This window comes from Pyrgilauda ruficollis, unplaced genomic scaffold (genome assembly GCF_017590135.1).
Source record: "Pyrgilauda ruficollis isolate IOZ18807 unplaced genomic scaffold, ASM1759013v1 scaffold11, whole genome shotgun sequence".
Lineage (NCBI taxonomy): Eukaryota > Metazoa > Chordata > Aves > Passeriformes > Passeridae > Pyrgilauda > Pyrgilauda ruficollis.
In genome coordinates, this window is record NW_024509210.1 from 4,002,711 (window position 1) to 4,146,889 (window position 144,179).

At 40.8% G+C, this 144,179-nt stretch overlaps 2 protein-coding genes across 3 annotated transcripts; both read right to left on the minus strand.

The window, feature by feature from the left end:
• Positions 1 to 10,334: 10,334 nt before the first annotated feature.
• BICC1 (BicC family RNA binding protein 1) lies at positions 10,335 to 100,379 on the minus strand. 2 transcript variants are annotated; one of them, XM_041475051.1, is made up of 21 exons: positions 100,061 to 100,379; positions 66,438 to 66,484; positions 54,387 to 54,456; positions 32,738 to 32,817; positions 31,395 to 31,553; positions 30,390 to 30,443; positions 29,389 to 29,583; positions 28,218 to 28,469; positions 26,938 to 27,069; positions 25,838 to 26,024; positions 24,284 to 24,442; positions 23,716 to 23,912; positions 23,289 to 23,430; positions 22,093 to 22,249; positions 20,591 to 20,756; positions 19,358 to 19,397; positions 18,534 to 18,688; positions 16,667 to 16,820; positions 14,874 to 15,034; positions 14,336 to 14,435; positions 10,335 to 13,224 (listed from the first exon to the last, which is right to left on the minus strand). In XM_041475051.1, exons 1-21 carry the CDS (start codon positions 100,260 to 100,262, stop codon positions 13,094 to 13,096), a joined length of 2,940 nt encoding a protein of 979 aa, XP_041330985.1. In that variant the 5' UTR covers positions 100,263 to 100,379; the 3' UTR covers positions 10,335 to 13,093. The 2 variants fall into 2 exon arrangements, with proteins under 2 accessions (XP_041330985.1, XP_041330994.1); XM_041475060.1 differs by lacking the exons at positions 54,387 to 54,456; positions 66,438 to 66,484; positions 100,061 to 100,379 and adding exons at positions 38,516 to 38,718; positions 52,202 to 52,239.
• A 22,226-nt stretch (positions 100,380 to 122,605) lies between these two features.
• On the minus strand, positions 122,606 to 126,947 carry LOC121358036 (protein NDNF-like). Its single transcript, XM_041475886.1, has 3 exons — positions 126,760 to 126,947; positions 124,935 to 125,059; positions 122,606 to 123,957 (listed from the first exon to the last, which is right to left on the minus strand). The coding sequence occupies exons 1-3, from the start codon at positions 126,945 to 126,947 to the stop codon at positions 122,606 to 122,608; spliced, it is 1,665 nt and encodes a 554-aa protein (XP_041331820.1).
• Between the last annotated feature and the right edge of the window lie 17,232 nt (positions 126,948 to 144,179).

Here is a 144,179-nt window from a genome sequence, read left to right on the forward strand (position 1 = left end):
ATAGAAAAAAACATTTAGAAAATCAAATGGCAGATCTTTTTTCCGTGTTCTCGACATAACTATCAAAATGAAAGCTGATCCTGTTGTGTGGAAGCCTCTGAGTAATCTGCTGGAGCCAAGAGGAAATCCTAGGGGATATTCGTGGCTCTTGGCAGCACAGTCCTGGACCAGCTGGACCTTGACCTACCCCAGTGCAGCTGTTCCCAGGTATGCCACTGCCTGCTTCCACTGGGCAGGGCTTTACAAAGTTGATTTTTTTTTTTTTTGTATATACAGCTGTATGTACTAAAAATAAAAGTAAAATAGTGCATATTTGTGCAGTACACTGCATTTATAAAAGTTTTATCTCTCCTCTTCGCATTGCTGGGAGCATAAATACATTTCTCATGTATTGTCAGGAAGATCTTCCTCTTTGCAAATTCAGGTCTTCTACAGATGGACGGTGTACTAATATTTTAAATTTAAAACAAATAAAAAAGTATTACATTGTAGAAACCTGCATTTAAATCCCACATTCCCACTTGCATGCAAGCAATACCTTTCAGTGGTTTAAGACAACAAAAACAAAGCCCCCCCCACACTTTCATTAACTCTCTCGCAATCAGCTTTTATCACAACACTTAATCTACCTTAAGCTTTTGTACAAACAACAGGAGATGCACGAAATCTCCCATCTCCAGTACGACATATTCAGTATTCACCACTGAGAAGAGCAGGGATAAATATACCAGAACATCAACAACTCCCTGTGATTTCTCCCTGTGACCAGAGCTAAAGTTATTTAGAACACAACACAACATTCACAGAAATAAAACATTAGTCATTGGCTCCCTAACCTCAAGCCTTTATCAGCCTTCTCAAACTTCCAGAAATCATGTGCTCAAACACAAAAAATGAAGCAGCTGTTACTGAAATTTCACAAGCCATATAAAATGCAGATTTATTCAGTCTAGAAATTTCTAAACTGTGAAAATGTTAATTTCTCTTTGGTTAAAAAGTAAGAGAGAAATACTCAAGAACACTGACCTACTTCAGCTACCTAATTCAGAAGACAAAAGAAGGTTTAATAAGCACTAGATGATTTTCCTCAGTCTTTAATAGTTGTGGAGCCTGTAGGCATGTGATGTTTTTATGTAGTCTTGTAAAAGTACATTTAAAATTCTTCAGTACATGTAGCTATATTGACCTAATGAAGTTTATCATTTCGGCCAAAGGATGTTGTTTGTGAGGCTGTAACCGGCAGGTTTCCAGACTCTCATAAAATACAGCTGCTTCATGACTCCTGATGAGTCCAGACAGTGCCCCTGGCTACCTGAAAGCTCAGTGACAGATTTAAAAATACAATTCACAGGTCACTGTCCTCAGACAAAGCTTCAGCTAGATCTAAGTGTGTTGTACTAACCCACCAAGTGCAATTTTAACATATTGTAGCTTTACATGTAAAGGAAGAAAAAAAATCTTTCACTTTAATGATTAATCAGTAACACTCAGGGAGGTTTATTTTATTGCTTCTGACCTAAATATGAGCTGCAACTCTGCTTGTACTCCTCTTTGACTCCAGGAGCTTTTTAGCCTCCCATAGACCAGTCCAACAGCACAGAGGATGTGCATTTCTCATTGCACCATACCAGAACAAAGGTGAACTCCCTAAATTTTTAGGTCAAATTTTAAAATAAACAACCTCATCAACACAAATCTAAAGAGCAAAGATTTGCACGTGCTAATCTGGCCATTGGAACGCTGATTTCAAGTATCAGTTCTACAGAGATCACTTAAAAAGAGGAGTAAAATCCTATCATTTTGGATGGGTTGAATGAAAATAGGTTCCCAGAAAACACAATGCATGGTGTAAAATAGCAACTAACCTATAAGCTTCCATAAAATTTTCTACCAGCTCTGAAAAATCAAAGCTGTAACAGAAAAAAGTGTGCTCCTTTCCTACCATAATTAGGCATTATTTTAAACACTTGATGGCAAGTTCAGGTGACAGCAGTTAACTGAATGATGAGCTCTCCTATATTTAAGTTCGTTTTGTCTCAGACAACACAAGCTGTGGAGATTCTGAATGCTTCGCAGAGGTTTACAAAACGCAGAAATGCCACCTCTGTGTGTGTGCTTGCACTCAGGCCCGGGCTGGGGGAAAGCCACAATTCCGATCTCTCGCCTTGGAAAAAGCCATAAAAGGTCTAGAGAGAGGAAAACCTCAAAGCATCATTACGCGTTTGGCTTAAGCATTTGCTTCTGGCATCCCCTCCTTTGGCATTTGTCACCTTTCCCTCAGCCCTGGCTCAGCCAGCAGAACAACAGCAGCGTCCTCCCGCCCTGCCAACCCCTCCATGTGCTGCCGCGGCAGGGGAGCTGGGAAGGCTCGGTGTGCATCTCACGCTGCCTGCTGCTGGAAATTTCTGCCATCTGCTATTGCCTTTCCTCCCAGGCCTCACAAAAGTATCGCTGACTAAAAAGAAAGTAATTCCTTTATCAGACGTTTTAAAGTGGTGTCAATTTAAATAACGAACATTTTTATTATTTGTTGTGTTCATGTGAGCATAAATCAGCACAGATTAAGGGATAAAGATGCAAGGTCAGATTTATACAGCTAGCAAATAACTAAATATATTCAACAGCCTATTTCTTACAAAAACTTTTTTTTACACTATGATTTGGATGACTTTTGATCTCTGTGAACAACACACAATTCTCTCCCAAAGCCAAGCCCTAAATTCATCACACAAGTTATTGCACTGGAATGTAACTTCAAACCACAGAATATCCTACACAAACACACCCTGCCTCTGCCCAGACAGCACCCAGAGCTGGAGACTGAGCATGCAGCAGTGCAGGGAACCCTCCTCAGGGTGCTCTTGGGTTTAATGAATTTGCACTCACACTGACAAGCCAAGCCTTGGATGAGGCCAGATTGCAATTCAAAATACACCTGGCTACAAAGAAGCATTTTAAAGCAAGGAAAATCAAATATTTGGTGACTTAAATATCCTCTACAGTCCCTTTGTGGTCACACACTAAAGGCTTTCAGGATGACCCAGCAGAGAGACAACACATTGCTGAGGAACAGCAGACCCAAACCCTGATATGAAACACCTCATCATGGATACAACAGACAGCTCAGAGGGACCATCCTGCCCGAGGTTCATAATCAGCCTGTTTCTTCTACACAATTTCAAGAGAGGACTTACCTTTGTGGGTGTTCTGAGTGCACTGCTCCCGCTCTGCTCACCAGGGCCAACACTCTCCTTTTCCGGGTGACTCAGGCAGCAATTTGTGGCAATGGAGGCAGCTGCTTCGCACACTGTCCACAACCCCAAACCACGGTGCTGAGGAACCCCATCCTGCCCAGGGAAGGAAAGGGGTGGGGGCAACTCATCACCAAAATGATCCCAACCTGGGTAGTTCCCCAGGAGCCCCTCCAGGTGCACCTGGACTCCCAAATGGCAGCCGGGCCAGCCTCACCTGTGTGCGCTCAGCTCCCCGGCCTGAGGCGTGAGGGGAGCGGCAGCCCCAGGTGTTGTCTCCCTGTGCTGAAGGTGGCCCCCTGACCCCTGCAGCGTCCTCTGTGTCTGAGCTGTCCAGGGCCACTTCCAAACACACCTCGGCCAGGCCAAGGTGGGATTTGGGGCAGCAGCAGGTCCCTGGGGCGGCAGAGGGCCGAGGGTCGCTGTGAGGGCAGCGCGGGGCTGCCTCAGGTGGGTCACGGCCGGTTCCGGCCGGTTCCGGCCGCCAGGGCCTGAGGCGGGAAAACGCTGCTGGGCACCAGGAGTGGGGGACGAAGGGAGGCTGAGCGGGAAGAAAGAGGTGGCAACAGGGTTCATTTCCCTTTGTTCCTCACCACCCAAAGGTATTTTAATTGTCAAGAAATGAAGTCAATTTTCCCCAGGTGGAATCCATTCCTCATGTGACGGTACAGAGTGAGGGAGATCCCCATTCTGATCGCCACCCAATGTGGCACGGCCCTGCTGAGGTGGGCACCTGACGTTTGGCCAGAGCTGGCCCACCACAGCTTGGCCACACCGTACCAACCACAGCAATAAACCCTCTGTGAGCAGTGTCCCCTGAGACACCCAAACCCCAGCAATAAACCCTGTAGCCAGCAGTGTCCTGTGGGACACCCAAATCCCAGCAACAAGCCCTGTCCTGTGAGACACCCAACTTAGGGCTGGGACAGCGATGGATTATCTGGGAGACCTGAAAAGGGGGATAGTCAGAGGGAAGGTAAACCAGCCAACCAGACCATGGAAAAGATAGAGAATAGGTTTACAGTGATCCAAAACCCTCCAGGAAGAGGAGCGAAACCCCATCTAGCCAACACACAGGGACAGAAATCAACGCATGACTTTATTGCAACCTAAGTATCTCCTTGGGAAATCCAAGGTATGATGTTATGTAATTTATATGACAAATATTCAGAAGTGGATTGAAACAGATTCTGACTTTATCTGCATTTAAATAAGGTTAGACTTTTTGCCTAGAAGAGAAGCTGTCCATTCCAAACCCCACTGAAAATGGCCTATCAGAAAATGAAAAGTGGAGATTTTTGTTGTCAGCTCTAATTGAAAACTTTCAAACGCTTTCTCAGTAGGTAAATGAACCCACACTTATATAATATGGGCTTAATAGTTAATGAAGAGATACTAAGAACATTAATGAAACATTACCTCCCTCCTCAGAGCAGTGATTTGGTGATGTTTCTTAAAAGGTGCACCACCACACAGCCAGTTTCCTCCCCTAATCATTAAGTATTAAACTCCAACTAATAAGCAATGGCAAAGCAAAGATTTGCAATATTTTCTCTTAAAGACCTGTTGAAGCAACTCTTCCCAAAGTCAAATGGAGACTGTTATCCACAGTTTTTCTAATAGTTGCTCATGGTAACCTTTGACCATCCAGCTCCTCACTTTGTTTATACCACAGCAATATTACGCTTCCAAATAATAAGAAATCATGCTGGCTCAATTCTTCATTAGGATTGTTACATAATGAGAGCTGTAAATGCTGCAAAAGGAAAATAAACCATTAAGAAAGCACATGCCACTATTGGGTTCAGTTATGGGCCCCCATGGAGTAAAACTCAGTTTTATAGAGACTTGAGTAGCTGCCAGGAGATAAACCATAACATTTGTTTTGACAAATTTGGGGCAGGCGTCTTTATTTACCAGGAACTGAAGGGACTCTACTTGCACCAAAGCAGCATAGCAAGAGACCGCTTTTATGGGAAAAGGAAGATGTGAACATTTATACTGTTTTGGTGTGCTGCCCTTCCATGCTTGAGCATGAAACACATGAAATAATTGCTTCCCTTGGGTACACAAATTAAAAGCCATTCTCCATGGGGTGCAAAGCCTCTCATTTCTGAGCAGGTGAACATGTAGCAACTAGACGTTTCATACAGCATACTATCAGGTCTAGAAGCCTGGAGAACTTGTTTTCAAAAAAGGCAGCCAAGGTCACAGCATGCACTGAGGAAGGAAGTATTGTTCTACCATGGATTTCTTTTCTGTGCTTAAACACAGAACAATTTCACCAGATTCAAGCCAAAGGAAAAGTTGACCTGGTGAAGAGTTAAGAGGTCAAGCAAGAAAGCTTTCAACATCTTTTTGATATTTCTGCACACCTCCCACGTTGAATAGCACATGAAGACACACTGGAGTGTTTATCAGAAAGTCATTTGCCTTCAGGAACCATAAAAAACTTGATTTGTTTTCTGCCAAATTTTGTGAGCAAAGCTTTAAAACGAAACATTGACTTATCTGCTTTCAGGAAGGGAGGTGGAAGGAACAGAGTCTGTGATTCTTTGTCATAACAATTTGGGGTTTTATGTATAAACACAAATTCTGAAACGTCTATAAAATTTCACTTAAACCCAAAATAGGCTAAACATACAAAATACAAAATATTCCATTTCTAGTATAGCTTTGAACAGACAATGCATCTTTATGTAGTATTTGATTTAATGCCCATTTTATCACAGATGGTATAATCACAAAAAACGGAACACTTGAAAGGAATTTGACAAACAGAACCAGATGTAAAACATCTTGAAGCTTACAAATTCATCACAAAGATTAAGGAGGACTTGAAAATACAGGGTTTCAAAGCTTCCAGCAGACCAACACATCTGTTCACTCCAGAAATGCTTTCCTACTTCCTGATGTGTTTACACAGTGAGAAGATGCAGTAGGAACTAGATCAGATGCAATTCTGTTAGGGGGGTTCATTACCTCATGTCTGCAGCAGAGCCAGGGCACACAAAAAATGCAGCTGAAGAACACGGATGCATTGGCCTCAGGAGAAATATTACAGGCAGGTGGGAAGCAAGGAAGAAATGTGCTGTTGTATTCCAAAAATTGAAGTTGAAGTGGATGGATCCTTAGGAATCCTTCTGTCTATGAATAACTGTGCTTTTATTACTGGTTAAGGCAAGGGCCCTGTGGAGTCACTTTTGCAAAATCATTTTTAAGCTGCGATGAGAAAATGCAAAAGGATGCTCCTTTCTATGAATTTAAAAAAAAAAAATATCAACCAACCAAACTAACATTTCCTTTACTTAACCTTCACAAACAACTGCCCACAAGAAGAAATTATGCCCTCATCTACTCCAGCCTTGTAACCACAACATACTGTTTATGCTGTGCTTACAAATTTATTTCCTCACACTGGCCAAAGATGACCATTAGCACCTATATCCTCACTGCCACAGTTTTAAAGTCCAACACAAAAAGCAAACACCAGTCTGCCTGAAAAGTTAAAATGCCTCAAACTTCCCAGAAGTACTTGTTTGAAACTTGAGTGCTGATCAGAAGAGAGCAGAAACTTGAGCCAAGCAGGGGAGAGCCAAGATCTAGGAGAGGTGAGCAGACACCACCAGCGGCCAGGAAAGGCAGCAGTGCCAGAAGTGTTATTTCCAGTCTCCACTCATGACTCTTAAATCCCTTAAAAAAAATCTTTCAAAGCTCTCATCCACTCTAGTGGTTCTGGATACTGTCCACACTAATCACTCCTAGGAAAAGAAGAAAACATTATGCTTGTGCAAGCAAAAAGCTCATCAAGCTGCATGTAAAATTTAAAAGTTTGCCCTTTCTAGCATTTGGAGTCCAAAAGTATAATGGGAAGAAAGAAAGAGTCAACAGTGGAGCATCTGCAACTAATTTCAGTGAAGATGGAAGATAACCAGTGCTGGAGGCATGCTCAGGACGAGCCTTCCTACATGACAGATGCCCTCAGCATTCCAGTTTGCTGGCTATTGTCACCATTTGGTTCAAAGAAAAACACTGCTGGCACAAAGCTAGTTTTAATTTAGCCACACCAAAACATCTCTTGCCCCACAGGGATTAGTTGCCTACTTGTTTCCCATCCAGTTTCCAAGCAAGATTCAAATCTTGCACCAATTTAACTTCACCATGTCAGTTTTGTTCATATGATTTCTAGATGCTGAGCTACATAACGAGGAACCAACACATTGTTCAGCTGCATGGTGAAAAAACTCCTGCTAAAGGAAAGGGCTGTGAATATTTTGTTTTATCTGAACTTTGGATCACCTGAAAGCAAAAGGAAATTATCCTTGGGGTCCATTTTGTTTTCCCTTAGTGTATTCATTTGTAACATACAGCAAGCTTTACTGTCTACAGAAGAAATCTTCTACAGAAGATTTCTTATGTTCTCAATCTCAACAATACTCACACCCTCTTCACTTCGGTATTGTATTTACACAGCATGAGATTGCAGCTCCCATGGATGGCTTTAGTTTTGGGACCATAAGTTATTGCCATGTCCATTTCAGGCCTCTTCAACTCTTTGGTCCTTTGTGGGTGACAAACTGTGATTTTTATCACAGCAAAGAAGTGTAGCAACATCCATATCAGTTTATGGTCCTAGGGTTATTAAATTAGTAGCAACACTATTTCTTAAAACATTAATCACCCATTGTTAGAAGTGACAAATTTTTGCTTCATTATATAATTATTTTAGGTGTTTTTGTTTTTCTTTTTTTTTCTCATATTATGTTTTGCTTTTTCCATCTGTTAGTTTCCATGAAGTTACAACACAGTTTTGGCACAAACTGGGGAATTTCCATCACAATGTATTCATCTTTCTTCATATTTTCATCAACATCTGGAATCATTCTGCATTTCTCAGAGAAAATATTCCCCAAATCTTACTCCTTAAGAGAGCAGGGAAATTTGACACTAGATGATGCTTTAATGCAAAAACTTTCTACATTGTTTGAGTCTGTTTCTTTAATGGTACCCTTTATTCAAAGTGAGAGGAAAAATCTTTATTAACCTTTAACTGCTCCTAATAGCTGTGTCAATATTCAAAATTGGCAAGTATCACTGTTCCACTACTTTAATTTTTAAAGTCTGCTTTACTAACTCATGAAAGCATGTAAAATATTAAAATTATAAACACTATAAAAACGTACATCTGCAGCACAGGAAACTAAGATAAAACTCAAATTTTCCTTAATACAAATATATCATCTACTAAAAGCCTTTTGTAATTTCTGGATGCTTGTTACTTCTGCTCCAGATGCTATCTTAACCCAAATAAAAATAAAGGAATTTTATACCAAAGCACAAGTTTATTGTATGCTTTACAGATTACAAGATAGTCCTCACTCACAACTACACCTAATACAAAATAAGAGCTCTTTTATCTTTAACCATGCTAAAATACTCCCTCCACCTGCTTAAACATCCTTACAGCTCACCATTTTCAAAGCAGCTGTCAACATGACACCAACCATGCATATTGCAACTTTTTCTGCAAGCTTCCCAGTTTTTACATCTTCTGACACACTCAAAAATTTTGCAGCAGCTCTAGATAAAACCAAACCTTCCTTCTGCTCAAGTATCTGTGATGGAAAGGAAGCTGGTTCTTCAAGGATAAAATGAAGCTCCAAGTGTCCAGGCTTGCCTGGAATCAAATACTCCTTGGCTTCCTTTCCAGTAGGAGCACAAGCTTCTGAATACCCCTGCCCATCACACCTGTACTGACCAGCTTACAACAGCACTCATAAAACTGGTGTAACGGTGTTTTCTAGGACTTTGGAGAAACAAGATTCCTCCAGCAACTGTTAGATTGGAGTGGGATTCAACAGCAAAGAGAGATGCTTCACTTTTAATCTTTACAGAGCTTGGAGACACCATCTATTTTCTCTTGTGTACTGGCAACATTTCTTAGAATGTAACTTTTTGTTCAGACTGAAAATCACCAGTTTTGTTCCACTGACTGGTAGCAGAGAGAGACAGGCCCAGTTTGTTCAGGGAGCAATCCTGTTGATGCTGTGCCATGCCAGCTGCTGGGAACACTGCTTGTACCATAAGCAGAGCAGCCAACAAGCTCTAATGCTCCATCACTTGCTTCTCTGTCCCACACCAGCTTTACACTCTACTGACTAAAGCTGTTGGAAGCAAATAAATGGTCCACAAAGGAAACTACTTTGCTTCAGACCCTCGTAGCTCGCTATAGGTCAGACATCAGAAACATTGTGCAAATTGCAAGCCCACCAGCCTGTAAATTCCCATGTAATTTATGTCAATGCCTGGTAAATTGGTGCTCAGCACCACACCCTTCAGTTGTGCTCAGCAGATCGGTTTGTTGATCTATTTCCTTTACAGACTTGTTCCCACACCTTCGCTTCTCAGGACGTACTCAGAAAAACAACTCTGAGTTTTGCAAGGTCAGTGAGCCAAGAACAGCCACTGGAGAGCTGTGTCTGTAAAACAGAGACCACATTAGGTGGGGATAACGAGATGCCTGAGAGCACTGAGAGAGGTAGAGCAATTCTAAACATGTACCAGCAGCTGTGGAGCAAACAACAGGACTGACTGTGCCTGTCGTGGGCACGTCACCTCAGTGTGTCAGCTGTGCCTCCAGCCAGGCTCACTGCTCATGTCCCAGCAGCCTGAAGAAAGAACTCCCTTCCCCTTCCCCACCCCTCACTCCTACAGTGGAAGTGACAGTGCAATGACCATCGTGAAAAAACACACAACTCTGCTAAGCTGACCAAAACAGTCATTAAAATGGGAGGACCAAAGGAAGAACAGAATTAATGAGCCAAACCACTAAAATCTGCTAAGAATTGAACCTGTCATAATTTAACTCCTCTTAGATTAAGGACAGGCACTCCAAAAAAGCATTCTCACTTAAAAACAGACAAAGACACTGCATATGATACAAGAACAGTAAAACACATAAAGCATTAACATGTGAAAGAAACATGTTGCCATTATGTCAAATAGTGCTTTTTATATTTTATTAACAAGCAAGCATCCCTGGAACTGGGTCTATATAAAAATACTTCATGAACCAATCAGAATACAAGGGAGTTATATAAATTTATTTTATGCAACACTGATTAGTTTTGAAAATCTCCATTTTTAATGTTTTAATTTCAAATTTCATTTTTTTTTTAAAAATCACTAAAAGGACACAACCCACAAAAATACAATCTGTATCTGCTCTATATTTACAGATAACTGGTCACTGTTAAGGCACAGATTTAAAACTAACATTTTATGTAGCAAGTCAAATATTTGTGCATAATATAACACTAACAACACGATACACTGTACTGTTATATTCCCTTTGTGGAATCAAAGTAAGTGAGAATTTTCTTTACTTCCAGTGTGGTTTTTTTTTAACGTGAAGCCCTACTGAAAAATAATGTTGTTCATGGGAAATTCTTCACTTTGGTGTAGATGAAATAAGCACTGCTCAGCAAAAGACCACATCAACTTAATACTGTAAGAAAATCAGTTTCTGAGTATAGTACCATCTGGATGGATAACACGTACCTACAAAAGACTAAAAATCTGAGTGCAAAACTTTTGGATGCTTTTAAGTTTAGGCAAAATAGGGAAGAAGGGGTTGCAGAAAATTCTGTACAAAGTGTTGCTGAGTATTTAGTTAATTAAAAACATTTCATGAAATAAGGAGTCTGAATACAATTTGATTTGCGAGCACTGGGCTTGCAAATGCAAACATTTAAACACCAGCTTATCTGTAAGCACGTAAATAGTCCGTGTGAATGGAACTATCTGCATGCTTAGAAGTAAGCACAAGTGTAAATAGCTTTAGAATGAGAAGTTGTGGCTCCAAGAGGCTTTCCATGAAGCTGCTCTTGCCTGTGCAATGCATAAACGCACACACATCTCTCCTAGACACGTGGATATTGACTCTTGGCATTGAGCAGAGGAAGTTGCTGTGAACAACGGTGTGAGTATCACATACAGCTTTAGCCAGTCACATCTCCAGTGCCATTTTAAAACCAGACAAAGTTGCTACTTGATCTATGGGGAATTCACCCAGGTATACACCATTAAGTAGATATGGCTGAAATGAGCACTGAGCAGCAATTTTTAGCTAACCACAAGACTTTATATTATTGCTTGATCATCTATGCCCTCAAGTAATAGTCTATTGAAATTCCCTTTGTGTGTGCAATTTTTGCCATACATCATTTTGCATTCTCACCTTAAAAGAAAGAATTACCCATGGAAAGTGTCAAAACTCTCTCACCCATTTTTGCATAAACCCCAACTACTGTAAATGTCATTCTAATGCCTTCTGTTAAGAGCACTTGACAGTGGTTTATGTCCATCTCAAAAGGCTTGTACACTGAACATAAATAATACATTACAGTAGAGGTAAGGTAATTCACAATATTTCTCATGGGAATGCTTTTCAATTAATGCTTAGAAACTACACATAACATTGCATAAAGAGGCACTTATGGATTCCTTCATTACACTGAAACCCTTCATAAACCCATAAACCCATAACACCTGTATAAAGCAAGGAGTAACATTGCCAAATCTTTCGGACTTTCACAGTATAAGAATGCAAAATTAAGCTCTAGCCACTTATAACATGGACTCTTTCTGTTGAACATAACTTGTTTCAGAAATAGTTCATCTCCAGAGTTTCAAATACTTCTGCAGCTGACAATTACAAATCTAGATCGAACAAAACAGATGCTATTACACCTATTTTATGTAGGTCACTTCATTGCTGCATGCATAGTCATGTAAGTAATATGTGTCATTTATTAAATGGCAACAGTGCTGTCTTGTCAAATTAGATTAGTTGTCTGTTTAATCAAACTGACAGCCCAGAGCTCTAGTTTGATGAATGCCTTTTGGTCTCTACCATAAATCTGCAGTAGATCAGTTTAATCTGTTACGTATTGTAGGTGTACAGAATCTAAAAATAAAAGTCTGATATAAATAAGTGTCCTTTAGTGGCAGGGTACTAAAAATAGCCCTTTGCTTTGAGACAACCATTAAAAACAGTTTTAGCATAAAGGCAGCAGTTAAATATGTTGACTGAAATGGGTTAATATTGCAAGGTCCATTTTGGTCTTTCATTGCATTTGTTACAGTGAGTATTATTGCAGGCAGCATTAGACTGCTTTATAAGAGCATAATAGGACTGGTCCTCTACCAAGTGACTTGATTTTGGAACAATCTCTTCAGATAACTACTTGGGAGACAGAGAGAGGAAAAACAAAAATCTGCATAAGAACCAGTTTCTAGTACCATTATAGTGAGATGTGACTTAAGGTAGGAACACCTGAAAAAATTTGATTAGTGCCAATATAAAAATTGATATGGAAATGAAAGAGAAATAAATTTCCACAGGACAAGAAATCAGAACATGTAAAGTGCAGAAAGACCTCAATAATTATTTTAAGCAGTACCAGAAAAATCCATCTTGATAAAGCCAAATCTATGCTCTCTGGCATCCCAGCTCTTCATTCTTCCTTCATTCAACAAAGTACAAAATTCAGTGCATACATTATAGTTATAGGTAATAAAATACTAAACAAAGAACCCTATATTATTATTATTGCAAGTTCTGTCCAATCTACATGAGTAAAACGTAACCCACATTTGGTGTTTCGAAAGACAACTGACAAAACGTGTTCTCTCTGATTTTTTGGCACAGTATTGTGCAGACAAAACGCTTTGGTCCTTGACACCCAAACTCCCAAAGTGCAGAGGGTGGTGTGCAGTGAAGGCTGTCCACAGGATTGCCATGTCCATCTTTCCAGCTGATTTCTGAGCGCAGCCTCCTGCTACCAGCGCCCGCTGACACTGGCAATGTCCGAGTGATACTGGCGCGGCAGTCTCCCACTGGCTCCACCTTCCAGGAACGAGGCACGGATGTTTGATGGGTCAAAGAGCTTTCTTCGGTTTTTGTTCAGTTCTACAGGGGTCAAGCACACCCACAGAAATCTCCCATCAGAAATTCATTTTAATGCTTTGTGTCAACCAAATGCATAACTTCTGTTTAAACCGACAAAGTATTTCAGACAGGGTATGCGCTGAAAATATCTCTGATGTACTCCTTCAATTAACAGTCCAACAGGATAATAAGAGCATCAGGTTAAGACTCGGAGGCTCTACCTGGGACAATTCTTATATGGCACTGATACATATAAAAAATCCATTTTTTGCAACATGGATTTAGATCAAATTGACATAGCTGAAACTTTTAGAAGTTTCTCTTATAATACTCAAAGACTGCAATCTTCCTGGAAGTCCAACCATGCAGTGTAGACTGAGACTGACAGGAAAGCTTGTGACCAACTTGATCACTTCTCAATGCACAATTCTTTATTTTAAACATAAAACTGAACCAGCATTTTACCAAGGACTTTCAGAAAAAAAGCAGATCTTACCTGTCATCTAAACATGAACCCTACTCTTGTATTAGTAATAGCTCATCTAAAATAGTTTCCTTTTCCCCACTTTCTTGTTCTTGTAAACAAACTCTGTGCTAGATACACAGAGCGATTCCATGGATTTTCAAGACTGCTACTGAACTAAGTACATTTGAAAACCAAAAAAACAAAACAAACCACAAAGCCCCCTAAAAGTAGGCACTTTTTCCCAGTAGGATGACTGCTCTGCTAATCAATAAAATGGAGGACAGGGAGCCAAAAGGTTGAAAATGCCAGCTGTGAGTGGTATGTAGTGCTGTTCAGACCCCACAGTGCCTGTAATCCCAGAAATTCCTGGACCCATTGATTGTGGGGCATCAAACTTCATAATGTGAGATGAACTTTTCTACCAAGCTGCAGCTTTACAGGACTATTGCAAGTGAGCTGTTATTAGGTAAGGGGAAAGCTCTCTAAAGTCTGGGTTTAAGCACCTCTGGTGAGGGGCAAGCTAATATTACCTCTGTAGACTCTAGTCTTACTTTTCAGTCTTTCCAAGGTTTTTTTTTTTCCCTTTGTTGCCTATAAACACACAATTTGAGTGAGAAGAATACAAACAATGCTTAAAATCAATAAATGGTATTCTGTGTTTTTCACCTGAGATTGCAAGCAGCATTTTTCTTCTGGCACCAAAAGTGGTAATTCCCAACTCTTTCAAATCTTGATCAGTAAGAGTGAGGAATGTCTGCAGATCAATCTAGAATTAAAAAAAAAATATGAAAAGTATGCAAAACAAGTCTTTCCACAAAAGTATTAAGTGATAAATGTGGTTCAGAATAGCTTCATTTTTTTTTTCCCTGCTCCATTTTCCAGTTACTCATGTAAACAGCAATCATGGCTTTTCAATGGCTGCTTCACACAGTTGCTCAATTTGCTACATTTGTGACAGAAAAGGAGAAATTTAAAAGTAACCAGCTCAGGAAAAGCAGAGAAAATCAGTTAGCCCTATTTATGAGTCTTGAGGTTTTGAGTATTTACCACAATTGTAAGATGTGCGACCCAGCTCTGAAAGAACAGCTCATGAAAATCCTGTCACAAAGTGAGCTCTAAGTGGCTTTTGGTGAAGAGACAGCACAACTAGTGCTTGAAAACATCCTACCAACACAAAAAAGCTGCCTGTCAAAGGAACACCAACCTCTTGCTGCTGGAATATATCTGTGTATTTGCCCAAACCAAGCTTGCTGAAGAGCTCAGGCAGATCAGATCCCTTAAACAAACTGTTGAGGCTACAGCCATTGCTTCCTGTCAGCGAGGAAATGCAGTCCATGTAGTTACTGCTACTGAGATAGTGTTCAGCTGGAAGGGAACAAGTGCACGTTTCAGACACGTCACAGAAGGGAAGGGTTTTCCACCAACACTGTATTCAGTTAGATCATTATAATTACAAAGTATTTACATCTTTATTTTTGAGGAAAAAAAAAATAAAGCCTCCCAGTGGTCCGAGAGAATGAACAATATAAAACAATATTTTTGTTAATTAAGTTCTGGTGTTTCTTTTCTATAGACCTACTTTCATCCATCCAACTCGTCACTGTTTCTTTTATCCTTTATCCACACATTTTATTTTCTGGGAACGCTACACCTGCCATAGAACACTGTCCTTCACTGCCAATGTATTTGTGTTTGTAATTTTCTTCTAACACACATGTAAACACATTTTTAATCCTTAATTATTTTAATTAACCTAGAACTCCCATTTTTGTCCAATTAGTTTGAAAACATCAATAGATTGATTTCAAATAAACTTGTCATCTCTTTAGTTCTTCAAGTATTTAGAATATGATGTGCAGCCGTTCACAGCTCAACTAATGTGCTTTTTAAAACTGTGAATATTTTCTCTAATTTGAGCTATCCTTTCTTACCATGTCCAAATTTTATTATGTGTGTACTTTGAGTTTGGGATTTAGATTTATTCACTTTTAAAAGAAAAAGCAAGAACAAAAAGTATAAACAGCCATGATACTTATTTCCCCATAAAGCGACAGGTGGTATGGACTTAGTATTCTCTACCTCCAGTTTTCACTCTTTCAGAAAGACATCTGTTAACTTATTCAAAAAATAAAATTTCCAAGAGTTCAACTAAAGTAAAATTTCAATTTTTAAACTTCCAACAATTTTTAAAAAGTAATTGCAAAACATACAGCCTGTATCCACAGAAACCAGTACTTAAAATCATGCTAGGCCATGCCAAACACATGGACAAGCTTCTTTTCATAGCATTGTCTGGGTTGGAAGGGACCTGAAAGATCATCTCATTCCAGCCCCTTGCCATGGGCAGGGGTTAGGGTTCCACTATCCCAGGTTGATCCAAGTTGATCCAAGTCCCATTCAGCCTTGGACACTTCCAGGGATGCAGGGGCAGCCACAGCTTCTCTGGGCACCCTGTGCCAGGGCCTGCCCACCCTCACAGGGAAAGTTTTTTCATAATACCTGAACTAAACCTACTCTCTTTGTAGCCACTCCCTCTTGTCCTGTTACTACACGTTCTTGTAACTTTTATCCCCATGAGGAGACTCATGCTTTAAAATCCAGTTTCAGCATGGATTGATTATGACTTCACTAGTCAGCAAACAGCCCAATAAAGCCCTGGCTGTTGCTGCACCAGCAACACAGCAGAATGGAAGTCGTCTAGAAACAAGCCTTTTTACAGGTCTGCTTTCAGTACACCTTCAAAAACCCACTCCATGACAGCAAAGAGTTTTCAGCAAGGATGTCTGGCATTTAACCAATATCCTTAAAAGCTTTCCTTTCGGACAATTATTTGTATTATCATGTTACACAAGCTTACACTTCTCAATTTGTCAAAAAAGTAATTACAGGGTGCCAGTAATTTAAATCCATCATGAAGTCAGGATACATTCATATCAAAACAAATACTGGTATCAAAATTATTATTTTCTTTTAATCAGATAATAAGAGCTTATTAACCTGATTTGTTTTGTTTCCGTTTGGGGCTGCCAATTGAGGAGACAAAATCGTGAGCAGTGGGTCCAAGCCCGTTCCGGTCTCTCCAGTTATCAGATTCACTGCCACTCCCCAGGTGCTCCCGACTGCTGGACCGGGAGAGAGACATGGATGAACCCTGCAAACCACAGAAAGAAAATTTGGGCTGAACACAGAGCTTTCATTGTGACTCAGATGTTTTCTTTGAAGCAGCTTGCTTAAAAAGCAGCTTTTAACGCTCGCAAACATTCTTTTGGCAGTTGATGAATAGGCAAATAATTGCAAACCGGACACGAAAACAGCAGGTGTGCTTAAAACATATGCAGTTTACAGTTTTTAAGCAGAAGTTATTTAAAGACCACGATTCAAAATAAATTGCTCGGTATTTCCAAGTTTGTTTCCAAAACATTCCATGGTATCAAATTCCCACACAAATTCTAGACAAAGCAGTCTATTGACTACATCCCTTCACACAGGGAAGAGAACAAAACAGAACAATTATCTGAAGATAAGTGGATCAAGTACACACTACTTGACAACAGTCTTGCACACTATACTACAATAACAATTCTGCAATACTGTGAGAATTTGTAGTTGTTTTGTCTGGAGTCTTTTTAAATAGATTTTCATATACCTGTGAAATACTTATTATCAAGTCTCATCACTGAGAGTCAGAATGTAGCAAAACAAGGCAGCAGTATTCCACAGGAACATAGCCAAAAGAAATCGACCTTATGACTATCACATACTTACATGAGCTAAAAACTATGGAAATTAACAATTTAATTCTATAAACTTGTATCAAATTGCAGTTGAAAATAGGAAGGAATCTTTTACACTATTTAGTAAAACTGACACCCCTGAAGAAACACTGTTCTTGGTTAGAATCACAGACCTACCTAGAGATTTTAGACATCAAGGCCTGGGGGAAAACCCCACCCCAACTCAACCAAGATAGGAAAGTATGCAAAAGAAAATTGCAGATTTTGGTTGCAGTTTTTTCTTTTCTCTAGTTACTACTGCATTCCATGTAGCCAAGCCTAGTACACGTAGCTGAATGGCTCAGAAAGTTGATATGCCAAGTGGAGAACATCAAGACACATTTTTATTGTGGCTGAATATTTCTTTTGCATTAACAGAAAGGTATATCCTAGAGGACTATGAAGTCCCCTACTTCAAGAAGCATACAGGCAGAAGAGAAAAAGGTGTCTTCATGGAAGCTGGGAAGGATTAGAGCAAGGAAGCACACTAAAAAGCAATTTCAGCACGCCTTTGAGAAGAATGGAACAAACTCCCTGCAAGATTCCCATGTTGGGACTCTGAAGAGAATTCCTGGACTCTGTCTGCCTTCTGCCTGGGAAAATTCTGAGCCCAGTGAATAGTGCAAGTATTAATTACATAAAAATAGAGACAGCTGTTCCAGTTCTGTCCCCAGAAGGAAAGATGAGCTGATTGTTCTGCTGCTCTCCTCCACCATGCAGTGATACACATGATATAGTTTCTCTGTCACATATACTCTGTTCTCATTAGGTTACAAATTCCTTATTGCTGCTTTGCAACTACTGAGATGTTTGGTCCTGTAAGCTGTTCAAAGCTCCTTTAAACAAATACATTTTAAGAAGCAGACGTCTATGCTCTATGACTTATCTGTGAAACAGATGTAACTTTGTGTGTTGGGCTGAATGTATTCCATATGCCTTAATATTTATGTAAGAAATATTTTTCACCATAAAAAAATATTTAGAACAGTTATCTGCAAGGCTTTGTTTTTACAGAAGTTAGACATTTCTCAAGAGAAACAACTGTATCATTCACTAAAAGTAAACTTTCATTACAGTATACTTTTATATACCTCATATGTAGTTGTCATGGAAGGCTTGTATGATACATGATTTGCTCTTCTTAGTTCCTTGATAGTTTCTGCAGGCATTGATTTAGAGAACCCCAAACCACTCCACGTATTTGTTGGAGTTCTCACTTCTGTTACAACTGGCTTCTTTAACATAGCTGAAAATAGAGACAAATCAGTAGATCTCAGCCTTAGTCAATGTACTGAGAACATAATACTGAAGTGATGTTTGCTAACAGCCTGAGCCCAGCAAACAGCAAACCCTAAACATCTCCACTTGCTACACAGCTTGAATCCTACCCTTCCTTAAAGCAATCTACTCTGCCAGAAGATAGTTAAATCCCACAGGGCTGCAAGGAAGCAAAAAAAAAAAAAAATCTGTTTCAAAGAGAGAACCTTCTGTTTTTCTTTTGGTGAACAGGTAATATGGTTTATTTCATACCAGGGTCAAAGATATGGTTAAGTCCCTTACCAATTCTACAACTTAATATATCCCTGAAATAAGAGGCCACTTAGCTGATATGGCAAACACTTTAGAGTTTAATTTGCATCCAAATAAAGCAAAGTGTTAGAGCAATAAGCTCTCTGAAAACCACATTGATTATTTGCACATGGATGTACTTACACATCCCATCTGCAAGCTGCTTATATTGCATTTTATACTAGGTTGGTATTAAGAGGGTTTTTTTGAACATAAAGCTAATATACAAATGCTTCACTACCACTTTCAGATTTTATTAAAAAGCAGATTACAAAACTGAAATTTCAGGAAATCATTTCAGCCACATGCTAATAAACTTTTCAGACATCACTGTTCACCCACATACCTTTGGTTGCTAGTAGTTTCTTCTGTTCATAGTCAAATGCCTAAAAATTAAACACACAGAAGATAATTTAATTGCAATTCTAACTAAATGTCACTCCAGTACTCATTCCTGTGAAAACAAACATTTTCAAAGTGGCCAGGGAATATATCTAGAAGAAACCTGAAATATGGCACAATAATTTCATGGTAGCCCAGTTAGAACCTTAGTTACTTAAAGCATTCACTCAAACATAGATAAAGATTTTTAATAACTATCTGATTTCCATATGAGTCAGGCTGCAGCAGTATTTACAAACTGCTTAGGAAGCATTTTTTCTTCAATTTTTTAAAGTAAGATATCTTTCAAGCATAGTTTCTCTCCCTTAACTATCTGTTCTTAGCATTTAAAACATTCTTTAACAGTACAAAGAAGATAATATATCTTTGCAAATCTAGGCACCACAGTTATTTTCAATAACCTTTCAGGCTTGGTTCTCCTCCATGCACTCATGTTGTGAAAGGAAAAGAGAACATAAGTTTTGAGAGAATTTGAAAAACTTTTGCTTGTATTCTACCTATGTCAAGGGAAGATGTGAAGTTTAAATACCCCTGATTAAACAAGCTACACTTTGCTGAAGTATAAATTAGGAAATCTAAACACAAAATGATGAAAATACTGTATTAGCCTGAAATATTGCATTCTCTACTGAAAGGAACTAGAGGAATAACTGAAGAGAAGGGCTGCAAAACACTAGTCTTCCTCTTGTTCCACTACTCCATACAGTCTGGTTATGCCCACACTTCAACAGATCTAGTCTGAAAATAACCCTGCTACTGCTTCCTGACAAACAGTCAAAGGGGTCTCCTCCCTCTTTGGGGAGATTTGCAGTAACATGGCAATAGTTTATATGTGTAGGCTGTAATTAACCGAGCTGTCACTGCATATGAAAAGTAGTAATATGTATTTTGTAGCTATAATTTTCTCCAAGCGACAATGTAAGATTTCTAACAGGCAAATGATGCTTGTGGAGACAAATACAGCCACACAATTTTCTGTACTTAAATTTTTCTTACTCAACAGAAGCATAAGAGCTTTTCTGTTTTCAAGACTTTTCATTGACAACCCACTCCTCAGTCGAACCAGCTGATGCCTTGCCTGTGAATGCTTTTACTGAACTGGTAAAGACAATTCAGTCTCCAGGGCCAGCCACCTCTGCATTTTAAGGTAACTTCACTCTGCAGTTAGCAAGATTACCTGCATATTTACAAAGGAGGGCTGCGGAGCCAGACGTGCTCTCTCCGAGTTCTGCTGGGCGGCTGCTGCTCGCTCGGCCGCCCGCTCGCTGCCCGGGGCCTTCTTGTCAGCCACGGGGCTCTCCGGGGCGCCCAGCTCGGCCTCTGCCCGCAGCCTGTCCGCCGTGCTGCGGGACAAAGGCGGCGTTAGCTCCGCTCACCTCGGCCTGGGTCACCTCAGTGCAGCCCTGCTAACTGGGCTTTACCCTGAGAAGCCTGGCAGCCAAGTTCGAGACATGTCTGCACAGAAACATCTCAGCGCTTTTAGCAATGTTTCCAAACGTTTCAGCTCTCCTGTGGCTTTTTCTCTCAGTGAAGGAAAACAAGTGCTTCTCCTTCCTGTGTTACCGAATACAAGGTACAGCTTATGGATTCAGTTTTCAGCTGTCTGCTATCTGGAATTATTGCATGCAATCCTACACAGTGTGATTTCCTGTTTAGCCTTGCTCAGGCCAGCAGTTCTAACAGGTTCATTGTTGTAAGATAAAAAGAGATTGCATAATAGGGACTAAGAAAGTTGACATAGGTTCTGCTTGCTTTCACAGCTTCAATAACTGCAGTCCTTCACGCCTACATTACCTCTCGGTGCAATTTTTTTTTCCCCCCTCAACTCGGCCACATTTTGGGCTGCTCTAGAACAGTATAAACTCTTACTGTAAAAAGTGATCATGTTTTAGAAGCTGTAAACTACTATCCCCAAAGAAACTGTGAGCACTATGCCCTCAAAAAAAAGAACAAGACACACAAACAACCAAATTTGGTTAGCAGGATTCCTCAGATTTTTAAACTGTGAAAGCAGAATTAAATACATATCACAGCCTTAATAGTGTAAATAAATGAAGCAAAAGAAAATATGTGTCTCAAAAGAGTGGCGATAAACAGTTCCCAAACAAACAGTGAGAACATGAGTACATCGGACAAAAACACTGCGTTACGAACAAAACTTGTGTTGCCAAAACGTATTATGACTCAAACAAGCCTTTCCCACTGCTGGGTCATTAAAGAGCCAACCCAATCAAAATCATCACTGAGACAAGTGTTTGAGAACATGCTGATATGCCCTGAACACAGCTTTCCTAAGAAGAAAACAGCCTCAGGTATACACAAAAGGAAAAAGCTGTCAGAAATTATTCTCTAAGCAATCAATAAAGAAGCAAAGTGCAAAGTGTATACGTTAGAAACAGGTAATGAAAGTTCCTCTGACAAGGATCTCCATTCTGTTGTGGAAGAGGAAAGACATTTTTAAACCCAAAGCCAAATACGATGAACAAAAAGCATTCAAAGTCTGCAGTTATCAGACAAACAGGGAGCTATATTAATGCCTAATGTGATGGAAAATCAAGGCCAAATAAATCAGTTCTTGGAATATCTTATGACTGAACCACTCCCTCTGTGTACAGAAACGTGTGAAGTAATTTTATGCTGCAGAAGTTCCCCTGATCTGTGTTTATACACCCAGCTTACTGTAAGTGGGAGTTTTTGGTGCCCTGCAGTAATTCCACCGTTTGTCTCTTGGCACAGGCCTGCTTGGAAGAGCTCATCATCTGCTTCAGGTCACTGGTGTTCGCCGAGTGCGACGGACTCCGAGGCATGCCCACTTCCACAAAAGCATCATTGCAACCTACCAGGCCAGGAAAAGAGACTTCAACAACCACCCTGCTGTGTTCCAGGGAGCTCTCTGGGGAAATGATAACTATGGGAGAAAACTTCCTCTTCCTCCTGACTGTATTCAAGGTTAGGCAGTCAAGATGTTCAAGTTCAAATGCACAAAAAAGGTGTCAGTATTCACATATATAGTAGTCACACTAAGTATTTTCTTTCTTAAAATATTTAAGTAATATTAATTAACAACAAATGTGAAGACTGAAAATTCAAAGTGACTAAATATTCTGAAGAAATTTGATTTTATACCCAGTTTTAATAGACTTTGCCAGATGCTTGGTAACTTCTTCTGGAATAAGAGCTCCCCCCACTTTATGTTCAAGTATCTTTAGAACATGTTTTTAGAAATATTTATCACCCTAAATTGGCAATGTACCTTTTATTCAAATCAGCATTTCAAATGACCACAACCCTAAATAAAAGATGATCTCCTTGATCAGTATTTACAAGGGAAATAAGGCCTTTACACATATTTGCTCAAGTTGAAGTGGAGCTGGCTTCCCCCCTCCAAGAATGATGGGACAGTTTAGCTTCTAAAGGGCAGCATAACTGAAATGCTGTTGCAAAACACACAAAATTGTTTCCCAGTGTCATCTAGGTTAGAGCTACACAATTTTCTGCAAAAAACTTTCTCAGTAACATTATTTCCTTTTGTTATAAAGCAAAAAATATAACAACATTTAAACCAGCAGAGTTTAGTTAAGGTGCTGTAAAAAATACTAAAATCCTCATAGGTTATCTCCCTCTGCTCCTAGGGAATAAGTAAAATGTTGCAAGTATATTTATGTTCATTTAAGGTGTTTCTATCAGCAGTAGAGCTCAGTTACTACAGTTCTATTTACTTTCCTTGACAATGAACCTGGCACATCCAGCAATATTTTCCTTAAACATGGTTGCAAAACCAATTCAGAGAGAATATTGTTACATTTTTGTATAATGAAACGTACACAGACTGTAGAAACACTACCAGACAAAGGAATGCAATGTCAAAATCTCACCTTCTTCACTATTTGCCTTGGCAGCCACTTGTTCTGAGGCACCATGAGCACTTGTTTGCCTTACTCCATCGCTGTGGCTTGTGCTCAACACATTTTCTCCCAGCGATGTGGCAGACAGTGCAGCATACTTGATATTTGAGGCCTGAAAAGATTGTCAAAAATCACTGAAGTGATTATTATGCTTAAGGAAATATTAAACAATTTCCCTTTTCTATATGTACAGGAGAATGAGAAATTCATTCCTGGTACACAACAGTATCTTTGAATGTTCTATTTCTCCATCTTTAAGTCGTATTAAAAAACTCGGTTGTCTATTTTTAAACTTAGAAGCTTTAAAAATCTACTAATATAGCTAGTTTCTCTTTCAGCTTTTCTTAGTAGAGGTCTAGTATAAAGAAATCAGATTCTCCAGTGCAGTATCACTTACCTTTACATGACCATTTAAAGAAGGTGAACCTTTTTTACTTTCTGATTGCATGCCATTAACGTGGACTTCAACAGGAGTCAGGCCTGGTGGTGGAGATGGAGTGTTTTGACCATAATTAGGCACTCCAGACAGCAGAATACTAGTTAAAGTTGCTTGGGCAGTAGATGGTATCATTAGGTGTGGAATAGCAGAAAAACCTGCAACAAAATTTGATTATGTTCTGATTAAGTGTCTCATTTAACTTCCTGAGACATTATGCTACTTTATCTAAATCTTTATGTAGCTATGATACTTTACTAAAAAGTTTCCATTACAGTTTCATGCCAAAACCATAATACTTTATCTAGGTAGGTTAACTTTGCTTTCTACATAAAACAGATGAAAACACTGCCTGTGACAGCATGTCATATATTAGGTTATAACCTTAAATTTGCATATTTATTCATCCGTGCTAAGGTAAGTGTAGGAATTAAGGTTCCAAATAATTAATTAATCTTGACTTGTCAACTGCAATTCTAATGACTTGGTGTTGCACAGTTAATTTAATTCACATTAAACTTCCACTGACCTGTGGTGTTTGTGTTAGCGAGAGATGTTGCCCACAGTGTGGGACTGGGCGTGCCTGAACTTGGACTCTGCAGAGGGCTCACAGAGCTATTAAGGGCATTCAACAGAGAGTTTGGAGTAGTTGAGGTGTTGACTGACAGGGCTGTTGGACCTAATAGGCCTGCAAAAAATTATGCAAGATGAATATTTAGTTTCGACTTACAGGAAAACATTTTTCACAAAAGTACCAATTGAAAAGAAACAAACAAACCCCCCGGTAATTTGCACCACCCTGTATTGCACAAACCAATTTGAACACTAAACCTGCTGCTCATTTGGTGCACATTAAGAAGTCTTGTTCTTAAACTGGGAATGATATATCCAAGAAAAATTGGAGCATCTTTTATGTCCTTCTACTGGACCCTAACTCTTGTCATAACAGTCTGCACTGGCTGCTTCTCAGCCCCAGCGTCCCTTTGTATCTCCTCTGTTGCTTCTGATGGTTTGTTTCAAAGCAGCATCACAGAGACAAGAAAGGAACTGTACTGCACCACCTCGCTTTCATTTCACAATATAACCTTTTGCTCAGAAGCTCCTGTGAATCAACCACTACTTGCACACTAATAACTACTCAATTTCTTTTTGCACCTTCAATACAGGCTGAAAATGATCCCCCAAATGCATTATCACTCCCAAAACTTTCCCCCAAACCAGCTCTTCATGTAAAAGCATTCACAAAGCAGTTCAGCACTACACACTGAAAAGGTAAAAACCCCAAACCTGCCAAGTGCAGCATGACAAGACATGCAGTCACAGAAGCAGCATTAAAAATCACAGTCAAATGGCACAAACACTTTCTACTGTGTGACCCGAACAAAGCGTGTGAGATGGAACTACACAGCACTCCTGCATGGCAGGTCACAAGGGACAGTGCTGGTTACATGAGAACTCAGAGTTTCTAGGACCTGTGTCAAGATTTGTCGCTACATTCTTCTGGGACTACTTGGTTTTTCTATCTATACATTTTTGATACAAAGGTATTTGCAGAGCTTGAAAATAAAAAGGTAATTTCAGTCTGGACTACAAACTGCTTCTACAAAATGAAGATAAATAGTTTACTCATTTTTGTCCTGTATTTCCTATTGGTAAGGTCTAAACTAGACCCGTGGATCCCTCAATTACAGTGAGATACTGACCTGAAATGTGGTGTTGGCTATGTTACCTTTCCTGCCAGGCTTAAGCACCTACCCAAATTCTGGACAGCCTGGGACGTTACACAGCCAAAGAAGCTGAAAAAGCCATGCCCCACCTCACCTGTATTTCCCTCCCTTTCAGCTGAGTGGTTTGCACACTTCCAGAGATTTTTCTACAGGGATGAGTCCCACATCTGATTACAAAAGCCTTGGAGAAGTTTTATAACAACAAGCCCTTGAGAGGCCAGAGGCTGTTGTAATTCTCTGACACTTTAACACGATTCCTTATGCAAAACTCACCTCTGGTAATTTTTTCTAGTACAAATTAATTAAGTTTAAAACAAAACTATATTAAAGAAAATATAAATATAATGAATGCATACCAAGCCCAGTGAGTCCTAGTCCTGCTGAGGACAAAATATCCAAACCAGGACAAGACAGACCAACAGGGCATGAGACAGTAGAGGGATTTGATACTACGGTGACTCCGCTACTTTCAAGTCCCAAGAGACATTTCCGTGCCTCGTACATATTTAAGGCATTTCGTTCAACACTTTTTACAATCACAGACTGCAGGGAAAGAAAACAACAACAAAAAAAGGGAAACCAATGAATATCAGTTCCCCATAACACATATCTGCAACACAGATAATTCTTCTTCATACCACTGTATGGCTCCCACAACCACAGCAGTGTGAGACAGCATGAGCTAACATCCATTAGCAACTATTTAAATTCAGGGGGGTGAAGTTCAGGAGAGCAAGACTAGGGATTTCATAAGGATTTGCAATGAGAATGATGGAACACCTCTCCAAAAAATTAATTACTATAATACCTTGGTGCTACTTGGTAGACCAAATGTCAAGCACCTCAAGAGCTAGATAACTGAATCAATAATTAATATCTTATCTTCTCTTGTAGTTGAGCTTTATACCTTGAAGTGGACAAAACCCCAGTTTTTTTGTTCGTTTTAAATTCACCCATTAAATTCATAGCTGTCTGAGAATAAGGTAATAAGGTTCTCGAAAATTAAATTACAAAACCCCATTGCTTCTTTTCTACATCTGCTCATTTTCTACAGGATGTTTCTTTGTATTGATTATATATATCCCTACACAGGGAAGCTCACATACTGACACAATGGAATAATCATTTAAAACTTGAATACTTTTGCCTGCTTTGGCATTTTATACAACAGAGTCCCCTATCCACACTGGCCTCAATATTTTACAATAAACACCTCCTACTTTATCAATACATTCTATACAAAAGCTAATTTCTTTATTATTAAGCATTTAATGAAAGTCAAATCACCCTAAAGTAGAGCTGCTGGGTCATTTAAACTGGTATTTCAAGCATAAAATACATATGGCTTTCACAAGTTTACAACCCATTAAACTGGGGGGGAAGAGCACACATCAACTCACCAACTCTAAAACTTTGTTATGAAAGCCTAAAAGGAAAATATTAGCTTTGCACAAACCTTGCTTGGTTGTTTTGGCTTAGGCTTAATGCTTATGAAGACATCTAACTGCTCCATTAGCTGTGTTATAAACTGTGGTTCTACTTCAATTTCTTCCTTCATATCAAACATGAGCACAAGGGGAAGGCAACCCTGAAAAGAAAGGCACAAAAAATTGCTAGCACTTGTAACTGGCCATTTTCCCATGAAAATGGTAGCAATAAGCTGAACTACAGACATCGATGTAAGGAAACCTCTAATTTCAGAAAAAATAGGAAGGATGACATTTTAGGGAAAGCCATTTCCTTGTATGCAAGAATTCTTCCTGAACAAGGAGTTTGGTAGCACAAGCGGTAAAATTATTTACTGAATATTTGACATCCCAATCAGCACAGTCTTGTCAGGAAATGATGGCAGGACACCCATACTAGAAGTCTCCCATTCAACTATTCGAAATAAGGAAAAACACTTGTAAAAAAATCTAATTAACCATTGCCCAAGTCTTAACTTTTACCTTTCTCTTCCCCATTCTAGACCAGCTATGTAAATATTCTCTAGTGATATGGATAACATCAGTAACACACTTGAAATACTAAAGGTTTAGAGTAAAAACCCCAAAAACTGAATGGTCCAGTCCTCACACATTTTGTCCCTCAGTATTCACATATATGAAAAATGTGTACATGTTAGTACTAAAATAATGGCTAAAGGCTGCTGTGAAGTTTAAAGACCAATATACCAAAAATCTCCACATATAATGATACTCACCACCAGAGCTATGTCTATAAAAGGCCTTAGAGAATTGTAGCTGTGGTACTACAAAGAATGTAAGACATCAAAGTAAGTAATTATTCCCTATGGTTTCCCAATTTCATTGAACACTTGCCTACATGGGAACTAAGGAATTCCTGACATTTTCCCTCAACAGAAACCTATTTACCTGACAAACACAGAAAAGACAGGTTGGCAAAATAAAACACAACCCATCACCCAACACTCACAGAATATTTCAGAAATATGCCTCAGAGGCATATTGTTATTGCAAATTTAAATTACTTATGTTGCATTTATATTAAAAAGGTTATTTTTTGAGTCACGTTACCAGAGATTACAAGTATTTTCAGTAACTACAAACACTGACAAAACCCTGACAAAAATGGAATCAGCTGTTTGCAGTGTGAATAGCAATCCTTCCTCTCTAAGGCTAATTTACATGTGAGCTGTAAATACAGGCAGAGCAAGCATATTTTCCATAATCTGGTGTGCAATTTTTTCACACAAGCTTCACTGAAAGTATTTACCATGAGATATTGCCTGGCAAGACAGACAGACTCAATTGTGCCCTGGAGGTAGACAGTGGATTTCTTCTGTGGGTTACTAGGGTCAGGGAAGTGGATCTGAGCACCAGTCCTCTGCATGATATGTTTGATGTTGCTGCCGTTTCGACCCATCATAAAGAGATGATGCTGTGCTGCGATGTCGAGCTGCGTGCTCACAGGGATTGCAGAGGCCAGGCTCCCAGCCAGGTGTTCCAAGAGCATGGCTGTTCCTTCCTGGGGGGAAATGGGAGAAACCAGTGAAACAGGCCCACAGGCACACAAAAGGAGAACGCAGAGTGCTTTCTTTCTTGTCATGCACTCCACAGGCAAGGTAAGGAAATGCTGTTGGGTTTAAAACCACAGTTGATTTGTTAAAGGCAACAAAACTCTGCCCACTGCTCCCATTTTATGGCCAAATGCAACATTTAATTGCCACTCTGAAACAGGCAGTAAGACAATGCCACATGGATTGGTCCCAACAGACCTTTTGTGGCCACAAAGGCAGTCAGAAAGTCAAAAGAGATTTATCTGGGTAGGTACACTTGCAAAACTTTCCTCTCGGTGTTGGGCTCAGATGCTCTCACTGGCTTGAGATCCACCCATCTGGGACTGTATCAATCTCTCCTACTGCCAGTTCCTAACAAGAACACTTTTTTACTTTATTAAGATGAACAGGCTCCTGGCAGCTCCTTGCCTTGGCTGTCAAACTCACACCAAAGCACTGGATTCAGTTTTATTGACTGATTGGATAACTTTCAAGGTTATATATTTATGTGCATGTTGAGAAAAGCTCAGCATGAACAATTTGAGATGGGAGGTGTATTTTGTGGTTTTTGTTTGCATTGTTTTTGAATTAAAAGATGGGTAAGACCAGCACGTATTCCAGAATTGCCAAAAACCTGAGCAAGTGTGCAGGAGGTGAACACTGGATTAAAACCTTACCACCAACAATGCTAAATCCTAAACTTAAAACTATTTTCTACGCATTTTTACACTTCACCCGTATAAGTTAAATAAAGGAAAAAATTCAAAGCCTCAGGGTTTGCAATTAATTATACAATAACATGTGCTGATGAGGCAAGATATACCATCTTAGACAGATATATATTATAAATATGTGACATTCAGAAAGCTTCTTAAGAGCAGAGATTACCTTCACAGCACTAGTGTTGTTTTGTGACCCTCTGACAATGACTGTAGCACCATACATTCGAGAGCGTTGTTTGAAGGAAACTGAAATGTTGTATGTCTGACACACGTGCTGAATGGTTGGAGAATTAGGATCTGGGATGGGTTGGAGAATTCCAGCAATAGGCAATTCAAACATGAGTACCAATGGAAGCAGCTCCTACAACAATAATGAAGAGGAAATATGGAAAACCAGATCCATAGTCAAACCACAACAATTTTATTCCTCAATCATAATGTACTGGTCAGTGATGATTTAACTGACAAAACACATCCTCAGCCCAGAGTTCCTGGATAAAAATATACTGTCACTTGGAAAAAGGCACCTCTTTTTCCAGGAATACTACAGTGGGCTTTTTTTGCAGAAGCTTTCCTGAGTTTTGTTTGGTTTATTTTTTTCTCCAAAATAACAGCAGCATTTGGAAAAAGGTTGTATGACATGTCTGGCTCAAAAATTGCTGTAAGCTTCTGGTAATTTATTTGATTTTTCATTATCCATGCCAAAATACACACAGGAGTTGAAACTACAAGGAAAAGATAGAAAATAGCTACAAGTGGAGAATGACACTGAATTATTTACACAAATTATACGTGAAAATGGTTAAAATGTGAGAATCAGAAATTGCCTTTCCCAAGTCATAGATTCACACAGGATGCCTGAGCTTCCATAAGCCATCTGTGGTAGGTAAGTTAAGATATAATTTTCTACACAGTATGGAATTAATTTACATTGTGCTTAGAGTGTAGACTTCATGTTCAAGACCCACTTTGGGCCAGTTAAAAATTCAGCCAGAATGTGAATCACTGTTATAACATCCTTAGCATATTTCTCATATGGATACTCACATTTGTTCCTACATTTCTGCTGTCACCAGACAGAGGCAGAAAACCCTGGGGTTCTCAAAATATGCATTTTTCCCCTGACAGGTGTTTTTAGGGGTACACTACACTGAGCTAGAGCATTACCCGAATTCTGACTCTTGCAGACTCCACTCCAGCTGGCTGTCCTGCAATAGACACCTGGAAGAGCAAGAATGTGAACAGCATTGGATCATATTTTCAAGTGAGACATGGAGAAGTTATTCAGATAGCTGTGCTCTCCTTAAAAAAAAAAAAAAACACCAACAAAAAAACCCCAAAAAACCTAAGAAAAAAATTAGCACATCTCACACTTGCTGACATCTTAATTGCTCTCTAAACACTGGCTGAGAAGTATAGCCAATGCTAAAAAAGGTTGCAGCATCTTATTTAAGCAACTAGAAAAAAGTTTACATCAAAAAACCAGTGTTCTACTTAAATAATGGAATTATTATTCCATACATGTGTTCAGTGCTAATATTCAAACAACAGTAGATTTTCTTGAATGTTTTGAAATTACTGCCTTTTGCTCAGCAACCATTAGGATGCACAAGTGGGAATTCTAAGTACAAGGATGAGGGACTTGAAATAAACATTCCACCAATATTAGTGCTAGGAAAGATGAACAATTCAGGCTCAATGATTTATTCTAATGAAGTTGAACTCTTACAATAGGACATTCATTTCTGCTGGCTATTTGCTAAGTTTAGTCTTCAACAAAGTTACACCATAAGCAAAAAGCACCAAAAAAACCAATCAATATGCTGAATAAGTCATTGTGTTGAAGAAGAAAAAAAAATTATAAAAGCAGATTTTTTCATACCACTTCTCTACCATTCACTCTAAGTTGCTGACTTCTGTATGTGCAAAGTAATTTTAGCTTAAAAAAATTAAAATGATTCATGAGCCATCACAAATTGTTTCCATCTGTTTTTAAAGATTTGCTCACTTAGGAAGCCCTGTACTTTCCACACAGTATAAAAACCAAAAATCTATTTCCCTGAACATGAACACACCATCTCCAAAAAACCCATATTGATGAGAGAAGTTTAGAAATGTTTTATACTTTCAGGAATTACAACACAAACGAGCTCAGTATTAAACAACACTTACTTGGTTGCTTTTCTCTGCTTGATTGTTCCTATTTGAGTCTGGAAAATGGATATGGCATCCCGTTTCCTCCATCACTTTTTTAATATTATTGCCACCTTTACCTATCACATGAGAATGTTCTGTATGTGAAACATCCATCTTCAAGGTTACCCGATTGCTCTGGAAATGAAGCAGCCACAGTTTGACTTGGTCACAGCAGAACCTGAGTATTTGAGTTTTTAAGAGTAATGTAACTTCAAGAATGACATCAAAATTGTATTTCTGAAGTATTTTTGCTATTATTTAACTTCTACTCAAGGATGATGTTTTTTATAGAAATCAGTTGGATATTAATTTGGTCTTGTTTTCTTTCCAGTGAGGAAATAAATAGTGGAGATAAATACCCCAAAGATGCATCTTCAAAAACAACTAATACTTTTAAAATACCCTTGAACTTTCTTCAACTGTGACTTAAGTGTCCTTTTGCAATTTATTCTGATTTCTTTTAATTCTGTATTTTTTCAACTGAAGTCACGCACCCTTGTTTGGTCTGAAAGGAATACATTATGAAGATTTTGCAAATCAAAGCCATGGGACCAAGTAACTGTTTTTTCTTCCTTAAACAGTTTTTTTTTTTTTTTCTTTTTTTGGTACATGAATTTTTAATATACACAAACACTGCCTACAGCTATTATTAAAAGCTCTATTGTTAACAGCTCAAAATAATGTTGTTAATAGTTGTTCCAAAAGTGGTGCTTGTCACTTGAGTGTTCCTTTTGGCAATCTGCTCAGAGAACCAGGAAGGTGCCACACAAACACACAGGAGCCATACACACTGCCCCAAAAGAGCTGCTGCTGAATGAAAATAATATCTGATGAAGAGAAGAGACCACTGGCCAAAATCTAGATGTTTTAGAATTCTGGTCCTGATGTTTCAGAGTGTAAGAATAGAGTAACTGTTAAACATAAAACAGCATAAATGCTCCTAAAAATCAAGTTTCAAACAGAAACAAAATTTTAGGTTGTCTGAAGTGGTTACATAACCTATTGCTTGCAGTGAAGCTGTATTTCAGATTTTGAAGTAAAACCCCAATTCAATGAACAAATCACTTATGCTTTTAGCCATATGGCTGGAAATATTATTTCTATATAATTCAGTTCTGGAAAAGTGCTTCAAGCAAGTATTTTTCTCTCAAAATGTTTAAATATGTGGGTATAAACCAATATCAACATCTGCAAGGCATTTATTGGAGACTTTTCTTCATTGCTTGCATAAATACCTTCTCTTGAAACGTGCCTATTAAAGAGATCAATGTCACCACAAAATTAGGGGCTAAGGTGTCATTCTAAGAAAGTTTTCTTACTTTTGTGTCCAAGACAGACATGATTTTCTCTTTTGCTTCTTTAACGTTCTCTTTTTTTCCAGAAACTTTAATATGGGGATCTATAAAAGAAATAAGCTTGTAAGAAAAATACAGTACAATATCTATAAAAAAAAATTCCTCACTGCTCAAATAAATTTGAGCCCATTATTTATAATTCACTGATAAACCATACCACCAGCCTTTGGGATTCAGCTGAAGGCCAAAATGTCTTATTCTATCCCTTCTGCCCCACAATTAGGATTACCAGATGAATTTATTAAACATGAGAACCAACTTAAAATAGAAATCAAATTCCAAATGTATATCACAGTATCATAAACATGGCCTGCAATGCAATTACATAGCTAAGCCACATCTTCTCAAACCAAAAGTAACAACAGAAAACTCAAAGCTTTTTGGCAGCCTACCAAACACAAACCCTCCCTCATGATCACTTTGATACATTTAATTAGTCTTACAAATACTCTTTGCAGTTTTAACCTGGCACTAAAGGTGTCTCCACCTTTTCACCTTTTTTTCTGATTGCACAAAAAAAATGGCATTTAAATGACACTTTATTACAGCAAATGGCTGAAACTCAAGTACATAAATTAGCAGGAACACCTGCTGATGGTGGGTTTTGCCCGGTGAGATCTAAAATACCGATTCTACAGCCCACCTGGTTTACACTGTAATTTTCAGGCCACTGTCCTTAAAGAACACAAGGTATCAGGCTGAGCTAGCAGGTGCAGTTCTGCATCCCATAATACACACCTGGTCAGAGAGCACAGACCTGACTTTGGAACTAAATCAAGGACCAATTACTCCAAGTGTGAAAATTACACATCAGCCAGTTTAGCAGCACCATCTGGTGTCCAGGAGCACAAAGTGCCACAGTGCAAAATTACCATCAGAACATGAAATGTAAGTTCACTTCATTAAATGTAAGTTCAGTTCCAGCAAACCAAGAAATGCCCAACTACCACCCACATTTCTGTGTGTTAGAAACAAGGGTATGATATTGCAGGTGATGCCTCTTTGCCCTGTTCTTGAGTCTTCTTCCCTTCTGCAGTGCCTTTTTCTCCTGTAATACAATGAACTGCTCTTAAAACAAAAATTCTCAACCCTCTTCTGACTCTTGAACGAATGTAATTCATTATGCTAGGCAAATACATACATCTTAGGGAATATAAAAATAAATATATGCTCAATGGCAGGAGAAAGCAGCTGTAAGCACAAGAGGTCTGCCTTTTGCATCATCTGAATGACTGAAATCACTTCCCTGCTAAAGAAATGTGAAATATCACAACTTGAGGTTGTAAACCTGTTCTATTCAATTAAAAACTGAAACTCTAAGTCATGCCTGGATACTCTTTTCATTCCAACAGTAAAAATAAGCCTCTAGTCTTTACCACTGAGAAGTTCTGAGCACATTCAGCTGGGAATACAAAAACACTGAAGGAACACAGGATTCACTGCCAAGTTTCACTAAAGTCAAGAAAAATGCAGCATTTTGAGTTCTGAGAAACTGATATATTTTATTTTTTAAAATGGAAAAACCATAGTCACAAAAACATGGTACACACACAGAACCTAGAGAGGCTTCAAAAATCTGCTGCTTCAGCCTTTCACAATGGAGCAAAGTCAAACAAAAACCCAACAAAACAGTCTTAAGGGGAAATTTTCTTTTCTTTTTAAAGTTGACAGGAAGCCATGTGGTTCTAATGCATTTAAGCTGTGAATCATATTTGAAGTGGATGTTGCAGTCAGAAATTCCCAGAAGCAGATTCTAGCACACTGTGTGTGCTCCAAGTGCTCTTCAGATGCAACCAGGAAAAACACAAGCCCAGACCATCACCACCACTGTGGAGCTGGTTTTCACATATTTGTAAACATTGCAAACATTGTATTTAAATACGCATTTGATTATATGTAGAAAAATGACCTAAAATCAAGCCTGGCATCCTATTAGTACCAAAGGAAATGACTATCATTCCATAATATTATTTGCTTACTCATGAGTGAAAATACAGTTTAGAATACCTATTTTTTCCATTTCTCATCTCAGTTGGACACCTCTTTTCTGTTGATACTGACAGCTTCAGCCAAACATCCTGTATTTCTACACTTGTTTGTTCTTTTAAGATGAAAAAAAGCTCAATTGCTCAGTTAAAAAAAACAAAAAAAAAAACCAAAAAAAAAAACCAAAAAAAAACCAAAAACAAAACAAAGAAGAACCAACAAAGCAAAAAAAGAATCCTCTGATATCAACAACAATTCCAAAATGTGCTACCAAAACTTTCAAAATTGGTCTTAAGTACCCTCTCCTTAATTGACTTCTAAAGGACACAGTGGTTGGAAATGGATAGGAAGCAGGTCAGTTTAAGTCAAAGAAATTCTTTCTTTGAGAGTTGTTCACTCTTTCCTTCGGTGAAACACTATTTAAATACAACATCCTCATGAAATTGTGCCTGAAAAGAGTTACTTGTAACTAAAATACTTTGTAGTGTTTGAATTGGCTTTGCGTGAGTTGAAAGAACCTTGAAACTAGGGATGATCTGCAGGAAAAGGCACAGGTACCCACATAACAATCAACAAACAGATCATTTCAGCAATCAGTTAAGAATTTTAGAGAGACAATTACATCATAATAACCTGATTTTCTGTGTATTACAGAAACAAAATTTCCTAATATAGCTATGGAATCAAATAGCTTGTTTGCTTTGCAGCTGATTCCACGGATTAACAATTACATTTAATTTAGAAAAAAAATCCTACCATGTCTTAGGCACTAAGACAAAAACCTTGATTGGCTAAAGCTCTATATTTAATATTTGAGTTACCTACAGGTGTGATGGCAGCAGTGCACTGTCAAAGCCCCCAAAAATCTCCAAGGCACTCTCCGAAGTGTGGAGAGGATTGTCAGGCACAAACCTGTGCCAAGTGTGATGGTGTCTGGAGCTGACAGTGCAGAAAAGCACAACTCCCCTGGCTGGGGCCACAACCATGAACATCTCTCCAGGTGATGCTAAGTCATCCCTCACCCCTAAGGAACATGGGGTTTGATGCCTGTTTTTACTGAGGAGGAAAAAAAAAATCAGATTGTTCTTTAAGCTCCATTATATAACTGGGAGTATGCTCCATATAAAACTGGAGTGAGCAAAGAGCAGGTGCCTACCATAAATAAAGACATGAGACACTAAAGTCTGCAAGGTATTTGCAAACACAGAACAAAGGCTTCAGAAGAGGTCTGTGTGCTAGAAGCATGTAAGGCTTTAACACATTAAGTGTAGTATCAGACTCTGTTAAAGGTTTTAAATCATAAGAAATAACATGATTAGTGTCTTGCAAACTATTAAAAATGCCATTCTATAGTAATCCGTATTTTCCATCAATTTTCTTTAGGAATGGAAAAGAAAAAATTAATTTTAACAGGCCTCCCCCCCCCCCCCCAAAAAAAAAAAAAAAAAAAAAAGAATGGAGGAATATTTACATAGAATAGAAAGCTGAAGTTACACAACAGACGCTGCTGGAAGTTTTTCTCAACAATCTTCATTTTGCCAGACTCCTGCCTTCAAGTGGTCTTTTATTGCTCCTATCCTCAAATTCCTCACTCCACACTTTGGCAGAGTTTCACCTCCCCAGTCTTTGTCCACAGCTACACCAGCAAGCCTCCAGCTTTATTGCTACTATTGTGTGTAACACTTGAGCAAACAAAACAAAACTCCTCCAAGCAAAAGTGTATTTGTGCCAGTGCAAATGCATCTACACCAACTTCTCCCAGGCACGAAATATTTCTAATAATGAAGCCATTTAACTGTGTAGGCCTCTCCTGAAATTCAAGTGTTTCATTTAATGTCTGGGGCAGCTCTTCAGACTATGCATCCAGCTTGTTTACAGGATGAACAGCCTTAAGTAACACAAATACCGAAATACCACTACTCTAAAAATAGCCAGACAACTGGGCAACACCAGGGCAGATGACAGTCATTCTTAACGAGTGGCTGATTAAGATCTGAATAGCCCAAGAGTATTTGAGCCATTCAAACAAAAAGACAAAAGAGACCCAGCATTTTTAAGGGACAAGTTATGAGAGTGTCTGTCCCAAAAGTACCAACAAAAACACACTAAGCTATGTGAGAAGTTAAAAAGAAAAAAAGCCCAAACAACAAATTAACACATAGAAGTTGGTATGTTCTCATCTGAAAGGGCAAATACACTGATCACCCTACAATAAAATGAAAAAACATAGACCTATAAAACAAGTGAAATAAACAAAAAGGTCAATTAAGGCTTCTTATTAATATGGAACAAAGGATAATTAAATTGAAACAATTTACTTAATGCTCATAAATTAGGAAATACTGTGTATACAGTTTCAGGAGTGGACATACCCTCAACGAAGAAGGTGATTGGCAATAGCCAAGAGAGACTTGAAATAGGCTCAAAACATTGCCATGGAAAAGCAACATTAAGGCTAAAAGCATGGCGCAAATGCTCAGGATTAAGGGCACATGCAAAGGAGCTCGACTGAATAAAAAAGTAAATTCAGCACTTGGGCACGTGGTGCTGTTGGCTTACCAGTTACAAAGAATTCTTATCCTCTTTCCAGTACAACTCAGGGCACTCACTTCTCCTCCCAGTGTCTAAACCACAGAAGGAAAAAGCTACTCGTGTACTAAGGCAGAAAGCAATGAGCCATTTCCTACTGCAGACTCCTGAGTATTCTCAGAGGTATCACTCAAGAACAACATGCAGTTTGTTTTGTTTGGGGCTTGTCTTTTTTCTTGCTTTTTAGCTGAAGTTAGACTGCAGCATCATTTTGTCTGAACGAGATTTCACCCAGCTAACTTGGGCATGATCAAAAGCCTACTCAGAGCATCATAAACCTCAACATGGGCTGCAAGCAATTAATAGTGTCTTCAGAGGAGACATATCCTGAGGCTCTGGGCATTCTGGGAGATCTGTTTTGTTGTGGACAAACAACTGATTATGAAATGTCCCTGGGAGGAACTAGAGCCACTGCCTATATGTGAGCACACATTTGAAAGACTCTTGTCTTCTCAGCATTTTTTCACTCTTAACTTTCCCCATGACTGGCACCTAACTCTGAACCATCTTTAGAAGAATTTCTGTTCAACTCAGGACATGAGAAGGAGGCTGAGAAAAGGCAAACACTTATGGCACTGTTCTGCACGCTGTTCCCTCCAGGGAAGGCAGTTTACATGCGGCCCTTCACTCTTGTCACGGGTTGGTTGCTGCCATGCTGTCACCTGAGGAGCATTAACTACCAGAGCACTGCTTTTCAACCCTGCCCTGTAACAACTTCGTGATGTGCAGCCAGCAATCCCCTCCTCACTTCTCTCCACCATTTATAGTGACACACTTCCATACACACACATACACAGGCAGACATACAGATATTCACAAAGCAGAGACTGAGTAACACACCGACCTGAAGAAATGCAGCACAGCATCTGGTAGAGCAGAGAAAAGAACGTTGTTTCTCAAAGATTTCAGTGTAGCTCAAAAGAAAACATCAATATCTGTAACAGGCTACTTAAAATGGCTCTTAGAATGAAGTATCTGTTTGATGTAAGCCTCACAAATTAAAAGAAATGAGATGCTCTTGTACATGAATCATAGCTGAATCTCACATTTGGATCTCCTAGAAGCTTTGAAATAACCCAGCAGAACACTGAAAAATCATGTTCAGAATGCCCAGAATTAAGTGAAAATTAGCCAGAAACATCAGATAAGCTTTAAAAAATAGATTACCTGTACAACATTACGTTTGGAGAAATAAACTATTGATGACCGGATTTCGGACCACTGACAGAGGAAATGAAGTTGAAAAGACTTCTCTTAAAGGATAAGCAAAGAGGGAAGACAAGGAAGAGGTAACAGATCACATGGCAATTTAAACAGAAAAGTGACCAGATTTCAAGGGAGAAGGGGAAGGCCAAGGTGGAGAAGAAAACCTGAAAAGAAGAAATGAGAATGAATTAATTGTAATCACCAAGACACTACATTTCAGTTACACAACTTCAGTTACCACCACGATCAGCTTCAATCCCTTATTTTACTTCTAAAAAGAGCCTTTAGGGACATTTTGCAAAAACAGACAGCCACAAAAAGGCACATGCCATGCAGCCCTTCTGCTGCCTGTTGGGCAGCTGCTCTCCAGCCTTTAGCTCAAGCAGCCACCCAAAGCAAGGCCATCTCTCAGCAGGACACAAAGCCTGTTACGGCTTTTTTTTTTTTTTTCTCAGCACGGACACAACAAATTCACAGTTCATGACTTAAATGTCTGTTGCCTTTGTATCTCAAAGCACAAACACAGACTCACAATGCCTGGGAAAGAAAATAAGAAATACAGAGAAGAAAAAAAGCTATAGTATTGTCAGATCAGCTTAACAGAGGACCTAGACAGCAGCCACAACATTCCTATCAGAAATAACACCACAGTGTCTTCACTGCACACGGACTCATACTCAGGGTTGCAATTCTGATGCATAAATCATGAGATAATTTTAGTTTCTCACACACACATTCTCAAACTAGTCCTTGTGACTGCGTTTTTCTAAATAAAAAACATCATCTGACTTGTGAGCTGAAGTTCACGCCTGAGGCTCAGCCTTCCTCGCAGCGCTCCCACATCCAATCCCTGGCTGCACCTTTCAGTGTCTGACTGCACCCACTGTGTGAGCTGCTCTGGACACAGCCACTGCAAGGAGGAATTCTGTTGCTGGACCACCAGTGTAACAGGCACTGTGCAGCTGATTTGGGAAGAGAACCTTCATCTCCTAAGTGACTTAAAAACTTCAGCTTTTCTTTTCATGGAGGGGTTCAGAGCAAGCAAACACTGCCCACACTGTTCTTCTGCAAGGGTAATTTCTTTGTGAAAAACTGAGAAATAAAACCACCAAACACCTGAAAGATGCCCAGTGCTGCCTTTCAAATGAAGAAATCATTCCTGAGCTGTTCTCAGATGAATTTTCTCTGCATCACTTCTGTCCATCTGTCTCTCCCAGTATTACATTAATAGCAAAACTCACCTCTGGGAAATTAATCACCATCAGAAATTATTGAGCATCTCCACAATGTGAATTTCAGCAGTCACTCTGATAAATTGCATTTGGTGTCCAAAAAATTGAGTTTAAATAGAAAGATGGGCATCAGAATGGAGCACTCTCAGTTTTCAGTTTACCTGCAAATGCAGTGCAGAGCACATTGCAAGGTATCTGCTTGCTAGAAGCTCCTAAAAACCCAAAACTGATACATCAACTAATTCCAATTTTCACTGAAAGATCGTGACAAATTTTTACTCTCAAGTAATTTAATTACAGCAATAAGTTTATATAACTACATTCCAGGGCTTGAAATTTCAGTTTTACTATACTTACTGCCAAGCACACTCACTGAATGTTAAACCCCTTGATAATTTCCTTCATATTACAACTGTGTTTGTATTCTACCCCTCCCTTGTCTGGCCAAGTGTAAGCAAATCACTGCTCTTCACAGAAAACACAGCAAGCCCTGATCAAAACCAGAAAAGCCCAAAATCTTCCTGTTCCTACAGGAATGACCAAAGTTCAAATCACTCTCTTGTAAGTGCAGTTACAGTACAATGCTCACCTGCTGGCTCCTTTGCTACCTAGTTTCCTTAAAACATTCACCAGTGACCATAAACACATTTCATCTTCCTCTGAGCCAGTACCAACCTGTGAGTTTAGGCTCTGGTGGCTGCAGGCACACACCCCCGAGCACAGAAATGAGATAAAAAGCTCAAGCAAATGTGACTTTTAAAAGCCTCCTTGCCTGTCACCTACCCCGCAGAATTAATGGCTGGGGCTGCTTTCTGAAGTGGCAGCAGTCTGGGATAAGTGACTCCAGCAAATGAGGGATTTGCTGCCAGCTGCTGGCACAAGGGATGCTGTGGGTTTGTGCGTGTCTAACTGCTCGGATCAGAGAGAAGCAACACCAACTCCTGTGGCCGAGTTTCAAATGGCCTGGGATGGTCTTTCTGTCCATTTATTTATTGCAAAACAGGGAGGAGTCATCTGTGCTTGAGTCAGCTGCTCCAGAAACAAAAGAAATAAACTTGTGATCTAAACACAACTGTTCTTTAATTTTTAAAGTACACAGTTGTGGGGTTTGGGGGAATTTTTCTTCAGAATGTAAGAAACTGTATGCACTGACAGTTTCTCATTTACAGAGAAAGTTAATAAAAAGCAGATGTAGGCCATAATACAGTAACTACAATACGTGCTGTAATTAATCTGGCACTCCAAACAATCAACACAATGTCAGCAAGAGACTCACTTTAAATCTCCAAGTCAATTACAGACTGATTAACAGCAAGGCATTACAGAAATTATTGACCATTTACAATGTTGCACTGAGGTAAGAAATCCTTCAGCAGGACAGAGTACTTCAAGTGAATACTTGGGAGAAGTACTTAAACTAAAGACTTTTCCCCTCAAAATATTCACAAGCCAAACATCATAAACACAGGAAACAGTGGAATTTTTCCACCTTCACATCTCATCTTGAGGAGAGCAGCCACTGTCCAAAGAAAAACTGGGTAATTCACGTGCATGCACTCATTTCAAATGGCAAAATACACAAACACTGTCACTCTTGGCAAGCTACTAAAAAAACTAGACTAGAATAAAGTGAGGCATAGGAAGTTTGGGCCTCCAGACAGAGACTATGGCTGCTCAGAAAAATGGTGGCAGTGCTGTTCCATTTGAAATGCTGAGAAAAATCAAAGAAAATCCGACTTGGTTCAAGTTCTACATCCACAGCTGGAAGAAAAAAAAAATTAAAATCCCTATGTTAGTTTTCCAGTAACTGTTTCTCTAAAGAAAAAACATTATTACAGTCCTTTTTCAGCCATCTCCTAGAAATATTTGATGTCCCACCAATTTGCATCAGGAAAATGTAGTGACAGCTGTGGACAAACATAAGTCAGCTGAAAATTGTCCCCCCCACAGTTTAGCTGTCTAAATACTTATGGGAGAATACAAACCTTTCACTAACTGTAGCAAAATCAAATTCTAGCTCACAAGTATAGCAAAAACTCCTGTAAATTGATAATTTCATCAATAATACATTTATGTTATATTCATAAAGTTGCCTGCAGTGTCATTAGGGTGATTAAGGCACTGGCAACTGAAAAAAGTCAGCAAGACAAAAAAATCATATTATTTTCAGGAAGTAGAGAGCACCACCTCTCCCCACAGCTCTTGCTCACATCTTTAGAAATTGCAGTTTAGGCACTCAGGTCTAAGTTAGCAGATGTTTATTTTCAGCAGCTGCTGATGGTGGCAATGAGTGAGGTTACAGTTTTAGTTGTAAAAATAACAGAAGATGGAGTGGAAAATACGCAAAAAATATCTGTGTCTGTTAATGTATACTAGGAAAAGAAGAAAAAAGTTAATGGCCAAGAGTGTCTCACTTCTTGATAATTTCTTCCTTTGGGCTGATATGCTGCTTACACTGCTAAGAAGCAATTTCCAATATAATGAGTCAGCTGATTAAAAGCATAACCCATGTTGTAGTAGCTTTCTTATCTTTTTCTGGCATTCCATCAGTAATTCATGCTATAAATGAACTTCTCTATAGTGGTTTATTTTGGTTAACTTTTTTTTTTCCCAACCCCATCACTCTGGAACCTCCATCTTTACTTGTAGAATCCAAAATCTGCTCCCCTCCTGAATATGCACCTGTGTACACTGTCATGGCATTCCTACAGGCACTCCTTCTTGCAGCATCCCTCAGCAAGCAAATCCACAAGAAGAAAATAAAGAAATTACGCACCCAAATAGCCACTTTCAGTATTCCTTCCCCTCACAGAAAGCGCACGTTCAATCTGACAATTCAGATTTCTTTGAGGTGACCAAATGTGTGTCGATGAGCAAAGTCAATTCCGCTTTGTAAGGCTGCACATGGAGAGGCAGGAGAGCTGAGCATGAGCTTCACTGCCCACTGCACTCAGGGCAGCAGGAACAGCAGAGGGGAACTACACACTGGAATTTGCACACATACAGCTACAAATTCACTGCTGGAAATCTCAGTGGGAGCTGTTTGGCATTCGAGGATTTTAAGCCAATTCCACAAAAAAAGCTTGCACTTTGCTGAAGCCCAGTATTTTCACAGCTTACTTTCTTGGCTACTACTCTCCTCCAGCACTGCAAAACCAAGTTTACATTATTTGACATTGCACTGGACACAAATCCAGTGTGAAAGCTGGATGAAAGCTGCACTCAAAATTAATCCTTTTTATTGCCATCTCGGTTTACTTGCACACATTCTAACTCGCTTGTGATTTTTTTTAGTAGAAATTGCCAGTATCCTCAGCTCTCATGTACTAGAAATTCATATTTGGCGTTCCTGGTATTTTAAGTCATCCATATGTTTGATAGAGGACCAGACATCTGGTAAATGTTTAACAAATTTAGATTGCAGCCATTAAGACTGCAACTTTATGGAAGCTACACAAAGACATCAAATAGGAATACTGACATGTTAGACATTGAATCACTGGTTTAGGACAGTAATTAAAGAACACATCAATACAACAGCATTTAGCAGCTTTTCTGTAGGATATTTGTTAAGTAAGAACCTCAGAATTGTGTCTGATCTAATTTCCAAGACAAGGATATGTATTGGAAATCCATGCCAGACACCTATGAACAGAAGGCTGTAATCCTCCCCTCCACCTTTTGGAATATGCATTCTCATCACCTTTCTCCTTTACACCTCCTGTCTGTTTCCTCATTTACACCACCTTTGGCACTAACTCTTCATCACTCTATTCTTTCAAAATCTTCATTTGTTTAAGACTCCCACTCCAACCTCACATTTCCTGCCATCCCACCTACCTCTTTCCAACTGGCTTCAGTCTCCTCATCAGCCTCTCATTTCCTCTCCGTGTCTCTCTCCATTCCACTTCATTCCCAACTTTGTCCTTTCCCACAGCTTTGTTCCCATTAACAGAGCTTATTTGCCTTTGCCTTTCACAGGAGTTAATACAGGGAGAAGATGTTGCCAACAGCCTCTGAGACTGGCCATGGCTGGCGAGCATTGCCAGATGGTTTTGGTCTCCCCAACTAAACAAACCCAATTCCAAAACCAAAACTACCAGGGTGCTTAACAAGCACTTACCATAAAACCACAATTTTTTTTAAACATTTAAAATCTGGACGAAAAAAATTACCAGAACACTAGCTATGCCTGGGATTTTGTTCTCTTTAGATTTGACTTCCTTTACAGACAAAATAATTTTGCCAAGTAATCATGGAATTAAATGACCAGCACAGTTTTATGCAAGGTTAAGTTTGTACAGATGAAAAGTTAAAAATTCTGAAAACTGTTACAGCTATTTTTCAGATATTCCCCCCTACTGCTACTTCAGAAAAATCATATGATTCAAATTACAGTTTCCAGAGGAAGTCATTAAAGAGAGTAGAATTTCTATCAATGATGGTTTTGTAAGTTTGCACTTTGCCTCTGGCACGGACTTTGTCTATATTTAGAATACACAGTATAAAGAATGCTTGAAATCAAAGCACACAAAAATATCAGAATTTTCCTAGTAATACATCAAATTTGCAGGGAGAGGATGATATTCACGTAGCCTGTAATTTCAGAAGGTTTATAGGACTTGATCAGGGTTGGAGCAGGGAATGCAGCAGCCAGCCCTCCCTGCAAGTGCTGCTGTCCCCAGGAAAGCCTCTTTGGGGAAGTTACAAAAACACTGTATCAAGAAACTGGAAAGACTATAATATTTTTGGTCAGCTACAGAATATCACACATTAGATAAAATTGCTTCAAAGTATAAAAATGTAGTGTTCTCATCAGTAATATTCAAGGGCATATGATCTTTTCCCCTTCAAACTGTTCCAAGACTCTTGAGTACATTTCTGTCATTCATCTTGGTTTCTCTGTTTCAGCTTTTGAGAGCTGGAGGATTCTGGCCTCCTCCACTCAAGCCATTTTTTGTTCCAAATCAAAACAAGAATTCAAATTCTGTTTACTAACCTGACATATCATTGCCACTCACTGAACAATGCTTGATTGTGCTTAATGCATAATTGGTGTGTTGAAATTAGCACCCTCAGTTACTCATATTAGTGTCATATATTTTCATTCAGTAATACACTATTTTGGTAGCAAGAACTTCTCAGCATCCCTTTATGCCTTCTCAACCATTAGGATTGAAACACATGGAAGTAGGAGTATGCCAGACTTTAAAAAAAAAAATGAGACATGACACTTGCCTTTTTTAACACTTCTCCAACCAAACCCAAGAAAAAGTACATGGTGACAAAAGAACAAAAATGTACTATGGACGCTTAACACCAAGAGTTCATCTTCTCTCAGGAAAAGTACTTGAGGATGAATAATCCCTTCTCTAAAGGAAAAAGTACTAGAGCAATACAAATACCATTAGTTTTGCTGCAACAAGGTCAAACAAAACTAAGTTTAATGCCACTCCAAGGAACAGAAAAAGCTTGTAATTTCCCAGACCCTTTACTAGATCTGACTGAAATTTCATTTTATGAAGCAACTGCATAGATAAGAAACCATCTTACTACCCCCTCCCCAAGCACTGCCAGCATTCTCAAGAAACATTGCAGAGCACACTTTATCTCCTGGCATGAGCAACTTTCAATTCCATTGCAGAATCATATGTGCAACTTATCTACTTTGAAGATATGAGCAGATTTTTTTTTTTTAAGAAATCTATTTATATACACAGCCCTTAGCTGGACAATTGCATAACAGGGTGAATTTTTTTTCCTGTTTTCAGTGAGGTCAAATAAGAGCTGCAAAGGAATTTTGCTGCACATAGAGAGAGCTGACACAGAATACCCAAACCAATGGTTCTGTTGTCATGGGCACCAACAAGGAAAAGGCACGTAAATGCCAAGATTTTTGAGAAAACCTTTACTGAACTGGTATAAAGTCAGACCCAAAACTTTACACCTTGGGAACCAAAACTAAGCAGCTTCAGGAAAAATTCCGCTGACAAAAGAGCACTGGCCCCCACAGCCCGGCGGCCCTGCATGCCCCCTGCGTCAGTGGGACTGGCACCAGGCATGCCAGGCTGCAGGGCTGGGCTGCCTAGCAGGGAGCTATGGAGGCAGGAGACAGGCTGGAAGCATGCAGCAAGGCAGGAGAGAGGGAAGACCACAACTGTGCTGTTTGCCAGCTGTGAAAACATCCATGCCTCCCCCAATTTTGTTTCTAGCAGAAGCAGTTACCAGTCTTGCCTTGGCAAACGCTTGGAAAAGGCACAAGTGAGTGCACCTTTATCAGTATTCACAACATGTGGAATAAGGCTGTCCTGGGGTCTGGTGATCAAAACCCATTGTGCCTACTGCTGTTACATGAAGGTGTCTCAAACTGGGGCACTGGGATCCCCTTTCCATTTGCAGCTGGGAAAGACTCATGAAGTGAATTCTAAAGGCCATCCTGCAGCACCTTTCTGTTGCCCGCGGTGTAACCAGGTGAAAAGCTCCTCTCCTGAGGGAACAGGGGCCCTCAGCAGCCATCAAACCACCAACCCCCTCACCTCACTGCATCAGGCAGGGACAGAAAATAGTCAAAGGACTATTTCCTTGCCTTGAAGGGTGGGGATCCACATGAGCAAAGGCAGGCACCAGAGCAGCAGCAGGTTTAAGTGGCTGGCAGAGCTCCAGCTGGGATAAAGTACATTATTTTCTCTGTAAGCTGTAGGATGACTTGGGGCAAGTTGAGCCAACACTTCTATCAATGTGCACACTGAAATCAGTGCTGAGACTAAACAAATTAAACCTTGACAAGAGACCAATACAAAAGTTACCTCTGTTTGCTTAAGCATCCAGGCACTTCAGAGGTTTAGATGCTCTCTTCTCTCCATCACTCTACATCCCTTCATCCCTAGCTAAAGACCAGGAACAGGAAGAGTCATCACTCCATACATGCTTGGCTCCTAGCAAGAGTTAGGGTTACAGCCTTTCAGTTAGCACAGTTTTCAAAAGTTTCTTAGTGGGTGACAAGCTCAAGTTTGTCATAAAAACTACACGTATCAGTGCAGGTCTCCAAAGACCTGATTAATTCCCCTACCCCCTTTTTTTTAATTGGAGCTTAAGGCTCTAAACCAATTAAGTGGCTATTCATAGCACTGAATTTAAGGCAGGAAAATTAGCTGATTATATCTAACATTCACTTGATCAGGTTTGATTTTGGGGTTTTAATGTAACTAGAAACAGCACACAAAGATATGAAAGTAGGTCAAGAGCAGGAGTTGACCCAACTTATGAAAAACCACTATTAGAGTTCTTGGTTCATTAGCAGGTCTGAAGTACTTGGTAGTCCTGGGATGCTTGTGAGACCTTCCCAGGTGGGGCTAATTCAGCATTTAAGACTCAGGTGCAAAGTAAAACTCGGTGCCTTGTTGCATTTACAGAAACACACAACATCAATTTCTACTACAGTAATTTAAAGAGTATTTAAAAAATTAAAATTAAAATATTAAAGTGTTTTCCTTTAAAATTGGTAAGTCAGCAACACAGGTAAGTAGTGGCAGGCACACAGGCAATTCCAGCATATGAAGTTCTGTTTCCTATTATTCACAACACTTTAATACACTTTTAGAGGTTATATATGGCTACAAATGCAAAGATTGCAATTTTAGAAGTGAATGAAATTATAGGAGGACTTTTAATCCTATTAACATGAGTACTTTTACCTCACATTTTACTTGGGCATAGTCTTTAAAAAAGTAGCAGGATTCACTTCTCTACTGAAACAATTAAGAATAAATCAACTATGACTAAGTGGCTTCTGCAAGAAAATGTTTTCATGCAACTTGAACCATCTCTGAAATCCACAATCTTTAATTTCTGTGGTTTTTCCACAATACAGCTAGTTCTAAATCACTTTTTAATAAAATTAAAATCAGGCATAATAAATATACAGTGTGGAAAAGGAAAAAAAATAACTGATGTCTCTTTGGCCCAGAAGAAGGAAGTCATTTAAGGAAACTACTAAAACCCTCTGTTATGGCTGCAACTATATTAAGAAGGAGTAACATGTATGTAAAGCATTAAAGAAAAGGAAAGCACTAAAGACCAAAAAAATAAGGCAATCCTAACAGTGATTATTTTAAATGGAATCACAGGATTTAAGGTTGGAAAAGACCTCCAAGACCATGAAGCCCAACCCTTGACTGAACACCACCTTGTTAATTCAGCCATGGCAGCAAGTGCCGTGACTGCTTGGTGGGGTTTTTTTTGAACACTTCCAAGGATGACAACTCCACCACTTCCCTATTGCAATTCCCCCATTTTTCACCACTCCTTCAGTGAAGATATGCACACAACCACACAGAGCACAACATTATCTGCTTAGGAGTTACATAAGACAAAGAAGCAAATAGCCTAAACTATTAGGCATTTTTCAGTTGTTTTTATGTTTATTTGACTGAACTAGGACTTGGCTAATTTCTTGGGGAAATTTCAGGTTATATAACTGCACTTTGCAGACATGCCAGCATCTGAAGAACACCAAGACACCTGGTATTTAGAAAAAGATTAGGTATGTAATGTAAATCTAGTGGCCTAGACCAAAATCCTTTCAGTGTTTCAGCAATCCCAACAATAACTGAAAGCTAAGAAATCTATTAATTCCACCAAACTTTGCATTTACTACAAAATACCATCAATGCAATGAGAATCTCCTGAAGCAAGGGTCCAAACCCCAATGATACCACACAAGTGCTTTTCCCTCTACCCAAAGTTTCTCAACATCTGCCTCACTGAGCCCTTCACTTTGCTTAGGGATGTTTTGGTTTGGTGGAGGTTTTTGATTGGCTGGGTGTTTCCTGGGAGGAAGGAAACTCTAGAGACTTCCAGACATAGCACAAGAGGTTACAGTGATGTTTAAAGTTCACAAGACTCCTAGACAATGATGCTGTGAAAGGTTACTGACTCTTCCATGATCACTGATATTTAATAATAAAATACTGGGTTTGGACACATGCACTGACAAAGTCCTACTCCCATCCAATTAATCTGAGGTGGGTTTTTTGCACTGTGGAATTTCTGCTCGGCAGTCTCTCCTTTGTACAAATGTGGGATTCAGCTCAGCTGCTGTACAAAGAGAAATATTGCATAACTTATGATGCACTTTTGTTTTAAGCAGTGATGTAATCCTTCCATGGAACACGTGTGTAAATGATGAAGTGCTTGCAATGGGACGCTGAACTGGCAGGCACAACTCTGAACTACTCATAGACTAACCACTCCTGGGATATTTTGCTGCTAGACATTTAGCTTTAAAAGTAGTTCACACTCCTTTCAAAAAAGATTGTATTGACAAATTGAGAAAATTAGGTATTTTTGAATAGAAAAACAAATTATCTAAAAGCCTAAAATCAGATTTATCAGAAAGCCTATGGCAAAAGAAGAAATAACCTGGCATTTTATCTACACACTTTCCTAAGGCTGCACAGCCTGATACCACAGTTCTTTGCTCTCTCCCTCCCCGTTTCATCTGAAAATATAAACTTCAGCTTCTATCACAGTACTGGGAAACAACCGAAAGTTGATTTAAAGGTCTGAAATGACAAACATTTTAGCTTACTCTAGATATCTAAGGCAGTAACTCAAAGTCTGGCCTTGAGTTCACTAAGCAGTGACATTTGTTTTAACGAAAGAGGAGGCTCTACCTTTTATCACAACGCCTCCTGAAACAGGCAGAACGCTTCCCTTGTACCTAAACAACATTCCAATAAACCAGAGTGAGGTTGTACTGATATGGCTGAAGTCCCTCTGGTTGTTTGCCTCAAGGTTGGTACTATGTTATTAACTTCACTGAGCATGTTACCTTCACAGCTCAGGATGCAAAGAGGGAAACAGTTGCACCTGCAAGATAATTTGCAAAAGGCAAAGTTTAATGAAAAATAATGAAAGCAAACTGCCAGGCAATGAATGCCAGCAGGGCTCAATGCCAGGTATTGCTGCCTTCCTTCCAGTGCCTTCAGTACCACTATGTTTTTTGCTATTCTTCTTGGATATGAATTTAACATGATCTGTACTTGTGTTGGAGATATGCTAATGAAAAACAGCATGTAGGAAATGTTTTGATAACAGAGACCAGTTTAAATTTTTAGAAGTTATTAAAAAAGATGAAAAAAAGCAAAAATCCATTTGATTTTACTTTTTACTTGGTAAAAAGTAAAATCAAATGGAAAAAGTACAAATAGAACATGGACTAGATTTTTATTGACCAACTTAAAATGCATTAGTGATAAGACAGGAAAAACAGAAAAAAAGCAAAACAAAAAGTCACAATGCCAGAAACAGCAAATAAGAGAAGAGGTAAAATAAAGTAACAGCACCTCAAAAGAGAAAGAAAATAAATTGGTAATTTCAAGATATGATACAGATAAAAAAGAGCTGATGACTAAAGAAAGTAGAAGAGGAATGAAAATATGGGAGTAAGAGGAAGAAAAAAGAGCAAGAGAAGTCTTTTTTAAAAGTGAATGGTGGAAGAGACCCCAGAGTTCTACCTGCTTTGCATGTTCAATTTATCCTGCATTTCCCCTTACCATCTTTTCAACATCCTAAAATATTCCCTGCTCCAACTCTCTGATCATCTTCCTACTTAGAGCCACTAAGTTTCCAAGAGCTGAAGGGATTCTTATGGTGGCTGTTCCCCAACAGCTATTCCAAGCTGCATTCTGAGGACACACATATCCCACAGCCTCTTTATGGCTGTTGGAATGCAAAGGGACACAGGGGTATGGGGGAGGGAGAATTGAGAAATAAAAAGGAGTAAGGAATATAGGTGAAATCTGAACTGCCATATATCTATTTCCTAAAGAACAGCTTCAATACCCATCCACAGGCACTGCTGCTGGTTAACATGACATTCACCTGCTTCCAAGGCATTAAGCATTCCAGTTCCATACAAACAGATGGGGAAACATATGAGCATGTACAGTTAGGGCTCAGACACCTAGCAAATGAACAAGGACACCCCCTCTCCAAAAGTAAAAATTATCCATGGCTAGAATTTAGGAACAGCCACACTGGTCCCCCACGTGAGCACCAATGACAGCACAGCAGAAAGGGCTCAAAACAAGAACAAGACAGGTCAGCATTTCAGAAAGGGAGAGGGAAAATCCCATTATCTTATGCCTGCTTGGAAAATGTTTGTGGAACTACAGCATCTGACCATTTAGGATTTGGCAACCTACCCACACCATCATACCACTGAATAAATCTTTAAAAGACAATTAACAGCATTCCAAAGGAACAGTAACTACAACAGAGTGAAAAAGCATGTTGAGAGCCAAAGTCACTGTCTCTCAATTTGGTCTTTAATTCACCAGACTAGAGAAGATCCCAGACCTCCAGAACATGAGGTTTTGATACACCTTGAGCTCTACAGCACCAGTGCAAAGCAGAGCAAACTGTGCCAGTGCCAATTCTTTCACTACTAATGGAATCAGTCATGAAGAGCTTTAAACTGTTCACTTCCCCCGCTAAATCCTTAATGTTATGGAATCTCTTTGGCAACCTGAACAAATGGCTTGCTTTAAGATGCTGTGGAAGATTTATATGTTTGTGTGTTTTCTAAACATTTATTCCAAAATACTTTAACCCTCCTCATCACTAGAGCAAGGCTACAGCATCTGGTGTTCATTAAATCCAGGAAATTCCTGTTTTGCCCTTATGAAAATGTTAAGAGTTGATAATAGTTTTTTTCAAATTTAGCTTTGTGATGAGGTGTTTTAGAAAACACATTAAATAATGAATATGAATTAGCAAATTTTTAAAATCTGCTTATGCTCAATTCAGACATTGGTCTTTTGCAATTCAAAAAACCCATCAGAAAATATTTATCAAATGTAAGTTAATGAATTACCTTTATGATACTTAAATATAGAATTTTGGACCCATCAATTTAAAAGTTGTAATCCATATAACAGAAAAGAAATGATACAGAGGTTCACAAGTCATCTACTCTTGGTGCTTCAGCTTCACTACAGCACATTTTTTACTAAAAGATCAAGAAAAGATTCTGGATCTTGTACAGAACTTATTCTTCATATCCTCGCTGAATCCTACTATGCACACCTTGGCTGTAAATTTCAATACCCTTGTGTTTCAATTCAAAACAAAACAAGTCTCTGGTTATTGCTTTAGTATCAATAGTGTCTAATTAAAACTGTCACCAGCAGTGAGAAGAAAAATACCATTGAGCCCTGAGTGCTTCACGACAGACTGACCAATATCACAGAAAGAAAAACAATGTTTTCCTAATAACTGTTTTCCCCCTATATTGGGAGGAAAGCTGTGAATGACTACACACAGGATGTAAAGCTGCTGAAACCACAGGCAGATTATACTGCAAAAAACTATATAAAACTATACAAAAAAAGTATAAAACTATACAAAAAACCTGGGATATCTTGGCGATGACTGGTCCAGTGTAGGGCTGGGGTAAAGCACTGTCCATCCATGGCTGCTGCTCCCTCATGAATGACTCAGGCACTCAGCTCCAGCCAAGGAGGCAGGCACAGATAGCATGTTCTGAGTTCAAGTCCCTGGAGAGCCAGCCAGTTATTTGTTGCAGGCTCTCCTCTCAATCACAAAATGTCATTAAGTGAAGCTAAGTGTATGTTAAACACTTGGGATATTTACCCCTATATAAACAGCTGCTGTAGTTGCAAATGGAATGTTACAGAATTGCAAACAATTGGTATTAAGTGTAAACAGAACATATAAACTACACCTTATTTTACAAGGAATAGGAACCTCAGGGTTAAGAGGTTCTTTGTACACATGCTGTAATTTACTATCTTAGGTGTATATACACACAACCCAGCACACCAGAGCTGGCCAGAGAGTACAAGTCTTAACTCTAGAGCCACCCTGAAATCCACAGGCATTTGAAACACTTTTTTTAATAGTTTAACATGTTGCTAAAATGTCTTGTTTACAGCCCATCACTATCTCACTATCTTAAGTTTCTTTTGGCACAAGGACTTTCCAGGATAATCATTCCCACTGCAGATACACTCAGTATGCCCAGCTGGAATATGTGCTCCCTTTCCTCAATTTTTAGTTTTATCAGCTCATAACTCTTAGTTGTTTTATTTCCTGTGGTACTCAAATTCATTGACAGAGCTTCACCACATTATCTTCTACTTGAGGTCACTAATAAAGAAGTGAAATTAATTTACTTTAAAGCTGCATTTCCAAGTACCAAGGCAGAAACCCAACCAAACACCTTTTACCCCTCTTTTCATGGCCTTTCATTCGCTTTTATTCTTCAGAAATAAGCCCATTTAAACTAGAGGGAAAAAAGTTACAGGCACCACTTTATTTCTTCTTTTCTGTCCTCAGAAGAAAAACAAACTCTTGTGCCTCTTGAGCATTAGGTGTGCATCAATTCATAGCAGCCCAAGGAGAGGGTACAGAGAACTCCCCAGGTTTGCACAGAGACCTTGTCACTCCTGCATTATTGTAAATGTTAGTTCCACATACTAATACCTACATACAGAACACCTGCACTTTTCCCAGTCTTAATTCCTTCCCCCAATCTTTCCCACTTAAGCAAAATTTTTTTTCCATGCAAGTGGGGAAAAGAAAAAATGAAATCAATTTGGACTTTAACACCATGTGGGAAAGTACCTCAGAAACAATCTCACTTCACACCATAAAAATTTTATTAATCCTGAACCTTTCTAAAAAGATCATTTTTCTTCCCAAGAGATCTTATTCATTTACTAAGGTTAGCCCACACCCCCACCTACACGTTCTATATATAACATAGAGAGAAATGATCTGAAGTTCACTTTCTTGGTTTTTAAATATGTATCAGCCTGGACAGAAACACATGCAGTATTCCCAATCTCAATTTTTTATGCAGAAGAGAAATTAAGTGTTGCTTTCAATTAGTCACAGCTATGACTCCTTAAGAACAGAATAAGAAATCTTATTTCAAAGAAAGATGTCCAGACTGTATACTTAGTACTAAGAGGCTGGACTTCCAAAAGCAACATAATTTAAAAGATAATACTGGTCATTCCTAAGAAACAGCTCCACTTAGGTTTCTTAGAGAACCCAAAAAAGCATGCAGGCTGTCCCTGTCAGGGACACAATGAGTATTTACTGTTCTGCTGGGCTTGGCCAACACTCATCTTTGTACTCTACAGAAACAAACACAAAACCCCACAAAACACCCACTCGTCCAAAATGTTACCAGAAACACTGGCTTTGGCTGCTGTAAAATAAAGAACTGTTCTGATTAGATACAGAATTATACAGCAGAAGGCACACATGCTTAATACAGCAGTTATGATTAAATAAATACTCACAGAATTGCAAGCTCCTTAAAATAGGTTGGTGTATCAAATACCTATATAAAGCCAAGATAACTTCAACAAGAAATTTCTTTAAGAAACAGCAGACTGAAATGGAAATACTTCAGGTGACCAGTATTCATGTATGACTCTAAAAATTCTTTGGTTTTACTATGCTAACAACTAATCTCACCCCATAGGACTCTAAAAATTCTTTATTCTTTGGTTTTACTATGCTAACAACTAATCTCACCCCATAATAAGAAAAACATAAAATACCTTTTTTCGATTTTGCTCCGATCTTCAACTTTGATGGCCAAGCAATCTGCGTATTTGTTTCTTCCATAATCTATTAAAAAAGAAAGCATTTTCAAAAATTATTTTTTTTTCTCCTGCAAAAGCATATGTTCATTTTCTGAAAATACGATGCTTAGCGTTTTTAAAACTGTTAAATGTTATTACTTTTAAATAACACAAGCCATTAACTGCTTCTCTGGTTTTCTTGAGAACTTTTATCTGTTAATAAGCATGGCTGAGTTCTGATCATTCAAAAATTCCACAGAGCAAACCCAAAATGCTCAACAGCTTCCATGAAGTTCAAATGACCACTAATAGCTACAACAGACTCCACATCTATCTCTGAGGGAGTTTCAAACCTTTACAATTCAACACAAATATTTCTTCAGTTACCTTCAAATGGTTTTTAAGTAAAGCCTATCAAATTTAAATTGAGTCTTCCTGAGTCTCCATAAGTCAAAATATATTGGTTTGCCTCATCTTTACTCAAAAGCAGCTTTTCATTATAAACTTCTCCAGACTCCAGAATTTTTACTTCTCAGTTTAGCAGGTCAGAGCAGACATTTGACAGCTTTTATTTATTACAATACAGTGTGTAACCTACCTGTACATCTCCAACCAGCCAACAGGGAAAATCTATGCACAGACTCTTACACTGTGAAAACCATGCAGGCATTGAGCTCAGTGTCAGCTCTCATTCTGCTGCTGCCTTTGGCTCAGTGAAAATTCCATCAGCCCTATTACAGGCAGATTATACTGAAATTTCATCCTGGCACAGAGCTACAGAGCTTCACCAACCCATTTAGTTGTAACATAGGAGAAGGAACTGCTTGACACCAAAGACTTCAGACAGATGGATGGAAATCCAGCTCCTAGAAATGCTGGGCATGTCTACTGACACTAAAGGCTTCTCTTTTACACCAAGATCTCACCAACAAGCATGGCTAAGCTCATACCTCTCATCATACTTAAGATAGAATGAAAGCAATTAAAATGCCAAAATAATTAGCAAAGCCACTTCCAAGAAGAAGTGTAATGCATTAAGAAAACAGCCACTATACCAGTAAGTTTTCCATAACAGTATAATTCAGAATTAAGGCAGATTTCTCTAACAGTTCCTAATTCTTATCTTCTACATCCAAATCCCAAGGACACCATAACAACTTCCAGATTAGCATGCCATGTGGAAAAACTGAAAGCGTCAGCCAGACTTCGTTATACTATATTTTTGGTTTCAGCACTATTGGATAATAAGTTACAGCTGAAATAAAACATTTCCAGGAGGGTGAAATTCTACCAGTAACATACATATACTTTTCACCATTTTTCAATCCAGATGTGAAAAAAGCTGTTTCAAAGAATTCACTTGTCTCTGATAAAAGGCTTTGGGCGAGGATTTTTTTTAATTGTGCAACAGGCAGTGAAATACACAGAAAATTGGAAGGCATTAGCTACAAGGAAAAGGGAGATGCTAAAACAAAGAACAGTGCAGGACCGAGTTATAGAAGATCCAACATGAAAGGAACCACAAGAGAGGAGACAGAAGAAGAATGCATATCATTCAGGGCAAGTGTTACATCCCATCAGTCCTTTACCCTCTCAATAAAGGATGGAGACTTCTGTCTTGAAGAAATTATATCCTCCACATTTCTTATGCTAAACTAAAATAAAAGGAAAGCCCACAACTTCACAGCTGCACATTCTGGGGACATATGAGAAAGACACATATAAGATCTTCAAGGGAAAAGCAGTCTGACTGCCAGCCACTGAGATTTGGCCATCTACTATCCTTAAGCTCTTTGTAATGTTCAAAATTGCCACATTAGACCAAAAAAGACAACTCAGTTTGGTCCCTACAAAGGCAAGTTTATCTCCTATCCTAGACAGGCAAAAAAAAAAAGTCAGGACGCATTTAAATGAAGTACATTTACTAAAGTATCAAAATGCTCAGTCTGTGCTGGCTTTCAACTCCGGGCTGTAATGTTACAATAAATCAGGACTTCGCTAAGAACACTTAAAGTTAAACTACACCGCTTTCTTCTTAAACTATCATTGTATTTAAGTTACTACTTATGTATTGTATTTATTATAACAGCAGTGTCCCAAAAGCTCTGGAAAACTTGGAGCTGAGTTTTTATGACAGTAGTTAAACTTGAAAGTAAAGATGATACTGAAGAGTGCATAGATCACTGTTGCATCAACTTTTTGTTTCAGCTTTACCATTCAAACCCAGGGAATTTGAAGTGCCAAGATTTTACCTTTTTTTCCCGAAAAATCTGGAGTAATTCCATGACAACCTCAAGTGCATGTTGCAATGGAACTGCTTCATTAGTGAAAACACTATTATGGCACACACCCTGAGCAGAACAGGGGTTCTGCTCTCACATGAAAAAGAGAACTCACAAGTGCTCCAGCTATAATACATGCATTCCAACTGTATAAATACTTGAGTTACATAACATTTAGAGGAAATTCAGCCTAGGGATGACTCAGAGTTCATGATCTCTGCAGAACAGCACCTCTGCATAGCTTCCCTTATTTCCACACAAAATAAGAGATAGAGTGAGTACTAATCAGTGCTCTCCTCGCCTTGAGGGATCAACTGACCAAAGAGATCAGGCATATCTGTCAGCAAGGTTTAATCCCCAACAAATAATCTTATGCTGCTTCTCAAAATAAAGGAAAAGCTAAGAAATTGTCTTTCTACAACTTTCCTTCCTCCCCTTTCCCAAGTGTAATTGTAGTGTTTACAAGCCAAAATATGTAAGCTATTCTCAGTGGAGAAAAACCAGAAAAGGACAAGACACTGGAAGACACCAACAAAACAAATCAGACTCTACTCTGACCCTGAAAAAATTGGCTTCAATTGCAAATCATTGGGCCTTCAAAAAAAACCAAAAGAAGCCTAACTGTAAGGCAGCTGGAAGACAAGCTTTTGGCTTCCTTGTATTCCAGCTTGAAAAGTTTATAGTTTAAGCACTTTGGGGAGTTTTTACATTAAGACAGTAAGAAATTATTTTTTCTTATGCTGCATGTTTTGCTTAGCTGATTTTGGATGGAAACTGGAATGTCCTGAATGCAACAAAACCAACCAAACAAAACTCCCCCAAAGCCCACAAGTATTTCAGAATTCAAAGGAAGTATTTTACACACAGTAGATGAACAAGAACAACATATATAACAGACCTTTCTTCATTTAAAGCAGGCACATTAAATCAAAGTATTAATCTTTATAGTTAGTGTTGGTAAGATACCTATTTCTGACCTTCCCACCTTTGGGATTTGGGCATCTTGGCCTTTTCTGCCTCAGGTATTAATCACAGTGAAAGGAAAAATGGGTCAGACAGGAACCTGCATCTACTAGTGGGTTTCTCTAGTTTCCCAGTCTGAATTCCTTCCCCACTTAAATGAGATTCTTTTTCCACACAAGTGAGGAAAAGGACAAATTCAAATCAAAGTTTGGACTTCAATACGATGTGGGAAAGTAACTCAGAGACAATCTCACTTTACACCATGAAGATGTTATGCCTAGTCTCAGAATACTTGGTTTCACAGACTTTCAGTGTTCATCTTGCATCTTCAGCTTTCAGGAAAGTTGTCTTAGTCCCCTCAGATTGCATGCATTTACAGCTGTATAAACAAGTTCATTCTTATGGTATACTTGAATCATGGAATATAACTTAGATGAAAATTAAAGGAAAATGTATTTCTGTAGGACAAGACCTGAAGAGTCACAGCAGACGTGAAATTCTGCATGGGGTGATCCTTAGTTCTATCTCTTGCAATGGATAAGAGGTGATGCAGCACAATCTGAGAGGATGACTAATCCCTGAACATGACTTTTGGCAGCAAGGACACAGCAATGGGTGTAGCTGGAACCAGAATTATGATACTTAATGGTTTGTTGTTTTTTTTGGTTTGGGGGAGGAGAAAGATAAGGCAAGAACAAGGATGGGAAGGAAGAAAGAGACTCAGAAGAGGGTTGTGTGAAGTGACCCATTGGGAATTCAAACTCCAAAACTGGTGAGGCCAGAGAAAGAACTTGCATTGCCAGAGCACACCAGCAGGGCAGCATCAAGAACTACTGGTTTGGTGAGGAAATTTGAGGAATATAAGGAGTTAAAGAAGAGATTACAAAACTTTGCCCAAAGCCTGGTGCAAGTACGCAGCTCTTGTGGAAGTCTGGCCAACGCTGTGGGTACAGCCATGGATTCACATCCCAAGCCCTGTTGTGGTTTCTTTCCTCCTGAGGTCATCTACATAAGAAATTCCAATCAAGAATTCACAGTTTGTCACATCTACTACTCAAACTTGGACAGTACAGTCTGACTCCCCCGTGTAAGCACTAATTCTGCAGGTAAGGAGGAGGGGCTGTTCCTGAGAAGCAGCAATTGCCCCAGGCACCCTCACATTCCAGATTACACTGTCCAGAGCTTCCAGTTTATGCTCCTGTGTGGCAAAAACCCCCACCTCCTATGCAGAGAACCAGAATTAAAACCATAAAATACAGAAAATGCTTTAGCAAGTTTGCTCTGACTGCAGTGTGTCAGTACTGACAGCTCACATGGTAAGTGCAATCTGTTTAAAATACACAACCAAAGGATGCTCAGGCAGGACAAGGATCAAGCTCCACTTGTGTGTCTGTAGAGAAAGGAGTAGTGGGACAACAGGGTCTTCCCACACACAAGGACATGAGTGCCTGTGTGTCTTCAAGGGCAGGGCTCCTCATTTTCCCATTTCATAGTCCAACTGTCAGAAACCCAGACACATTTTCAGAAAAGGTGACTGCTTGGCTAGTCCTCCTTCCCTTGTCTTGGAAAAAGGTAATATGCAAATTATTTTAGACATTACTGTCTGGAATAAGCAGCATGAATAAGGATCAATACTCTCATATGTTTTTATTCATGCTTCCACTGCAAGTCATTTGCTTCAATACTGCAGGAAATTTATCTTTACCTACTCACTTGTCCATCTCTTTTAAAGTGATTTTTATTTCAAGTTCTTATTAAATGCCAAAATAACTATCAAAAAACATTGTTGTGCTTCTGATTGACATATAAAAGGGGAACAGAAGGAAAACTTGCCTGCTTCCCACCTGCATACTGCTACACAGTGTCACGTCAAGCTAAGCAGAACACCAACAACACTTACCTACAACTTCTCAGGGCCAATGCTTTTGTGCAGACTTTGAGGCTTCCCCAGAGCAGCACGCAGGCTGTTTGCTGTCAAGGAGTATTCCCAGCCCATACTGACTCTAACAAATTTACCATCTTCACAAAGTATTCACAGCTATCCCTAAAGAACTTACCAAGAATTAAGGCAAGCATGTGCAGGATGAAGAGGTCCTGAAGCTAAAATTAGAGGTCAAGGTCAACATCATGGGCAATGTATTTATTCATAGTTTTGATCAATGTGTATCAAAACTTTTATACTAAATACTAAAACTAATGAACAGATTATGCATAAAAGCAATAAAAGGCAGCAGAGTAAAATACATTGGTTTTAAAAATGAAACTTTCAGACTGTACATAAAAGCTCTAAATCACTAAAGATGAAATTGGGAAAGCTGCCTATATGGATATGGCTTTGGAATTTTTATTGTTTCCATTGCCAGTAAAGGATTTTTAGCCTAGAAAGGATGAGAACAAATGCATGTATGCACATATACACTGCATCTCTATTTTAACCTACAATTCACCTGAAAAGAAATAAGATGATTCTCAAAACAAGGGTTTTGTTTAAGCAAATATTGCAGTATTGTTGATGCATCCAAAAACTACATTAAGTGAACCTTCTGCAACAAAAATGTTTACAGAACTTTGCACTTAATTTACAAATACAGCAAGAACAGTTAAGTGAGAGTAAAAATCAATCAAATGCCCTTACCTATGGAAAAACATTGAAGTCCTTAACTTGATTTAAACATTTATTTTACCCTCAATGGAAATACTAGTCAAGGGTCACAGGTAACACTTTTGTTTTCAATACATGACACAGCATAGTCGAAAACAGGGAATATTTAAGCATGTAAAAAAATTATCTATAGAAGTTTCTGTCTGCATAGCATTAATGAATTACACAAGTAATGTAAAAAAATTCTAAGAAAAGTACCAGTGAAAAATCAAGTCCCACAGAACACTGTTCAAAACACCAATATGGATCCAACTCTCCACTGAAACCAAAATCAGCAATTCTCTTCCTTAGAAGCCAGAAACCCAGTGTATATTCTCGAGTAGTATCATTATCATACTTGTCTCCTTTGTATATGCATTTTTTCCCCCAAGGTAAAAGTACAAACATTTCTGAGAAGGAAATCCCTCCTCTCTTCTGAGGGAGGGTTTAACTCTCAGAATGAAAAGCACTAAGCACCTCAGTTGAGATGGTGGTGACAAACCACTCCTTCTCTACTGCTCTACAATGCAAGAGAGCTTGCACAAAGTGTTAAGAACAGCAACAAAGTGGCATAAAGATGAACTTTATCAACTAAGACTTCATATTACAGACAAAATATCAAGATAGTATCCATTGTTATCAGAAGCAGCACAGGAGAAACTGGAGATGAAATGGAAAAAAAACCAGAAATCCTTGGAATTACTCCATTGCCTTAGAAGAATGGTCACTATACTACAGATGGGATGAGTGCCATTTTCCACAAAATGAAGCCTTCCCACCACTCAGCTCTGCCTGAACTAAGCAAAAAGTTAAGTAAGCATTCTTGATTTACCTTTTTAGAGAAACTGATCCAACCTAAACAGTCTCCTTTCCACTGGGTGGGGTTTTGCCAAAAGGGAGACAAATGTCTCAATCCCAAGATTTCCTGCAAATGTTAACTTGCACTGACATTCTTTCAGCTCTCTAATCCACACTGCCCTCTCCAAGCAGTCACTTCCTCTTCCCAGGAAGCTAAATGAGAGGAAGCTCAGTGTAAATTGGATGCCAGCAGTCCCATCCCAGCCAGGCACTTGAAGCCAGCTCTGGAAACGTATGGCCTTAATATATCCTTGTCACATGTTATGAGCCAAACTCTACATCAAGAGGTTATTTTAATGCTAGTGCAGATCCTGATTTCTACCCAGAAAAAGTGGAATGTGTGGAACCAGTTCCTGCAGCTCCAAGCTGCTGCTGTGGTTGAAACAGAGACAAGACTCATGATAATATCTGATCACCACCAGCTCATGAGGTCTCACCACCAGATAAATAACAGTGCAAGAAACAGAGAGCTGAGTGGCTGCCACCAGAAATGGAAACACAGCCCTGGGGGAACTACAGTTATAAATAGGCAGCTCGGGAGTAGTCATGGCTGAAGACACATGAAAAGCCCTTCAGAAGTTGGTCCTGAACATGGATAATAATTAGCTTGAGACATCTTAGTCTCAGGTCAATGATTAGTATTTTTAATGCCTGAAAATGCCCTAAGCCACTTGCATTTGAAGCTCTAGATATGCTTCACGTTCAGAGATTAAAAAGTGAGACTGATTCACTTCCAGCCTGACCTACTGCAAACAGAAAATTAAATTTATTTTGTATCAGAATATACTACCTACTTACAAAATGCATACATCAACACTGTATTAATATATTCACGTGTAAGAATATTGCAACAGTTAGGTTTGTCCCAGAACAACATAAAAGATATTTTTCAAAGATACAAGAGAAAACACAGGATGCTGCAAACCAAGCTCTTTTACTATCTTAGATAAGCAAACAGGGCTTGAGGAAGATTCCTTGCTGCCTTTGTTGCCAGAGCCTCCTAAATAAATTAAAACTCACAATCATTAATAACTACTGCATAAAGGATTTTAACAGAAATATGATTAAAGATGCAGTTAGATATAGCTATTTTTCACATCTTCAAATAATTACAGGTGGTTTATTTTTTGACTTTGGTTAGGCATTTGTTTGTTTGTTTTCTGTTTTAGTCTTTTGCTACTACTGTTTCCAAATACCTGGACTGAAAGAGCACCTGTTTTTAAAGGACGGTTTCACCACATCATGTTTCCAAAGTGGCCCCAGTAACTTCTACAGTGCTAATCATTTAATAAAATGAGAAGCTACAGTTTAAACATGCTACATGTAAGCACTAGTCTTCCTTTACATTCCTAATCTCCTAATAATTAACAGAAGAGATTTTAGTACACACAAAAAACTTTTGCCCAGTTGCAACTTCACAGCTCCAAGCACTTACGTCTCCCTCAGGGAATAACAGACTCTGCAGCCAAGAGGAACACGAGCATTTAAATACACTTTTTGCCTAAATCCAGAGATATCTTAAAAACCCCTAAATATCTGCAACTGGGAAAATGCATGCAAACACCACTTCTGTTTGCTTAATAAAAGTACAGAAGAAACCCAAAACATAAAAGAATGTCAAACACTCTGGACCAGTAAAACACACAAGTTACAGCTGGCTGGTAGTATTTTGTGCTGCTTACAAAACCAAGCTCTGCAAATGAACTCTAAACTCCAGGAAAGCCAGAGCTGAGGAGCCCCTCCAGGCATACTCCCAAAGCCCACACTAACACATGCACACTGAATAATACTGAAATGAAGAGCTTGGATGTGACCCGTGCAGAGCACCATGAGTGCATCGTTTCCAGTCACCACCTTCTGCACGTGCAGTCCCAAGAACTCCACCCAAATTCCACTAAAGCCACAATCTTCACCTATCACCCACCCTACTGCTCACAGGCCCTTGAGAAGGCTACAGATACACTCCTGTCCAAAGAAGTGTCAGAATGAAAGATTACCATCAGCACTAAGATTCCCAAGTGTTTAAAAAGAAGAAAAGAAACCAACTTGATGATGACAGAGCTAAATGCAAACCACAATGATGCATGCAATTCCTCTCTGTCCACAGGGCCAACCCTCACCTGTTTTGGATTATGAACTCTTCAGCACAGAGAATCACCACCTTCTTACATTTTATATAAGAGTGCCACACACCTCTATAGGGCTACATAAATTATCTGTTCCCTGGAACAATGTCCTGGCCTTGCTGGGGAAAGGGCCTTGCTTCTTATGAGGCATGAACCAGATGCTGTGGAACTCGGTGGAAAACATCCACCATCAACTGAAAATGGGCTTTGTATCAAGGACATGTAATAACTTCATATTATGTATTCTCCTCACAGGATAAATAAGAAAAACAATTTAGAGAGCAAGGCCCACAAGGATCTTTTACATAAATAGCATGTAACAAACAGCAGAGCAATCCATGTTTATTTAGGATTACCTGTTGCTGAACTGCAGATCCAAAAGCTCTACAGAGAAAACTATGCCATTATTTACTTATTTCTTGTTAAATTATTAGTAGCTCCCAGTGGTTTTGAAAAATCCTCATTAGATGATGTTGGCTTTTCCCTCTAAAATTTAGAAATATTAGAATAAAGTATGATAAAGTCTTTAGGCTTTTAAAAGTGACACTACCAAAAGACATTTACTTTTCACTTGAATTTAGGACCAGAGGAAGGGACACTTCTTCACCTGATCTTCCCTGACACAACAGGGCAGAAAAACTACCTGAATTTCACCAAGAACTGGGGCTTATTCTGTAACTCCACAAGCAACTGCATTACATGTGCTTGATTCTGCTAAAATACTCAGTGAAATAATGCATTTTGACATTTGAAGTTTTATTAAACTCTGCAAGTTGAAAGTTGGTAGGAACAGTTCACATCCAACGAGATTCTGCTTGATTATGAAAATCCAGGTAGTACTGCTTTCTCACATATTTGAAGACCAGCAAAAGACTGCTTAGCATCAAACCCTTGTATCAACTTTGTTCAAAAGCCTCTCTGCAGCTTAACAATGCAGGCTGAGTCTCTGCCAACCCCCCAGGCACAGCATCCTCTCTCCTCCCTCTTGGTCTGCATGCCTTGACATACAGAATCACCTTCCTGAATTTTTGCCTTGCCATTTGCCATTTCAGCATTCCTACAAAAACTTCTACCACCTCACACACCACTTCCAGCCAACCTCAGCACAATGAGGGCAGTTCATCAGAACACACCAAACACAGCATTATTTTTGCAAATAAAGCCCTCATGTTCTAGATGTGGCCTTTCAAGGATGCACTTCTCCCTCCCTGTTCCCCTCAAAATCCTGCCAATAATGTCCTGAAGTCTCATTATCTGAACTGCTCCAAAAAATGCCTTTGCTGCAGCTTCATATTGAGTTTGTCGAAGTGTCCTGCTGCCTTAGTCTGCAATGTGTTTCTCATGCCACAAATCACTTTCTTGCTCACTGCACCAACCTGAAACACATGAATTGAGTCTTCATTTCACCTCCACATACTCTGCCTTATTCATTTCACATGAGAGAGGAAAAATTTAACCCTGATTAAAGGAAATTGCACAGACAGAGACGGTGAGTAAGCTGTGAGCAACCGTCCAGAGATTTCTTCCAACAAAAGAGAACTCAAAGGACTTAGTTTCCATCTGGTTTTATTAGCTGTAGCATTGTGTGTATGTGCTCAGAAACTTCAGAAAGCTACACTCTGGAGTTGATGATATTTTAAGAAGAATGCCAGCTAAAATGAAGCAGCTTTAACCTACTGCAGCACCCACACTGTGCCTAGATCATAATTATGCACAAATATGACAAGACCTAAATGCCAGGATAGCCACTCTATCATCAGTGTGGATAAGGAGTGCACTCACTGACATACTTAAGTTTAGTGTATTTGGCTTTCCTATGGAATTCAACACAGTATTTTCTGCTATTACACTAGTGACTACATAATTGTAAGGTACATCATATCTACAGTAAATATTCAAGTAATCAAATACACATGTCAAACAGATAAGGCACTCAAGAATAAATAGTTCATCCACATCTTTAAGAATTATGAGCAGACTTATCTGAGAGAGAGAAAACACTGTGGTAAAACGAATAATGTTTAGAATAAAGCATAGGCTACTATGGTTTAGCTTTGTTTCAGCAAGTTAAAAATCTCAAAGTATTTTGATAAAATCCTAAGGAGGCACTACTGACATATTCTCCTCTGTGCACACTAATATCAGACAGTTAACCACCACATTTGGAAAAATAACTCTCACTGTCAGTTAAGAGAAACATAAATCTGAAAATCCAAACATTTTGGCAGCATATACACTCCTCCTCACCAGCCTTTATCAAGGCATCCCGCAATGTCACATGCAGGGTAAAGCAACTTTTCACATCTTCCTTTCTGGAATGACCACTTAAAATTATAGCAAAATACAACAAATTATTTCAATGGACAAGAAATCCAAAAGGAGTGTCAAGGCATTTCAGCATACAGAAAAGTTTGCACTGTCTTCTCTGTACTAAAGACAAAACAGCTCATTTTTATTAGCCTGGAACATGCACCTTTCCATTAAAATAATTCATAATGTTCTTCATACTATTCTTGAAAAAAACCAAAACAAAAAGACAAAAAAACCCCAATACTATGCTGCTTTGCAGAAATAATTTGCAAGTCATTACTCTTGACCATGCTTTATTTTGTAGTTTAGTTGCAGGACTCCTCCTTCCAGTCCTTCCGTGCCTCCTGTCCAACCACAAACTCTGTTGAATCATTCTGTGGATTGTGCATCTCTTTCTTAAAAGCCCATTGCATTTCTCAACCAAATATTTACGCTTTCAACAATATCACAGTAAGTTGCAAGGCAGTATTTTAATAACAGGATGCAGCATTTATCCACAGACAACCTCCTTAAGACCACCTCACAACATCTTCTGGGTTAACAATTAAGCATAACAAATGTTCATCATGCATATTTCAACATTTTCAGTATAAGAATTGTTATAACTGTAAAATTGTTTTTGTGCATGGATAACAGGAGCATACACCAAAGAACCTTTCTCATCTCATTCCACGCATGGCTGGTAGCAAGGAGACACTTCAAATGACAAAATTTTTAAAAATTTGGTCAATATGGTGGAAACTGCACGTGAAGTTTAATTAATTGATCACATGCATGAATAATTGGTATCTTTTTTTTTTTTTCCCTCTAGTGAGGTGCTGCTGTAGAATTGAAATATCTTTCTTACCTTCTGAAAAAAGTCTTCCCCACTTTTCCCTTTGCCCTCTGCAGCAGCTGTAAAACAAAAGTGGGATCTGGTTACTAAATACACAGGAGACAATTTGCAGGCTTACATATAGAAATTCTCAGTGAGTACAAGCTACTGTAAAGTAACTCTGGGTATTTTTTCTCATGCAATAAACATTTGTCAACAGCTGAGTAATACCCAGATTAACCTTTCACAAGTCACTTGCCAAGGACAGAGTCTGAACCCTTCGTATTTGGGTACTCGAGCTCTAACATGCTGATAGATATTTTAGTTACAAAATACACATGGTCTAAGTGTAACAATTTAGTCACACTGCATACTTTGCCCTGCAATTCTACCAACAGCAGGATCAAAAGAAAGCTAGGAGAGCACAAGATTTTCTCTATCAAGTATCACATTATTCAGTGATCTCAAGACCACAACCTGGATTATCTCCCACTTGTATTTAAACCCATAAGTGCAAGTTTAGTTAATGCACATTATTGCACTTAAAATGATACAACTGTTTGCACATAGCTTATGCTGTAGGTTATCTGTGTTGAACTAGCAACCAGCTCAAAACACAGCAGCTCAAACTGATTACAAAGAGGATAATTTCCTTTTCCCTGGAGAAAGGGATGCCTTCCAAAAGAACTCCAAGGGTGGAAAAGTTTCCTGAATGGTACAGGATTACTGAAGCAACTTTGTATTTCTCATGTACAAAACAGACCCCTTGAGCTCACCCCATCACCCTGGCTTCAAAGCTGTGTTTCAACTGCTTAGTTCTGCCCTCCTCCTCCAATTACACAACCAATTCCAAACTCTTGAGGAACTGTTAACTCAGCTAATGCAATGTGATAGCAAATGCAAGTGAGCAGATACAGGCTGGAGGCAAGAGATGACTTCTATCCCAGAGGAAGAAGTGCAGCTTATTTGAAATAAGCTTCTCAAAATCTCAATAACAACACATAAATACCACAGAGAAGAGCTCACTAGCAAGCTTTATCTAATACAGTTCAGAAGTTCGTGATTCAACTCCAGTGCAGCCAGAACAGAGGCAGCAAATGAAGCCTGTCAAGCATTCATCTTGCTGCAGAGCAATTCCAGACTCCCCAGTCCCACAAGTCTGAGAAAAAAAAAATCCCTCCCCACCTTCAAAACCCTTAGGTGCCTTCATGAGAAGAGCAAACTGGTTCATATTTCACCAGAACAAGGTCTTCTGGAAGCAGAGAATAAAACTGGGGAAGGTTTGTTTTCCAGATTTACAAGCTACTGATACGAGCAGAAAAAGACAACTTCCTTGAAGCAGCCCCTTGATAGGTGCACATTTCTTGACATGTTTTCCATTAACTGAGGAAGAGATAGGGAATGTTTTTGGGAATGGAGGAGCACCACCACTCTATTGCAAGTGGAACATGGGACCAACATGCTTTTAATCAGAGGGTACACAAAATAAATTGAAGATGAGAACGTGACAGATGTGTGGCTGAAGCCACAGTTTTGAGAACAGACAGATTTTGTTCCAGCTGCAAATGCATAATTTCCAAACTGAAATACAAACAAGAGATGGCTTAAGATAATAGCAGTGATGCTCTGCAGGGCATTAAGTAGAATGCTGACAAAGAGGATTCCAAGCTTTTTATTGTAGGTTTATTTTTAATGTGAATCATTCTGGTGACCTGATTTACAGCTTGGCCCCACCAACAACTGATGGCACAACAGAAAGAATCCAACAAGCACGGACAAAGTGGGAAAGAAGAGGGAATGAAAACATCCCAAAATGGGTTCACAGCAAAAAACCCACAACAGCAGAGACAATAGGAAAGTTGGAGCAAATGGCACATTATAAAAACCTTTAGCTAGTAACTAGGAGGTTTAGTTGTTACAAAATATTATAAAGATAGGGTCTTTCATTAGGACTTTTCAGCACATCAGATGCTTTATTATAACCCATTTGTCAGGTCTCGTGATAGCTATGAAAAGGCAAGGCAGGCAGTATGGCGATTTTTGGAAAGACACTGAAATTGAAGGTCTGTCCCTTAGAATAGTTCTTCACATGTTAAGAGATACTGCAATCTGTTGGAATTTTGTCACTTCATGTCCAAGTTGCAGCACTATTTAATCCAGGAAGAGGTACGCCTCTGATCATACCTCATTCTTCTATATTAAGGTCATCTAGTCATTACCATCTCCATTATGCATTGAATTAATAAAGAAAAGATGCTCAGAATTGTGGCTTAAAGTATTTTGTTATATTTTGACTGACATATTTCACTATAAAAGAGAAAAAAAAAACCCTAAAAACTTGAAGACAAACTACACGGATCAATGTATTATGCTTCTTTTGAGGTTAGCTATTTTCCAGTGATTGTCTCTCTTTTCCCTCCTTCCTCATATGATCTAACTCTTTGTACCAATTATCTACTTACTCTTTTATTTTACTTCCTAAATTTCTTCTGGCTTTTATGAGGAGCAATTGCAGTTAAAGAAATTTAAATTCTATCAGTAGTTTATGAATTTTGTGATGCTACCCACCATTACCTACATTTGCATGTATGTTTACTCCCAAAGTACCTATGTTTAAGAAAGCTTCCAACATGTGTCTGAAATGTTTATGATTCATATGAAATTATCTTGAAGCCTTTCTGCTCTCTAAAGTAGATAAAGGAAGTCTTTAAAATTCTGAAAATAGTAGGAATAGCCAAAACCAAGGGCAAATTTATCCATTTCTCTTGTAATTGAAAAGCTAAACAGATTTTGTTATAGCCAGACAAACCCAGCATCTTTTGCAGGGAAATGAGCAAGAGAAGCACTGCAGAGTTATGAAATGTATGCAGAAGCCATTAAAATGCAAATCATTTGCAGTGTTCTCTACAAGCAGAGGCAATTTAGTAAGGCATTGAGGTTTACCTCAAATCAGATAAACTGAGATAAAAGCAAACTTGAATTCGTGTTTAGGAAAAAAATCTCCTAGGTCATCACATGCCAAGATCACATTTTCTAAACAAATCTTTAGAGCATTAACCCCGAGTCTCAAAACAAACTTCAACTTTGAAATACCGTATTAAGAAGCCCATGATATTTACATCTGTCAATGCACTCTGGCAAATTATTTTTGTAATCTTAATAATAATAATTAGATTTCCAAGCCAAGCTTTATTCAGAAAAGCAGGAAGTTTTCAAGTTACCAAAGACCACAGCCAACAAGCCTTTTGTGGGAGGCTGAGGGGGCCAGCAGTGCTGCACCTGAGCTGCGTGGAAGGTACAACAGAGCTCACCTCTACTAAACTTGAAATAAGCTTTCAGATTTTAATGAACAAAGTTTCACATTTTCAGAAATTACAGAATTCAAAATACCACACCAGTAACAAACAACATAAAGAAGTGACATTATTGCCTGGCACGTGCCACAAGAGACCACTCCACCCTTCTGCCAGTGGTCCCTGTCCCCAAAGCAGGTTTGAGAGAAATCACAAACCAAATGCTAATTAATCCAGTTGTACCTGACCTCTCACTGGCAAACTGCTTCATTTCTGCTCACTCAGGAAATACTGTTTTCTTAGAAAACAGTATTTACTTTATGGTATTGAATAATCACTTAACCAACCCTCACAAAAACTAGGATTACTTTTACACAAGGTGGCTACATTGGTTTCAGAAATACAGATGAAACCTATGTAAATGTGCATAACAAGCATTTTATATTTTAAGCTATAGTCTGTTTATTGTAATTTCTTCCATACCATGAAATATTTTATATTAGATTTTTGCTTTTCAAGACATATTGGATTGCTGAGGTTCCATCCAATACAAATATGAAACAGTTGAAACAGGTGTTAGCTGTTATGGTACCCAAGAAGTGCACCATTTGTCTACTCAATCACCAAATCATAAAAAGGCCCAATTGTAATTGCTAGGTTCACATGGAAAAAACGAATTTGAGCTTTCACTTCAAATGTTATTTCAGTTATTAAAAAAGTTATTACAATACAGGTCATATTTTACAGGAAGGGAACCCAAGAAACACCGATTAAGTCAAGTCTTTAAATGAGTTACCGTAACTCTGCTGATCTCACACATCAGTTTTGTGCCTTATTTTCCAAACTCTTGAAGTTACCAAAACTCAGGATAACTGAGTGTGACTGAGTTGGTGACTTTGCCTTTACATTGATTAGTGTCCAAACTTTCTCCTCTGTGTGCATTGAAAGACTACATTTTTAAGAGAACAAAAAAGCATGGTCTGCTCTTCAGCTCTCAACTGTGATGAAAAAAATCATCCCTTGCATCAAAATATTCTTTAACATGACAGATAACCAGATATTATTTTCATTTCATCTACAGAAATCAACTTAGCATGATTTCAAGAACCTGTAGAATAACATACCTGAAGGTAAGTGCTCAATTCTCCTTTACCTTTCTTATCCACTGAATGAGAAAGATTTCATAACATTTATGTCAAGAGTGTTCTCATGTTGTTTAGATTTGAATTTTTTCTGAAACTGCCATGGAAACATGCTAGCTGCATAACAGTGTTGCTTTTTATTTACTCGTAACTTTTAAAATGGAATGGATAGTTATTTATTGAAAGCCTGAGCTCTTTCTCCAAAGTTACCAAGCTGCTGTCATACACAAAGAAACCCAACCAAAAACTTCTTTCATTGAACCAGAAACCACCTGATAAAGAGATTGTGTTTTCCTGTGCACCAAGTCAGACTAACCCACACATGCTCTGAAAGCTTGCTTATATCAAGCCAAGATAAAGAATTCCACCCCCATGACCACAGAGTTAAGCCAAATTGCTGAAAATATGCCTTTAGGAATAAAAAGATAGAGCGTACATTGTTAAAGAAAAAAATCTGACCTTAAATTGCATTTGCTGAAATCCAAACAAAACAATTTTCCATTTTTCTTGTAATTGCAAAGCCAGCCTCACTTCCAGTTTTCAGCTTAGGAACTAAGAAGTCTCAGAGACAACTCAACTAAAATACAGAGTCTGGCAAGAGAAGTAACAAGGCTTAAACAAGCAAGAAATCTGCATGAAAAATCTAAATATTTGAGACTGTTAACTGGCTTTTCAGTGTATTCTTTTAACTTTATTAATTATAACAAACTTAATAAAATAACCTGTTACACAAAGAAATCTCACTATTTTGGAGTCTTATTTCATGGAGTTATCCAGAGTTGATGAATGAAAATCAGACATTCAAATGTTCTTAAACTTATATACAGAGCAATCTTCAGGTTTTGATGATGCTCACTATAGACAGGTCAGAGTCAACTGATGGTACTGGCAAAAGAGACTGAGCAAAATGAGAAAAGCTCCAAAATCCTTGAGAAATTACTGGAACATTCAACAAAAGAGAAAAAAACCCAAACTATACCTGTCCATACAGCAAGCTGACAAAAAAGTCAGGACCTGCATGGTATCTGGAATATTACAGAAACTATCCACTGTCTACACATTTTGTGACAAAAGGACTCTTGGACCAAGGGTGAAAGTGTCACCTTTTATTAATAAGTCAGATAAATTTTAGCAGTCCAAACAAAACCATCCATGCTACAAACTTAAAATGTTTATAAGGGAGCATTCTTCCTTTGTTAGAGCAGCCAAGGAAGAGCTGGAAGAATTTCAGCATGCTCACTAAATGATAATAAGTAGCCTGTCAAATATCTGGACGGTTTTGGGTGAGTTCCAGTGTATCTCCTCCTGTTACTCAATACACAACTGCTGAGCTATCCACAGAGAGGCCAGCTGTGCTCCAGCATCTGACACACCAAACCAGTGCTGGGAACAAAGCTGGCTGAGTCTGGGGTGCTTTTACCCTGCTGCAGGGTCAGTGAGCCCCCTTGGTCCACAGGCTCTTTCTGGACCCTCAGCCAGCTGGAGGAGAATCCCTGGATCAAGGCTGGCATCATCAGAATGTGACTGTAAACACAGACAGGTGACACATCATCATCTTTGTTCTCCCCTTAATACTAGTCATATTCACGTAGAAGAATATTAAGTTTTCAACTCCCCCAAATACTATATTAAAATTAAATCATTGATACTAAAATTAAGATTGTTGGCAAATAACTAAAACCGGCTCTACAACCAGAACTCAGGAAGCTTCCCCCATCATTTGTGATGAATAAAGAGAACAGCAAACACAGAGAAAAAGAAAAAGCTTAAAATAAACTACACTTGCTTCCACTAGCTCTGCATGCATTGCCAAGAAAGCATGCAAGAAAAAAAACCAACACACGTACTCCGAGGACCAAAAAGACATTGATTTTCAACAAATATTTCTAGATTTCCACATAGTATTTGTAGGAACCTGGCAGATTTAGTGATTGAAAGCTAAGAGGAAAAACAAATAGAAAGGGGAAAAAAGGAAAAAATAATTGGGTTATACAGAAAGCAGCTTGCCTTGTCCATTCCACCATCAATATTTTTTGAGTTGCATAACTACAAAACTCTATCTAAAACCAATAATTTAATACATGACAACTGTAAATTTAAGCTATCTAACAGATTTTTCTAATTTTGCAAAACAAATTTATCCCTGGGGGGAAAGCTGCCTTGCCAAGACTCTGCATAGAAATAAATCAGCTTGTTTATTTATTTTTAGAGACAAGTCACAGCTTGAAGGCAGGCAGTGAAGCAGGGGTTGCTCTGGGAGCCCTTTTTCCTTGGTGGACGTCTCTCCTTGGAGAGGCACACATGGGTGCAGCTCATCCCCAGGAGCAGGAGTGCTGCCTGGTGGGATGTGGAGCATCCAGGGAGTGGTGGCACGGCACTGAGGAGTTAATGAGGATAATGAGGTGACTGCTCTGCTTCCTGCCAGCCACTCCAGAACAAAGCCAGGGAAACTGAGTAGCTGTCAGCACTGTTTTACCTGATTAAAACTGCTCTGCTGGCTGCCACTTGTTCACTGCTAGAGCCACAAATGCTCCATCATCTCTCTAACTGGGTAAAATATTCCTGGAAGTCTCCTACATCACCCTTCAGATGCACTCAAGGACTTCTGCTGTTTCCTACAGAAGATATGCCAGCTGATGCTTCCAAACAGATTTTCAAAGCCCCACTGAAGTCTTCATTCCCATGACTGACAGAGAGTAAATCAATGATCCTGCTTCTGGGATCAGCAGAGGGCTTCTTGGAAATTGCTTAACTGATAAAATTCAACTGAAGTCAACAAGAAAAACAAAACCAAACATGGCACAACTTCACTTAGGATTTCCTGAAAGGAGTCTCAAATGGACACAAGTTTTCCATTTCAAGTATGTAACCACTTTAATGGTACTGTGAAAGGAGAATATCCAAGCAAATAGTGTACCCAGCTGCCAGGCTGTAGGAAAGAAGATGAGAATTCTAAGGAAGAAAGACTTATTGATTTTTCATCAAATAATTCCACTATTATCTTCAGATTTTAAATTACAAGCTACATTTTTTCTTCCATTTTAATCAATGGCTGAAGATGGCTTTTTGACACCTAAATAACAGCCAAGTTGAACACTCTATTAATAGGTCCTCTTAAGACAGAAAATTTCCATCTGTGCTGATAATCACTTTTTTATAAGTGAGCGTATCAAAAAGTGAATTATGAGACAGCTTTGTTAAAACGCATTGCTATGAACATGAATGAAACCTGATTGAAACCTTACATTAAGTACATTCAAGCACTATAGCTCCCCCAGTTCTGAGAAAAATATCTTTGAAATAATACTGGAGGCAGTAATAAAAAGGGAAGAGAACAATTCTATGACTTTCATGTTTATAAAGCATTTTTGCTGCCTGTATATATAAAAATAAAGCATCTGTGACCTCAGTCTTCCTTTGCTCTTTGACAAGCAGCTCCCTGAGAGATGCAAAGTGGAATCAGTCACATCCAAAAAGCATCACCTATACTGTGATGTGTAAAGGAAAGGTGATGTGGTTTAGCTTCTAATATTTTCATCAAGGTGTTAGTTAATTGCCTCCCTAACTTCAAACAGGCCTTTCAGCATTTCAGTTTTCTAGGAAATTTGGAACTCTGTAGCCAAAATTATAGGCTGGCCAGAAAAAAAATTCATATTGTATTAATTTGTTCCAAATCCTTTGTAGTGAAAAACTGACAGCAGCAGCAGCGTGCAGCCAGCCGTGAGAGCACTCTGCCACTTCACACACAGCTTAGATGTTATCAATTCCCTTGACCTGTTACCCAAAGAGAGGCAGTTTGGGAGGAGACAGCTGGAGATGGGCAGCTCCAGCAGCTGCAGGAAGATCTCACCTATTGTATTTGCAGGGATTCTCGTGGCAGGCAGGAATGATGAATCTGACTCCATGTTCTCAGAAGGCTAATTTATGACACTATATTATATTAAAGAATACTATACTATACTACTAAAGAATACAGAAAGGATACTTACAGAATGCTAAAAAGATGGTAATAAAAACTCGTGACTCTTTCCAGAGTCCTGACATAGCTTGGCACTGATTGGCCAATGAGTCGAAACAACTCACATGAGAAACCAATGAAACAACTACCTGTTGGTAAACAACCTCCAACCACATTCCAAAGGTGTAAAACAGGAGAAGCAAATGAGACAATTATTTTCTTTTTTCTCTGAGGCTTCTCAGCTTCCCAGGAGAAAAAACCTGGGTGAAAGGATTTTAAAGAAAATATGAATGTGACACTCACCAACTCACCATATCACACCATACTGCTGTTATAAAAGACTTCTCTGCACAGCAATATAAATTATGAATATTTATGCCAGCAACTCACTTCTCCACTACTCCAGGCTTCCTCTCTGACCCAAGGGAAGAGACCACAACACTGTGACAGGATGAAGCCATTCCAGCCCTTCTTCCATCTTGCCTGCCTCAGTTGATACCCCCATTATCATTAGTGCATGAGCTGCCATGCACATAACCTGCACTAAATATGGGGGCTGTGGTTCCCTAGGAAAGTATTTAAAATAAAAATATGGAAGGCAAGGACCCAGGGTGTAGCATTTTGCCCTTTCCCTTCAGTGTGGCCACTGTAAACACTCCACAAGGGACAGGACAGCTGAGTGAGCTGCCCCTGTGCTGTCACACATCTGGAAATGGGCCAAAGCATTCATGGAAAGGCAGGAGAAATAAGACATGTAAAGCTTGGCATTTTTCTAAAAAGCTCTGTGGTGGAACTGCCTTGAGACTCTGGATGAGACAGCTCCAAAAAAAAGCCTTTGAGTGCCTCAGGAGGCAGAACCTCCCCTTGCTGCCAGTGCCTGACAGATCCAACTCTGCCCCAAGCCAGAGTATCCATTTAACAGGACTCGCTGTTTACAGGAGGAAAGAAAATCATAATATCAGCAGTGCCCTGGGGGCTGACAGAGGATACCTGCCAAATGCAAAAGCTCTGCTCTCAGCAGATTGATGGCTGGGGATATTCTGTTTGTTTAGCATTCAACTTTCCCTCAATGCACAACCACTTTTCTTGTCAGGTATGAGTACAGATACTGCACGATTCATTGCATGGGAGGGGAGAATGCAGCAAGGCTGTAAAAAAATTAGAAACAAAAGCCCTACAGATGTGGATAAAAATGTACACAATATTTTTCTGATGGTCCTGCTTGTTATGAGTCATTCACAGATGTGGAGTTAAAGCAGAGAAGCCAAGATTAAGTCAAAGACAAAGCTTTATACAGGAAACCAGTTAAAGTCTGTTGCAATGCAGGTTAAACACTGAGCTCCAAGGCCTTTTCCAACAGTAAGGAGACACTGCCTTTATATGTGCCCATTATGCTGAACAAGATTCTGGAATACATTTGACAGGGACAAAAAACTCCCATTATTTGGAATTACAAAGCCTCCCGCTTTTCTAAAATTCAACCAACTCCATACTCTCCAGCTTCCTGGATGTAATTGGAATAGCTGGAGAACAAAACATGAGTTTCATTTTTCTGTCCAAACCCACTCATTCTAAATTTCTGTCTCTATCAGAAGAAAAAACCCCAACAGCCTCAGTTTTTAAATGACACATACTGTGAGCCCTTTTCTAGGCATCTGTTCTCCTGTTCCTGCACATCCATACAGCTGGTAACACTTGCAAATCCACACACCCAGGCTGCTTGGCATCTCCTTTTGCCTTAACCTGAGAATTTTGAACGTCTGCCATCTTCTATTTTGCATTCATCAGTTTCAAAATACACTCATTGCCTTAGATGTAAATTTTTCCTCAGATAAAAATCCAATTCAGGCTTCTTGCTGTATTTTAATTCCAGATTCTAAGGCATGTGGCAATAGAGGAATTCTAGCAGGGGGCTGTTCAGCTTAGAACAGTCAATTTCCACTTCAGGGTAAAACTGAGTGTCACTCTTGTACACTAAATTTGTAATGTGTTAGACTACTGACAGTACTACTGAAGCAGTGCCCACTTGACATCAGCTGTGGACTTGAGTATTTGCAAAAAATAAATTGGAACTTTTTTGCATCTTGTATTCCCTCTAAATGAAAATCACCAGTTTAAATATGCATGCAGAAAAATGTAAACTCACTTAAACACTTCATGAGAAGCATAACTGAGCTATAAACCAGCATTAAGTAGCAAAGGACAAAAAGTTTAAAAAGCCAAGAAGAAATGCATAAAATAAACAAATGTAAGCAAGTGCAGGCATAAGCACTGGGGCAAGGCTGATGCATTCAGTTAATTTAAAAAAAAAAAAAGATACAGGTAAAAATCACATACAACCCCATTTTCAGGAATGCACCCTATGTCTCAATTCATAGCTTTAAAGACAAGAAAAAAGGGTGCCAGTTTATTCTGGGATAACATCATAATCCATGTAACATTTGAAGAAGGCAAGGTCATCAGTTTGACCCAAGAACCAAAACAATTTGTTCAAGTAACATCACTGAGGAAATTGCAAAGCAGATTTGTAAAGAGAGAGTGGGATGGATCCCTCCAAGGGGTGGAAGCAGAGGAAGTACATTCACCCATCCATCCAGTCTAGAGCTGTGTATCACCACAACAAAATGTGCACCAACTTGTCACCCATTTTACCATGCTAGGCATGAAAATCCAAATTAAGTATCAGCACAAAAATACGGTGATAAAAGTTACTTTGCCATCGAGTTTACTCACAACACCAAGATCTTTCTGCTTTTAAGAAACTAAGGAAATGAAGTAATTGTTTAGGTAAGATCAAAGCACAACAGAAGTCTAGACCCTTCTGGTAAAGGTGAACAAGTTTTATTTTCACAGCTGGTTTTATGTCCACATTTTCTTCATCTACATGAATTTTTCCTATGAACAGTTCTCATATTAAAAAAACACAACTGCTATATACAGCTGCCAAAGCATTAAATTATTCCATTTATGTGCATGCATGTAAACAAAAACATACACATTCACAGTGAACCAAGAATGTCAAGCTGTATAATTAGGATTTCTAGACACAGTTTACAGTAAGATAAAAGCCTGCACTGGTTTACATTACACTGGTAAAATTTGGCCCGAAGCTTGGCATCCATACCGGCTCCAATCATGCCACATTAGGAGACGTGGACAGCATAAGGTGTTAAGAATAATTCATTAGCTTTTAATTTAGAATTGTGGACTGTTTAGCAAAAAAGAGGACACCTACTTTAAACAAGCAAAAGCATTCTGATTTCAGGGTGTTAAACAAAAATAAATTAAACCAATTATGTTAGTTTTAATCTCCTAAGCGAAATTACTCCACCTGGGAAATCCTACCTGCTTTTTCACTGAGGCAGCACTACAGATATAAACAGCTCTGGACTGAGACTTAGCAGATGTATGTATCCAGAAAAACACTGCTCTAAGCTGGCACCAGGAGAAAGCCACTTTCGGGCAAAAAGATACAACTGCACAGGAAATTCTGTGCTTCTACTGGTCGCGTTTGTTTTTATTACCAATGAGTTTTTCAAACTAAATCATCTTCTAGGAGAGGTCTGCTGAATGGTAGAAAACCCTTGTGGAATTCAGATAGACAAGAATTACATTATTTCACCATCTATTCCTCAATTTTCATCAATAACTACAGAAAACCTACAACAGTTTCCACTACAATGGAAGAGGAGCTGAACACCTGAGGATAAATCATGCTAATGCTGTATTTAGTTTGCTATATACTCCTTCAGAAAACCTGAGCATTCTTGCCCAACCATGGGTAAGGTGGCATAGACAAGTGGAATTTCAAGCTACACAAGCAAGCAGCCAAGTCACAGATTCATTACTGTTTCATGCAGAAGTGCTCTACACTCCAAAGAATGCACCATGGCTCAAGTATTACAAAACTGAGTTCAGGCTGTGTATGACAGAGTCAAAGGAAAGAGACCACAAGTCAGTCAGCTAAAGGTTAAAATAAACCCAAACCAAAATCTTATCTGGCAGAACATACAGTGATATTTATCCAAATACCTCAATGCTACTGAGATTTGTCCCTCAAAGATCCCAAAGCTCTTTCTGAAATTGAACACAGACATGCTGGAAGCACACATCACTAAAGGCTACACACAGAAAAAAGTTTTAACTGCCCCTTCACCTTAAAGCACTGATCTAGGCTGTTAGTCCTCTTCACAGGGTGACTTCTCCCAAATTTGGGTTTATCTCAAGAAAACAAAGTTAGTCAAGGATGCAAATTCTGCAGTACTTAAACAAAAATAAATTAACATCTTCTAGAGATAAAGATTATGAACAACTTTATAGCTCAGCTGTCAAATCCTGTATGTATTTTTGGGCCATGCTTTCATATAAATTAACATGCTCAAGTTAATTTTTCTTGGTTTCCAAGCTGTTCGTTCTGGCTACAGGGGAGATGCATAGAAATGCACAGCTCCCTCCACCTAAAGGCTCTAAAGAGATGAGTCTTTAGAAATCCTGCTGCATTAACCACTGGATTCCTTGTGATTGCCACCTCCTACAGGCAAGGTCCTGCCATAGGGTAGCTGAAACTCTCCTGAGGGACTGCAAAGTCCTGGCAACACTTTTGAACTGCTACACTTGTGAGAAGAGAGGAATCCTCATTTGCACTTTTCAGTACTCAGGAAGCAACCCCACAGAGGGGTGAAACCCCAGTAGAGGCCTGGACTGCTCAAACCTATCCCAACTCTGCTATGGGCATCAGACTAACCCTGAATAAACATCACTTGGGAGTGTGTGCCCCAAGACTTGAAAGCCAGCCTTTGTGGGCTGCTGACCCTTTTATCCAAACCTCATGAAACCGAGCGAGGCGTTCAAGGACCGGGCAGGACGAGAAGAGCTGAAGTTATGTTGCCTACACAAACAGGCCCAAAATATGTTCCTCAAATCCCAAGATTCCTTTCTTCTCAAGCACAAGCAAATCACTGACTACAGTGTACAATCTCAAAGACTTGCATCTGGCCTCCTGTTATCTAATTTGTATTTTTATGGACTCAAAGCTATTTCTACTACTGCTGTTTACAAGAAATATATAAGTCAGGAAAACTCTACAAAGCTGCATTTACACAACCTTGTGATACAGTGCAGGAAATGCTTAAGCTAAATTAATGACCACAAGTAAACAAGAAAGCATTGTTTTGTGGTTAGACAACTGTAATTCTGAGTTACGCAACTCATTTATCTAGAAACCTTGACTATTTCTGATATTAAATTCCCCCTTTTTATGTTCAAGACTCAGGAAAATCCTGCTTAGAAGAGCTGATACAATACAAAACCCTTTAAGTTCACGCAAAATAAACTGGAAAGAAACTTGTAAACTTAAAGGATATAAAATGTCAAGTGTGGGGAAGTGAAAAATTAAAACAAAGAATGTGCAATTTCTGCCAAAATCTAGAAAAACAAACAATAACAAGTAAGGAACTAATATTTGGCCCACTTCTGCCTCCAGTTCCTGCGTGGGGGCTTTAGCTGAAGAAATATCATATTTTTGCAAACAAAAAGAGGTTTAAGTAGCAAGATGTTAGTGCAGCTGATGAAACGCAATGCTGCTTTCAGGACTGTTTTGCCATTTTTGCTCAGCATTACTCAATTTCCATCTTTTCCGTAAAAGTTTACGTCAATTTTTTTTTTCTGCATTACGTCAAAAATCAGCTCCTTTTCCAGTAACAAAGACAAAACCAATTCTTTATCACCAAACACAGAATGACATTACCACTACTCATAAAAACCACTATGGGCTGAGCATTGTGTAACATCCCTCAACATGTTGCACTTGCAAAATATCCCAGTTTTTATAAATATTGCCCATGTGTTTCATGCTTTCATAAAGCTTTTGCCAAAACACTCACTTTTTAAGTGACATGGAAAGCTTAGTAATGTGGAAAGAATGTCAGTGAACCAAAGAGAAAAATCAAGTCTACTTTCAAACCTTACTATTTGCCCTGTTAGCTGCCAATTGGTGTTCTTTGGAGTAACCCTAATTAACCAACATAATTAATGCACACATCCAGATCTGTTGAGGCTGAGCTGACATGGCACATTCAGCAATTTTATGGTACCCTTTATAATCACGGTATGTCACTCTCAGAACTTGATAGTGAATAAAACCAAAACCACAGCCAGTTTTTGGACAATAAAAATCTTAGCAGAGTGTCATCTGATAATTAGATAATGATTAGATTGCCATGGTAGCAGATAAGTTAGAGTGGAAACCACAGGAAAGCAAGCTTTTACTAAAGAGGTACAAAAGTACTGATGAGGTTCTTTTAAAAAGAATAAGAAATAAGTATCATAAAACATCAACTTATGTATCAAAGAAGCCTGGCAAAAGGAAAAATATTATCCAAAGGTCTTTAACATAAGCACAGGCAAGAGCCATAGACAGGGAACACTAGAAGGGATTGCTCTTGAGAATAATTCTAGCTAGGAATGATAAAGACAGCAAATATAGGAAAAAGGGCTCATTTATTTATTTATGGAGCCATGTTTGCTCCTGAGAAATCCCTAACCGTGTGTGACTCATATGATGTAAAGCACAGGCAGACACATACATAAGGTACTTCCAATTCAGTTCTACAAACAGGGTATTTTAATTTACAATAAGCACATCTGTGTGCTGGGATGTGGGAAAGCAAGGACGCCGTGCAAATGTGTGATTTCTAACTCAAACAACAGCTTTGTTTCCAACAGGCAAGGGGGCTTTGAACTGCAAACCTTCCTAAGGAAATACAGTCCACTGGAGAGCAGGGGAACTAGCTCAAAGTCAGCATTCCCAGACATAAATAAGCATGTGCTGGGGTCAGCTTTCTGCAAAAGAAACAAGTTACCCATCAATAAAAAATGAATATATGTGTGCTTGCAACAGCCATCAGTAGTTTCTTCAACCAAAAACGAACCATGTGAGTGTTTTATGTTTGACAGAATTAACAATAAACCAAGCCTCAAGCACTCAGTTTTGCTGCAGAGTAAAAATATAATGGCACTGCTGCCACTTGACAGCCAAGGGGATCTTAGCTTTGTATTTCAGAGAAAAACAATCACCACCCTGGAGCGCAGATTGGTCAATGCCCCTTATGTGCCCACATTTGGCTACTGTTTCCAGTAAACACCAGCTAGTAGTTCATTTTAAAAACAAAATTAAAGCATGCAATAAAGCCTTCTTCTAGTCCTAAGCAGACCCAGCTAAGGAATATTGAAAAAAAACTGCTTTAGGTTTTCATTCTCTATCAAAATGTGCAACAGGAGTAGATGATGAACAGTGAATAGGAGGAACAAAACAGCCCCAATAAAAATCACACAGTTTATGTAAGAGGTGAACACACTGTAACTCAGCCTCACTTTCTCTCTGTTTTCAAGCCATGTAATTTTACAACACCAAATTGCAATGCATGCATGCAAGTATCACAATCCCAGAAAAACCTGTCATTTTCCAAGTCCTCCATTACTTCCTCAAAGATTTATCAAGCCCTTAGGAAAGAAATCTTGGACATACGGGGTGAGATTTAGACTTGGAAATTCTGTAAGTTAACTTGTAAGTTTTTTTAAAAAGTAAACATATATATAACACAATATAACCTTTAATGCTTCTTCCTCTTATAATTTAACAAAAAAAAAACCCTCCACAAAGCCACCTCCTAAACTGTGTTGTTCTCAATATAGTGAGGCTCTGACCTTTATTTCAGCATTTTTAATCACACAGAGCAACTCAGGATCCAAAAAGCCAGGTCAGCAGTCCCACAGGTTTGCAAGAACTATGCAAAGCCTGGAATAATGCTGAATAAGCCACAAAGCCATCCAGGAGAAAAATAAAAACAAAGCTGTAACATCAGCTGAAAACTGAAAATTTAAGATGAAGTATTTCACTCAAAATTGCCAACCCAACAATTATTTTCCTAAGAAAGGAGGGAGAGGATAGATCATGGAGCCCTTGAATACGAAAATGCCTGCTACTGAGGAACAGAAAAGTTAAAAAAGCCACAACAGCCTTTGCTCTTCACCATCCTGAAAGTTCTGCTTAAAAAAAAAATTAAAAAATTGTCCACAAAAGATTCCAAACATTCTTCTTCCATTACAATTATATAGATTTCAAGATGTTCCACAATGTGAACCAAAGCAGTGCAAAGCAGCCAACAGAAAAATTACATTTTTCCTGCAGTTAAAATGGATTAGCTTTAAAACCAAGCAGAAAAGGAAAAAATGGAGGACTTGCTGCTCTAGCTCCTCTGCTGAATGTGTGGAAAGTTCATGTTTCAGGAGTCTTTAAGCAGAGTAAACTGCACTGGAGGAGGAAGGAGGTTAAACACTAAGTTATACTGGCAGAGTCAGGGATCCTAAATCACAAATGCCTTGAGAAAGGGCAAGAATGAGTCCCCACAGAGAGAACTGCAGCCGTGCTCAGCCCTGCTGTCACACAGCACACACAAACACCACCAGGGAAAATGGGCATTTCCAGCTCAGAAAAATCCTCCCCACAGTGCAAGCGTCCACTCAGAACAAACTGCATTATGCCTCCTGCAGAAAAATGGCAAACACAGCCCTACCCACACATGATAAGTATTAAGCAAAGCCTCCTACTATTGACTTTATTTAACTGGGTCTTCCTAGAGTTGCAATTAATCCCTAGGAATTTTCCAAGTTCCTAAGTTTGCAGAGACTGGGTGATTTTTATACCAAGCCTGTTTTTGCAGTTGAAAAAAATCCACATACTCAGAGAAATGCTAGCCCAAGATACAAACACAACCTCCTGATACTGAAATCCAGATATTCTAAAAAGCCAAAATTATAAATACATAGACCTTATTTACTCTAAAGACAATACATACCATCATCAATAGCACCTAATCTTGAGCTTAAAAATAATAAGAGAAGTATCAGCTGCATATAGTTTATTGCACAGATGCCATAGTACAAGTATGACACATCAGATATGGCTCCAATCTTCACAATTCATGCTGTTCTTGAGATAAACATGAGAGTATTGTGCTTCCTACTGTGCCAACAGTGACTTTATCCCTTAATTTATGCTTCTTCCTTCATGCTGTTTTTTTACCAGTGCTATTTCAACTATTTGAGCTGCTCCTTTAAAACAGAATGTGGCTATTGCTTGCTTTTTTTTTTTTTTGGCACATTACTAAAAACAATGAGGTATTGCATACAATTAGCACTAATTAAGTGGTATGGAGACCAGTAGATTGTTCTGTAAGGACAAGCATGTAAGTTTATAAATTACTCTTGTGGAGGAAAGGACATTGTAACAGCCAGAAGTTACAGTCAAACAGCTCTCTAGACTCTGAAAGTCTGTGCCTACCTCAGCCATGCATAATTTAAAAAAAACCCCAACAAACCCAAATCATCTAGAATTAATAGAGGTGAAAGTCTGGAGGGTGTACTCCATTTCTGGAGTTCATAAACCATTATTATTAAGACCGCCAAAAAAAGCAATGTTTCCTGTTTGCATTTTTCTCTTCTGTTTTGATTTTGGTTGAATTTGGGTATTCTGTTACAGCTCAACTGGACTTCACCATAAAATACTTTTCAGCTCTTTAAGTTCTACCCTGAAATCATGAGACTGCTTGGCTACTACAAACCCACAGCCTTGGCAAAACCGATTTGCAGAAATTGATACAAATCTTCTCTGCAACCTGATAAAAAATAATCACCAAAGTTAAGGTGTCAGAAGAAGAAAATTGTTTTAGAAAAGCAAATAAATTTCTGTTGCCTAAACTGTCATAGTGAAATGTTAACCAGCTCTCACTGTGCCTCCATGGAGCCCACTTGCCCACAGATCAGAGAGGTTTCTCCAGGAAAGGAAACTATTCTTCCATTGCTGAAGAAACAGCACCAGGGAGCTGAGACAGCTCAAGCACCAGTCCCCAAGGTGTATTGCAGTAATTAACCAGTTCCTGCCAGAAACATCCCAAACCAGTCTGTATTTGAGCAATAATTTGACCAATTTGACCTGGGATCCACCTGCAGCAGTAACCAGCACTTACAGCAGAACAAACAAGAGTCATTAGAGCACATTAAAGAAATTGAATTAAGAGATATTTAACTCACTAACTTTAAAGGTGTTTTCCTCCTAAATACCCTCTTCACCTCTACTTCTGTTCTTAAAAATGTTGAGATACTCTCCCTTTAAATTCAATAAGGTTTAAATCACGGACTACCTCAAAAGAGAAATTGACTTTGTTTTCTGAAGTAAAAGTAACACTGCCCAAGAGCAGAATGTTTGAGAAGGAAGATGACATCACTTGGGAATCACAAGAGACCGCAAAGATAATTATATTTTATAATTAGACAACCATGTTTTCACTTAGGCTGATGTTAAACCCTTTTACAGGATATAAAATTACTCAGATATTAAGAGCACATTCTTACTTTGATTATTAAAATGGTAGAAGACAGGTTAAATTACAACAAAAATCCTAAATCCTAAGTACTTTCAAGTGTTTCAGAATGAGAAGCTCCATCTATAAGTTTACCATTACCTTCACTCTACTGGGTAAAATTGAGCTACTTTACAAATATGTGTATTCCACCAATTATTTTTTTAATCGTTTGCAAGTAATTAAGATGAGCAAAACAGCACAACACCAATCCCTTACAAAGTGACTACACTCCTTAAGCCTCTACTGTTATCCAGAAGATTGCAGAAATTCTTTTATGGCTGTGGCTGTTCTCTTCAGAGAAATGCAAATCCATGCTGACCAGCAGCTCCCACACCATGGTCTCCCAGTTCACACCTTTAACATGGAAGTCAACATGCACCACAGCATCTGACTTTGCCTTATTGCAGCAAACAAAATGCACCCAAATGCCAAACATCCCAACCATCCTGCCACTGCCTCCATGCAGCGAAGCAGGTCTGATGAGCCAGAGTAGCTGTTTTGGGACACACATCACACAGAAAGAACCCATCCTGGGCAGGGACAAAGCAAAGCATCTACACCAAAGCCTACACTCAAATGCAGTGCTCACCAATGATCTATACTCTATCAGAAAGGGCAGCTAGGAGAGGATGGAAAAAGGCTGTTTTCATCCAACCCTGCAGGCTCCCAGCTCTCCCTGCCTGCCCCTGGGCTGCTCTCACTCACGTGAAGAGGAGCAGCCCAAAGTCTGGGTACCAGGTGCAGAAATGCTGAACATGCTTCAAGTGATGTCAATCCATCACGCTGCTGGGAGGAGGCAGAACAGAGCTGGTGAGTGGTTCCTCCTCCTCTCCTCCCATCAAACACTACAAACAGAAGGAGAGCAGGAGAGAGGCTGAACAGAAGCACTGAGCAGCTCCTCTCCAGACTGCGTGCCTGGCTGCTGTGCAATGTATGGGGAGATCCTTCCTGCGCACATCCAAAGCTACTGGACTTGAATAATCCTCTTAGTCACGTCTCACTTCGCCTCTTGGGTCCTGAGATTTCCCACTCTGAAATTTCCTATCTGTCTGACAGACTTGGCTGTGCTGCCCTGCTCTAACCCTCTGTTCTGGCCAACCTGCAGGGGCATTGTGTCACTCTTTCCTTGCACCCAGCCACTCGCTGCTCCCATGCCTCGCTCAGCCCTGCCCTGGCCAGACCCAGCCACTGCTCACTTGGAGATGAACATTCCTTTAACTCACGCAATGCAGAAAGCAGGAGCAGGGAAGAGAGACACCAAAAGCAGCCTCAGGCAGCACAGAGCTGTAGCACGAAGCTGACAGCACTTAATTCTTTAACACATTATTAAAACCAGTCTCCAACACTCTGCTGGCTATTCAAGCCTGGAGGAAAGGCAGTGCCAAGAGAAGCTCTGCAGTGATACAAGAGAGACACCCAATGAAAAGATTCCTGTAAATATGCAGCTGGTATCCTCTAAGGAAAAAAAAGTGTATTAGCATTTTACATTTTAATTGATTTGCATATTTATATTCTCAAGTCAAAACACCAGGAACCCTCAGCTCTCTACATAAACACAGAAAACATACTTCCAACGACATATAAATCAATTTTAAAAACTTCAGTCAAAGGAATATGAGACTTGGTGTCCCTTTTTCAGGATGAGTAAGCACATCCATGAGTGAGAAGTGCTATAGAGTGGTGAAATATTAAATTAGATTAGATGGCATTTGTAAAGGTAAAATTCATCTGTTGTCTAAGTTTGCATCTCTCAGGTGATAAATACCTAAAACCATACTTAAAATCCAGCAGAATAATCTTCTAGCTTCCCCCAAACATTTACAAGAACACAGAATATAAAGTTTTGTAAATGTTTAAATATATACAAAACTTTGCAATACCCTACTCTTTTTTCCACAGCTTAAACGATTCCTCATGTCTCAAACACTGGAATGACTTTATTTCTGCCAAGTCTCTGAAGAATCTAAAGATGTCACTGAAGACCACTTAAAGTAAAAAACCTGAGTGCTGCTAAGCAACCCAGAAAACATCATTACATGTTCAATTGTTTAGTGCATTGAAAAATTTCACACATATTGAGAGTCCATGTATTCTGCACTCTAATGATGGTAATGTCTTCCACACAGAGGAAGGAAAGAAAATTCTGCAGAATATGTTCTTATTTCAAAAAGGAATTGCTTATAAAGAACTAAAGATTTGATCAAATTTATTCACTGTTTCTGCACATGGAACAGATTAGAAACAGATTCTCTCTTATCCACTATTTTATACACACTCCGGAAGTAAATTTACTAAGGAAAAACAGCACTTGTGTTTGTTTAACTAAAAAACTAAAGACATACCAGGATTCTTTTCCACTATATAAAAAAGTATTTTAAAAATGTATTCCACATCCAGACTCTTTAAATCAATGCTATTTTAACTGCTCCAGCTGCATATAAACAAAGGCCATCTAATGTAATTTAGTATTTCACCACTCTATAGCACTTCTCAACCACGGATGTGCTTTCACATCCTGAAAAAGGGACACCAAGTCTCATATTCCTTCAATGAAAAGGATTTCCATATCCCAGCAAGGGTGACATGCAAATGTATCCTTCATTTCAATTACACATAAATACATGTGTGTTTTTTTCACTTAAATGTAAGTATTACACACACAGAGACATGGTTTGTAATACAGGTGACTTTAACCCCTTTCTGTTCAGCACGTGGCTCTGTACCACAGTGTAATGTTCTGCACAAGAACTCCTTTACAACAAAGATCCTGGTTTAATTACACAGCATCCCAGTTCATACACCCTCAAGGAACACAATCTCACCATAAAGAACATGGGGAATATCTTCAGAAGACATCAATGTAACTAAACATAAAAATGTTTCACTGCATCACTTATAATGGACTTAATATTTATTTTGGAATTATGGATTTCATTTTTCCATCTCTCAAGATGCTTGGTTTTAAGTTACCAATCCTGTATATTCAACTGCCATAAATTTATTGCAGGCACAGTGTGAACAGAACAGAGCCAATCAAAATAGACATAATCAAAGCCCTCCATTCACACAAAGTGATTTGCAATAAGGTAAAAGGCATACTTAAAGGTTAAACCACTAATTCAGAGTGGTAACACAGATACCCCAAACCAAAGTTTGCTTAAAATGTAAAAAAAAATTTAAAAAATCATCACCTGTACATAGAATTAAAAAATGCTTCATAAACAAAAAAGAAAGAGGTGAAAATCTATTTAAAAATTTGGTATATGTGGCATCCTCACCATGCAACTTCAGACTATCAAAACAATAAAAAAATTTAAAGGTTTATATAGCAAGGTAGAAGAAATAATGGCAGAAGCTGATGCCCAGAAGTTCCATCTGCACACGAGGCAGAGCTTCCTTACTGTGCAGTGACCGAGCACTGGGACAGCCTGCCCAGAGAGGGTGTGGAGCCTCCCCCCGGAGATGCCCCAGACCCAGCTGGACACATTTCTGTGCCATGTGCTGCAGGATGAACAGGGAGGCACGACCAGCGACCCCCTGCACTCCTTTCCTGACCCACTCTGGGATGTGTGAGCTAAGAACAGCACAGATACACGTACATGTTCCAGAAAACAAAAGCAACACTTCAAAACAACAGGATAAATCATTACTGTTACCCATTTCCCTCTCCAGTTATCTTTTAACATTGCTTCTTTCAGACCAGATTTACTTGGCTTAATACTGATTTTCAGATATGTTGTACTGGAGACCATTTAGCTCAGCTTGATTATAAAAATGTTGCAAGTTCTCCTCACAAGGAAATCTAGCATAATTCCTTTCCAAAAACCAAGTTTAAACAGATGAAGCCCATGATCTGAGCTGTTCCACAAGCAGCAGAATGGTATTTTGGGTTTGTTCTGCTTGTCATCTCATCACTAGTATGGACAATCATTCAAGCTTTTACACAGACTTTGTGCCAAGTAAGTGAGAAAACACATAGCTCAATCTTTTTAAGTACATAATTTGAACTTGCAGATATATTTCACTTGAATGATCTGGAATGAGGCTTTGTTTTTCCTTTCCTTGACACTTTCATTTATAGTTTTTTGCTTTCAAAACTTCTGTAATATCTTAGCAGCCAAATCAAAATCCTGTGCCATTATAATTCCTACAAACAGAAGTTACTTTTGCAAGTTAAAAAAGCTGTAGAAAAGGGCTGAAAGACACAAAAAAATTATCAACCCATAGCTTCTTAATATGTTGGGCAAGCACACAGGAAAACAAACAAACCAACCAACCAGAAAAACTTTTCTGAGAGATGGGCAAAAAGAAGTACCTATAAAACCCCAGTATAGCAAACATTCCTCAGCACCTACATACTGCAAGCCTGACAATAGCCACATAAGCACAATGATTGCTGCTTATTTTTCCTCGAAAACCATTCTGACAGACCTGATTCATATCACATAGTTCTAGGGGAAAATGGAACCAAGATTTTGCAAAGCCTCCCAGAGCTGGCCTGCAGAGAAGTTTAGTAAATGGAAAATGGATGGCTCATGCCTCACTTGCAGCTACACATGTTCCCAACAAGCAAAAAGAGCCAAAAGAGGAAAGGGGAATCACTCTTTTCATACATTTGAGAAAAAGCTTCTCCATACAAATTTATCAAGTTTATACACGAGGAGTATTTTTCACAAGTTTTATTGAAACTTTTACATGCCAGGCAAGCCCTGGAATTGCAACAGAATAGGGAATGCAGCTGCCTTGTGGCTGGCACCAGCTACACTGACTAGCTTCCCACCTCTGGGAAAAGGCTAGCACTCAAATCAGATGGGGCAAAGAAAAGCAATTTTTTCAAAGTCTCAAAGCAGCAAACCAGAGAATATTCCTTCCTGTCCAGTAAAATTTCTACCAGGCTGCATTGGAACCCTTCTAGAAAGGGTAACAGTTAAAACATTTAGCTGCATACAAAACTATCACTTATCAAGGGCTAACTACATCTTCAGATGGCAGATTGTGTGGGTGTCCTGGAAAGCACCTCCTCAAGCCACCAGCATGCCCCAGAAGTTCACAGCCCCTAAAGGAATGGGACAAAACCTAATCTTTAAAGGTTTAGGATATATCAACCTGGGCAATTAAAAAAAAAATCTAAGCAATAAAAAGGAGCTTTACTCCACAGCATTTCTAAACTGTTGATCTCAAGATGCCAAATTCAAGACACAGCTCCTGGCAGCTGGCCATTTGGGAGGTAGTCAGAATGACTAGAAATCTCATGCCTTTTAAATGCATCATCTATTATTGTCTTTCTCACCACAAGTGATACATTTATAAATGTATTTTTTTAGAAACCTTTCACCCTCGAAGGAAAAGAAACCTAAAGAACAAGTTACCTCCTGTTTGTTGTCACTCACATGTGCAAGGAAGACACTTCCAGGAAGGATAAACTGAGCAACATGTCCTTCTGTGGTTTACACAACAGAATCCAAGCAGTAGAGATAACAGGACTGTGCTCCAAGCCCAGCTGCACTCCCAGGTCCTGTTTTCACAGCTTGCTCACATAGCACCAGCAGGAACACAAAGCCTGGGAGGATGTGGTGTAATCCAGAGCACGGCGTCCCTGAACTGCATCCCTGGAACCAGCCAGGCCCTGCAGCCCACAGCCAGCTCCCACCACGGCCCCTGAGCACCCAGATAGTTTATCCCATCCCTGGAGCAAACCCTGATAGAGCTCAGCAAACCCCCCAGCAGGTGGGAGGCTCAGAGATAACCACAGCTACATCCTTGTAGGACTATCAAATCAAAAGCTGTCTGAAGGCAGCAAAGCAGCAGCACTCACATGCTGCCACAGCAGACCCATGTCCCAGCTCACCCAGCCAGGCTGCAGGGACCCTCCAGTTGTGCTCCTGTGAGCCAGAGCACCCCAACACCACGATTGGCAGCCAGACACAGCCCCCAGCACCCCTCGTGTGCATGAGAACCAAGACCTGCCCTGGCAGCAGCTGTGTGACCCAGCCATCATCTTGCCTTCCTGCAGGGATCCTCCTGGGGGCCAGCACAGCCAAATCCCACCAGGACTGCCAAAGGTGGGGTCTACAGACCCGTTTTCCCAGCAGATGTTTCTCAATGCCCTGAGGAAGGCAAATTGACCCCTAACTCAATCACAATTTTATCAACTACGGAGAATGCTTCAGGCTGCTAACTGCTATTTTTAATACTGCTATCTGATCAAGGATTTACCTAAAAATGTATTTTTAGTCATCTCCAATACCTAACATTAATAAACACTGTGCTTTAATATTACAGTCCAATCTCAGATTTAGTATTTTAACTCAACAATTGAAATTGTAGTTAAGAATTCTTTAACTCCTTTGCTGTCCGAAAAAGACAGCAGTGACCTCACTGCAGCACTGAACACTGCAAAAACTGGAAAGCCTCCAGATTTTATGGATTATTTCCTTTTCAGAAAAAGAGGAAAAGTCATAAAATGACATTTTTTCTGCTTGTTCTGTCATTAGGTACCACTGAGAAGACTCTGGATCCATCTGCGTACATTCTCTGACACACACAATTCATACGGTGCTCCCTGTGCCTTCTCAAGATTAAAGCTAAACAATCCCAGATGTCTCAGCCTCCCCTCCTCTGTCAGTTCTCCAGTCCCTCAGAAGCGTTGTGGCCCATTGCTGGATTTGTTCCAGAATGCTCATGTCTCTCTGCCACTGGGGAACCAGGGCCGGACCTGATGTGTCTCACCATAGCTGCAAAGCGTGTCAGGCCCCAGCCCATGGCAGTTTTCTCTCCTGCCTGCAGCACTTCATGTTCCCTTCTGCTGAACTTCATGGAATTCCTTTGGGCAACTTCTTCAGCTTGCCAGGGTCCCTCTGAATGGCTGCCCTCCATCTTCACATTCATGATTAATTTTTCCTTGAAGGCCAGGCAACAGCCCAGCTGACTAGTTCCTGCTCTCAGTCCCTTGATCACCTGTCTGGAAGCTGTCACAAAAACATTCCAGAAACCTCCTACATGGCTTGTGTCCTGCCAGGCTCTTGCCTCAGCAGAGAACAGAGGGGTTAAACCCCTCCATGGGGATCGACTGCAAACAGGAGCCTCCCTCCAGCTGTTTGAAGGCTCATGTGCTGCTTCTTCCCACCCAGGTGTTCTGTAGCAGCCACCTGTAAAACCAGCCAGCACTCCTGAGCCTGCACTCTCAAATGGCTGGTGGAGTGCTCCAAGGCAGAGCTCCCTGCAATCCTGCCACTCCCCCACACAAAAGGGCAACACCTCCTCCTCCTCAGCATCCCACTCTGAGCACCCTACAGACCCTGTCACTGAAGGACTCCAGATCCCAGAGCTCAGAGCTATCCCACCACACCTGTCCAGCCTCAGGGAGATTGCAGCCCTGCAGTTCCACCTGTCTGCCACCCATGCATCACCATCAGCAGCTTCAGGGATGTACCAGGCTCATGGGTTCTCAGTAAAGGTTCTCCTGGAGCAGTCCTGCAGGCACACACCTATGGTGTGCCTTCCCAATTTCTGTGCCCTGGTGTCTATTACTTCAGCAGAGCTGCACAGCAGAAGAACAGCTAGGACAGAACAGTGTTGCTACCTGCCCATCAACCTCTCCATGAAATTTGGCTTGCAGCAGAAAAATTACATGAAAAATTACAAGTTATGCTACCAGGCAAGTGACTTATCCAGACACTTAGTGTTCATGGTTATGGATTTGTTTTCAATCCCCTATCCATCACACCCATCTTTTTCTGCAGAGACATCAAGAGTTTTTTCCACCCAATATCCAAAACCCACTTTCACACATGAGAGAACTCATTGATTACTCAGATTCCTTAGACTGTATTGTCTAGTGAGATAACACTCTCAGCTCTGGAGTGGTTCTTCAAAACATCAATAGAACTTTAACATGAAACTATTTATTCCAGTAAAGAGGATATCACTGAAGATATCTTTACCTAAATCAGCTATAAAAGTCACCGAAACATGAAGAGTTCCTTTGCCTCATGAGATACACTCATACTGCTCTGAGCCAGAGGCAAGAAACAAAAACAAATACTGAACAAGATCTGAGGCTATGTTCAAAGAATGGTTTGAATGGCTTAAGTCAAAATGATCTTAGAAACTACCACTGATTAATAGGTAGCATCTTAAAGAATTAAACCTTAAATCAAGTGCTTGTTCCTTCAGATAGCTTATTATGTGTATGTCTTTTCTGTAGCTGAACTCCAACTCGTGTAGTCATACCAGCTTTTAAGCTCAAAGTTCATGAAAGTCACCAAAGAGTCTTCACAGCAAAGGTCACTACTGTAAAAATATTTTTTACAAAGCTATTAATTCTTTGACACAGAGGTTTGAAATTAAAGAAAACTAGTATGTTTCATTGTTTGAGAGGCATAAAGCCAAGAGCCTGAAATGAGTACTCAAAATAGGACATATTTTCCAGTGGAGGTAAAGATTACAATATAACCAACAGGAATGTGCAAGCCAGCAATACTTAACTCAGCAGCTCATGCCAAACCATGATAGTCCGTTGTACTACTTGAACACTGAAACTTGAGAAAGTGGTATTATTACAATTGTTAATAGTGGAATGCAAGAACTACAAGTCACAGAAATTCATTTCATGTATTTATTTTTTGTAGAAATAGGCTATTCAGCACTTCGGGGATTTGAAAACCTGACAAAGAACTTGGATTCTTTTTTCCTGCTACATATAAGTTAAAAACCAAATGTAAATGCTATTAGGAAGGTTCCAATTTCCCCACAACTATGTCCTTATATAAGTTATGCTGACACATTACAAGGAACAAAATATAATAAAAACCACCAACAGAAATCTCACAATTTAGTAGAAAAACCCAACATTTGCTTCCTCTAGGAAAAGCAGCTGTGGTTAGGATCTACTAAAATAAAGAGTACAATATTTCAGTACAAATCTGGTCATAGACAAGACATAGTTCACAACCCTTGGAGCTCCAAGAGGGACATGGGAACTGTAAACAGGAGTGTAAATCACCAGCAGTCTGAGTATTTTTAACTTCAGCTGCAAACAAGGTACAGTAATTATTTGAAGAACCACAGTATACTAAGTTATATTGTACAGATTTCTACCACCATCACAACTACACCAAAAAATCCAGAGGAATATCAGTAATTCCGGCTTAGCCACTTAAACATAAAACTCCAAAATACATTTAACACAGAGCTTGTCCTCCCTGCACATACACCATCACAGGAACATTACAATTGCCTGTTAAGCAGCCAACTTGCCCAAAAATTGTATCTTCAGGGTCCAGCCTCTAATAAAACCATTGTTTGTAGCACTCAGCAGAAGCCTGAGTTTCTTAGAATATGTGTCTTCTTTAGCACATTCCAATAAAAGTGCTTTTCTTCCCCCTCACTCCACTTCCCCCAAGTTTTGCCTGCCACACATTGATTTCTCATTCTCTGTAGATGAAACAATCCAGTGCAGAAGTACTGAAGTAAAGTACTGAAGTAAACTTTCCAACAGTTATGCATTAAGCAGGGAAAATATACTTGTTTAAACACAAGTTTCACCTGATGGATCAGCAAACAAAAGCTGGTTATCATCCAGACATCAGAAAGAGGCATTGCATAAGTACAATCAAGATCTGACAATGGTCTCTGGATGACCTTCAGGCAAAGGAATGAACAATTTACTGTAAGTTTCGTGTGGATTAACCCATGCAAAAAAAAGTTAAGTATTCATGTCACTTCCCCCTAAAAAATTAGGGGTTGTTTTGGATGAAAATTAGTAGCTGAACATTTTTTAGCTCCCCATGACAGGCAAAGAGCACCAAAACAGAGGGAGTAGGATGGGGGAGAACTCACTCAATGCTGCAATGACAGGACAGAGCTACACAAGGGCACCTCAATGAGCAGCTTGCACTGACTGCTCATACTGAATTGGTGACAGCACTTTTACTGCCTGGAAAGTAACCACTGATCCACTATTATCTTTAGCATTTACATGATTCCTCTAATTCTGGCCTACTCCAGCTGACCTGACATAACCAATACAGCCAGCACCACACCCAGTGCTATTTTTCAAGGTGCCCACCTGGCAGCAACACAACCTGCTCTGTAAGATGAGCTTGAGAGCAAACTGAGTGCTCTTCAGAGTTTGCTGGGCAGGCAGGTCTTTGCTTTTCTTCATGTGTTTATCAATAACAAGTCAGACAAATGCTGAATTGCCTCATAAGGAAAAAAAACCCAACAAAACCAGTAAAAATCCAGAACAAAAAAACCACCACCCATAAAGTTTTAGATCCCTAATTAAAATTACCCTGAGGAGTCCTCAAAATGAAAGATAATGCACAAAAAATATAAAACAAAGTGAAGAAATACAGAATTTTAACTATCACAGTTTTGTACTTCAATGAAAGAGCCATATATAATATGGGCCCACACACCATTGTTAGATTTAGACTCTTATTAAGAACAGCATGGATTTGTTTCTTTAGCAAACTACTATCGTATGATAGTACATTATAAAGTCAAAAAGTATTTAACTGTGAGTGCTTAAACCACACATACCACATAAAAAACCCTTACATCTGCTAAAGAACATGACAAAGAAAAAAGGATTATTTGAAATGCAAGATTGGCATAACATTTTGTAACCAAGGATGAGACACCATGCCAGCAAAAAAAAGGTGTTGCTTTCTTTGGTTTGTTTTTTTTTTTTATGTTCATGGCCAACTTGTTTAAGCCTATTGATTGCTTACTATCACAGTTTTGTACTTCAATGAAAGAGCCATATATAATATGGGCCCACACACCATTGTTAGATTTAGACTCTTATTAAGAACAGCATGGATTTGTTTCTTTAGCAAACTACTATCGTGTGATAGTACATTATAAAGTCAAAAAGTATTTAACTGTGAGTGCTTAAACCACACATACCACATAAAAAACCCTTACATCTGCTAAAGAACATGACAAAGAAAAAAGGATTATTTGAAATGCAAGATTGGCATAACATTTTGTAACCAAGGATGAGACACCATGCCAGCAAAAAAAAGGTGTTGCTTTCTTTGGTTTGGTTTTTTTTTTTTTTTAATGTTCATGGCCAACTTGTCTAAGCCTATTGATTGCTGCAACATCAGCTGATAGATTATGCTTTTTGGACAGCTTTCCTAAGTTTACTGTTCTGCCTCTTTACAATAATATTCAGCTCCTATGGTAACAGGCACACACACACACCAAGTAAATCATCCCACAATATGAAGTCACCTGAGCATTAACCAGAACTTGTGCAGAGCAGCTGTAATTAATTGGGCTACTAGGAAATACCATCTTCTGTCACTGCTGAAAAGAGAAGCTGATCTGTTTTACTCATATTGGCCTCCTAGAAAAAAAAATATTCTAAAAGTATCTGCTCACCAAGAAACTGACGAAGACATGAGGCATAAGAGAGCTTACACCCCACTGTAAAGACTGAGATTTGTTTATGGGACACAATTCCAGTCATCTACATGCAGGTAATGAAACAGTCATACAAATAAGATGGACACAAGGAAAAAACAGTTCTTATTTGCAAGGGGTTTACCACAGCTTTTGCAATTTCTGATATTCCAAACAGAACCATTCAGGGAATACCAATTATTTTGAAGTGGAGGGAGAAAAAAAAAAAATGTAGCAGAAGCATCCTCAAATCTACCAAAATTTTTTGACATCTCAAGTCTGATCTGATTTCTGCTTCAGATACAGCTGGTAGCACACTACCTGCACCTCTTTTTTTGAAAGAGAGCTGCAGAGCTCTCGCTACAGCACTTACTGCAGTTACTCTGTATCTCACAGGGAGGTGCCCCAGTCCCTGACCAGCTGCAATCTGCTATTCCCAGGTGAGCCTCGCTGGGATCAGCCCTGGCCCTCAGGAAACTGCCCACAAACTGGGAAACATGAAAATAACCATAGCAGCAGCACATATAGAACTCAGCAATGCAAAAAGTAACAGAAGCACTGAGCTGAACGTGGAGCTGCTGCATATCCTTTCTCCCAGACAGTTTTTCTTACATTTCACAATTAGTACAGTAAACAACAGATGTTGATGACCAAAAAAAAAAAAAAACCACCGAGGCACCCCCAAGCAGAAGGAGAACATTTCCTGATAAGTTCCTTCAACAGATGCTCCTTCAGACTTGGCTTTAAAGACAACTGAACTGAAGATGTACATTCTCACTCTTCCATAATAGAAGAAAGGTGTGGTGATCACTAGAAGATATTCTGAGTTTTTTAATAATTTAAAAAGTAACTCTTCCAAAGGTAAACAAGCTATCTAGTAGCTGGCAAAAGCAAAAGAGGAGCCTTTAAGCATCTAATATGAACAAAAAGCTGTATCAACACCAGCCTGAAACGTTTAAAAAAGTGTAAAAATTGCCTAACTTTTGGAAATAAGAAACCTGCTCATCATCACTTGGATTGAAAAGATGTTTCTTTTCTATGATGCAATTTCTGCATATTTTAAGAACTTCCAGTAAAGGATCTGTTACTAGAAACCATAGGGAACACAACCCCACAAATTATCTAACTGGAGTTTGTTCCTGGAGATGGTTCACACTGCTTCCTTTCCATCGTCCCTTTCCTAATAGGGCAAGTCCAAGCTTCATTCCCAACAGACAGACACAAACAAAAGGCGGGGAGGGTGGGAGAAGTTAAAAAATAAAATTTGGCTTGTAATCAGCAGCACAGCTGACTGAATTTCTGGGTACCAGGTACAGATCTGGCTTCACGATGCTTTCCCTGACAGAGCTGCTTGGTGCTTGAGGTTCTTGAAAGTCAAGAGATGAGACAAATACTCGTAAAGCACAGAGAGGAAACTGAGAGGGCACTGACAGAAACTGACAAAATGTTTACCAAACAGTTCGGTTTTCTCACAGAAAGAACTACTATGCTTGCTTCTTGCTTCCTAATAAACAGTTTTTCATTAACAGTAAGCCACTTATTTCCAAGTCGAATATAAACTTTGCACCACAAAAAGGATAACTATCTGACACAAACCCTCCTCAAACCATCACCTGAAGAATGTGTGTTCTAGATGGGGCATACAGCAACCTCATATCAAAAAACAGGCAGTATTCTGCTTGTATTTACTCACTATGCTCTATCATTCATATCCTTTTTTACTACTTTATTCTTCTTACAAAGGTAAGAAATAAAATTTGAAAAAGGAGCAAAGAAAAAATCTTATATTTTGACACTGGCTACTACTAGGTGCCACAACCTATAGAGTATTTGTTTTCTGCTTGGGAGCTTTGTTTACTCCTTCATGCTTAGTACCTCAGGCAGTAGAAGAAAGGACCGTGTGAGGGATGAGATAATGGAAATTTATTCGGCTATTAGAGGAAAAAGTGAAGGCAACCTTCATCTTCTTACAGAACTCTAACTTTTGACCCTTCTCTACCACTTCTTACACAGAAATACCCATGTGGTTTTGGTTTTCAGACACTTTTGATGAGCACATCTTTATAAATAGTTGTTGCTGCTCTGTTTCTCCAAATTCCTTTCTCTTTACTGCATTACATAACGAGATTTTTCTACTAGCTCTAAAGTATTAACTGATTAAAGATTAACTCACCCCCAGGAGAGACCATCTCAATTAAAAAAATTCCAATCTTTGTAGTCATCAAGTCAAACCGCAGCTCTTCAGTGACCAGCCCAACTCACCAGCTCCTGCTCGCTCCCACAGCCTCCCTTCCACTGCTGCTAGGAGGAGGAAGGCAGGTGCCCTGACAGGAGATGCTCATGTAGGGAGCACCTAAAACTTCCAGTAAGTGACCAAAACGCCTTCTCTGTGACATGCCAGGTAAAATATTTGTCAAGGGTTTGTTCTGAAAATGCACACAAATATGTGAGTTACCACGTTAGTGTAACATTAAATGTTTACAAAACAGTACTTCCAAAGGAAAAAGCGCCCTCTTGAAACCACCACCGTCTCTTCTTGTTGATCCAGACACACCCTGAGATTTGACACTGGAAGACCTGAAACTCACCTCGGTTCTCACGGGCTCCTCAGACCAGACAGCTGGGAACACCCCGAGGGAATCACCCCGCTCAGCAGCATCCTCAGCTGGTTCAAACCCACTCATGCGCTCTTTAGCAACAAAACCAGCAATTACTACTCCTGTTTTGTCAAAAGCTGCCTACGTAACTTCCACTGAGAGCAGATAATTCAAAACATACTGGGATAAAATATGTAGCCTCAAGGAAAGAAAAAAACCTTCAAAAAAAAAAAAATCCCAGACAGCGGAGCCAAGGGCCGAGCCGGTCCCACGGCAGCGGCGGCCGCTGTCAGCCCTGCGGAGCCGTCCCGGCCCCTCCGGCCGGGACGCCCGGCTCCAGCGGCTCGCTGTGCACCGGGTTGTTCCTCGAAAGCCGAGAGCCCGCAGCGCCCTGCCCGGGCGGGATGTCACGTTCTCACAGCGGAACTCCGAGGGACCGGGACCCTCCGAGCCGCAGCGGCGCGGGACGAGCCTCGGCGGGGCCGGGCAGCGGCACCACCCGCGACGCCGGGGCCGGCCCGGCCCCAAGCGGCATCTGGCCCGGGGCGCTCGGCTCCGCTCCGGGGGCACAAGGAGCCGCTTCCCCGGCAGAGCGGGAGCAGCCCCGGCCCGAGAGGCCACGACAGCGCCCGGAGCGGGGACCGGCCCACGGGGCTCCCGCCGACCCAGGCCCGCGTCCAGCGCCCGGGGAAGGGGCTGACAGGACAGTGCTCCCGTTCCGGCGGGGAAGGGGGAGCCAGGACACGGCACGGCGGGGACCGCGGCCCCCTCTCGCCCCTCACGGCCGCCGCCCCGCGCCCCCCGGGCACCGCCGCCGCTCCCGCCCTCACCTTGGAGCATGGCCTCCAGTTTCTTCCTGTCCACCCGGAATCGCTCCTCGCCCCACTCGGGGCTGTGCAGGGGCCGCGGCGGCCCGGCCGAGTCCTCCTCGGAGCCGGGCGCGGGCGAGTCGGCGCTGCGCTCGCTGTTGGAGCCCGGGTCGGAGAGCGGCTGGGGCAGGTACCCGCTCAGCGGGTCGCACTGCGCCGCCATGGCGCTGCCCGGCGGCCGCCGCCCCGGGCCCCACTCGGCCGCCTCCCCGCGGGACGCTATCTGCCCCCACAGCCGCCCGGCCGGCGCATCCCAGCCACCGCCGCACCGAGCCCCGGCGTCCGCGGCTCGGCGGCGCCCCCAGCCCGCCCGCAGCCCGCACAGCATCCCCACCTCCATTGGGCCGCCGCCCGCCGGGGAGGGGCCGGGGATATCCCCGGCGGGAGGGGGCAGCGCCGCGGCCCCGGAGGAGGGCGGGCAGCACGGAGGGAGGGCGGGGGAGGAGAGGGGAGATGCCACCGCCCCCAGCGGCACCGCCCCCGCCTCCGGGCGCTGGGCCCTGGGCCGGGGTCTGTGCCGGCCGGGGTGCCCCGCCAGCCGGGGTCACGCTGTCAGCCGGGATCCCGCCGCATCCGGCGACCCCCGAGCCTGTGAGCGGCTCTGCAGCACCGTGCGGCACACAGGGCAGGCGGGCGGCGGTCCTGAGCTGCGCCGTGCCCACAGCCGATCCCGAATCGCGCCGGCGAGGGCGGCAGGGACCGGCTGGCCGTGTCCGGCAGGCAGTGCGTGGTGCCGCGGCTCGCACATCCCCTCCCGCTCGGACGTTTCGCTGCACGAAGCCTCCTCAGGGAGAAGTGCCTTGTGCTGCTCCTGCACCTCGAGAGACTGGGTTACGCATCCCTCACCTCTCAGCAGAACTGCTTTTATCCACACCCAGAATCCCAGCTGGATGTACTCCCGCACAGTTCACACCACTTTGCAAACATTTTGAGCCTAGAAGCACGCAGTGGTGTAGAGGAAACATCAACATGAGCTGCCACACTGGCCTGGTGGCATTTTGCTGGTCCCACAGCCGGCCACTGCCCGGGAGGCCCATCACTGCCCAATTGTGACTGCCCAAGTCACCTGGACAAAGAGTGAAGCACGGACACCCCACTGTCTTTGGGTCTGCTTTGTTTCTACTGAATCAGAGAAGTCCTTCCTGACACAAAAAGTTGCATACCACACACTCCAACGAAAGCTTTCTGCTTCATTTAATCACTGTTTTCTGCTGTTTTCCAGTCTGCTAGATAGAAAATGATCCAGCAGCACGGAGTCTGGAATCCCAGGGTATCCTACACTGCAGTGCTGCAGATGTCTGTCTCCTCCAGAGCTGGAGCATCCATGCATTTCTGGTGGCCAAACCAGGTTACTGGATGCATTTTGGATGGCAATACAAAAATTACAGCTGATGTGATGGTAACCTCACCTTGTTGATAACATCAGCCTGAAGGACCATGCTAACATTTGTGAGGAGATTTGCTGGTACTCCAGGTAGATCCAGGGACCTGCACTGTGCCCAGTCTCAACATGTGCTCATTTTTACAAAGTTCCAGTTTGGGCTTACCAAGTCTTCACATATTTCCCACTTAGTTCCGTGACAGTATGAATTCTACAACACCCAGGATTCCAGTGGTGCCTTACGTGCATGGAGTGAGGCATTCTCAGCCTCTGTGGATGCTAGCCAGCAGCTTGCAGGTAACAACACACTGCTCACAAGGTCCTCTGATACTTCCCATGGCCCCAGGAAATAAAGTGTCTAAAGACAAAAACTCTAGAACAAAATATGAATGTAGGTCTTGAAAACAGTGCAATCTCCCTTTCTCTGAACATTTTCTTGTAGTGTGATATCACTATCAGTGTGTGGGGCAGTTTCAGGAAAGACTAAAAGTCTTTTCCTTCCCAGTTGAGGAGTTTACAGTCCTCAAGCACTTTTTGTTTGTTTGTTTTGGTTTTGTTTGCTTGGGGTTTTGTTCGGATTTTTTTGTTTGTTTTTTATTGGTAGATGAGAAAGTGAGCATTGTCCTTATCAAAACACTTGAAATTCAGGGAAGTGTGCTGCCTCACCCCAGAGCAACACCAGCTGGAGTTGTGTGTCTTCTAGATGCCAGGACCTGTCAGTTGCACAATCCAAATATTCACAAGTGAGGAGTGTTGACAGCACCAGTTACAATCCATAACAACTACAGGTGCTTAGCTCCTCTGAGCAAAACAATTATTTGGGTATTTTCCAGTTATAAATTAGTGAGATTTACAGCCAGAGATTCCTACAGTGTAGGAAGTCCAGGTGGTCTCTTTCCTTGTGTTTTATCCGTACAGTACAGCCACAGAAACCTTATTTCTCATCAGTTAGTTGAACCCAGAAATGATCTTTTTTTCAGCAGCCATAAAAATTATATAATCAATCAAAGACCTCTTAAAAATAATTTTGTCCACAGTTTAGTTTTTATTCACTGAAAAGAACCCTTTCTTAATGTGCTTTTAGATTAAAAAATAAGAAGTAAACTCTTTGATTTCCTACTTAGATCCATGTAAATGCTTTTAAAAGGATACAGTGGTTAGGCATAATTATTGGTAGTTAAATTCAGTACTCTACCACTTATTGAATAAATGACATTTTATTTTCATAGTATATTGCAGGGGAAGAATAAGATGCTTGTTACACAGAAAACTTGAACTAAGTAGAAAAACACATTTTTAATGGCTACATAATATTACATGTGGATAAAATTGGGGAAATGGGTGGAAGTTGGCAGATACAAGATCAAATGGCTAGAAAGAACATCAGCTGAAGTTGACTTTGGCATATATAATTTATATTGGCCATTTTTTCTGGGGCCAATAGCTTGATCAAAGAAAAGAATAACAGGATCTTTCTCATTCTGGTGTACCATGTCTATTTTGCTACATTCTCTGCCTTCTTTTTTCCTCCTGGTCTCCTTCCCTCACCTCACACACACACATAATATCTGCAAATCTCAGAAAAAGCATCTCTGAATTGGAGAATGTTTCATTGTCACACTCAGCCTCTGTGCAGGGTCCACATTCACTGGGGGGAAATAGATCCTGGGATTTAAAGGAACTTCATGAACTGGGTGATCCACAGTAATAAATCCCACATGTTTGGGGCTGCACAAATCCCAGGATCTCTCCTGGGAAGGGTGTGGCTCTGCCCTTGGCCCTGGGGCTGAGAAGTGAGGGTCACCATGCAGGGAGCACCACTGGATGTGCTCAGGTCTGCTTTGGGGCTGCTCCCAGTGCGTGGGGCTGATGGCTGGCTGTGTCTGCAGGAGGAGAAGTGAAATACAAACAAAGAGTATGACAGTGGAACTTACCCTTCATACAGCACACTCTGTATTGCGCAGCTTGCATTTATTTATTGTTCTTGATCTCAAGTTTCTCTGCTTCACAGCACCGCGATGAAGCAAAGTGCTCTTTTCTGTAGTTCCCTGAGGTGGGTGCAAAAAGGGCAGCTTGGAAAGCTGCAGACTGAGGGTGGGGAAAGAGAAGGTGGCACACAGATTCTTTCATCATCTGTAGTGTCTAGAAATGCTTTTCTAGAAGGAGTGCTAAAGTAGGGGTTTGTTATTTAGGATAGTTTTGTTGCTGGTGAAAGTTAATGCTGGTGGTGTTTTGAAAGGCTTTATTGCATTCACTATTTTACAGAAGTAAGAGCCTATAATATTTTGTCTTTCATGATGTTATGCCATATTTCCCCTTTGAATCCCAATAACTTAAATTTCTCAGAATAATATAATGTGTCCTACTGTGTTCTAAAGTACTGTGTACCCACCAGCAAATAAATAAAACGTCTTCCACAGCTGTTACAAAAACTCTTCCACCCCTAGAAATTCCCCAGATAAATTCTTTTTCTAACCAAAAGGGCAGAGAGATTCTGAATCATATTTTTAGTGATACAGAATTATGGAACCATAAAACAAAAAGATTGAAAAAGATAATGAAAAAGGTTATCTTGTGTATCTCCTAACTATGCTGAGTTCATTTCTGATAGATACTTGTTTATTCACTCCTTTACAATTTCTAATGATGAGGTCTTCATGACCTATCCAGGAAATTCCTGTGTTTCACTTACCATCATGAAGAATTTTCTCCCTTTAATAAGTAACTTGGACTATTCTTCCTGCAACTTAAAGCTATTAGTTTTTGTCCTGTCCACCATGGACACACTGAATGAATTATTTCTTCTTTCTATCAGACTTTGGTGCTTATGAATACTTTCATCAAGCACTGATTAATCTTTAGGAGTTACCTTCATTAAGCTAGATACTCCTAAGTCTTTCAGCTCATTCTCAGAGGTAATATTTGATGTTGGTCTGCAACAAACTCTTTCCATAGTAAGCTACATCCTTCTTGAAATACAAGCACAAAACTGGAGAGAGTTCTCCAGCTGAGGCCTGGCCAGTGCTGGACAGAACTGCATGATCTTACCTGCTGCTCACAACCTGTACTCCTGAATATTCATTTTTATCCAGTGCTTTTCCTGTCTGCATGGCATTACTGGCTCGTGTTGATGAACTGTAACTCTCTCCAGGTCCTTTTCTGAAAATACCATTGTCCAGCTGATTGTTCTTTGGTGTATTTTGGTGTTGAGTACTGTTGCTCAGCATGCTCTCCTGGTCTTGTCCCAAATGAATTTGATCCTGGTTTTTCTTAAATATTGTGTTCCTGTTTTTTGACATCTATTTGCACTATTGCTGTACTTCTGCAGCTTCAGTTTTTACACCTCTCAGAGCATACTTTCAGTTTTCTTATAGAATCATCAGTGAAACACAGAACAGATGTGGGCCCAGGACAGAATATCTGTCCATTTTGATACATCCTTCCATCCTAATGGTCACAACCGTCCTGTGTGGGGATGCTTATTGCACATTTTTATGTCACTGACAACTGCTGTATTTTATGGGAATGTTACAGGAAATAGGAGTTAAACTCTGCTGAAGTCCTGAGTTATGGCTGCTGCTGCAGACATTCCTGGTTTGTTACAGTAGCACATTTGTCTAGTAGGATTTATTCTTGTCGTAGCTATACTTGCTGTGTGTGACTCTTGTTGTTAGGTTACCTGTACCAATTACCTGTTCCAATCACTTTTTTTACTCCAGAATATTTCTGGGAGAAGGAGTTAAACTGACTAGTCTAGAATTTATTGGTTCCTTCTCTGCCTTTTTACAGACAGTCACTATGTTTGACCTTTTTCTGTTTTCTGGTGCCTCACCCATCACCAAAGGATTTTAAAGAGAGCCATTAATGGCTGTAAGAATGAGCAGGGAAATAAATACAACCTTGGTGAACCTTGCAGAAAACCATTGGATCTCAGCTTAAAAGTTGTAGTGATCACACACGAGGTGTTAACATTTGGTAACATTCAATGTGCTGTATAACCTTATATACACACTGTTATTTATTAGAGCCATGCAGTTTTAAACATCTTAATCTCTGGAAGATTTTTCAACAGATGGATTATGTGAACCTTGTATTTTCTGAAATGTTAGGAGAATTGGAAACAAATGTACAAGGCTCAGAAGTCCAGGAATTTTCACTCTTGGAAATGGCACGGGCGCTTTCTGGCAAGAGCGAAACCTGTCTGTTTTGGCTCTCAGATGCAAAGTCACAGTTCACATTCTAAATCTAATTAGAAAACACCATAACAAGAGATTTAAATATTACCAGTTAGAAAAAGAAGATTGATGTTTGTAAGCAGAGTAATTAATGAAGAAGAGCATGAATTAGAATTGAATATGGCACACTAAAAAACCAAAAAGAATGAGAGCAATGATCCTGCACTGGCAATCTCCTTGTCATGTCAGATGTCAACATCCTACATTGCTGTCAAAGGAACTGCATTACTAATCTATAAATAAGGAAAAATTGGCTTCTAATCTAAATCCTGAACTTGATAACCATATTATTTCCTTACTTAAGAACAAGAAAGGTTCTCTCTCTTCTTTAGAAGCCACTGGAAAAAACCTCTCCTGGATTAAGAAAAAATATTCCTGTTTTGAAACTTGCCTCTTTACACTGTAATCTTCCCAGGTGATTTTTAGGTGTTTTAAATTCTTTCTATTTCACTCACATAAAGTGTCAAACAGGAAAAAGTAGTTTTATTGAAGGAGAGGGCATCTAAACTAAATTCTGATATAAGTTTACAATTGGAATTAATACTTTGATTTAAAATAAATACATAGTGAATCAATTTTTCTCTGTTTCTTCCAAAACGAATGAAAATAAAATTACAGATAGGTAAAAGTGTTTTCTGGATTCAGATTCCAAATGGATCAACTTTCTTTATTAGGAATATTCTGATTTTCTTTTACTGGGATATGATGTAGTGTACATTCTTCTTAGCATCCTTAAAATGCTGCATTTAACAATGATGCATTTCAAAAAATCTATTCTTTTTGTCACAGCAGATAAGAATTACTCAATTATTGTGTAGTCCCTCAACTAAGAAAAAAATCTTTACACTGCAGGGGTTCCTTCAGTGTCTCAAGGCTTTCACATTGTATGGCTGAAGTAATTATTGCACTTCCCCTTCAGTAGTAAAGGCTAGTGGCTGCTGAGATTAGCTTTGGGGTCTCTATCAGAAACTGAACAAAAATGGGATTGGAGGATTTCTTGATTTGCTTTGTTTCTTTCATACAAGTTTAATATGTGGCTTCTTTATTATAAAATTGTTTGCACTTGGTGAGTCACTAGTCGGTAAAAAGCACCTGGATTTATTTAGCACTTAGAACATGGCTGTTTTTATTTGTCACAGCTACTCATCCTTGAACTCTGGGAAGCCCCTCTCCTGCAGTGCCAGGGCTCCCTCCGTGTCTAACAGGATTTAATTGCCCTGATCAGCCCCACCTACACCCTGTCCCCATGGGTGCAGGAGCTCCACTTAAGCTTGGCCCAGAGCTCGTTCCTGGTTTGACCTTCCCTGGCTCTTAGCCTCTGCTTCTGCCTTGGTTGGTGTTGGTTCTGTGTTACAGGTAGGTGGTTCCCTGTCTTGCCTCTTCTTGTTACCTCAGGGGCTCCCTGGATGGGTTTTCATGTATTGTTTTCTTGTTCCTTTTTTGTGTGTGTGTGTTTTCCTCTGCCCAAGGCCTAGGAATACACAGAGGAGTATTTGAGCCATTGGAATGCGTTGGTAGACTTTATATAATTAGGTGTAAAAACTTCTTTCTATTTGTTCTGCTTAAATGAAGGTATGATAGGATACAGTGGCATGGCTGTGTTTCTAAAGGCTCTCTGCTCATCTGCAGGGGTTTTGTCAGAATAGTCACAAAAAATTGGGCTCAGACCCTCAACACCTGGAACCTTATATGGCTTTGAGGAGCTTAGGATGGCAACTGAACTTCAATGGTTTGCATTAGGCAAAAATGTAATTGTTTCAACTAAACAGATAAAACTACTCTAATAGAGAAATAGTTCTTGCACAGAGCACAATTAAAACCAGGAGTAGGAGAGGAGCATTGGCAGTTCCTACTATCTGAAGACTGCAGCCAAACCAGCAAAGATTTAAGGAAATGACTCACAGTACTCACAAGAAAGAAAAATATCATAGTAATGGCAAGGAAAGCTAGGTTAATGTAACCAAACTGTTCAAGTCAAGTTTACTAGCCCACAGAGGCAGAGACAGGAAGCACTGAAAGGACTGAATAACATTCCTAAAACAAGTCTGTAATAGTGTTTTGCAGGTCAGTGACTGCAAATGTCCAAGAACTCCAGTGAACGTGTAGGAATACATCTTGCTCTTGGATGTTTTTACACAGATATGTTGGAGTAAATGCCTTTGGACATGAAACAGATAAAGATTTGATCCAGAGATCTCAGTGTAATGAATGCTCTTTGGTAATGCCATCAAGCATGTGGTTCAGTTTTCCTAATAAATACCTGAATCTCAAAATGCTAGTATGCTAATTTTTAAAGAATTGCTGTTAAAAAAAAATTAAAAAATCCTATGCTTTGTTTATTTTTTTGGCAAATGTTTATACTGCCCTTAGGAAAAAAAAAAGGGGTGCCTCTAAATGCATTTATTAGCAAGCTTAATCATGTAGGAATGCTCTCTGTCCTATACATGAATAGGCTACAAAGAGTAAAGAAAAGCCTGAGATTCCAGAAGATTCTGTGACATTTTAGAATCATTTGAAATACTTATGCTCTAATGTAGTGTTTATTTCTAAAGTTAAGCACTTATTTTAATGATGTTTTTCTGGAATAATTGTTATTGCCTTCAGCAGACTCTCCAGTGTGCCAAGATAGCAGGGCTGCCTGACTGAGAGCCTTTCTTTTTCTGTTTTTCTAAAAAAGCAGTCAGCTGATGACAGGATGGAGGTAGTGGGCACAGGATAGCACACAGTCCTGAACAGATTTTATTCAGAACATGATCAACTTAAGGGTGGTCATTTACTGTAGCACTTTCACAGGGAGAGTGTTACCTTTTCCTATGGTTTAGTCTTCCTGCAAAGCTGGGACCAACACTGGGATTAAAGTAAATTTGCTTTTTTAAAGCATTGTTTGGAGAAGTGGCTGGCTGGGGCTGACAGTCGCAAGTCCCCATAGGTGTAAGGTAGAAAGGTGTCTATACAGCAGGTGTGAAGGGCAAGTAATGTTGTAAATGCATTGTTATATGTACAGCTGCCTACATTCCATGTGAACGCCTTGCTGTTTAAGATGGGGCAGTCACCAGAGCAGTTTCAGGTATGCAGGTATGGCCTCTAGAGCAATCTGAGAGGCTTGGGTGGCTTCAAGGTATGTGGCTTGCTGCACTCTGTCACAAATGCCAAAGTATGGAGCAATATTGTGCTTTTCTGGAAGCATATTGCACTTCTGTATGTGGTTATAATGCACAGCTCTGCATGGATGAAATGCAAAGTCATCCAACAGTCTTCCTTTTTGGTCCTAGTATGTGCACTTTAAATGAGATGAATAACTAACTTGACTTGGTTAACCCTAGGGGAAGGCCTTTTAATTATTAACTTAAATAGTTGTGGGAGTTTTGCACATTTTGCTCTAAGAATGTTTTGCATTTTATGCTGAAATGGGCCGAGTGTGTCTTAATCTGACTCTGTTGGGATATTTAAAATAAATCTTTTGAATCTAGTACAAAAGCACGGCTGAGAGCATTGAGCTAAATCAATCTAAACAGGTGCAGCAGGGTTTTCAACTGACAAGAGCAATGCTCTTCCATACAGCCACCGTGCCTGAGAAGGAGCTGCTGGAGTTTGGGAAGAGCATTGTGATTTTTGCAGAGTGCTGTAAGAGCAGGGAGGTGAGGGCTCTCAGTTCTGAGGTGTAACTGAGAATATTGCAGCCCAAGGGATTCTGTACAGGTGCTGTGTTCCAAATGATGCTCCCTTAACTAATCTGTGCCTCTCCTGAACCCATTTTCTGTAACAAGCTGCACAGTGCTGGAGTAGCAAAGGGCATACAGGTGAGGGAAGATGGAAGGTACTTGATCACTGCATATTGAAAAAAAAAATACTGTACAACAGATAAACCCCCCCAGTGGTTGAACAACTATTGCAGTGATGCTGAGAACGGACTTCCTGAACCTCCTTGCAGAGTCTAGTGGTCATGAGACACACCTGCAGTGTCCTGTCCCTCAGGAGGTGAGGGAGAGCAGGGTTCAGATACCTAGGGATACCACAGCATCAATATTTGGCTAATACCACAAAACCATGGACACATGTATTAGTATTTTTATATATTATATTTATATATGATAATATTTATAGATTATTATATAAATATATTTATTAGTATTTTTCTATGGACACAACTGTTGTGAAGTAGCTCAGGCTGACTGATTGTGTATGCATACCTTGATATTAACATAGCTGGATGGTTGTGGACAGTGTGTGGGATGATAAAGGCATTGTTCACTGTGGTACTTAAGCCTGGCTTCATGTTTACAAACAAAATCACCAAAATCCATAGGTTTAATTGATTGAATTCATGTGTCTGCTTAGTTCTTGCTGGAAGGAAGTGATACTTCCAGCTGTGCCATGTGAAACAATGCAGTTCAGGAGGAAAGCATGATCCCCAGCAGCATGGCATGAGAAGGAGATTAAAATTTATATTTGACTGTTATACACAAGTCTGAAAAAGACAAAGCATGACAAGTGGAACGTAACATGCAGTGAGGAATAGGGTTTTGGAAGGTGGATTGTTTCCTGCTTAAAAGTAGGTATTTTAATTGGGGGCACAGGCATTTGAGTATTTTTCCTACTTTAGTAGAAAAAAGTTGTAAAAGGGCACTTAGGAAAAGCTGTTGGCTACTAATACTATTTATTTGTATTTTCTTGTATTTATTAGTATTTTCTGTATAGTCTGGTTTTGAGGCAGCTTTATCAGTTAAATATCATTACCATTCTGGTGAAAACTCATCTTTTCCTGTCATGGAGCTGATAAGACAATAGCTAATCATTGAAAAGTTTCCATGTGCTCACACCAGGTTAAGTTTCACAAGCAGCATTCTTGGGTCTTAGAAATGAGCTGCTGTGGCACTGTGATTCCTGAGCTATGAGAAAATGTTTTCTTTGGTTTACAGGTGGGTTAATATTGGAAATGCCTATGAACAGTGCCAGGTATTATTTGCTATGATAAGGAACAACAGTTTAGTCTTAATCTTGTGTTTGGGAGAAATACATCAGTCATGTACAGTCAGATAGCATGGACAGAGCAAATTTCAGTATTACTTTTTGGATTTTTTGGGATCTTTCTACTGTAGTTACAGAAATTTAGGCAGGTCCAAAGTGTGATTTTTCACCTTTTGTTTTCTTTCTTATGCATTAATTAGAGCAGGTTGTGCTTTTTTTAAAAAAATGCCTATTTTTATGCTTACAGCTCAGGTACTACTCTTAAGGCAGTATAATAAAGGAAGGATTTGTTAAATTGGTGATTTTTTTCAATTTCATGCAAGTGAAACTTGAGCCATTAGGAAAAGATTGCGTTTCTAGACTCTCACACATCTTTTGCCCATGCAGTTACTTTAATGTTTAGTCTGTACTAAGTAGTTGGGGATCATTTTCCATAGATTTTGCTGACTTTCATTGGAATGGACCAGTCTCTCTCATTATCAACTTGTCTGGCTGGAAATCCTGAGGAAGAGGAGGTGGTTCTGGGGCTTTGTAGGGTTTTTACTCTCCCTTCACCAGTGTCATGGTTTCTTTTTGCTCAGCCTGTGGCCTGTTAGGGATTCTCCAGCAGCCTCTAGTCAGGCTTTACTCCCCTAGAGCAAGCCACAGCTCTGCAGTGTAATCTGATGTGCAGTCTGCAGTGTAATCAGAGTGGAATCTGCTCTGGATTGAGCAGCTCAACCCAAGAGGACCCAGGCCTGAGAAGTGCCTGCAGGGCTGTGGCTGACTGAGGAAAGCATCCCAGTCATTGGCTTGTCTGTGGATAATTGGCATTTTGTGTGTTCATCACCACCCACGTCATAAGCCTTGAACAGTCAGTCGCTGGAAGCGAAATAAAAAAGGACCTAAGCAGTGACTTTCAACATGCTGAATTCAAACATAAGCACAGCATGGAATGACCTGTGGACCTTCACCTTCCTTGCAAGATGTGTGATTAAAACAAAAATTAACCCAGAAACGTTCTTAACTTAGTGAAGAATATGCTCTTGTTGACCTGGATTGACACACTGACCCAGTACAGTGGGAATAATCCCTGACAGTTTATATGGCTCTTAAGATGATGTAATAAATTTTAGTATGAATATGAAATATTGTTTAGTGTACAAATGGGTTCCTCATGTTTTTCCCTTAGAGGTTTTATGAGTTCTGGTCCATTGTTGTAAATATATCATTGCTTTTCCATCTTGCTGTCAAGTAGAATGGCTGGAGGTTCTATGATTCAGGCATGGTATGAAAACACATTGTGTCCAGGGGTTTGGGGCTAAGGATTCCTGTGAGTAAGAACATGGCACTGCACTCAGTTGCTTAGTCAGATGTATCAGCAATATATATAAAATATACCAGTGTCCTGGTGTTTATCCAGCTGTATGAGAAGGCTGTCTTAAAAAGCAATCTGTAATTAATAATTTAAAAATTGTCAAATATTTAGTATACTTTTGGTTTTTTATGTAAGAAAGATACATTTCTTTTCCTCTCTGACAAATGAAATAAGCTGTTGCTGGAGTTTTCTGTAGTGCTGGAAAGTAAATGTACCTCTAATAGTTTATGGTGGCTTAAAGTCAGCGTTGGTAGAATGCCTAAAAATTCCTGCTTCCTGTTGAAAGTACATTCAGCACACTGGGACACATTTGTCTGGATGTGATCTGTGGGTCTAGTTTTTTTATTTACACTAAATTTGCAGTGATTCCTGTTATTTCAAACCACATACACCCACACAGCTATGGTTACTTGGAATCTGTCTTTGACTGGAATATATCAGGAGTAATTGGGTTGGTATGCCATCTTTTGTTGATAATTAGAAACTCTTGGATCTGACACAAGAAGTTAACAAATTCCCTCTACTTAGCCATATGCTTTAGAAGTTCTTGCAACAGCAATTTTCAGGTCATTTGTCTGGCTAGAACTTGAGAAGAAACATATGGCTACTGCTTATGTCCTGCCTTATTATTCTTAAGAGTATTATTTCATAAACAGAAAAGAGCTCATTAGCTAGTAAATTATTCATAGACCCTGCTGGAATTGTACCAGATATGCACAGAGACTCTTGAAAGGGTCTTTTTTAACAGCCCACATTTGGAATTGTCTGGGCAGAAATATATTTTTCTTTTCAGTAAGACAAATAAAACCCCACAAAGCCGTTCATCTCAGTTAAATCCAACTGTATGGCAATTTCATGTTAAATACTTCTCATGTATGATTAAAGACCACTTGCTAATAAATCATGGCTGTAGCTGCAACTTGTATTCTGATGAGCTGTGTATCACTTGTAGTAAGTAATTAAAGAGCTCATATGCATAGCCAAGAGGACTATAGTTAATTAATACTATCCCAGATCCCAGTTCTAATGGTTCTTCCTGGTGATGTTCAAATATTCTCTGGTGCCACCTAATGGTAAAATTGTCCAGTTACTCTGGAGTGAGAATAAACAATGGGTGCCCACCACATGTATCGCTGCACTTAAGCCCATCAGGATCAGTGTTATGGCCTGAATGTGCATGTAATAATAAAAGGCTCCGGACCCTAATTGCTTCCAGTCAAAACATTTCACTGCTAAAGGAAAAAGTGCAGTAAACCCTATAGTACTTTAACTATTCTAACTGAACTGGTTTTTAAAAGGTTTGGACACAAGCCTGAACCAGACCAACTAGAGCTTAAATCAAAGCTGTGTTCTGACAGTAACCCATAATTTCCTAAAAGCCAAATGCTGTTCACCCTTATTCTGCTGGGAATCCAACATTCAGATTTGTGATATAGCTTTGTGTTTATTTTTTTTTTTTCTGCATTCTTGCCACAATGCTGCATTTTCCAGGAAATGGAGAGATGCCTCTCTGACTGTGGGAAATGCAGTAAGGATAGAAGTGAACAGTGCCCCTCACTTTGACCCTTTCCATAGCCCCTGAGCGTTGTGGATGGCTGCAGTGAGCACACCCCACCGGGCGGGCAGGGTGCAGAAAGCCAGTCTCTTTACCTGCCCAAAGTAAGCTTGAAGGCACGTGGATCTGGCTCCTTCCTGTCTGCAAGCTGTGGGTAGCTTTCTAGTTTTCCTTTTAAGATTTTGTCTTTCCATTATCTTTTTACTTCCATTTGCCTACGTTTAAATATGCTCTAGCAGTGGGAAGTGAGCACGCTTACAGTTTTACCTGGGGCCTTGCTATGACAGTTTATTTCTTTTCTTGGAATGGGTGGGGAACTGTTCTGTTAGGGAAGAAAAAGTAACTTCCTGCTCTAAATAAAGTAAAAATGCATGTGAATACTTAGCTCCGTTGGTTTGAGCCTGGTGCTAATGATGGCAAGGCTGTGTGTTCCATCTCTGTATGGGCCATTCACTTAAGGGTTGGACTTGATGATCCTTGTGGGTCTTTTCAGAATACTCTGTGATAATTTATCTCAATCAGTAGGGAAAGAAAGTGTAGTGAGACAATAATAGATGTAATTCTATGATTCTTGTAAGAAGCTGGTGGGAGGGACAGTGCAGCCAAAAGATGTTGCAAAAGAACTACTTAAATGAGCTGTTTCACAATCCTCTGGAAAAGAATGTTCGGTATGTTTTGACTGATCAATTCTGCTATCACACATTTTCTGAATACCTGGTTTAGATGGAATTAATAGAGTTGAGGCAAATAAACAGCAATACCCTAGAGACAAGGAACAGTTTTATCCAAATAGCTGAAATAGTAGGTTTGCTGCCAGCTTCTGAGACTCAAAAGGCCATTGAATAACGTAATTTTCAGTTATTCTAGTCAGAACTGTCTGTGCCCAACACAATGTGAGCTGCAGATTTCTTCTCTAATGTCCTTTCTAGCACCAGACTTACAGTTCTGAATCACCTTTCAATTCCATTGTGGAGTCATTTCTTCAAGAACAACCACTCTTGCAAATGAAAACCATTTGCATGAGTAGGAATTGTGATATTTCTTTTGGAGAAGTTTCATTTCCAAGTGAGCTGTTCTGCTGCTTAGCTATAGATGAGTTGTATTTTGGAGTTAGAATAGACTGCTTTTTTTGTGGAAATTCCCTTTTGGGAGGAATAAAATAAAACACCTTTCTGCTTTTTCCTGGGTATTCTAAAAAACAATGCTATTGGGCATTAGTACATGTGAATAACATGGATAAAGTAGTCACTATAAAAGTGGCATTTTTTTTCCTTTGCATAAGCATGACTAGGGAGGAAAATATTGTGGGCCAAATTGTTTGCAGATGTAACTGTTGTGGTTTCATTGAGTTACAGGCAGATTTGAAAAGATTGTGTCCCAATAGGAGATAATATGTGCAAAACACTGCTGATGGTCTGGCCAATTTGTGGGTTCTCAGTCTGAGCTGAGAAACTGGCACTCTGTTTTTGAAAATCTGGCTTTGAGGACTGTACCATGTTACAAAAGCTGAGGGTTTGGCCCACATATGAAACTAACTGCCTGAATAGAAGTACTTTCTTTTTATTTTTTAGGCCAACCCAATAATAAAATTGTGTTTCCTTGCTTGAGTTGTAGATAAAGAAAAGAATCCTTTTCTGTGGGTGGATGGCTCTTGTCCTCAAAGGCACTTGTCACTGACTGTAGTGCTTAATATTGGCTCCCTCTTTGGCTGGGATTCTTCTAGAGGAAAAAAAGGCCAAAGAATTCAAGTTGAAGCCTTCTACCATGTACAGAAAACATCTTAATCCTTCCTGTTTGTCATTGTAAGCAAACTGCTCTGGCTTTCACGATCCCTCATGATCTGCAGCTCATAAGCCCCAGTCACGGGTAACTGTCAACTCCAAATGCTTGAAAGTCATGAACCTGGCCCCAAGGCATGACACTGAGGTAATGTTAAGCCAAGTAGCTCATGCTTATGATGACTTTCTGTGTATCAGGAATGGAGAAAGGAAAGAAGGAATTAACTCCCTAATTAGGGAGTTCAGTGGGTGCAGCCTCAGGAGATGAACACTTGTCAGCGCTGCAGTCAATAGCAACAGTTCTGCTCTAACTCTCTGGTTGTGTTTGCAGCCTTGGGTGAGACAGATCATGCCCTAAGCTCAGAGTGGAGCTGCATTTATTTTTAAAACCATCACTTGCCTTGACAAAAAGTGTGGGACCCAGCACTGGTATTTCTTATTTTTAAAACTGAAGTTTTTCTTAACACTAGTACCACCTCAGCTGTGCTGGCTAGTACCACTTTGGGTGTTGCTGGGCTGAGTTTTGAACTCTATGTCCCAGAGGAAAATGAAAAGCAGGGAAGCTAGATTTTTGGCTATTTGCTTTGAGGCCCTGTTTGGGTATTGTGGTGTTTTTCATGTAGCAGATATGTGAGATCCAGGTCTAACAGCACATTACCTTGACAGTGGACTGTGTGTGGTTATTTTCAGAGGCCTCTAAAGGAGACTCAGATTGAGTATTTCCTTAGGATCATAGTCTTGGAGCAGAAAACACACTGCATGCTGGGTTCTCCTATGAGTCACAGGCTAAAGGGGCTTAGTGGGTTTGTATGCTGGCAGAGAACCCTGGAGACAGAAATTAATCAGTAGTGAAGCTCAATCAAATATAATCTTCTGGCTGCTGGAAGGAGAATGAAAAAATTGCTGGTATCAGTTACCACCATGGTGCTGGTGCCTGGAAAATGCTGTGGGAAAGGGTCAGGACTAATGTATCTCACTGGAAGCCCTTATCAAGGCTCTTGCAGAGCCCTTCTGAAAATGAACGTCATTCCAGACAAATCTGTCCAGGCAAATAGGCTTCCTGTCCACAGTAGGCAACTTATAAAAATGTGGGCTGGATTCAAAATGTGGATTCAGGTTTGGCCCTTCGTTTCCTTAGAAGCTCCTAACAAAAGTGAATTTTACCTCATTACTTTCAGAGTCTTCATGGTTTTCTTCTGATTTCACCTTGGCTCCTGGAGGACTCCCTTCCTACTGAGTTCTGCTTTCAGAGCACATTACAATGGGAGTCTGAAACCATCTTTTTGAATCTGAACTTCTATGCCACCTTGTCAAAGCCCCTCTTGTACCACTGATACCAACATCTGCAGAAAGAAACAGCATCTCTGGCTCTTTGACTTGGTCCCCTCTGCTGTCAGCCCTGTCCTTGTTCAAATGCTTTTGTAAACTTGAGGGGGAGAAGTAGAATTTCAGAGAGCTTTCCTCAATGCAAAAGCAGTATAGGTCAGGCTCTGCAGTTTTTTGGGGATGGCTCCTGGCCTCTGTAAGCAAATCCTTAGTCTCTTACAGAGGCTACAAGGTCAGTGACCAAATTGCTCCCCAAAAAGGGCCCTGACAAACTGCAGTCTGTTTTGTGTGTCCCAGAGTATATAGGTGGGGCATCCAGCTCCAGTGGGAGGTTAAGTCTCAAAATGTTGGTGAGTCAGGGAAGTGTTATTCCAGAGGATGTCCCTTAGTACAAGGGCACTACAGGAGAAGAGGTGGGGTGCCTGGAATAGGAACTTGCTGAGCAGATTGTGCCTGAAATAAGACTCCCCACCTGAACATGATGAAATTTGTGACTGTCCTCAGTACCACAGTGTTTGTTTTATATGAGATTTCGCTCCATTAATGATTGATTTGACATCTCAGAGGCAGTGGGACCACTGGTGTTTGGGTCCTTTTAGCAAGTGCCTGTCTCATGCTATTCCTTGTCTGTTAGGTTTTACACACTTCAACAAAAATCCCTCGAGTTTGGAAGACTTAAAAGGCTAAAAGAAAATAAAATGTGAGCTCTTTGGATTTTTTTCTTTTATCTGTTCCTCTTAATAATCTTACCAGAAAGATGCTTGACTTGTTAAATTTGCTGAAATATTTGTTGCCGATATGCCTTATCGAGCACACTCTGTGCTCCTTCTCCAGCCGGGGAGTGCCCTCTGGTGTTGGCAGTTCTGGTGGCAGCGCGGTATTCCGCGTCCTGCCCGGGATGCTCTCCTGCCCGGGATGCTCTCCTGGCAGCACGGTGTTCCCTCTCCTGCCCGGGATGCTCCCCTGCCCGGGATGCTCTCCTGGCAGCACGGTGTTCCCTCTCCTGCCCGGGATGCTCCCCTGCCCGGGATGCTCTCCTGGCAGCACGGTGTTCCCTCTCCCGCCCGGGGTGCTCTCCTGGCAGCACGGTGTTCCCTCTCCCGCCCGGGGTGCTCTCCTGGCAGCACGGTGTTCCCTCTCCTGCCCGGGATGCTCTCCTGGCAGCACGGTGTTCCCTCTCCTGCCCGGGATGCTCTCCTGGCCGCAGCAGCTCCGGCCGGGGCCCTTGGCAGCCCAGGATGCTCCGGGCTCATTCTTGACTAAGATTGCGTTTCTGGGCAGAGGAATGCGTCGCAGCGGCAAGACCCACTCGTTGTTTGCCTCTTATAGTAAACTGATCTACTTTTTCACAATGCTGTTGTTCAGTATTCCTTGGCAGGCTTGTCCCTGTTGCTGTGCAAGAGAAGCACACTGCCCTGGCTTTGTTACACTGTTGGTGTCTCAGTCTGGCATGTGCAGAAGAGGGAACACTGATGAGCAGCCACACATCGTTTGTTCACCCTCTGCCCCCAAAGCCACCATCTATTTTGTTTTGCATGGGCTGGTTGTTTTGCTGAATGACTAATCAGCTGCCAAGTCATCCATTTTTCTCTAAATGCCAGAGAGCTTCATCTGCTCTAACAGCACCTGAAAGCCTTTGGCATTTTGGGGTCACTGGCCTGTACTTGCTGTCAGTGCTAATGCTATTTGATTTTCAATATTAGATTTTATGCCTTGTGCAAAGCTGCATGTGGCCGGGATGTTTAACTGCAGTGTCCATGGCTCATAAATTCTTAACCCACAAAACCCAACAGGGAATAGTGAGGAAGCCCAAAATGAGGGTGGTGTGTGTGCATGTAAACCAACACTTGAGCTCTGTGTCTTGCAAAGCAAATAATGAGCAGGATTTTGCCTTGGCACCAGAGACCAAAGTAGGAAGAATATTTTAGCATGCTGTTTAAGCTACAAGGGAGTGTACCCAGTGGGAAACATCAGCCAGAAAAAGAAATTGCAAGATTCAAAGTTGAAATTAAGCTTTTTTTTTTTTTCTTTTAAAACTGTGAATGCATCCCTGAATGTGGGCAGACAGGGAACAATTTATTAAACTACCAGGTCCACTTGGAAGGGTATTTAAATTTATTAGCAAACTCAAAGTAACAGAGAATGAATAAATGGGCTGTTACATACAGGAAAGAAGAAAGGAATGAACAATATAGATGATTTTTGCTGTCAGTTAAATATTAACTCATAAATGCCATTAGTCCATGAACCCAGTGTCTGAAACCTCTACGATGGTTTTGGACAGCAGTATCTTTCCAAGTGTATCAATTAAACAAGCAATTGTTACTGACTTGGGTCACATTTCCCAGTTCCTATCAGTAGCAGTTCTGTGAAGCACTGAAAGGTGATGCTGAAGAGCCCCTCATTGTTCTGGTTTGTGCCCAGCAGCAACACACAATGGTAAACTTAGGCCCGTGCTCTATTATTTCACTGTTTCACATACCAGCACTTCATTTTGCCAGTTCTAGTTTTCATTTGTGAGGCTGAGTTCATGGGGAAAGTGGATGTGCAGTTAAACTTGTTCTCTCTTATTTCCTGCTCTGGTTTTGGTACCCTGACCCTCACTTACCATGCGCAGAGGGTGTCACAGCAGTGGGAGCAATCCTGTAAAAAGGCTGGGAGGAGAAGCATGGCCTTTGATCTCAGCTGTGACAGGACTTGACATACTTAGCCAGGGAAAATACTTTGGTCTGATAATAATGTTGATGACTTACTTTAAATGGTCCACAAGACCAAAACATTGCTCTAAAATGTTCTCCATGAAAAGATCTGTCTGTGCTTCTGGTGTGACTCAGACTGAGCAGGGATGGGAAGCACATGGGAAGAGCTGATGACAGCTTAGGCTGAACTGAAGGCATTGAGCCTCTAAAAAATTGAGCAGGAAGGACTGCAGAAAGCATGGAGACCAGAAAGGAAGTGGCTTGGGAAATGCTTTTGGTCAGACATGGCCTAGTGGGCCAGGACTAGTCAAAATGGAAGGAGGGGAAGAGGAAAGATGTCAAAGAGCTTTGAAATAATAGGACTTGTGGGTGCTGAAGATGGGGAGCTGTGCACAGAAGCAGCTGCCTCTGTAGGGGTGGGAAGAGCACCAAGGGTGTAATGCAGCACCTTTGGTTTTGTTGAGGATAAGCCTTTGAAACTTTCAGGACAGCACTGAGCCCCAGCTCAAACCAGTGCACCTGGAGGCCACCTCAGGAGCAGGTCTGGCATGAGTGAACTGGATACAGGTTTGCAGCCTGGTGCAATCACAGTGGAAAGATCAGTGGAGAGGAATACTCCCTGCTGCCCTGGGCTCTGTTACAGAGCACAGCTGGCTGCCCACATGAGCAAAGTGGGCTGCTCCCTGGAGGGCAGGTACCTGCTCTGCCTGTGTCAGAGGTGATGGGGTTTGACAGAACAGCATGTTCCTCTCTGCAGCCGAGCTCTCTGCTGAGTGCAGGGCCTTGGTTGATGGAGGGCCTGGTGTGTGTGGGAGAAAGCTCCTCCTGTGAGTGAGGGGCTGGCATCAGCCCTCCCAGCAGCACCAGTGGTCCCTGCCCTGCTTGGCTCCCAGCCTGGGCTGCAGGACCAGTGAGTTGTGCTCTTCAGAGCTTCCCACTGGGCTGTGCCTCAGCCAGCCCTCTGCATGCGGCAATGGCCAGGAATAAAGAGCAGCTGGTGAATCTGGGAAGAAGAGAATCTCCTGGTTCTTTTCAAAGGCCCTCTGAAATAGCTCCTGTCCTCCAAACCTCAGCTCCTTCCTTACAGGTTTTTAACTGTCAGTCAACTCCGTGCAACACCGAGCCTTTGCTCCTGTGCCATTTTTGCCTGTTCAGCTCTCTGCCCTCTTTCAGGCTGTCCTTCTATCCCTTCCTCACATCTCTTGACTACAGCCCTAAACCAAGAGATTGCTGAGAAGCCCCAGGCCAGTTCTGTTGTAAAAAAACAACAAAGCTGTAGTAGAAACACTGGTGCTGGTCAAGGTGCCAATGTATCTTCTTCCAAGAGAGTTTTTTTATGGCATTTCTGTATAGAGGGCAAGAGCAAGGGTTAATGCTCTGCCAGACTGAGGGCAGGAGATTAAGAATAAATTGTATCTGCAGTTAGACAGATCTTCCTGTTCTTCTGTTATAGTTATGGCTGCTATTACAGTCAGTTGTAGGGCATCTAAGTAAAATTCATCTACAATACACGTGCCTGAAATTGAGAAGGAAGGCAGAAAACATTGCGATTTCCAAGTAGAGATGACCTCTGTTGCTCTCTGAGCTCGGGCTATTTTTGGCAGGAGGCAAATGAAGCTAGGGCCTGCCTTGGAATGAAGGCAGAGCAGCTGCCAGCCCCTGTAATTAGCCAAAAGACTGTGGAGTGTGGCCAGGAGGCTGCAGAGCACGTGGCACTGCTCAGTCCAGAGCAGCGCCTGCAGGAATGCAGAGCCCAGCCAAGCCCAGAGACTGCAGCTGGGCCCTGGGGAGGCCTGAGCCCCTCATCTGGGGCTGAGCACTCACAGAGTGCCCTGGACAGGGTGCACAGGGCCCAGAGTCTTTGGAGCAGGAAACACAACCCTCATCCTGCACACGGGACTGATTCTGTCCTTACCAAGGGCCTCCAAACACACTTGGATGGAATAAGTGCTCAGAGTAAACTGGGGCTTTGCTGACCCTGAATTGCAAGAGAATGACTCAAATACACAATAATGGATTTAATCATGTATGCATGTGTTTGGTGTAATTGTAGAGGAAAAAGAGTTACTACGGTCAAGATTTCTCTGGCAACCTCTTGGTTAGTGAAGCTATTGTATCTCTTTATATGTAAATTCCAGACCTGCCAAGAGCCTACACACAAAATACTTTCTACTGATAATTGAAAATGAACCTACAGGAGTTTATGAAGGGTTAGTTTTCTTTTTTTTTTTTACATTGTCTCACATCATATATGAAAGCAATCAAGGAAACAAGACAACCAAAATGTGTTTGTCAGAATTTTTACTACAAATATTTTCCTTCCATGATATTTAGTAGGAAAACCACATTTAATTTTTCTCAAAGCAATGCATTCATTCATATAGGCTGGCTTAAGGATGCAAAAAATGAATATATTGCAGTCAGGAATCACAGAGTCATAGACATGGGCTTGATATCAGAGGCTATAGATGATTATAAATCTTTCCATGGCAAGATTCCTCAATTGCTGCTTTCCTCTGAGGGCAGTAGCACAGCAGTGTATTTGTACACTCCTGAGGAAAGCCAGATCCAGAACCAGTTCCTGGCCTGAATTTTGTCTGCTTCTTACCAAGGACTTTCTCTGTAGGAATGAAACCAAGCAAGCATGCAGGTAATAGGGGAAGATGTAGTTCAGCCTGCTTTACTCAATGTGTGGAGCTATACATCAGTTCCACTGCTCTTTCAATTTTTCCTTCCTTGTTCAAGCAGTGAGGAATCTGTTTCTCAAGAGCAGTCTGATTTGTGAGGTCTCTCAGTTCCTCATTAGCTGCATGAGTTATAGAAAGTGGAAAACTCTCTGGGACTTGAGAAATGATGTGTGCTTCATGTGAGGCATTTCCCCATCACTTCTGTGCTGGATTTCAGGAACATTTTAGGTAACCAGTCTATTTCTCATGGGTACTCTTGGGCTATTTTATTTCCATGTGTATGAGTTTGTTTCACAACTCTGTTTTTAATGTTTGAATGAGACAAGGAAAGAAAAAATGCACCCCACCTTACCCAGGAGAGATGATGTGTAATCATCTAAGATGTGTTTTGCTGTAGAATCTTACAGCTTTAAAATTTTTTGTTGTCAGCATATTTCAAACTTCAGGGGCTCTGACTTGGATTGATGTAGATTTCGATACTACCTGCATTCACTCACTTCAAAACTTCCATTCAAAATCTTCAACATTTTTTCCTGGTCTTCACAACTTTGCTGTGATATCTGACAGGGATGCCAGATGGCCCAAAGAGATAAACATCAAACAAGTAGAGTGTCCCTGCCTCCAGCCCCTTGATGGTCTCTGTGGTGACAGCTCGCTGGAGGTTTAGGTCATAGAAGTACTTGCACAGCACTTTCTCTGATTTGGGCCGAGATTCAGGCCCAGAGCACATGTCTGCACTCTGCAGCTCCCTCCAGATCTGATCCTCCTCAATCCTTTTTCTGTACACACAGTACTTGCTCTCCTCTTGTGTTCCCAGCCAGGCAATGGTCACAGACCTGCATGTTCTCAGTTTACTGAAGGATTTGATTTTTAAGCTCTCTGGAAGAAGTGGGAATAAGGGCTTGTGGAAATGGGGGGATGCCAGTACCTTCACAGAAGAGTTAGATTCCTCTGTGGACCTCAGCTGCACTGAATAGGTGTCCAGCAGCTTTCCCTTCAGGGAGAAATACCTCAGCCCAGAGAGATTTTCTGATGCCACTGTTTTGCCGTTTCTTGTTATGTGAACCCGTATTTGACCCCGACACAACTGAAAGGTGAAGTGGATTTTCTTGTGCCTCGCCTGGTACTGCAGACTGTAGAATTTCTGCTTTTTCCCATCCAGGACCACATGAATCACTTTGCCATCTTTCAGCTCTGTCACCTTGGGCTCAGGTTCTTCCAGGGTCCTGGCGAATGTCCCGGTGTATGCGGCGCTGGCGTTTGTGAGGAGATTGACAATAAAAACATCAAAGTAATACTGAGTGCTGGGGCTGAGGTTGGGTACTGTGTAAGTGTTCTTGGTGCCCATGCACACCTGCCTGACTTCCCCACTGCTGACTTTGTTGATGATGCTCAGTTCGCTGTTGGACAATATCATCACCTGCTGTGGCTCCAGAAGGTACGGAGAGAGGGACAGAGCTAAGGTGGGTGGCAGCTTCATTCCAGACGATCTGATGGCTGTCTCAGCAGCACACAAGCTCTTGTAGTTGTGCTTTTCATTAACTAGGAGACAGTACTGGATGCTTTCCCTGTGCTGCAAGACAGAAGGGCTGTGTTTCCAGGCCAGAGTCACCGTTGTGTGGCCGATGCCGATGACATCGATGCGTGGATCCGCTGGCAGCTCTGGGTAGAGGTGCCCAGAGGTGGTGTCAGTTGTAAGGTACACAGTAATGTGTGTGTCCCTCTCCGTGGATAAGAACTCGAGCAGGTAAAGGGCAGAATGGGAAGACATTCCCATGTAAGTCTCTACAGAATTTCCCTTGTAGTTGAAGATAGTGGACACCATGCTTGAAGCCTTGTTAGATTTGGAGACCTCTTGTGTAGCATGGTCACCTGCAGGCAAAAGGCAGACTTGTAATTTCTGTTGTAAAAGATGTGAAATAAAGCACATCGTGCAAGTTTTACTGTTAGATAACATTATATTTTCTTATTGAAAGCAGCAATTATAACTAAAAATATGTTTTAGCAAAAATATGTTGCTACTGGCAATTTATTAAATTAAAATTTGAGAAGCTTTTATTTTAGCAGTGCAGCTGTAGAATTATGTTTTCAAAAACACTGTAATTATGAAACCACAACTTGCAAAAGCTTGGCTTGTATCGTGCCTGATGCCCCTACAATTTTCTTCTTCTATTTGCTGTCTCTCAGGGTACTTTAAGGAGACTCATTATTTCTATGATAGGTTTTTTTTCTTTGGATTAGTTTTAGGCCATTGTCTCATAAAGAGGGAAAACATAAATTCAAAGGAATATAATTTGAACTCCTTAGGTGTACCTGCTGCAGGTAAGGACTTGACAATGGCAGCTTTTAGATTTTTAGTTTGAAAAATTAATTTAAAAAATCATGCAAGAGAAAGGAATTGCCTTTTAGGGTAAAGGCAGTATAGCACCCACTGCCATGGTAGATGTGGCAAGAATAAATGGGTAAATCTTCTCTGCTTCATGTGGGGAGCAAATGGTAGTCTCAAGTGACCTAAGCCACAGAAAAATAACTGAGGCAGTAGAGGGAAATTCAGCCCAGTACCAAGAGCTTATGAAGTTGGTCTGTTTGTGCAGCCTGGAAGACCTGCAGTTGTTCATAAATATTAACCTTAGATGTAGAAATTTTAACATCTAATCCTTAATTTATTTGTGTTGAGGGCAAGATCTGATGGGTTTCCATGTTTCACCCATGGAAACCAGGTTAGTCCATGGCGATTTAAAGGAGGGAACCACAAATTGTGTAGGCTTGTGGGAGATTTCCTATAACACCGTTATCTATGAGTAACTTTTGCTTTCTTTGCCTCTGCTTAGGCAGGCTGAAGGCCTTACCTGGTGCTGCTTTTCCTGGTGGAGACTTGTACACAAGTATGCTCCACTCAATGGGAACATCACAGGGTGTCACTGTTATTGAGAAAGGGGCAAGGGTCCTGCCCTCTTCCAAAACAAAGTAGTACCTGTAAATGTGAATAGAAATAGAGGCAATGCATCATTCAGGTTCAGGTTTGCCCAAAACTCCTTGTAATCAGCTACTCTGGTGTGGATCACTTTGCTCTGAGTAGAAATGACAGTTTTCTGAGGTGCGTCCACACAAAGGGATGATGAGTGTCTGCAGTCTTCAGCTGTGGGAAGAAAACAGGCTGTGGAGTATTTTATTTTTTAAATCCACATGTATTTCCTGAAAAAGGCAGTATTTTTCCCTCTGAGTATTTTTTCCGTGCTTTAGGTAAACACTGTATCTCATCCTTAGCTGGTTATTTTGGGGATGGATGTGATTTAGCTGACTGCCTTTTCCATAACCACCTGCTGCCAGTTCTGCCTTGACTGCCTTTGTGTCAGAGGCTGCTATACCTGAGCACCACAAAGTGCCATCAGTCTCTTTGCTCAGGTTTTGATTCCTGCCTTGAAAAAGCCCAGCCTCCTGTCTTGCTCTGTTTTATTTCTGTTGGTTTTATACAGGCTGTATAATGTATGGACTTGGCCATAAAATGTTTGGATTTGGGTGCCTCGCTCTGCACTTCAGTGAAGGCGATTGGCAATCCAAGGGTTTTTTTGCTGTTCACCAGTGAGACAAGCACAGTCACTATGGATAGACCCTGTCAGCCTGGAGGTGTGGCTTACTTTCAGGGCATGGCTCCTAGGCCAGAGTGGAGCTTCACTGGAATCAGTTCCACATTCTTGAGTCTTTTTCTCTCATCCAAAGCTTGTCCTCTCTTGTCTTGGATCCTGTTTGGATGACTGGGGTTCAAAAGAACCTTCCTGATCATGCTAAACTACTTCCTAATTGCAGTCTTAATGTTACGTCACAAGAGCACAGAAAAACTCCCTTTTCTTTGTTTCAATACCCCTTGTTCTTTAACTAGGAGAGCTCCTAGTTCTGTTCTTGTGAGCATGGTCTCGTTATATAACATGTGCCACGTTCCAGTTTTTCTGTGCAATGCACATGAAGGCTGAGCAATCTGGCTCACCCTCTGCTCCATGACCACTCGGGTGTGTGTCAAAATCTATTTGCTGGGCTCTGTCCAAAGTGCATCTCTTCCCAAACAAACAGATTGATCTTTGCTACCCAGATGCAGTGCCAGTTGTAATATCTAGATCACCTACATATCTGGGTATGGCAGAAGACTTTGCAGATATTTTGGAAAGGTGAAGAATGTGGAATTTCCACATGCAAAGCACCTTTGATCTTAATAAGTTGTACTGCCACTCAGCAAAAACACTTTCAGTGTGCAGGACAGTGGCAGATTTCCTGATAAGAAAACTCTCTGCAGGTATTCTGTTGATTTTTGGGGTAGTGAATTTGCTAGGTAAAATGTTTGTATTTCACCATGAATGTGGGATGGCTGCAGTCTCTGCAGACCTGAAGGTGGGCTGTTTGTGACACAGCTGTTTGCTGCTGGACCCCACCCATCCTTATCAGTTCTGCTGCTGCTCTGAAGCACAGAAAGCTGCTGAAATGTGTACAGGAATCTAAATTTCATCTCAGAGGTTCATTCCAGATGCTGGGCAGTGTAACAACACTTGAGGAGTGGGGCATTTTTCTGGCATTTCAGTGCACACTACAGAGCCCTGCAGGTACACAGGGATTCTTTGCTTATCCTGGTGCAATTCCCAGTGACATGGGGATGTATCTGAGGAGTGGCTGATTTGCTCTTACCTTTTGGGTATGTCCTTCAGCAGGTGAACTGTAGTTTCCTTACCATCTGCAAGTATCAGGGAATGGTAGAAGTTGAAGAGATTGCTCTTGAAGCTCTGTTGGGAGCTGGTGGTGTGTGCTTTTATAGAATGGCACAAACAAGTTGCCATGAGAAGATGGAGAGGAAGATAAAGCCAGAGGCAGGACATCTTCAGTACTGCAAAGTGGGGTGACAAAAGTGAACAGAAATGGCTGTCATAGGAAATAATGTGACCCTCTCTTTCTGTGCCTTTCCTGGTGTTTGTTATAATCCCAGCAAGCCAAGCATTCCAATAGTGCAAGTCTCCATTTTGCTGAATTCTTCAAAAATCACAGAAATATTCCTCAGAGGATATCTCTGCAAAGATTTAATTGCAGAAACTGCTATGGAGTCTTTGATTAGAGGGAAAAAAAATGGAGTCAATGCAGCACAAGTGCAGCATGACAATTATTCAAAAAAGTCTTTTTACTGCTGTCAGAATGAGTGGAAAGCCACATTGAAAAGATTTTTTTTCTATTTTGTGATGTTCGCTTACTAAATTTCAAGGCTGAGCTATTTGTAATGGAGCTGTCCCTTTAAAACTCTCAGGAGGTCCCTATGTCCCAAGCGCTGCTTCTGGTGTTCTATCAGAGGTCACTGAATTTTTATTTTGTCCGCTGGGACAGTAAGCATGTGTAGATAAGAGGATCATTGTAACTTATCCAGAGCTGTGTAAGATACTGTTTGGTCAAAGGTGGAGAATCTTGGATAAGAATCCCTGAACTGGTACTTAGATTTTAAGCTCTGTGGATCTCATTTGGAAGAAGGCTTTATCACTGTAGGGCAGTAATCTTGTTCTTAGATTTTTGTGTTGCTTATAATTCTCACACCTGCATCATTTCCAGCCTGCCTCAGCATTTGCTGCTCACTGGAACTGTAACAACTGTCTTGTACTCACTCTGGCAAGAGATTTTTAAAAAATCACTTATGTCCCATTTTTCAACAGCCCTTATTATCAGCTTGGACTCTATGAAAGAAAAGTACAAAACCAGTCCCCAGCAAATACTGACATTATTTAAACTGCTGTGTGCACTGCCCAGAGCTTCACAGTGGAGGAGGCTCCAGTTAGGACAGGGAACTTTGGCAGTGCACTGTGTGCAGTTATTGATTATAACTTACAGCTCCTTTGTCTGCCACATCCAGTTTCAGAAAGTGTGGAAAGGGCAGAGACCTTTAATACAGGTGCCAGCTGTAGCTCAGGGATTTGGAAAGCAGAGGGAGCTCTGTGTGCAAGATCCCTTTTTTGAGGAAAAAGTAGCTTATTGCATCTTACAAAAAGGAGCAAAGATCCTGGTTAAATCTGATTATTGGCTGGTGAGGGGAGAAAAAGTACAAGACAAAGGCTCAGTTCTTTGTAATTTTCATTTCTTTCTGAGATCAGCTCTTTCCCCATAGTGCCTGTAAAAGTGTGGAAGATTTTAGGCAGTCAGATCTCCAGTTCAGAACACCCGCTGTCCATTGCAGTTAAAGTGGCGACTTTATAAAAGGATCCCTTCCTTTTTAAATCCATTTCAAACATACATCTAAATACAACATTGAATACATCTTTAGGTTTTTCTGTACAAAATCTGGGATTCCCATAGTCAAGCACATCCTTAGTATCAGTGAGATGATTATGGAAATTATGGTTACCAGGTCATCTGAATGTCCCTCTCAACAGCCAGAAAAAGTTGCTTAATTCATTGCCTGTTTGTACTATTTTAGCACTTGGCTGAATGCGGGCTTAAGCAACCATCTGAACAAGTTGAAAGAATAGATAAGATTTCCATATCAATTCCATTTTACTGCTCTTATAATAGAGCTTTTCCTTATGACTCTGAGTCACTTTGCCACTTGGTTATTCCTCTAGTCTAATTATATCTTACAGATTTAAAATAGAACCCCAAATATTTTGCTTTACCTTTGACAGTGGAATCTGAGTTGCTCTGTGCTTTGGAGAGGATTAAAAAAACCTCTTTCTGCTGCTTAAATGACAGGATCTTGCAAACCATACTGATACCACAGCAGCTCAGCTTTTCTTGTCCAGGAAAACAAACAAACCAAGTGATCAACAAACCTATAATCAGCTTATCCCAAAGAGAGCATCATCCCAAAGGCTATTTTCACTCAATTAAACAAACAATATATTCTCAGACTATTGGAAATATGTTACACAAAAAATACTGTACTTACCTATTTTGTTCCTGGCTGGATGATCCTCAGACCGCTCACTTTCTTTGCCAAAAAAAGCATAAAAGAACATAGACTTTTCAGATCTCTGTAGGCAGATGAAAATCAAAACTGTGCAACCAGTCTAACAGGACAGAACTGATTTTTCCATATGGCTCCTGAACAGACATAGCAACTGAAATGCTTGCAGTCCTTCAAGAAAAGTAAAATAAAAACCAAAGCCACAGCAGGGTTTTGGTGCTTTCTTCAGCTGGGTGTTTTCAAAGGTTGTTTTAAACTTGGCCAGTTGTGCAGCCTCGCAGGTGCTGACTGCTGTCCCCTCAGCTCCTGGGGCTGCTCCTGCACCGAGCGTCAGCCAGGCTGCTCCTGCAGCCTAATCCAGCGCTGCCTGCCCGGGGAGCAGCTCGGTGAGGAGGGGGGGTGAGATGGAGAGAGGAGCAGACACTGTTAACCCTTGTCAGCCCTTCATCCAAGCCAGCCAGGGGTGCACCAGTCTCCTCCAGAGAACTACTTTTGCGTTAGCAGTGTGATTGCTCTCCCAAGGAGGGTGTGATCTCCCTGCCCTCTGCTCTGCAGAAGCTCCAGGTAATTTCAGCTGTGCTGAGTTTCTGCTGGGGTGCTTTATGGGCCCAACAAGTGCTGACCTAAAGCAGGGAAGGTGAAAAAAAGGTGCAAGGGAGAGAATGCTCCGTGTTTTTAAAGCAGACTGGAATTAGCAATGCTTTGAAGGCTGTCAGAAATCTGCTGAATAGAGCTGAGCAGTTTTCTTGGCTTAGAGAGGCTGTGTAAGAAAGAAACTGTGAAAGCGTCTGGGCTGGGGGAGCATTTCTGTGGCTGAGGGAGGAGGCAGCAGAAGGGTGCATGGGAAGTGGCTCACAGCAAGCCAAGCACTTGCTTGTTGGGGCTACAAAGCAGTTGTAGCAAAGCCATGGCTCTTTTCAGGCCACTCCTGCTGAGTGAGAGCAGAGTATGGCCAGGATTCACAGACTGCTCGTACTTCTTGGCCTGGGCTGTCAGCAGAGATGCCCTGGGATTGGTCCTGTGGGGATGCCTGCTCAGAAAGGCAAGCCCCAGGAAGCTGCATGAGCTTCCAGGCAGGGGACAAAGGCAGAATATTGTAGAGAGGCTCTATTTTTAAATAAAGTCTCTCGTCTAGTGTTTGAAGAGTGGCTGGCAGTAACCCTTTATTACTGTCTCCCTGATTCAGAGTTAGATTGTTTAAGCCGTCCCAAGACTAAAAGTTTGCTAAGAAGAAGGGAGATAAGGGAGAAGTAGAAAGTAGTTTCAACAGATTTTGCTTAGCAGATCCTTCTGAAAATGTAAATTTGCTCATCAGCTGATGTAAGAGAAATATTTACAGTGCAGAAGATGGTAGGAATAATTAAGGTGGTCATCAATTTTTTTTTGCTGAAAAGTTTTGCTGAGCAACTGGGCTTTTAAAAAGGGACAGCATGTGGGAGCCTTGATACAGGTATGATCAAGCTGTTGGTTTGATACAGATACTGTATGATCAGGGTATTGGCACTGTGGAGCTATGAGGGGGCACTGCTGGATGTATGCTGGAAAACTGGCACAAGCAGGATAAATGGTAGACAGGGTCTGCCAGACAAACCATCATTCTGGTGTGAAATGCAGCCCAGGTCAAGTCTGTGTGACAGATCTGGGAACTAATGAAAATGTGAGCACCTAGCCAGAGCCAAAGTGTTTCCTTAAAGGAGGAGAAGCAGAAGAGAAAGGTGTGGGTACAAAGTCCAGTAAGGTCCCAGAGCAGGCCTGGAGGAGGGAAATGTAGGTCAGATGAGGTGCATCAAAAATGTGCCCTGAAAACAGGACATGAAATTTATTTTCATAGAAAAAAATATTGGTCACAATGTAAGTGCAGGGTCTGCAGTCTGTTTTGTGGTGGGAATTTGGAGGGACTCGGGTGGAAGTCAGCAGGGAGGATTGTGAGCCAGCAACCAGTGCTAAGTAGGGATATCTCTGGGCAAATCCCAGAAGCAGATGTCACTCATGTCTGGTAAAATCCCTAAATCTGTACAGAGTGGATATGTTTGTTCTAGAATGGATGGACTCTCTGTCTTGTCCTCTCCAAACCTCCCCACTGCCATCAAAACAAACCATTAGCCTCAGCAAATTCAGCTTCCAGGGAAGGCAATGGGACTATTTCCTTTGGCCATCATTTCAGAGTTGGAAAACAAAAGCTTGAAGGAGCCCTCTGTCTCCCACTGAATAAAACACGAGCAAGGATGTCAGGTGAAAAAGGCTGGTGATGGTGTAAGTTTGGAAATAATCCAGTTCCTCTCTGGACAATTTCTCACGTACTTCCCATGTGTGTCTGCTGACATGCTTTGCTGGAGCAGAATCTGTGCTCATAAATTTTCTGAGAGGTTCACTGAAGCACTATCAAAGGGGAAAAAATATTCTCTATGGAGAAAGTTAAGAGCTAAATTCATGACTTGTGTAGCTTGACTGAACTCAGTGAAGTTACAACAGGGATAAATCAGTCCTTGATTTGGCAAAAAATAGGTACAATGGCCTTTTCAGTAGAAAAAGTCTGTAATGAGCAGGCTCTGCTCCCCTCAGAGCCAAGCTGGTGACTTCAGGAGGGCTGTTCAGAGATCCTACTCCTGTTCCAGCCCTGCTGCCCATCCACACCTTTCACAAATGTGAGAGATGGAGCACCTTTGACACCAGAGACTTATACTCAGTTATGTAGTGGCTCTGCTAGAAGATCAGTAATGCTGAAACAAAGGAGCTGCTTTCAAATGGGAGCAGAAAGCCAGACTCAGGGGTTCAGCTTGAAGCTCTCAAAGACACTTGAGATGTTAATTTCCTGGAACTGCAGTCCAAAGTTCTGCACTCAGGTGAGGGATTCTGCAGGCCAGGGGAGTGTCCTGCAGTCTTGGCAGCACTGTCCCACAGCAGGCCCTGCCTGCAGCATTTGGTTGCTGTTTCATGGCATGCCTTGCACAGGGATGGTTGTAGGTTCACCCCACAAAGCACAGCTCTGAGAATTGTATCACACTGCTGTACTTGGCAAGGAGATCAAAAAATGGACCATGGGTATTTCTGATAAAGAATTTCCCTGCCCTGGCAATGCTTCTTTGAGCTGGTTTGGTCACCTCCATCAGGAAACTGTCTGTGGGAAGGGCAAGGAGAGCTCCAGTCCTCGCTGTGCTCCAGGGCAGAGTGGGAACAGGGCAGCACTGTGTTCCATCCATCACCCAGCTGCATCAGCTCCTGGCTGTTAATTCTGGCAGCTCCCAAGCACAGACAGCTTCCCTGTGCCCCCAGCCCAGCCTAGGGAGTTCTGTTTCATGAAACTCTGTAAGCAAATTAAAAATGCATGGGGAAAGAGAAATCTAATCTTTCAGTTATGAGATGAGCAGTATGCTCCCTTTCTGTCTTTTGCACATGCACATATGTATTCTATCAACAACTGAGGCAGAATTGTTAGTCTTTGGCTCCCAGCTACCTGTCTGGCTGCAAAATGCCTTTTGAACTGATCTTCCTGTATAAACTACCTTCACAGCCCTGAGCAGAAGTAGCTATGGATGTCTAATGGGGGGAATTATAGCTTCCAAACATGTTCTGCCTTTTCAACAGCTTCAAGTTGCAATCTATTCCTCTTAGCAAAAGAATCTGACTTGCCCTTATGGCTATGGTTTGGGGGATGCAAATTTATGTAAAAATCTCCTCCCAAGTGGAAAGGTTGTCCAAATTATTGCTTGATAGTTACTGGGGCCAGTATGTCCTTGTTGAGTTCATGTACTTCTGGTTAGAATTATTTCTCAAAAAATATCATTCTAGACACACAGCTGGGCTCCAGAAAGAATCACACTTTCCTTTGAAGCTGTGAAAGTCAATCCTAAGCAAAAGTCTGGCACTTAAAACCTACTGAGGGTATTTTAGTGGGGCAGCTGCTTTTATTTCTTCCAGGTTTTGTCAAATCCTGGCAATGCAAAGGACTGTCAAATGAGAAAAACCCTAAGTCTGTTCCTATTCAGAGGCATTAATAAGCAGGAGAGACAGGGAGTTGCTGCTAAGTCAAAAGCAGACTTGAACTTTTCCTGCAGCCCAGACCCAGGTGAGAATACGGGAATAGGTTTTTTAGGGTGGCTTGTCCTGGCAGTACATAGTGGGTTGAAGGATAAAAAGCCAGTGATCTCCACTTTGGACCTGTAGCTCCTGTTATGGGATGTCTGTGTTGAAAAGTTCTCCAGGGAATGATACAGTGATAATTGTTATCTACTAACATTACTTGAGTTTTCCCTCAACAGTCTCTCTCCAGTATAAAACGCTGGCAATTGAAAAGGATCTTTTTTTGTTGCTGTTGAAACAAAACAGGGTCTTGAAGGGTGTTTTAGTGTCCAGCAAAATAAATATTACAGACACCTGATTGCTCCTCACTGTTCTCATATTCCATATTTTCAAGAATGGTTGTAATTGCTCAGATGAGTCTGTCAAGAAATGATAGATATGATGTAGAGGTTATCTCTGTGCAAAGTTGATTTTGCAGGATGTGAGAGATTGCTTCTGAGGTTAGTATATCCAACTTTATGGGAAAATTCCTTATTTATAGGGTAAATTTGTTCTTCCATGAGTGTAAATTCAGTGCAACAGAAAGATCTTCAAGTACTCAGCTAGAAGTCAGTATTAATTACATTGACAGCTTCTGTATGAATTAAAGAGGAAAACATATTGAAAGTCCTGAGCTGCTACTTTAATTTCCTTTTACTATAGCCCCTAGGCTTCCAGGATTTTAAGTTAAGTCCTGTTGAATAATTCCTTAGAAAACACCTACAGAATTCCCTAGAAGTCATCAAACAGCATAACAGTTTGGTCAGCTATGGAAAAAATAAGGTGATATTTGTGGCTTAGCTGAAAACTGCTGGTTATCTCAGCTAAGAAAGTCACAGGCAGAATGGAGTGGTGCTGTCTGTAATTGGTACACTGTTCTAATAGAATAGTCCTGTATTTTGTTTTTAGCTACAGTATTGTTGGCTTTATATGGCAAAGGATTAAATTTGTATAAATAGAACTAATCCAGCCTGGTAGACAAAGAGTATCCAAGTGTTTCCTGTGCTGGAGGTTCTGAAGTGTTGGGTCACTCCTTTCAGTGTCAGGTTAGAGAGGGGTAGGGAATGCTGAGCAGCCAGACTGTTGTTCTTAAAACCAGCAGGGGCCTGCTGACTTTCATGCATCTTTCAATGCTCTCTGATCCTGTGCAACTCCATAAGATGTTTAAAAACACCTTCATCTGACCAAGAGGCCTTTCATCTCCTAGGTGCTGGTTTCATTTACAGCATTTCACTTTCCTCTGGGGCTGCTGGGGCCCTCCCTCCATTGCATAGCCAGGAGAGCTTGCAAACAGCCCCACTTTCCACCTACAGCACTGAGCAGTTTTTCAGGAGGATGTGATTATTGGTCCTTGCTTTGTTTGACCCCATGGGCTACACCAGTTTGCTCCTGAGAGCTTTAAAACAAAACCTGCCTTTTGCAGCACGGGAAAGCAGCCTGCATTCATCTCCCTGTGCAGACCTCCTCTCTGCTGGCTGGCACAGGAGGAGTTAACCACTGTCCTCTTTTCTGCCTTTGCTGGCTGGAGTCACTGGCATCCCATCTGGTCCAGGCTGTCCAGAGCTCTTCCCAGCGTCCTCTGGGGAAGGCACTACAATATCCAGGAATTTTAACAATCCTAAACAGATTGGGGGCCACATATGGATGAAAATGATTAGATTATAAGAAATCCAATCACATTTGCTGCCCTAGCTGTATATTTTTAAGCATTTGAGATCAGGCTTTTTGCTCAATTACAAATATTTCACATGCAGCATAGATAAAGTCATTATGTTTGTCTCTCCAGCTTGTCCCCAGAGGAATAATATTGATTTTAATGTTTGATTGGAGGAATTTAATGAATAAAATCTGCCACTTTGGTCATAAATCATCGTTCTGTTCATGATAATCAGACTGCAGAGAAGGAACACTGAACATGATCATACTTAGGTCTATAGGAGGGGAAATGTACTCTTCATGCTTTTTTCTGCCTTGTTTACTCCAGTGTGGGGTTTCTTTTCTGTTCAGTTAAAAAGAGATGGATATTTCATGGCAGGCCTTAGCAATAAGAGTTAATTTCTGTGAAACAATTTTTTGTTTAGCAGTGTCCTCAGCTGCGTGGAAAGCACCTTCACACTCCCATGAGCACCTCCAGGCCAGTCTGTTTCCTGTTCTTTGCACTCATTCCTTGTGGTCCTCCATAACTCCAGCACCTCGGAATGCTGTGCTTGCCCCATCTGCTCCTCAGCTTACCTGTCTCCTTTTCCTCCCTGGCTGTCACCTGCTCCTTTCTCATCTTTGCATGGAGTTGGTAAATGCACACACCAAGGGGCAGGAATACAGGTCCTCCCAAACTTGTAGAAAACCTTGCAAAACGACCAATGCAGGTTTTTTTGTGCAAAGGGAAACTTAAAAGGTCACCAAATAGCAGAAGAACGCCCTGGGGAATGCTCATAGTGGAAAGAGGGAGCTAGCTGCTCTGGTTCTGCTTGCTTCCCTTCCCATAGACCAAAAGTTTTGCCCGGGGTGAGTTTTCCACTTAGAAAGTTTTATTTTAAGAATTGTCTTGCTAATTCTTATTTTGATGTCTTGGATAAGATGTTAAGTCCTCAAGCACCCCCTGAAGGAAGCAGCCTGCCAGGCTCTGGAAAGTGGGGAATGCTCTCCTAGGACAGTCTAAAAACCTCAGAGAGCTTTATCTGGCCCCTGACACTGGCCTGCATCAGAATTCTTAGCAGGAGGTTATGCTATAGCATAGTAGCACACCTAGGACCAGTGATTAACAGCAGTGGCTGCAGCCAGCTAATGCTTCAGGGCCTCTGTGAAAATCACACTGTTGATTTAAAAAAAAAAATAAATTAAAATTACTGCTTTAAATTTACAAGCTACTTTATAGACTCATTAATTTTTCATGGGGGAAGGATAAATGAGTGGCTGGGGAGGAGGTCAAAATATGCTATTTACACTTAATTTATAAATTATGAACTTGAAAGCTGACACTTTATGGTGCTTGTATCATTTCATAATGAAATGGAATGAATCTCTCTGCCTCTGTGCTGGATCTGGCACAACATTAACATTTATGCTTGTGGGCAGTTCTGAGCAGCAGTGACTGAGCACAGCTCAGCCCTTTGGTGGAACAGGGATTTCCTTGGCATTTCCCTTGTGCTCCCTCTTTCCTATGGCAGGTGTTTGACCTCACATTGTGCAGATTGCAGGTTATCCTTTAGAATCCCAGAATGGCCTGGATAGCAAAGGTGACTCTGTCCTGACTCCAGAACCACATGGCTCCATCTCCACCCCTGTGGAAAGACCCCACTAAATCACCCCACGAGGCCTCTGCAGCTCAAAGGAAAACTAGGATGGCTGCAGTGGCACAGTCTGAGCTGTCCAGGGCAGGGATAAGAGATTGTCCTTTCTGTGCCTCTGCTGTATTCAAGTGACCCCCCGTCCCCATGGCCAAGGTCCTCTGACAGGAGGTGGTGGCACTGCAAGGGCAGGACCACAGAGGATTTGGGGAGCCCCCAAATGATGACCCTTCCCATGAAGCTTCCTGAGGCTGGGTTTGCCCTGAAACAGAGCTGTGTGTGCAGGGAAGGTGCAGCCAAAGCTCAGGGGGGACTCAGTGCTCTCCCTTTGCTGACACAGCTACTGGTGTGACAGACTGGGTCTGTGTTAAAATACTGTCCCTGACATTGGGACATTAGCTCTGGTGGTGTCCAGCTTTTCAGATTTATTCCTAACAGTGGCCTCATTTATGTTACCACTTGGCCAGTGGCTGGTTTTGCTGAGACTCATCTTTAGCTTTCAGAGTGAAATTAAATTTTTACCACCTTGTTAGTGCTCCCTATGAGTGTACAGCTTTCCAGGGAGCTGCTTGGAGTAGGACTCAGGAGCTGGATTTGGTGATCCTTGTGGGTCCTTCCAATTCAGGATATCCTATGGTTCTGTGGCTGCCTCAGCAGAGAGTGGTTTGAAAAGCCTGTCCCATGACTGATGTCCTGCACTGGCAGCCCCTTGGCTTCTTGCTGCCATGCCCAGTTTCCTTTTGGGGGTTCAGGAAATGTAATGCCAAACCATTTCAGGAAGAAGTTTCCTCAAAGGTTTGAAGAGGAGTTTGTCAGAGGAGTGATCATCAGAAATCCTTGAGCTTTACTTCTCCGTCTGTGAATTTAATTTAGTGTCTTGGTCCTTCCCTACATGGAACTGTTCTTGGCTTGGGTCAGACTTGATTCTAATTTATGTCTGTCTAATACTAGGATGGATACTGAGAGTAAGGTTCCTAACATTGTGACATTGCCAGAATGTTGGCATCTGTAAGCACATCTGGACTATATGTCAATTGACATTCAGTTGTATTTTCTTTGAGCAATGATGACAGATTTCTTGTTGCTGGATTTCACCAGCCATAAAACAGCTTATCCATAAGCATGGCTCACCCTGTGCCATAGGAAGCAAACCCATTCCCTGTTTTTGACATTCCCTGCATCTTTTATGTGGAGTGCTGTTGGTGTTTAGATGCTGTTTTTCCGCCAGGCTGTTGGGATCTTATTTTTATGTTACAGCCCAGAGTGAGAGGGGAGCTGGGGGCTGTGTCTGACCATTCCACATGGGGAAAAACCAGATTTCATTGCTCTGAAGGCACAGGATTGGGACCAGGCTGATGATGGGATGTTCCTGTCACAGAAGGGGCTCCTCTGTGGAAGCTAACATGGAAGTCAGCAGGAGGAAAAAGGCATGTGGACCAAGATGTGCTGGTCCACAGGGTAAACAGCAGGCAATCCCTGAGCTTGTGGAGGAGAAAAAGGAACAGAGCTTCAGGAGGTGTTTAATTTTCCAAGCAGACATTGCACTAGGAAGAGTCAGGGTCATAAGGCAGGCTCAGGATGTCTCTCCTCAGGAGCAGCTTCCTGCTTCTCTTCAAACTCATTTAGGCTTGGAAAAACAAAAGTGCTGCTCCAGATGGCAGGGGTAGCACTGTCTGTGACATGGAGAGGGGCTGCTCTCTGAGGGCCAGGGGGATGAGGGGTGAATAGGGAGCCAGGAGGTCAGGCAGAGGAGGGAGTGGGAACAGCCACACCATTTTAGCTCCAGGTCACTGCCTCCAAAGGCTGGGGCTGGCAGGTGGGGGAGCATTTTGGCAGCCAGATCTCTTGGCTGGAACAACGTGCACGGCTGTGTGATCTGTTCTGTTGTTTCCACAACCTGGCATTACAAAGGCCAAAGAATAAAAATGTGTCCCCTCTCACCTGGCTTCTGGGGTGAGCTTGTCCGGCATATGGTATCCCAGATTTATAGTTCTGATTTATGGGAATAAATCCCCTTTTCCCAGGGGATGAGAGGAAGAGTCAGAGAAGTAGAATTAGCAACTGCTGGGAAACGAGTGATCAATGTCCACTCTGGGAGGGAACACTGCTGACCAAAACTGCTCCCAGCAGTATTGTCAGGGAAGCCACAGCCAATTCCTAGAGGAATTAATTTCTTCATAATTGTCTTTAATGAGCATCTTTATCATGCTAGCTGAGTGATTGCTCTGCTTCCAGCAGGGAACTTCTGCTAATAGATTAAAAATGTTTTTTCACTTCTTTATGCACCTGACTTATCTCATGGAGAAAAAAATCTCATGGGAAATCTCAATGTAATCTCACCTGCCTTATCTCATGGGAAAAAAAATCTGAAAATGCATCTTGGCTCAGAGAAAAATGCTAAAAGAAAGTTGGAGGAGAAAGGTGGGGAAGTAAAAGTGGATTTTCTCAAAGAATCTACTTGGAAATACAGAGTAGGTTGTCAGTGAAATGCATCCAAGGGATAATGCCTCTCTGCCATCATATTTCAAGTACAAGACACAAGGAAATGAAATTCACCTTCACACTCCAACATGCCAATCTGATCCAGCCATGGATGGAAGCAAAGCCAGGGAATGCATGCTGCAGCCATATGAAGACATGAAAACTAACAGGCAGCTGAGGAAAGTCAGCAGTCTAAATGGTCAACACAAATGAGCTGTTATTTGGGCCAAGCTGGCTTTGTTCCTGGCTTTCAGAAGCCCACACATGAGCTCTCTGAACCTGGGAGCAGATGATCAGGTTAGCTCCATTGTGCTTTTATGAACCAATTCAAAAAAGTATTTTCAAAGTGCTGTTGGGTTTTTTTTTTTTTTTAATATAAATGTCACACCTTTACAGAGCGACCCCATTTTCCTTTCTTCCTAACAACAGTAAAAGTGCTGGAGGGCCTCAGTCTGCAAGTGCTGCTCATGAATTATTAACAAGGCTTCTCCTGCCAGGGAAGTTATGCACAGGGTGAGTGGTTATGGAGCTGAGCCTTTGGCCCAGGGAGCCCATTCTGCCTTAGAAAGGTGCTGAGAATGTGCTGGTAACTGCACATTTTAAAAAGCCAATTAAAAAATGATTAGTGCCACAAACAGCACAGCCTGACCAGAGGTGGGCCCCTCCTCTTTGAGACAGAAACCCCCAATACACACATTTTCATCATCTCTGTGTAGCTGCTGAACTCACAAAAGGGGCTGAGAAATCTGGCGGTCTGACCACATATTTTCCACTTATGAAAATGAAACGTGTGCGACCATTTCTCCAAGCTGCCTTGAGAGTATCCTACCTATTAACTTTGCACATAAGAGATTTCCCTGAGATTTTCCACTTCTCTGAAAACCCTTTCCCACGTTGGCAGTTCCCACAGGAGGATCTGAGGCTGCAGCTCCCTTCATTATTTGGGAAGCCTGAGGGGGAGGTAAGTCAGTACTGCTATGCAGGGAGAGCACAGGTGCAGATTATATTAATGCTCAGGGAAAGATGTTGCTTTGATACCTCAGTGAAAAACCTGCTCCCTCTCAGCTCCCCAGCTGTAAGACCTTTTTGGGGATAAAGAGTGGCTCAGTAGTTGTGACTTCTCTCCCTGACTGTTCCTGCTAGCAGACAGCCTGCACTCCACTGCCATGTCCATGCTCCTTCCAGCTTAACAGCCAGGAAAAAGGCTGGAAGGTGCTCTTTCCTTGTAGGACAAGCTAAATGTCAAATGTGGCTTGCAAGACACAAGAGCCCTCTTTTAAAGTAGAGGATAAAGCTTTCCTTCCTTCTGGAGGTGCTCTGTAAATTCATCAGCTCCTGCCAAGCTGCTGTGGGTTCAGAGCTCAGTTTGTGTCAGGGTTTCAGCTGGTGTAGTGCAGGCTCTTGTGAGGGATGGGCACTCATTTTATTGCATGAGCCTCAGTGTATACCAGCATTTAAATATACAGATGCAATGGCTTCAAATTGTGCATGACTTTGAAGTCCTGTCACAGAGGTCTTCTGTCCAATTTAGCTCTTCTTTGGCCTCTTTTGCTGATCCTCTTTTATTTGATTAAAAGAGAGAAAAAGCCTACATTCTCCTAGATACCTTTCTTAGGCTTCTCCTTCCTAGGGCAACAGGGTATGAAAACTGTGATGGCATAGCAGGCTAAAACAGAGGAAGACAAGTACTTTGCTTGCATTTCCTTTGAGCCTTGCCTCTTACTTTTCCATTTTCCTATTTTCTCTACGTATTTCCACCTCTATTAATCTTATTTTATTTTCCTTCTATTCCTAATTTTGTCTCTACTATTCAGGCAATTTATAATTCTGGGCTGGTGTTTGTCTTTGGTCTGCCCTTTCTGTTCAGTGAGAAATACAATACTTTTGCCTTCTTACTAAACCCTGTGTCAGGAAGATTTAAGAAATATTTACAAAGCCTGGCAAAACCACAAACTGTTCTAGGTGCCAAAAATTAAAACAACTGAATAACCATCTGGAAATAATAACAAGAGTTTCACAGTTAACTTATAATAGTCACAGCATGGCTGAATCTGCTTATATTTTACCTATAGTAAAATACCAATTTCTGAACCATATGTAGGGAGGTTAGACTGCACTTTGTCAGTTTGTGCTGCCCTTGAAATTTCTGCCATCAAGCATATTTTAAAAAGCCAATTGATGACGCCCTGTGTGGTGACAATACCTCTGTTTGTCTGTCAGTAATGGGCAGCATGTGAGAGCTGGTCTATCAACTTCTCAGTTGCGTTGTAATGTATCAAGTTTCTTCAGCTTGGATTAGGTCTCTGCCTTTGACCTTGAGAGCCCTGAGCCAGCAGGTTTCCCTGCTGCTCTTGGCAGGAGGTGGCAGTGAGCCCTGGCTCTAACACTGTGCAGCAGTGGGGTTAACAGTGGGCTCGGAAGGCTCACAGGCAATGGTGAGGGTGTGACTGACTGACAGACAAACCCTGGGTGTGACACTGAAGCAGCTCAAGGGGTTTTGGGAAAAGGCCCAAGATTTGGTGGCTTTGGGCCCTCTCTAGGGTGAGCCCACAAAAAGGACCCTCAATATTTTCTGGGGAGCCAGCCTTTGTATTTAATGTACATTTAGAGAACTGCAGCATCAAGTGAAGACTGTGATCAGATCTGCACACTGGGTCACCTTGGATGGCTTTTTTTTCTCAGTGCCATTCATGTTCCTGCACAAGCCTTTCCCCTCTCCCAAGGACAGAGCCATTCCTAGTGTGAGCCCTTCCAGGAGGATTATTTGCAGCAGGATCATTCCCTTGGCTCCCAGCACAGCTTTCCAAGCACCTCCTTTGTGTGAGGATGGGACAGGCAGTGTGGTGGGGACAGTGTCAGATGTGGGACTTCTCTCAGAGGTGCACCAGGCATGGAGATACTCCTCATGAGCAGTCCCTGTGAGACAGAGGGGTGACCCCTGCTATGTGGCAAATCTTTACAAACTCTCTAAACTAAAGCAGCTTTTTAAGCTAAAATAGAAGAGCGCTTAGGCTCTTTGAACACTGGCAGTACTACTTGGTGACAAATTTGGTACTTTCCCTGCTAGCCTGTCATTCAAAAGATTTTAGCCTGCATTCTCGCCTCACCTGCTGTGCCTCTGTATTTTAGAAAGAAGAGATTCCCTCTTTGCAGAGCTGCTGCTATCCAAAGGACAAAACACCAGCCAGCGTGACTCTTGTCTCCTCTGTCACAGGTATCAGGAAAGAGGGAACCTTTATTAATGGAAATTTAATTTGTCATATGTGATTTTGCAGACTGATGTACAGGCTTATATATAATGCTGTAAAAGAGCTATGCTAGGGATGGTAGTACAAGAATAAATTTAGTAGAATGAAATAATAGTACTTGCAGTTTAAACAGGGATCTCAGCCCTCTCCAGTCAGCCCTAAGAAAATGCAGAGCATGTAACATCTAATTCTGTACTAAGGAGTTTGGGGAAGAATTCCTCATACTTGTGTGTCCAACCACAGAGCCTTTGGGATGCATCCTCTTTACTACACTGAGGGGAAAAAATTCCACTCTGTCGACAGGGATGAGAACTTGCACAGTTAGTGACTCCACTTGTGTCACAGTGGGTAAATGAGAGCTCAGCTTGCCTGTGTCCCTCATGAATTGGTCTTGAGACTTTAACTGTGTGACCGAGCTCCTCCTGCACTGCAGTCAAGTCTGCTTGCAGACCATGACCCTCTTGTCCTTCCTCTCCTGGAGCAGGCTGTGGGGATCCAGCTGGGACCCAGACCCTGAGCTGAGCTCCTCTGTGGGGAGGCACAGTTGGGAAAAGCTGAGTCACTGATCTGCTCTTTGGAAGAGAGAAGATCAAGTAGGAGGCAAGAGTGCTTCCTTAAGGCTTTCCTTCAGAGGTGGATGGATGCATTGTGAAATGAATGATAATCACTTAATCTGCTGCTGCCTATGGTCTGTCTCAGGACATTTATCAGTGTTATCTGAGAAGGACTGGTGGGCAGGTTTGTACAGCACAGCTTGATGTTGAGAGTCCATTAGATTTTCATCATTTATTCTCTTTATTGATTCACTGCTATGCCACACTGCTGCTTCTCAGAAGTCAGGTAAAAAAAAATTAGTTCCTCAATTTCCTGACCTCCACTGAAGTCCTAAATTTCTGTGCTGAGTTTCCAAACAGGTCCTCAGCTCTTTGATCTTTTTTCTGACATCAGGTAAGCAACTTGATCACAAATCAGGTCTCTGTTTTGGACATGCTGAGTGCACATTGCACTGCAAGCCTTAAATTCAGGCCTTGGGTTCCCAATACTTCATTCTTCCCTCCAACTGGCTTTCTTCTTCACTTCTCTGGGTGAGAGATCTCTGTATTTCTGTTCTCCTCCCAATACACCTCTCACTCCAGTCAGGTATTTTTGGTAAGGATAGCAACAAATGCCCCATCAGCACAGCCAGAAGCTGTGCAGAACCTGCTGCCACATAGGAAAAGGGCACAAAGAGGTTATTGCAAACTGGATGGAAGCACCCTAAAAACTCCCAGGGTAATAAACAGTTTAAATAGTTTTGAAAGAATGTTTTAGACCATGAGGCTATGCAGTCTCATTGCATTGAGTAAAACCTGAGCAAGCACACTGCTTGCACTGTGTGTGGAGGTGAAGCCACTCTCCAGAGCAGTTTGCTCCTGGCAGCTCAGGGGAAGGATGGGCACGGTCTTGCTGCATTTGGTGCCATTGTGTTTGTCATGTCTTTCTGTGCAGTGTCTGTTCTGGAAGTGGACATGGGATATCTATCTGCAGAGCTACCAAGCAATAATTTTCAGTGATATTCACCAAATTTTTAGGCTAGAGAACAATCACAGTACACCAGGAGATAAGGTCAGGGAGCTAGCTTGATGTGTTTTGCTGTTATCTCTCTATCCATGCTTTTCCAAGACTCATGCACAAAGTCTCTGGAGAGTTCCCTTTGTCTTTCTGCTGGATACCTAACTGCTAAGTTTTGTAGGGAAACTAGTCCTTACCAGTCCCACTAATGGCCCTGATGAGCCTCAGCAGGGGCTCACCCACATGAGCCGTGCCCAGATGATCTATTTAGGCTCAGACTTGGGTTGGCATTTCTGGACAGAGCCCTGGTGCAGGAATGCTGGTCTCTGGCTCATTTTTGCCTGGATGTTTGGGTTTCTGCACTCCACAAGGTGAGTTTTGCTCTGCTTTGTCTCAATGCTGCCAGGAAATGCTTGTGGAGCAGCACTGGGTTTGCAGAAGCAGCATCCTTTGTGTTTGCAGTCAGCCAGGCACTGTCCAGGAGTGCTGCGTGCCACTTGGGAGAGCTGTTGACATGGAGCCTGGAAAGGCGAGGCTCTGTAATGT

Bases quoted from the DNA above. Each gene is read 5' to 3' on its own strand.
- LOC121358036 (XM_041475886.1), bottom strand. From the start codon at position 126,947: ATGTCCTGCCTCTGGCTTTATCTTCCTCTCCATCTTCTCATGGCAACT. The intron at 125,060-126,759 runs GTAAGAGCAAAT...TCACATTTACAG, and splicing joins CTGAAGGACATACCCAAAAG to GTACTACTTTGTTTTGGAAG. The intron at 123,958-124,934 runs GTAAGGCCTTCA...TTTTGCCTGCAG, and splicing joins ACCAGGAAAAGCAGCACCAG to GTGACCATGCTACACAAGAG.
- BICC1 (XM_041475051.1), bottom strand. From the start codon at position 100,262: ATGGCGGCGCAGTGCGACCCGCTGAGCGGGTACCTGCCCCAGCCGCTC. The intron at 22,250-23,288 runs GTGAGATTTTGA...CTGGCCTGGTAG, and splicing joins CAAGGCAAATAGTGAAGAAG to GTTGCAATGATGCTTTTGTG. The intron at 19,398-20,590 runs GTAATCTTGCTA...TTTAATTTTTAG, and splicing joins CCTCCTTTGTAAATATGCAG to GCATTTGACTATGAACAGAA.